Below are 144179 nucleotides of genomic sequence, written 5' to 3'. Positions count from 1 at the left end.
AGGAAATACTCAAACTCCCTGAGGGTAAACATGGCCATGTATTTGTGTCCAGTGCTTCCAGGAGTCCCTGTATTGCATAAGAGGCACATAATTTTTCTATCATCATCCCTGTGTACATCCAGCAACTCTGAGCGGGCATCCACAATGACTAAGCACATTTAGCCCATGAAAGAACCTGCACAGGGCTTACCCAGCATGTGGGGGAGCTGCTGGTGGTAATTTTTGCCATTGTTGGCACACTGGACACTTCTCCACCAATATGTCTATGTCTGCTTCCGGACATAACTTCTCACAAACATTTTTGAAACTGCTGGATGACCCTGGTGGAGTTCACCCAGGTTCTGGCGTCAACTTTTGCTTGGGACAATTGTTCCTGCTCCCCATAATAATATGCCATCCTTTACTGTGATCTGGTTTCTCTGGGTCCAAAAAGCTTTCAGCTCACTTATGGGAGTCCTTTGGTTTCCCGCATCACCACCAGCTCTAATAGATTTTGTTTTGCTTGCATTAGATCTTTCTGTGTCCAGAGTCTCATGTTGCCAGTGGTGTTTGGAAGGAAGACCAGAAAATTTAAAACCATTAACAGACTGTTCCAGTAGTGGTACCACCGGCGGTCTGTCTGCAGGAGGCAAATTAATGCATCAGCATTTGCTACTTGGCCTCCCAGATGGTGTTCCAACTTATATTTATACCCACTTAGTATGTGAACCCATTGCTGAATTTGGCCTGAAGCTAGAAGGGGGTCTGCCTTATCCTCTTTAAATAGATCTAACAGTCTAGGGGATTATGGTTTGATATTATTACAAATATACGTCCGTAAACATGTTGGTGGAACTTCCTGAATCTAAATATGACCCCACCAAATCTCCCTTCTCTATCTGGGCATATTTATACTTTGCATTAGCCAAAGGTCTGAAAACATATACTATTGGATGTTGCTTTCCATTGATCTAATAAGCTAATACCATCCCAGTGTCATATGGAGAGGATTGCATGTAAATGTCAGATCTTTCTTGGGATCATAGTGTGCCAACACCTTAGAGGATGAGAGTTGTTTCTTCACTCCTTGAAACTTACCATTTCCAAGACAGAACTTTTTTAATGAGTTGATGCAAAGATGCCAGGATTGCAGCATATGTCAGGGAATTCTCATTTAACTACAATTGCAAGAAAGCATGGCTCATGTCCAGCTTCATCAAGGGCAGTATCCCTGTCTCCTTCTCCCCCCACCCCCCCACCCTAGTCACTTTGCATTAAATCTTCTATGTTAGGGATTGGGTATTTATCCACCTGTGAAAAGTGGTTTACCATTTGTTTAAACTCCCTACAAAGGTGAAATAACCCATCAGGCATCGATATGACCTTTCCATTCTGCAAACTGGACTGGTTGGATGATTCAGAGATAGTGAGAATGCCGATGCTGCAGTCGGAGATAAGAGTGGAGCTGGAAGAACACACCAGGCCAGGCAGCATCAGAAGAGTAGGAAAGCTGACGTTTTGGGTCAGGACCCTTCTTCAGAAATGATTCCTTTGCTTTCCAGCATTTTGATTTCTGTCCATACTTTTGCCCATAAGGCAAATGTCTCGGAGTGGGTTTTGCAGAATCGTGGAATTGCTTCCTAGTCAACATGCAAGGTAACCTTGACTCCTTTGATAATCCCTGGATCTTCCTGAAAATCCTCTGGGTATTTAGTTAGAACTTCATTCAGCCAGCCATTTTTGAAAGTGTTGAGCCAATCTAGATGAATCTCTTAACCAATTTCACCCCATCAAGCTTGGGCCCAAGACTTTTAGTACAAGATTTGACTTAGATTCTAGATTTTATTGTCACGTGTACTCAAGCTGCGGAGGTGCCAGTGTTGGACTGGGTAGACAAGATCAGAGATCACATAACACCAGGTTATAGTCCAACAGGTTTATTTGAAAACACAAGTTTTCAGAGACTTGCTCCTTCTTCAGGTGTTAGTGGAGAGGTGGAATCAGACACAGAATTTATAAGTAAAAGATCAAAAGGTTGCACCTCTGATGAGGATATACTAAACCATCCTAAGATGTTATTAAACTTTTAATCAATTGGAAGGTTTTAATTGATTCATATGTATACATAAATCCCCAAATTTCTTTCAAGTCACTGTCCTGAGAGAACTAAAGGTTTTATCACTGTAAAGAAGAGGTGACATTTTAGGTCAAACAATGCATGTTAAGTGTGAGGACTTGTTTAGAATCTGTTTGTGTGTGGTTTGGAGTCAGTTTGGTTTTATTTCTAGGGCAGGAATTTATAAAGTGCCGCATTGGCTGACTGTGCATTTTGAACAAAATAGAATGCATCTGCAAATATAAATTCATCCCATGGATTTACGCGCGTGCGTGCGTGTGTGTGTGTGCATGTGCACGTACATATGCATGTGTGTGTGAGTGCATGAAGTATATTGTGTGGTGGGGTCACCTGTAGTGCGACATGTACACAAAATCCCAGTTCAGGCCATCCCCATGGGTACCAAACTTGGCTATCAGTCTCTGCTCAGCAACTCTGCATTGTTGTGTATCCCAAAGCCTGACTTGGAGGATGTTTACCTGAAGATCCGAGGCCAAATGACCTTGACCACTGAAGTGCTCCCCCACAAAATCACTGTTTGGTGATTGTTGCACTGTATCCATGAATTCGTTGTCTTAGCATTTGCTTGTTTTCACCAATATACCGTGCCTACAGTGTATGGGATAGACAATGTTGGCAGAGTCACATGAGTGTCTGCCAAGCACGTGTGGATGGTGTCCCCACGTGTCATGGTAGTGCCCATGTCGGAAATCTGACATGTCTTGCAGAGGTTATCATGACAGGGTTTTGCATAGTGTTGTGGTGGATGTTGTCCAGAGGCTGGTTAGTTTGCTGCAAACAATGTTTATTTAAGGTTTAGCGGTTGTTTGAAGCAGAAAAGTGGAGGCGCGGGGAAGATATTGGTGAGGTGCTCATCATCATCAATAATGTGTTGATCGCTGCAAAGAATGTGGCATAGTTTCTCCGCTCCCGGGAAGCACTGAATGATGCAGTGTATCCATCGCATGTATCCCGTGTCTGTATTCTGAGCAGGTCATTATGGATTTTCATGGTGGCGTGTTGGAACTGGTAATTGATGTGTTGAGCATCATGTCCTGAGCACCGTTTCCTGTTCCAGTGATGGCGTCCTTCAACACTTTCAGGCGTCCGTCATGTTCCTGCTCATCCGAACAGATACTTTTTATGCAGTGTTTATCAATAGGGCATGGCTGTTTTAATATGTTTCAGGTAGAAACTAGAGAAATGCAGCATCATGAGGTTATCTGTAGGCTTGCGATAGAATTAGGTATTGAGGTGTCTGTTCTTGATGGAGGTGTGTGTGTCCAAGCATCAGACTGATTCTAAAGAGTGGTTGATGGTGGGATGAAACTTGTTGATATGCTTATATGGTTGTGTCAGTGGTTCCTTGCCATGAGTCCAAAAGAAGAAAATGCCATCCATCTATCTAGTGTATAGCAATGGTGAGAGGTTCTGTGCAGCAAAGAAGTCTTTTTTGAACCTGTGCATAAAAATGTTGGCATACTGGGGAGCAAATTTGGTCCCCATGGCTGTTCTGTTTGTCTGAATGAAGAACTGGTTATTGAAGGTGAAGACGTAATGTTAGAGGATGAAGTGGATAAGTTGTCAGATGGCATCTGGAAATTGGCAGTTGATGGTATTGAGTACTGTGGCTGTGTGGTGATGCTCTTGTCATGGGGGATGCTGGTGTAGAGTGCAGAAATGCCCATTGTGATGAGGAATGTTCTTGGCTCAACTGGCCCATGAGTGCTGTGTTTTTGTAAGAAATCTATGGTCATGACAGAAGCTGGGGGTTCCTTGAATAATGAGTTTCAAGATGCCCTCGACATAGCCAGTGTGGTTCTCATACAGGGTCCCATCACCTCTTACGATGGGATGTCCAGCTATGTTGGCTTTGTGTATCTTTGGAAGGCAAGTCCCCTACTTGGGAAGTACGCGGAATGAAAGTGCGTAGAGTACTCTGAAGGACTGGATCAAATGCCTTCACCAGTCTGCTCAGTTGCCAGGTGTATTCTTTGGTCGGATCGATAGGTAGTTGCCTGTAGTGTTCCTGATTGTTCAGTTGTCTGTAGACTTGCTTGCAGTAGTCCGTTCTATTCTGTATGATGATGGCTCCTCCTCTATCTGCTGGTTGCGATTGCCAAAGCGTCCACATCCTTCTTGTAGTGCACTGTCCAGAACTATATGCAATATTCCAAGTGGGCTTAACTAAAGTTATATAAAGCTGCAGCATAACTTTGCTAACCTTATACTCAATGTCTCTTCCAATGAAGGCAAACATGCTATAAACTTTTTTTAACTACCTTATCTACCTACACTGTCACCTTCAGTGATCTGTGGATCTGCATACCCTCATCCCTCTGCATATCAATACACCGAAGGGTTCTGCTTTTCACTGTATAATTTCCACCTGTAATTGACCTTCCAAAATGCACCGCCTCACATTTGTCAGGATTAAACTCCATCTAGCATTTTTCTGCCCATGCCTCCAACTGATCTATTTTCTGCTGTATCCTTTGGCAGTCCTCCTCACTATCCTCAACTACACCTATCTTTGTATTGTCTGCAAACTTATTAATTAGACCAGCTTTGTTTTCCTCCAGATCATTTATGGAATCCACAAACTGCAAAGGTTCTAGTACCGATCCCTGTGGAACACTACTAGTCGTAACTCTGTATTCCAAAAGGCATCCTTCTACCGCTACCCTCTGTCCCCTATGACTAAGCCAGTTTGTGTCTGTCTTGGCAACTCACCCCGATACCACATGACTTCACCTTTTGTACCAGTCTGTCATGAGGGACTTTATCAAAGGCTTTACTGAAGTCCATGAAGATAATATCAACTGATTTTTTTTCCTTCGTTGATCATCTTTGTCATCTTCTCAATAAACCTGATCAAGTTTGTGAGGCACAACCTCCCCCACACAAAGCCATGCTGTCTCTTGCTAATAAGTCAGTTTGCTTCTAAATGTATACTGATTTTGTGCTTGAGAATCTTTTGCAATAATTTGCCTACCACTGACATGAGACTCTCATGTCTGCAACTTCCAAGATTATCCCTACTCCCCTCCTTAAACAATGGGACAACATTGGTTATTCTGCAGACATTTGGGACCTCACCTGTGGCCAAAGAGGATACAAAGATGTCTGTCAATGCTCCAGCAATTTGTTCCCTTGCTTCCCTCAATATTCTGGGACAGATCCCATCAGGACTCGGGGACTTATCTACCTTACTAGTTTTTAAGATGCGCAACACCTCTTCCTTTTTAGTAGCAACCTCGTTTAGAAACTCAGCATTCCCTTCCATGAGAACATCCTCCACCGATTCCTCCTCTTTGGTGCATACCAGCACAAAGTATTTCTTTAGGACTTCACCTATCTTGTATGACTTCCCACATAGATTTCCTACTTTGAGTGGGCCACCCCCTTTCCCTGAAAACCCTTTCCTTGGCTACCCTCTTGCTTTTTACACATGTGTAAAAAGCCTTAGGATTCTCCTTAATCCTATTTGCTAACGACCTTTCACCACCCATTATAGCCCTTCTAATTCTTTGTTTGTGACTGTTTATACACATATAAATGCATAATGTTGCTACACATGGCGCTATCATAGGTACCAAGGTACCGAGGTGTGAAAAAAGAACTTAGGTACAAAGTAGTAAGAGAACCGAGTTGAAAAGTTAAACATTTCATGGAATAGTTGAAAAAGAAAAAATAGGTAATAGTTTACTTTAAAGCCTTTCATAGTTTAAACCAGGAAAGTAAAGTTCAGTAGTCTTTGAGTCCCCTGCTTATCTTGCTCTCCGGGGAGACCTCAGTTGTCTGTTCTCAGTGGTAACTGAAGCAACTCATCTCGTGAGAGACCAAAACTGAAGTTGTTCCCTTAATCTCTAAAGGTTCCCTGGTATAGGTTCTCAGTCTAGTCATTGTCCTATGCAAACTTAAAAGTTGGAGTCAAGAGTGAATTTTGTTAAAGACTGGGTCTACAATCACTGAAAAAGCCGCGTCGGTATCAACCTCCATTAGAACTGGGTGACCATTTAACCAAACATTTACTCTGCGTGGTTCTGATTTGGATGTTGCCAAGCAATGTAACTGTTCCAACCAAAATGTAAGTGGACTTTCCGGGGCACACACTGTCCTGGATTCCAGCCTATGAGTTCTGTTACTGCATTTAGATCTAGTGGGACTCTTTCGGTGTCTCGAGTCAGCATACCACCAGCAAGTATAACGGCTTGCTGGCTTAGACCCCGAAGAAAATTTTAACTGTTTGGGTGAGGCTTGGCTTTCTTTTGGGGTTTTGCTGTGGGCCGATCTAAAGTCCATCTGTTCACATATCCTGAGTGAGGCTATGCAATTGCCTTTACTCAAGTGGTGTTCCCCAAGCCCAGTCGGACTGACAAGGGTGTCCTCTACCATCGGAATATCCTGCAACTCATATACTCCACTTATCACATTTTGCAATGATAAAGTTAATTGTAACGCTTGTTTGAAGTCTCATGCATCTTCAGCTTTTGTACGATTACGTCATTATTCCCACTACTAAATGGTCTGTCAGCAGCCCATTACAGGTTAAACCAAAGTCACGTGCCTCTACCAGTTGTCCTAACCTTAAAAAAAAATCCCAGTATGGATTCCCCTCGTTCTCGAGTTGCTGGTGAAACCAATAGTGACTCAGAATTAAAGGAGGCTTGGAGTCATAATATTCCTTAACTGAATCTGTCAGCTCTTAAAAGGTTATAATATCTGGTGCCTCAGGGAAAGTTAGGCTTCTCATAACCAAAAAAGCTGTGCCCACAAGTTGTCAGAAGAATTACTCATTGCTTTTAATCTGCCCTAATGTCATATGCCAGATAAAAGTAACACATTATTTCTACATCGTGGCCCCAGTCTTTGATGACAGGATTGAACAAGTCAAGTTTCCCAAATGAAGGCTTGATGCCAGAAATGTTTATCCCAACTCAAAGCGAATTTCTTCAGTGAATGTGAATTTCTTCAGCAGCATGCTTTTCTCTCATTGCCACTGAAATAACTTCATAGAGGCAGCTATCCAGTCACCTAGTCACCCTTCGTTTTCACATGGAGGGTCCGTGATACTGATCCAGCTTCCTAAGAGCCAGCTGTCAGTGAACAGAATGGGTGTCAGCGAGTGCTCTCTAGTGTAAACATATTAATAGCTCTAATCAAGAAATTTATATTCTCTGAGGTCCGTCTAGCTGATTTTATTACGATCACTACACATCCTTCCATGACATCCCATTCCCATCCTCCAATCTAAACTATCATGCCATGTCTTCTCCCACATTACCCCCGACTTTTCCCCAGTGTTACTGGCCACTTACATGCATGTTGTCCCCTTTTGCTCAATGCTGTCCATGTCTGCTGCTGGGTACCCTTCTCACCAGTCTCTCCAGCCAGGGTTATTTTGTTGCAGAGTTCCACTTATTTTTGGCATTTTTGTCTTCTCCACAAATCTCACTTTATCCAACTGTCAGGAAGAGAGATAGATTTAGTGGTTCACTTGGTTATATCTTGGGAAAAGACACTGATGACCCTCCTGCCAGGGAGAAAGAAAGAGTTGGTATCTGACCTGACTGTATCCTTGAAAAAGATGCTCGCACTTTGCCTGAGTGCATCCCAAACAATTAAAGAGACTTGGCTCCTCATTTAATCATATCCCAGGAAGCTTACATTCAATGATTTTTCCTAACAGTTGGCTAAAGTTTCTCAAAACAATGTCATTATAAACCGTTATGCGTCTCCTGTTATGAAAGGAATTAATTGCTATTGGTAACCTCAAAAAAATGGATGTTTAATTACTGGTGCGAGCACGATCGGCCAAAAGATCTCTTTCCACATTGTAAAAACTCTACAGCTCAATCCCAGTTGAAGGTCTGTCAGTAAATGTGCCTTATGGGGACCACATTCTGTTCACTTATTAGTAATTGAATTATATATTTTTTTAAATGTAGTTATTAAGTATTTTCCTGGAACAGCATTTCTTTTCAAATCCTTAAACTAACTTTCTGAGCAGCCTGGATGTGGAAAATCTCTAAATTTTATGGAGTGGGTGTACTGCTTAGCACTGTGGGTAGTCTTAATGAGGTGAGGAGGGAGTGGCTCTTTCCCCTTATCTCCTGATGCACACAGGGCACCCTATAGTTCCCATGAGGACGCATCAATTTGTTCCCACCTTCTAACGAGCCAGATTTTTAAAAATGAAATACTTTTCCTACCACTCACCTGCCCAGGCCAATCATAGTATTATGTGGATAGTGGAACTTCAGCTCATTTGATCTGTTAATGAACTGAATGGCTCAATAATTATGCTTTAATAAATGACAGCATGGCTGCTGATTTTGGCATTTGCCTCAGGATTGCATGGGAAAACACTGGGTTCATGGGCAGCAGTTGTTTTATGTGTTCCTTGCTGCCAAAAACATGCCCAGTTATGGGGTGCTTAAAGTTCAAAGCTGTGTTATTATTATACATTGAATTAATGTGAATATATGATTGATATGGAATCCTCCAACTAACTTTGCATTTACATTATGTAAGTTTGCTTCTCAAAAGGACACCTAACTGTTGCAATGCCAGTATGTACTGTCCTTTCACTGTTTTAGTGTAGGATGATTTACTGATAATTTGTAACATATAGCCGTGAGATTGGTTTTCTAAATCAAAGATCTTCCCCATCCACAAATAAGGTGCCTCAACCCTTCTCAAGAATTAAATTATCCTGTGGTAAGTCACTTACTTTCTGCATCATAAACTATATTGTGCACCAGGAGTCAGCATTGAATCATTGTTCTTTCTAAAGTACATAAAATGTGCACTTATGAGGTGTCAGTGTCAAAATTTGCTTATGGAATATTGTGTTCAGTTCTGGTCGCCTCATTATAGGAAGTATGTGGAAGATTTAGAGACGGTGAAGAGGAGATTTACCAGGATACTGAGATAACAAGGTGGAGAGCTGGATGAACACAGCAAGCCAAGCAGCATCAGAGGAGCAGGAATGCTGACATTTTGGGCCTATACCCTTCTTTAGAAATGGGGGAGGGGTTACTGCCTGGACTGGAGGCAGGTCTTATGAGGAAAGGTTGAGGGAGCTAGGGATTTTTTCATTGGCACAAAGAAGGATGAGAGGTGACTTTGATAGAGGTGTACAAGATGATGACAGGCATAGATAGAGGGGATAGCCAGAGACTTTATCCCAGGGTGGAATGACTATTACAAAGGGGCACAATTTTAAGGTGATTGGAGGAAGGTAGAGGGGAGATGTCAGAAGTAGGTTCTTTGCACAGAGAGTGGTGGGTGTGTGGAACATGCTACCGGCAGTGGTAGTGGAGTCAGATACTTTAGAGACATTTAAACGACTCTTGGATAGGCAGCTGGATGATAGTATAATGTAAGGTATGCAGAGTAGTTTGATCTTAGTAGGATAACAGGTCAACACAACATTGAGAGCCTAAGGGCCTGTACTGTTCTGTGCTCTATGATATAGGATGACCAGAAGGCTGCTTCTGTTTTGTAGGGCAGAGTACTAAGCCCCTTACTTTGTAACTTGGTAGCAAGGCCTCTGCCTTGCACTACATTTTTAAATATTTGCACCTTATTTTTGCATGTGTTTTTACCTTTTTGTGTTTGGACTGAGCCTCTGAGTGAGCTGTGCCTTTTTGAGTAGGCTAGGCTTCTGTGGGTAGAGCAGTCCTCTGTAGTGGACAGGTCCTCCATGGGTGGGCCTTATCCTTTAGTGTAGGCCTGGCCTCTGGGAGCCTGCTGTGTTTCTGCAAGCAGACTCGAGGATGGACTGAGTATCTGTATGCTTGCTGTGAGGTGTGTGCTTGCTGCCTTTTGGCATGGACTTGGCCCTTTATGTTTGAATTGTTTCATTTGTACTGTGTTTTGTGTGTCCCTGGGTCCAGCAGGCCTTAGGGCCGAAAGGTGAGTAGGTTGTTCCAAAAGCCAGATGGTGCATAGGTCATCCCGAAAGTTGTTGCCCTGAGAGTCAGAAGATGGGTTGGTCACCCTGAGAGCTGGAAGGTTCGTAGGTCACCCTGAAAACTGTCGTCCTGAGAAGGCGTAGGGATGGGATGTCCTAGTGGTGGCCAGAAGGCAAGTGGGAGCGGGGTAGGTGCTAGAAGGTGTGTGGGGATGGGCTGAGAACAAGATGGGGCATGGTGATGAGGTGGTCGGAAGGCAAATAAGGGCAGGCCGATTACTGGTTTGCCAAGTGTGTCAGTGTTGCATGTATTGTTTGTTTGTATGGATTTATCCCGTATATACTTTTGACTAAAGTTTTCTCTTATGGCAAGTTAAGGTGGGATTGGGGTTCATTTCACTGTCCCCAATTTCCCTGTAAATTGTTGTTTGCTTTGTTGACTGTTACCTTCATTTGTTTTGCATTTTTGTATAGTTTATTAAAAACAGTGTAACCAGGAGATTCAGAATCTCCTCAGTTCAGGGACTGACTCCAAGCTGGCTGGCCACAGCCAGTGTACTGTGTACAAGTAAATAAAGGGTGACTTGGTGACGGGATACTGGCCTTTGTGCAATTATTTCAGTATAAAAAACAGCACGTGCCTGAAGAGCATTAGCTTGCAACAGTCATCTTGGAGTTGGGGTAAAGATTTCTGGTATCATGTGTTTATTTGGGAAGCTTGCCTTGTTTGATCCTGCTATCGAAGACTGGGCCTGCATGTTGAAAGAATGCATTTTTTTTTTCCGGGCAAATGATATTAGGACAGATGAAAAACAAAGAGTAATCCATCTGACTGCTTGCAGAGCCATAGCCTTTTTGGTTATAAGGGGCTTAGCTTTGTTAAAAACACACAACACTAAAATCTTCCAATAGTTGATGGAGTTGGTTAAGGAATATTATGATCCCACACCTCCCCTAATTCTGGGATGCTTTCGGTTTTATTCCACTATTAGAGAATTGGGGGAGTCCGTATCGGGATTTTTGACGAGGTTGAGACGCTGGCGGAGGCATGTGATTTTGGATTAAACCTGAATGAGATATTAGGACACTATTTGGTATGTGGGATAAATGACATAACCGTGCAGAAATGTCTACTAGCTGAAGCCCAACTGAACTTCAAGCAGGTACTACACCTGGCTCTGTCATTAGAAAATGTGGCAAATGGAGCATTGGAGCTGTAGGACATCACAGTGGAAGTGGACATCCTCACCTGTCCAACCGAGCTTGGGGAACACCACTTGAGCATAGGCAATTCCAAAGCCCCACACAGGGCATATCCTAAGCAGAGAGAACCGAGGCCAGCCCACAGCTGAACTGCACAATATATCTGAGCCTAAGCCAATTAGCTAAAAGGTTCTTCAGAAGCTGCTGGTATGTGGACTCGAGTTAGCACAAGAGTCCTATAAGATCTGACTTGGGAAGGAAAACTGGTAGGCCGTCACCCAGGAGAGTGCACACTCTGCGAAGTCTTCTTACATGTTGGTTGGAACAATTAAATTGCTTAGCAACATCCAAATCGTGACCAATTAAAATTAATGTTTGGTTAAATGGTCACCCAGTTCCAATGGAAGTCAATACCAACACAGCTGTGTCTATGGTTGCAGAATCTGTCTTTAACAAGATGTGCTCAGGATGCCAACCCTTAGGTTTGTGCCGGACCTCAGCCAGACTGAGAACATACACTAGGGAATTGTTACAGATCAAGAGCATGACTTTGGTTCTGGTCTGCTGTGAGAAGCAGTTGGCGCAGTTACCACCGAACGTCGTAAAAGGATCAGGCTCAGGCCCAGGCCGACTGGGGTGAATTGGCTGAGAAAGATTCACCTGGATTTGCTCAACATTTTTCAATTAGAAAATGGCTGCCTGAGTGAAATCCTGGTGAAATACACAGGAGTTTTTCAAGAAAGGCTTGAGACTATCAAAGAGGCTACAACCACTTTACATGTTAACCAGCAAGCAATTCTGATATTTTGCAAGATCTTCCCAGTGTCATTTGCCTTGTGGGCCAAAGTGGAGATGGAAATCAAGAAGCTGGACAGTGAAGGAATCATCACGCCAATGCAGTTTGCAGAATGGGTAGCACCCTTCATACAGATTGTGAAGCCTGACGGTTCACTTAGCCTTTGTGGGGATTTTAAGCAAACGGTAAACTGCTTCTCTCAGCTGGAAAAATACCTAATCCCTTGCATTGTGGATTTGTACGCAAAGCTGGTGGGTGGAGGGGTCAGTCCCTTACGAAGATGGACATGAGCCATGTCTACCTCCAGTTATGACTGGATGAGGACTCCCAGCTGCACACTGTGGTTAGAACTGCAGCCTCACAGCACCAGGGACCCAGGTTCGATTCCACCCTCAGGTAACTATCTGTGTGGAGTTTGCCCATTCTCCCCGTGTCTGTGTGGGTTTCCTCCGGGTGCTCCAGTTTCCTCCCACAAACCAAAGATGTGCAGGCTAGGTAGATTGGCCATGCTAAATTGCCTGTAGTGTTCAGGGAGTGTATTTTAGGTGGGTTTATGGGGAGACGGGTCTGGGTGGGATGCTGCGAGGGTCAGTGTGGACTTGTTGGGCCAAAAGGCATGTTTCCACACTGTAGGGCTTTTATGAAGTGTTTATATGCAAGACTGCCATTTGAGGTATCATCAGCCTGTGCCCTTTCCCAGCACACCATGGTGAACATTTTACAAGGGCTACTCTCGGGTGCCATTTATCTGGATGATGTATTAATAATAGGGAAGACAAATAAAGACCACTGGAGAACTTGGACATAGTGTTTGCAAGTTTCTTCCAGGCAGGCGTTTACCTTAGAAGGTAAAAACATGAGCTGCAGGCACCCCAAGTGATGTGCTTCAGTTGCAGAGTTGATAAAACCAGGTTACATCCCTTGGAAGAGAAAGTGAGGGTGAACAAAGGAACCCTGGCTCCAATGTCTGTACTGGAGCTTAGGTCTTTCCTTGGGTTAGTGAATTATTTCAGAAAATTCATATATAAGCTTGGCACCCTTACACCTGCTGTTGAAAAAGGGTCACGTAGCCATGAGTGAGAAGTGAAAAAGCAACTTTTGCCATCTAAGTTATTGGCCCATTACGATCTGAAGCGAGAGATAGTGCTGATAGGTGATGCCTTCCCGTTTGATATTGGGGTAGTTTTGGTTCATCAGTCACCCAACAAAGAGGAATACCTGATAGGATATGCTTCATGGACTTTGGCTGATACCAAACACAAATATGCCCATGTAGAGAAGGAAGGTTTGGCAGTCATCTTTGGTGTTAGGAAATTCCACCAAAACTTTTACGGATGTGGATTTGGTGAAGTAGCTGCTAGGGCTACTGAACAAGGTAAGGCAGTGCCACCTATAGGTTCTAGTAGAATTCAGTGTTGGGCCTTCATTCCCAATGCAAACAAATAAAAGTTAGAACACCAATGTTAATGCTAATCTGCTAATGCAGATGCCTTGAGCTGCCTCTCATTGGCGGATAATCCACCAGTGATGCCTCCCCTGGGAGAGTCAGTTTTTGTTCTAAACTTCATGGGTACCCTTCATAGAACATAGAACATTACAGTAAATACAGGCCCTTCGGCCCTTGATGTTGTGCCGACCTGTCATACCGATCTCAAGCCCATCTAACCCACACTATTCCATGTACGTCCATATGCTTATCCAATGACGACTTAAATGTACCTAAAGTTGGCGAATCTACTACCATTGCAGGCAAAGCGTTCCATTCCCTTACTACTCTCTGAGTAAAGAAACCACCACTGACATCTGTCCTATATCTTTCACCCCTCAATTTAAAGCTATGCCACCTCATGCTCGCCGTCACCATCCGAGGAAAAAGGCTGCCCCTATCCACCCTATCTAACCCTCTGATTATTTTATAAGTTTCAATTAAGTCACCTCTCAACCTTCTTCTCTGTAATGTAAACAGCCTCAAGTCCCTCAGCCTTTCCTCGTAAGACCTTCCCTCCATACCAGGCAACATCCTAGTAAATCTCCTCTGCACCCTTTCCAAAGCTTCCACATCCTTCTTATAATGTGCTGACCAGAACTGTACGCAATACTCCAAGTGCGGCCACACCAGAGTTTTGTACAGCTGCAGCATAACCTCATAGTTCCGGAACTCAGTCTCTCTATTAATAAAAGCTAAAACACTGTATGCCTTCTTACCAGCCCTGTCAACCTGGGTGGCAACTTTCAAGGATCTGTGTACATTGACACTGAGATCTCTCTGCTCATCTACACTATCAAGAATCTTACCATTAGCCCAGTACTTTGCCTTCCAGTTACTCCTACCAAAGTGCATCACCTCACACTTGTCTGCATTAAACTCCATTTGCGACCTCTCAGCCCAGGTCTGCAGCTTATCTATGTCTCTCTGCAACGTACAGCATCCTTCATCACTATCCACAACTCCACTGACCTTAGTGTCGTCTGCAAAATTACTAACCCATCCTTCTATGCCCTCATCCAGGTCATTTATAAAAATGACAAACAGCAGTGGACCCAACACCGACCCTTGCGGTACACCACTAGTAACTGGTCTCCAGGATGAACATTTCCCATCAACTACCACCCTCTGTCTTCTTTCAGCAAGCCAATTTCCGATCCAAACTGCTATATCTCCCACAATCGCATTCCTCTGCATTTTGTACAATAGCCTATTGTGGGGAACCTTCTCGAACGCCTTGCTGAAATCCATATACACCACATCAACCAGTTTACTCTCATCTACCTGTTTGGTCACCTTCTCAAAGAACTCAATAAGGTTTGTGAGGCACGACCTTCCCTTCGCAAAACCGTGCTGACTATCCCTAATCAATTTATTGTTTTCTAGATGATTATAAATCCTATCCCTTATAACCTTTTCCAACACTTTACCAACAACTGAGGTAAGGCTCACTGGTCTATAATTACCAGGGTGGTCTCTACTCCCCTTCTTGAACAGGGGAACCACATTTGCTATCCTCCAGTCATCTGGTACTCTTCCTGTAGACAATGATGAGTTAAAGATCAATGCCAAAGGCTCGGCAATCTCCTCCCTGGCTTCCCAGAGGATCCTAGGATAAATCCCATCAGGCCCGGGGGACTTATCTATCTTCACCCTCTGTAGGATTTCTAATACCTCTTCCTTGTGAACCTCAATCCCACGTAGACTGGTAGCCTGTATCTCAGTATTCTCCTCAACAACATTGTCATTTTCTAGAGTGAATACTGTTGAAAAATATTCATTTAGTGATCATCACTTCTAATTATCGCTGACAATACCTGACTATGGACACAAGAAAATGCTGTTGTAGCAAAAGTAAAGTAGCTGGTGGTAATGGGGGAAACAGAAGGACCTTCGCGACGGGACTGAAGCCTTTCTGGACCCGACAAGACCAGATCACTGTAGAGGATGGCATATTACTGTGGAGAGCCAAGGGTCGTTGTCCAGATACTGGCTGAATTCCACCAGGGTCATCCAGGGGTTTCCAAAATGAAGATGCTAGCAAGAAGCTATGTCTGGTGGCCAAAGTTGGACGTCGACATAGCTGCATTGTGGGGCAGTGCCCAGAGTGTCAATAAGGACAAAAATTGCCACCGCCAGTGCCTCCACATTCATGGAAATGGCTAGGTAAACCCTGGACATGGTTGAATGTTGACTCTGCTGGTTCTTTTCATTGGAATCAATGTTCGTGTCATTGTGGATGCCCATTCAAAGTGGTTGGAGGTGCATAAAGGTCGTTCATCAATCTCAGGGATGACAGTTGAGAAGCAGCAAACATTATGGCCTACCAGACGTATTGGTAATGGACAATGGGAGGTCATTTACCAGCAGAAAATTTGAAAATTTCTAAAAGTCAAATGGGGTTCTGCCCACAGGGACAAGTCTATACCATTTATCATCCAATGGTCTAGCAGAAAGAGCAGTCCAAATGTTGATGGCACGCTTAAAGCAACAGCCTACAGCGTCACTTGATATCAAACTGTCCCAATTCCTGTTTGATTATAGAACCATGTGGAATGCAACAAAGGGATAGCTCCAGCAGAGTTGCTGATGGAGAGAAGACTCCACACCAGATTAAATCTGATACTTCCAGATCTGGGAGCGGGCAAAATGGAAAGAGGAATGCCAATGCCAGCCACATGCCTCCTGTAAGTAAGAGAGACAATTTATTTCAGAGGATAAAATTTGGTAGGAATGGCCCTGTATGGGTATAAGGTGAGGTTGGTGTGAGGTCATGTCCCGTGACTTACAAAGTTTACATAGGTGATCCAGTCCTGAAAAACCCAGTGGATCACCTGAAAACTGTCACCCCGCACAAAGGACAGGAACAAAACATACCTGGCCCCTCAGAATAACCAGAAGGCCTGTTAGAAACTAGAGGTTCTACCCTACACTGTCTGTGTCGAGGAAACCTCGGAGTTTGAGATACATAGAGCTTTGATACCATTACCACCGGAAGAAGTGGAAGAAAGTCTCCCAAGGCACCCCAGACACAAAAGATGGGCTTTGGTTCAGTATGTGCTGTCAGATTCAGAGTCTGAAGCAGAGAAGCTGGACCTGGGGTGAAAATGTCAGGAAAAGCTACAAGAGAAATCCAGGCCCATATTCCCAGACTTAGCGGGTGAGAGATGTGGTGATTGGAGCCAGGTGGATTTTGTTGACTACAAGATCCTTGATTGGTGGTGTTAATCTGGACCAATCAGGAAAGCCCTGGCTGACGAATGTAACCAGGAGATTCAGAATCTCCTTACTCTGGGTGGGTTGGCCACAGCTAGTGTACTATACACATGTAAGTAAAAGGTGACATGCTGTTGGGATACCTGCCTCTGTGGATTTGTTTCAGATTTTTCTATTTTTGTGAAAGCATTTTAAAATTATCTGGGTCAGTCTTTTTGGAACTGTGATTTTAAATCAATGTGTGCACCTGGAGTTTTAATGAAAGTTTATTTTGCTGTTGGGTTTCTGACCAGGGAAAGAAAATGTTAAGCATTAGCTTACCAGAAGCTAAGATAAGCAAGTTTTATTAGTTCAAAACCTTTCGCATATTCCGAAGTACATCTGACTATGATCAGAAGCAAGTATATAGTCTCCTAGAAACAAAGATTGTTCAAAGCAGTTGAGGAAATAAACTTACTTCAGTCAAAATTTGGGGTTTGTATAACATTCTGACTGGAAGTATTTGGTGAGAATTCTGTAGATTATTGAAAGATTAAGGAAGTCAGTTGGGTGAGTGCTGAAGAGAATGGGTCTTACAGCTCATGGGACTAGAATTGAGAATATTTAAATCAAACTTGCTGATTTGATAGGGAAGGAAATTCTGGATTTTGATTAACTCTAAATTGATAATATTGGGGACTAGATGAGATTTTGTTTTCTTCCTTGTTTTGAAATGTTTCAATTGAGTTATATTCTCGATAGCTTTGTTTATTTTTGTTTTATTTCTTTTTGTAATGTGTGGCTGTTATGTTATTTAAACTAAATCTGCAGCCTAGTATGCTTGTGCTTAAGTGAAAGATTGCCACACTAATAAAAGAAAAAAAAATCTTTGATGCCATATTTCATTCTGGCATCAGGTCAATCCAATAGTGATATCATAACAAGTGAGAGTTCTTGTTGGGACCTGAGTTCATTGAATTTAAGAGTGTCTCTTTAAAAGAACTGAGTAAGTAGAGGTGCAGGGCATAAAGTGCCTGTGGGTGAAGTTTATTGTATGAATGTTTAAAATGCTTTTGAATGTTTCTAAGAGCTGTGTGTGAATAGAAGATATAACAGTGGATTATTTGAAAACTTTGAAGGCCAGCAGAGCATTAGCATTTAACCATCATGAAGATACCTTTATAAAGAGCATCAGAAAACTGAAGGTTCTGAATATTTTGTCTCAAAAGGAGAAGTAATTCATTATACTTCAAATCAAAGAGAAAAACCAATGAAGATATCGAGAGACAATGAGGCAAGCCAGTCACTGCTGTCTGATGCTATTTATCTTCCAGAGGGGTCCAGAAGAAGAAAATATCAATTAGATGTGTACATTGGGTAGGATTAAATAGTGTTGTGTAAATGGATAAATTATCGTTGGAGCAAATACCTATGGAAAGAATCAATTTTATTTTGGGAAATGACCTGGCTGGTTCAAAAATCATTTGCCTCATTGAGGTGGGTGGAATAACTAGCAGAGGTAAAACAAACTGAGATGTTACAGGAGGAATATCTTAGATTGTTCCTAACTCTGTTTTGTCTAGATCTCATGTTTATAGATTAGAACAGGATAAAGAGAAGTCTATGAAACAGGAAGATGACGTATAAGTATAAAAGATAGAAGCAGGTGTAGGCCGTTCAACTTCTCAAGCCTACTCCACCATTCAATACGATGGTTGATTATCAAGCTCAATACCCTAATCCTTCCCTCCTCCCACATCCCTTAATCCCTTTAGCCACAGAGCTATATCTATTTTATTTTTGAAAACACAACATTTTGGCCTCAACCAATTTCTGTGCCAATGGATTCCACAGTCCCACCACTCCCTGGATGTAGAAATTTAACCTCATCTAATGCTAAAAGGTTTACTCCTTATTCTAATACTATGAACTCTGGTTCTGGACTTCCTCACAATTGGGAATAGTCTTCCTACATTTAACTTGTAAAGTCCTGTTCGAATTTGATAGATTTTTCACGAGATTTCCCCTCTCATTCTTCTAAACTTCACTGAGTACAAACCTAACTGGCTCAAATCTCTCCTCATACGTCAGTCCTGTCATCCCAGGATTCAATTTAGCAAATCTTAACAATTCAGTTGTTGGATACAATGTTCAACAGTTTACATGAAAATGATGAAGGTAAGGAGAATGAGCTGACACGTCAGCTCAACTTTATTCGTAGAAACACAACGTAGAAATTCTTAATTCTAAGAGTTGTACCAAGCAGATAATTTAGAAATTGAATCAGATCCAATGGTTAAGTGATATTACTGAAAAGATACTGGACCATAGAGCAGCCCTCTCATTAGACCGATGATCCGTGCTGGCTTAAGCGGATGGTCATCACACCTAAGATGATTGGAAGAAGTTGAGAAGGAGAATCCTTCATTGTAACCTCAACAGGTACAGGGAATGAACCTGTGCTGTTGGCATCATTCTGCATTGCAAAAAAATGCATCCAGCTACTGGATTAACCAACCCTCAATGACGTACTAATGAGGAATGGAGACTACCTAAAATGTTAAGCAATTAGTTTAAAGGAGGGTAGGATGAGCAGGTTTCTTTTTAAAATGTTAGTTCAAAAGCTGTTAAGTAGTTCAAAGGAAACTTGACTGGGGTCAGAAGCAAATATAATTTCTCCAAAGAAGATGTTCACAGCAAAAAAGGAAATAAGTTATCTCAATGAAACTTCCAGACCAAGATTATTTCATTAGAACTCCACAGCTTAGTAAAAGACTGGAAGCTTAAACTCAGTTGGTGAGTGATACGGGGAGACACTTCAAAGCTTATGGGCCTGGAATTGAGAAGAAGCTGTTATTATGTCAAGCCGAGATAACATGGGGTAGAGCTGGATGAGCACAGCAGGCCAAGCAGCATCAGAGGAACAGGAAAGCTGTCGTTTCGTGCCTAGACCCTTCCTACAAGTTTGTTAGGGAAAGAGTTTCTCTCAATTTTGGTTAACTGCAAAGTGATGGCATTGGAGAGTAAATGAAACTGTTTTCCCAAGTGTTTTGAAATATTTGTAATTGTTATATTTAGAAAGTTTGTTTTTTTTTATTTCCTTTGTGTAAATTTCATTCTGGGATCTGACTTGTCCATCAACTGGGGCTATGACACCAGTGAATGCAATGCCGAAAGTAGGGCATAAATTCTAGAAAATGGGTTTCAGCTCAGCAGATTCTCATCAATAATTTAAAATCTTGGCACTTTAATGGGTTATTAAATATTGAAGTTGTCAAATTCTGGCCAAAACACACAGGTATTATCCTAATTTTTAAAAAGAAATAAAAATGCAAAATGTAATTATTCTTATTATTGTGTTTTAGATATGATATGCCTTGAACAAAACAATATTCATTTGAATGCCCTGCAAAAGCAGAAAAATGAGCTAAAAGAAGAAATTCATCAACTCCAGAGCAACCTTCAAGGTTATCGACCTATTGGCTAATATTATCTGTTTACAGTTGTTAATCATCTATGATTGGTGAATTATAATTTCTAATTAATGTATTATATGCTCAGACATTACCTGGCTGCAGCATTATAGATGTAAATTTTCCATAGTACTCACAGTAAATGGGTCTGAAGGGATCTAAAATGTTTAATGCTGCTGAGTGCCATAAGCACCATTCTCTCTCTAATTATATCATATGGACACATGGCAGAACAGCAGCTCATACTTTCTGTAACCATGCCTAATATATCAATGTGACCCACATTTGGTGATGCGGCGTTCTGTCAAATGACTGTGACAGGCTACACAGGGACCCACTCATCAAGATCAATACTGGCTTTGTCCAGAAGGGTTTCAAGGACACTACGTGCTAACCACTTTTTGATGGGCTTCTGGTCAAAGGTGTTTTCTTTCACAAACTTCTCCACAAAAGACAGGTGCTGTGGAAAGGTCCAACTACTTGGAGTGGTCCGTGATAACGAGGCCAGGCCTGTCCTTCACAACACCGGGGACTGATAGTGTCATTACTTACTGAGGTTCTAAGTTGGTGGTAAGAAGGGCTCTCGCTGTGAGACCCTTTTATGCTGCCCTGTTAAGTGACTGCAGAGGGGACGAGACTATCATACACCTCCTTCTGGGATGTGTCTATGCAAAGAAAATTTGGAGACAAATGGAGTGGTTTTTGTCAAGGTTTGTCCAAAGCAGCTCCATGACACCGGACTGTGTGCTGTATGGTCTGTTGCCTGGGATGCACACCAAGGCAAAGATCAAGTCATCTGGAGGACCATCAACTCCGTGAAAGATGTTCTTTGGCCTCCTTGATACTTGCTAACCTTCCGGTTTAAAAAGTTGACCCTGACTGAGTGTTGCAGACTGGCACATTCCGAAGTCTAGGGCTACATGCTGAGGGACATACTAAAGCTTGGTGCATCTGCCAACGTGTAGTGGGGAAAGACCACTGTATAAGATCCTCCTGCCAAAGCATAACAGGGGGCCATCCAGTAATCAGTGCATTTTCATGGTGCTGTGAAGGAGTGACATATTGAGACAGGAAAAGAAACAATCTATAAAAGGGAGTGTTGAGATGGAGATGTATGGCAGGGGAGCTAGTGAGTGGGGAGGAATTGCTGGAAAAAAGAATGTAAGCAGTGGATTATACCTGGACTGAAGTGGTTTGGCTGAGTTTAATGTTTTCATGAGGAGTGGGAAGAAATTAGACAGAATGTCTGGAAGGGAGTTTGGGACTTACAATTGTAACTGTTGGAAGTAAGAATTGAGGTTACAAAATAGAGCCGTGTAAAGTTTGAAAGGTAAAAATAGTTGTTACTGGTTGAGCTAGTAATTGAAACAAAAGAATTAATTGTGACAGTGAAGTATTGGACTGAAAGAATCTTGGAAAGGGAAGGAAAAGAAAAGAAAAAAACATTAGTTAAGGCTGTAAAGTGCTGAGTGGATTCTTTAAAAAATGCTATCAAGACCTTGTTGATTGAGTCTGTATGACTGCAAAAACGACAGGTCATTTAAGAAATAAGTGCGGCCGGGGAGCGCGTAAGAAGAATCAAATATGAGAACATTTTGTGTTTGTGTGAGATAGTTAGGAGTATATTTGTAAAAGATCCAATAGCACTATTCCATAAAAGGGCTATGGAGTTATTCCTGACATTCTGGCTAACATTTATAAGTTTGGTCAACATACAAAATGTGGTCATTAACTGATCACTATCACGTTTCTGTTTGCAGGCGACTCCTTCGCACAAATTGGCTACTTCATTCCCTAAGTAACAGTAGTGACTGCCCTTTCAAAAAAGTGTACTTTATTGGCAATAAAGCTTTAAAATATCATAGTGTTGAAAAGCACTATATTAAATAGATTCTTTATTTCAATTTTTGTGATTAAAAATATGGCCATAATAAGAGAGAAGACCAATGAATTTCATGTAGTGATATGTAACATACTATACATTTGAGTCAGGATAATGCATGACTTAGATGGAAACTTAAAGTGGTGATATTCCCTCCTTTCTTGCGCTCCTGCTGTTATGAAGGGAAGTGGCATTTCTAAGAAGCTTTTTGATTTTCTGCATTACATCTTGTAAGTTGAGCTGTGTGACATCAAGGTGACACCAAAAGATTGTGAATTGGTGAGGATAATGGGTGGTTTATGCATCAGCCTTTTCCTAATGCAATATTGCAAGAGATGTGCAGAGAGATCTGGCAGCCTGTCATTCTCTATTAACATCCAGGGGATTTGTCATTGACTAGAAGCTACACTGGACTAATCAAATAAATATGAAGTAGGTCAGTGGTGTGGACCCCTCCAACTAGTGATTCACCTCCTGACTCCTCAAAGCCTGTTCACCGTCTATAAGACAAAAGTGAGGAGTGTGATGGAATATTTCTCACTTGCTGGATGAGTGCAGCTCCAACAACACTTAGGAAGCTGGGCACCATCCAAGACAAAGCAACCTGCATGACTTGCACCACATTCACAAACATCCACTCTCTCCACCACTAATGCTGAGTAGTGGCAGTGTGTGACATCTACAAAATGCACTGCAGACATTTATCAAGGCTTGTTGGAGTGCACCTTTCAAACCAATTACCACTATTATCTAGGAAGAAGGGCAGATACATGGGAATGCCACCACTATCCAGATTTGGAAATGTACTGCCGTTCCTTCTGTGTTGTTCGGTCAAAAGCCCTGGAACTATTTCCCAACAGTGTTGTGCGGATACCTATACCAAATGAACTTCAGTGGTTCATAAAGACAGCTTACCTCTAACTTCTCAAGGGCAGTAAGTGCTGAACCAACGACATCTACGTACCATGAAAGAATAACAAAAAGCAGTGACATTACTCTATTGTAGCAAAGTGTTTGTTCAGCGATTTGTGGCAGATTAAGGTGATAATGTGGTAGGTAATTAAGCAATAGCAGATGTGACTGAGATATCATTGAGCTATTTATAAATCAGTCACCACAAATTTGCACTTAATAACATACCCCTATCTCTTATAATTAAGGATTATGCTGTAAAAGTCAGGAAAAGTTCACATTTAACCTCAGCTAGAGTGATTGTGAATTAAAAATCAATAGAACTGTGGATGCTGTAAATTAGGAACAAAAACAAAGTTGCTGGAAAAGCCCAGGAGGTCTGGCAGCATCTGTGAAGGAAAAAACGGAGTTAACATTTCGGGTCTGGTGACCCTTCCTCAGAACTGTTCTGAGGAAGGGTGACTGGACCCAAAATGTTAGCTGTGTGATTGTAATTTAGTTGGTTTAGTTTGTAAATGAAACGGACAAAAATTAAAGCTGAGGTCATTTTCAAATGAGGGAGTATTGAGTTATTGTACATGTATTATTTCTGACTGGTAGATTTCTATGTTATCTGCGAAGCTAGAATTACCATCATTGTTTTTCAGGTATTGAAGATGAGCTGACTGCAGTTATTTTTAACACAAAGGCTTTGGAAGAAGAAAAAGTAAAGATTTATCAAAAACCACAAACAGATCCTGAGTTTTTACGGTAAGCAAATTTGGGTTTAATTACATTTTGTTTCTAGTCCCTTTCCTGCCTAAGGCTTTAAAAAGATAATTTAGACATTTTCTCACCCTTACATAAAGTTCCTTTTTCTTCCAACAAATAAAAAGTTTTTTCAAACATATTAATAAATTATCATTCTGACTTCTGAAAGGAATAATTATTAGAGAATAGCTATACATGTTAGTATATTTAGTTTTCTTTCAGAAAATAGTGGTAGGCCTTCTTGACTGTGCAGTCACTGAAAGTGACAAAATCACTACTGTCAGAAGTTCATTGAAACATTTGGAATTCACAAAATTGAAAAAGATTAGGCCTTCTGCAATGAGTGACTCACCTGATTCCCTCAAACCTTTCCAGCAGCAACAAGCCACAGGAGTGTGATGAAATGCTCTGCACTTGCCTGGATTTGCAATAATATTCAAGAAAAAACAGCCTGCTTGATCTGCACTCTGACCAATCTCTCACACATTCCTTCCTTTCATCACTGGTACACTGCGTCTACAGTGTATACCAGCTTCAAGACGGATAACCGATTTGAGAAGACTTCTTTGATAGTACTTTTTAAACTGAATGAGAAGACCAAGTGAAGTGGATGCATGAAGCTTAAGCAGAAGTAGCTGGAAAAGCTCAGGAGGCCTGGCAGCATCTGTGAAGAGAAATCACAGTTAACATTTTGGGTCTGGTCACCCTTTTTCAGAACTGATAGTAACTAGGAAAATGTTGGTTTATATGCAGAAGGTAGGGTGGATGGAGGGGGTATGGAGTAAGCGATAGGTAGGGATAGACCTGAAAGAGAGAAGAATAGTTGGACAGATAAAGGAGTGGATAATGATCTGGCTAGGAGAGTGAATAGCTATTACTAGAGACCGCATCTGCAGTTCTCTTTGTTTTTACATGAGGCTAAAGTTTGTTTTCTGAGACTGAGTGTAGGCAGGCATAAAAGTGGGTGAGATACTTGCTTTGTGTGGAATGGGTTGTCCTACCTGGTCACATTCTTTTCAGATTCATATATTTTCATGCATGGGGTAAATCACCAAATATTGTTGTTTTGTGGGTAAGAGGTTGTGAAGATCTCCAACTCCATCATCCAAGTGCAATATTTTAAAAAAACACCCAAAGAGAACTTCACTTTTGGGAACATAGGAGGATCACTTAAGTATACTTATCCCTGCCACCCACTCCTAGAGAAGTGGAGGCTGAGGGGTGACCATATCGAGGTTTATAAAATCATGAGTGGTATAGGTGGGGTGATTAACCATGATCTTTTTCTTCGGGTGGGGAATTCAGCACTAGATACCCCCTGGTCTGAGGAGGGATCATCGAACCCAGAACGTTAACTCTGATTTTTCGTCACAGATGCTGCCAGACCTGCTGAGCTGTTCCAGCAACTTCTGTTTTTGTTCCAGAGCTAGAGGGTGTAAGTTTAAGGTGAGAGGGGAAATATTTAAAGATCTGAGGGATAACATTTTCATGCAGAGGGTGGTATGTATATCAGTGAGCTACAGGGAAAGTCATGGGGGTGGCTACAATAAAATATTTATAAGGCACCTGGATGGATACATGAATAGGAAAAGCTTAGAAATCTATGAGCTAAATGTTGACAGATGCAACTAGGTGACATTGGGATGCCTTGTTGCCACAGATGAGTTGAACTAAAGGGTCTGTTTCTGTGCGTATGACTCTATGACTTCATGTCTTAAGCTCATTAAAAGCCAGCCCCTCACCTTAGCATTGCCTCCTATTGAGGTTTCCTTGTAGGATAGTCATGAGAGAAGGGATGTACTGTTTCTGAGGGTTGGCAACGCACGGCCATTCTGAATGACCAATGTAACCTCGAGCAAGATAGATGGAGAAATGGTCACTGCTTGGTGGAATGTCAAGAGACACTGGATTTAGAACCACTAAAAGAGATATGATCTACTTCAACTGGCAGTGTATGTGCTACTATCTACTCAGTATGTCATGCTCATAATATAAAGGGAGCTACAAAACACACACACCACCCAGTCTACTGACTTGAGAACCTACACGTTCAATAGCTTTTTGCCACAGGTTTACTCAGGCCAAGAGTACATCAGTGAAGCTTTACTAGTTCCCATTAACTTGAGCTATTTGATGACATTGAACCACCTCATAGTCAGATCCCTTTAACTCCTAAATATCCCCATAACCCATTATGCTTACAAGTAACACAGAGATAGTCACAGATTTAAGAATTCACACCTTTACCTGTAGTAAACAATGAAGCCAAAGTGTCCATGTGTCTCTGCTAATGTCTCTTGATGCTTCTCTTCTTCTGCAGCAGAAGGACATGTATTATTAGCATGAGAATGCACAGATTGGGGATGTGCCTGACATAAGGCTGCTGACCAAACTCCCCCGCCCCCAACCCCACTTTGAGGAACAGGCTATTGAGCTGGCAGATACAGACAGGAGGTGCACCTGCATCAACAGGATAATGGATATCTATATCCATTCACTAAAGAAATCTCTAAGGAACTCCTCCCAATTGTACACGAAACAGTTACACCTCGACAAAACCTTGAGTGTGGGTGACAACTTATAACACAAGCATATCTTGCAATTTTCTTTGCTGCCTCTGGATTCCACTCCCATGTCAATAAAAATAACTTGAAGAGATCCATCCACAGCCCATCTCTAACAACCCCTCACAGCGTATCTCTGAGATTGAGCTGTTGGGGCTTTTAGTTGCAATAGTACAAAGGCCTCTTCCTCATAATTCAGCAGTGTAGGCACATTCACTTTGCTATGTAACATATCTAGTGTTGTGCTTATTCTGGTGCACACAGCACTGACATGGATTCGCAGCTAGAGAAGGAAGAAATGGCTAAGATCTCTGGCACCCAGATATGTTGGACTGTCAGCACCTGCTGATCTCCATGCAGATAATGAGCCTCTGAATTCAGAAATTAGTGAGCTATCATAGATACTGAATCAAATAGTAGAACAATGAGCAGAAGTGTGAGAGATCATACTCAGAATCCACAATGTGCACGAGAATCTGCCCGGGTGCAGTCTGTTGTGCTTCTAACATGCAAGCTCTTGGCTGCTGCCATGGAGAGGCAGCCATTGCAGAAAAGTCAATATCTGCTGGATAAGCATGGGAACCTTAACTCACATTGCTCAAGTCAGAGATGTTTTGCACCATTGACTTGGTGACAGGAGATCATGGGTAAATGACTTCTCTCTTGACTCTCCATCCGCTCAAGTGACAAGAGAGCTGCCATTGTGCACTGACAGGAAAGGAAACAATTTATGGACACCAGGATTTATGTTCAACTTCTTCCATCTCCCCTCTACAAGGTCCCAAAGACTTCTGTTAAGTCAGATCAAGGAGTTTGCACCAGTATAGGAGCCTCCTAGCAGTGAGGAGTCTTCTGGACTCAGGTCTTACAGAGAGCAGTCATCAAAGTCATCTGAGGCAAAGTGGCAAAACAGTCATCAGGAATCCTCAAGCTTAGCTGTGGCTGCAGAAGTGGCATCAAGATACAATGGTAGGAAAACATGCTCGCATTGACTGTTGTCCTCCAGAAGGAACGTAACCTGTGGAATGCGAGGCATTAAGCTACGTGGTTAGGTTTCAGCTGTCAATTAACATAATTCAGCCTATCTCGTGCAGAGTAGATGGATGCCCCTAGCAAATGAAAGTTTGAGCTGTGCAAGTGGGGTTCCTAAGTAACCCTGTGGAATACCACACTGATGCTCTGGCTAGGAAACTGAACAAATTCAATTATAGTCCATGGCAATCAGAGTATCTTGTTGGTAAACACTTAAAAAAAAAATTCCTTTGGCCCAGGATTATCTCTCCACATTTAGCTAACATTTCTGAGTATCCACAGATGTTCATGCAATATAATTCAGTCTCAAATCCAGCCATTATCAGCTTTTTATGGGCCTTTTCTCTTTGTCTCACCACTGCCCTGATTTCTTCAGATATCTCATCATAACATTCTAACCCTATCATTTGAGATGGATTGTGTAGAACACAGCAAACAATGACTATTCTTAAAACCTGGCCAGGCAAGCACTGGAGTCCTGCTTCTGAACAACCCAGGCAACGGAAGCACAATTGTCTGCTCATTGAAGGCCCTATTGGATGTACGTGCTGCTTTGTAGCCAAGTTCAGCATCAGTTATTAGCACAGGGGTTATTACTGTGCCTTCTGGGGCTTTCTCTATTCACCCATGAGCCGGGCCTGGAGATTATTGGTAGGTATTCTTTTGTAGAATGTGGGAGTTGTTCAGAATTTATGTGCTGTGACAGCTCCCGAGATAGCAGCCACAACCCTGCACGAATTTTTGACTGTGGTTGCAAACAAGCGGGACATTGAAGAAGTGAAATTCCTTTCTATGCACACTTTCAGTGTCACATGCTCACAGTTGGAAAGCCCAGTGTTGGCTGAAAGCCCGTCAGCTGTGGGTATCTTGAATTCCTGGGTTCATGATGATCTGAAAAAAAATACTATTGCCTTCCTGTAAAGTATGTTGGTGAACTTCAGAATGCACTTGTGGGCCACCGAGTGGGAAATATCACCCGTGTAAAGCTTAAGATTAAAGGACGTTGGAGCTGTAGAATTTCCATGCAGCTGCCATCTTCAGCACCACAGACTCAGTGCATCCTCCCAAGCCACGTGGCTGCATATCTGCCTGCAGTAAGTGGCAGATGTAGGTGATAGTTTCTTGAGTCATGAAAAATGTCTTCAGCATTGCCTTTCATTCTTCTGCAAGTAGCTGGAACTCCTTCTCTACACCTTTCTCTGTAGACTAATCAACAGAGCAGAAGAGAATGGCAGCACTCTTCATGAACTGTGTGCTTATCCACAGCTGCAGCCTCCTCAACCTCTTGTCTCTGATTCTGTTGTCGTTGTCCTCTCCTCCTTTTACTCAGTCTTAGCAGAGCTAAGATAGCAGCTTATTAAGTAAATCAAATTTGTATGATCTGTGAAGAAATCTCAGGATTGAGATGTATGTTTTACATTTTGAGATATTGATTTGGCAATATAACTGTTGGACCTTTATCATGTCGCTCATGTGTTGTGTGAAAGCATGCCGTAAAGCATCTCTACTCTGTGAGGTGATGATGACCCATAATCAAAGCTCCCCTTCCTGATGTTGCCATGTGCAAGGTATTTGTGTCCGCTTTTGTTTTCCGTACAGAAGGCAATTACCTTGATGTGACTCTTGGTTGCCCTTTATCGTTAATCTATGTGATGGAGCCCCCCCAAGTTTGGAATGCACAGTCTGCATAATGGTTTTATGCTCATGTCCTTAATATACATATACATGGCCTGTGAATTTTCCTGTGGTTGAATTTACAAAAACAGCCCTTTCACCATAGCATTGTGGGTGATTATTAGATGTCCTCCTTGTTAGACGTTAATGGATAACAGGACATGTTTAGGAGAAGAAGTTGTATGAATCTTTTGTTTTAGTCACCTTTACTCTGCAGCAAATGAATTCTTTCAGTGCAAAACCCTTAACTGAGTCCTTATGCAGTAGAATTTTTCAGGTTCTGTTTCAGTACTGTCTGTTAGGTGTGCTTGTATTTGTACATTGATGTGCATTGAATAGATTTCAGGTCCATCCTGTTTGAACATAGAACATAGAAAAGTACAGCACCGTACAGGCCCTTCGGTCCACAATGTTGTGCTGTGGAATAATCCTAATCCAAAAATAAAATAACCTAACCTACATTCCCCTCAATTCACCGCTGTCCATGTGCCTGTCCAGCAGTCGCTTAAATATCACTAATGACTCTGCTTCCACGACTACCACTGGCAAAGTATTCCATACGCTCACAACTCTCTGGATGAAGAACCTCCCTCTGACGTCTCCTCTATACCTTCCTCCTAACACCTTAAAACTATGACCCCTCGTGGCAGTCAATCCTGCCCTGGGGAAAAGTCTCTGGCTATCGACTCGATCCATGCCTCTCATTACCTTGTACACCTCGATCAGGTCACCTGTCTTCCTCCTTCTCTCCGGAGAGAAAAGTCCGAGCTCAGTCAACCTCTCCTCGTAAGACAAGCCCTCCACTCCAGGCAGCATCCTGGTAAACCTCCTTTGCACCCTCTCCAAAGCCTCCACATCTTTCCTATAGTAGGGTGACCAGAACTGGACACAGTATTCCAAGTGTGGTCTCACCAGGGTTTTGTAGAACTGCAGCATAACCTCGTGGCTCTTAAACTCAATCCCCCGTTAATGAAAGCCTAAACACCATATGCTTTCTTAACAACCTTATCCACCTGGGTGGCAACTTTGAGGGAGCTATGCACTTAAACGCCGAGATCCGGCTGTTCCTCCACACTGCTGAGAATCCTGCCTTTAATCCTATATTCAGCATTTACGTTCGACCTTCCAAAATGCATCACTTTGAATTATCCAGGTTGAACTCCATCTGCCATTTCTCAGCCCAGCTCTGCATTCTGTCAATGTCTCGCTGAAGCCTGCAATAGCCCTCGATACTATCAATGGCACCTCCAACCTTTGTGTCATCAGCAAACATACTAACCCACCCCTCAACCTCCTCATCCAACACATTTATAAAAACTACAAAGAGCAGAGGCCCAAGAACAGAGCCCTGCAGGACAACCTCAGCACTGACCTTCAGGCAGAATACTTAGCATCCACAACCACTCTCTGCCTCCTGTCAGCCAACCAATTCTGAATCCAGACAGCCAAACCACCCTGTTTCCCATACCTCCTGACTTTATGAATGAGCCTGCTGTGGGGAACCTTATCAAATGCCTTGCTGAAGACCACGTACACCACATCCACTGCTCGACCCTCGTCAACCTGTCTCGTGACTTCCTCAAAGAACTCAATAAGATTTGTGAGGCATGACCTGCCCCTCACAAAGCCATGCTGACTCCCTTTAATCATGCTGTGCTTTTCCAAATAGTCATAAATCCGATCCCTCAGAATTCTTTCCAAAACCTTGCTGACCACAGACGTAAGACTGACTGGTCTGTAATTTCCAGGGATTTCCCTATTCCCTTTCTTGAAAAGAGGAGCAACATTTGCCTCCCTCCAATCTTACGGTACGACTGCCGTGGAGAGTGAGGAAGCAAAGACCTTCTCCAGCGGCTTAGCAACCTCCTTTCTCGCTTCCCGGAGCAACCTAGGATAAATCTGGTCTGGCCCTGGGGACTTATCAATCTTAGTGTTTGCCAAAATTTCCACCACATCAACGTCCTCAATCTTGATCTGTTCAAGCCTGTTTTCCTGCTCCTCAAAGTTCTCATTCACAATAAGGTCCCTTTCCTTAGTGAAAACCGAAGCAAAAAACTCATTTAGGGCTTCCCCTATCTGCTCACACTCCACGCACAAGTTCCCTACACTATCCCTGATCAGCCCTACCTTCTCCCTGATCATTCTCTTATTCCTCATCCAAGAGTAAAATGCCTTCGGGTTCTCCCTAATCCTTCCTGCCAAGCCTTTTTCGTGCCACCTCATGCCCTCCTCAGTCCACTTTTGAGCTCCTTGCGAGCAAGCCTGTAATCCTCTAAAGCTGTGCTAGACCCTTGCTTCCTCCACCTTAAGTGAGCTGCCTTTTTCTTTTTGACAAGAAGCACCTCTGTACCCGTCATCCAAGGCTCCTTAATCTTACCCCTTCTTACCTGTCTCAGAGGAACAAATTTATACATCACTCACAACAGCTGCTCCTTAAACAGCCTCTACATATCTGCCGTGTGCTTTCTTAATCTGTACAGCCCAACTCCTGTCTGATAGCGTCATAATTTACTTCACCCCAGTTAAATATCTTCCTCTGGTAACTGCTCCTTTCCCTTTCCATGGCTATGGTAAATGTGAGGCTGTTGTGGTCACTATCACCAAAATGTTCTCCCACCACGAGATCTGACACCTGTCCTGGCTCATTGCCAAGCACCAAATCCAAAATGGCCTCCCCCCTCGTCGGCCTGTCCACATACTGAGTAAGGAAACTCTCCTGAACAGACCTAACAAAAACTGCTCCATCCAAACCATCTGCACTAAGGAAGTTCCAATCTATATTGGGAAAGTTGAAGTCACTCATAACAACACCCCTGCTACGTTTGCACTTTTCAACAATCTTCCAGCCAATGAGTTCTTCGATCTCCCTACTGCTATTTGGGGGTCTGTAGAAAACCTCCAGTGAGGTGACTGCTCCCTTGCTGTTCCTAACTTCCACCCATACTAACTCAGTCGACAAACCTTCCTCAGCAACCTTAGCCCATACCACCTCAGTAGACGAGTCCTCATCAAAGGTTCTTTCAGCCACCTTTATACTGTCCTTGACCAACAAAGCCACACCTCCCCCTCTTTTACCACCTTCCCTGACCTTAATGAAAGATCTAAACCCTGGAACCTGCAACATCCATTCCAGACCATGCTCTATCCGTGTCTCCGAAATGGCCACAACATCGAAGTTTTAGGTACCTATCCAAGCTGCAAGCTCACCTACCTTATTCCGGATACTCCTGGCGTTAAAGTAGACACACTTCAATCCAGCTTGCTGTCTGCCAGCACACTCCTGTGACAGTGAGGTCCTGACGATGCCCTCCCTACGCTCATCCTCCTGTGTACTAGGACTACACCTCAGTTTCCCATCCCCCTTCTGAGCTAGTTTAAATCCACCCGAATAGCACTAGCAAATTTCCCACTCAGAATACTCATGCCACTCTGGTTCAAGTGGAGACGGTCCTATTTGTAGAGGTCCCACCTTCCCCAGAATGAGCCCCAATTGTCCATGTACCTGAAGCCCCCCCTCCTGCACCATCCCTGCAGCCACGTGTTCAGCTGAAATCTCTCCCTGTTCTTTGCCTCGCTATCACGTGGCACGGGTAACAAACCTACAATAAACACTCTGTTTGTTCTCTCAACTTCCATCCTAGCTCCCTGAAGTCCTGCCTGACATCCCTAACCCTCTTTCTACTTATGTCATTGGTGCCTGTGTGGACCACGACTCGGGGCTGGTCACCCCCTCCCTTCATCACCCCAAAGACACGATCCAAGACATCACGGACCCTGGCACCTGGGAGGCATCACACCAATCGTGAGTCTCTTTCATTTCTGGCAAACCTTCTTTCAGTCCCTCTAACTATTGAGTCCCCAATGACTATCACTCTTTTCCTATCCCCCTTTCCCTTCTGTGCAAGAGGGACAGACTCTGTGCCAGAGACCTCCACCCTCCTGCATGCCCCTGGTAAATCATCCCCCCCCAACAGTATCCAAAATGGTGTACTTGTTTTTCAGGGGAACGACCACAGGGGATCCCTGCACTGATTGCTTTTTTCCCCCTTCTAACAGTTACCCAGCTTTCTTCACACTTAGGAGTAACTACTTCCCTGTGACTCTTGTCTATCACTGACTCTGCCTCCCGAATGATCCGAAGTACATCCAGCTCCCGCTCCAGTTCCCTCACGCGGTCTTGGAGGAGCAAGAGTTGGGTGCACTTCCTGCAGACGTATTTGGATGGGACACTAAGCGTCCCTCACCTCATATGTCATGCAGGAGGAACATTCCTCTACCTGCACTGCCATCCCTGCTAATCCCCTAAACAGAAAGTGAAAAAAAAGAGAAGCTTACCTTGATTTGTCCCTGGTGTATAAGGTTAGAGGAGGTGGATGGGTGGGAAGCCCTATAAGGGTAGGGTCTCAGGTTTACACAACAATCGCTTATATAGCTGAGGGATGAAAAGAAAAGTCACTCCCTTCCCAGAAACCTCTGCTCCGAGGTGCTGCTGATCGAGGTAAGCTTTTTAAAGATTCAAAATCAGTGACTCACTGGCTTCACGACAGGCTCCTGGTCCAAGCTCCCACTCGCGCCGCTGCTGCAACCATTGCACATTCTCTGAAAGGCCTTACTTTGAAAACCAGTTTAGAGAAAGATGATACAATGAACTTTTCCTTCAAATCATTCACCCTTTACCTTACGTTTCCTGTCTAAAATACACTTTTCCTCTCGTAGCTGTAGATGGCCTATTCCCTTCATTTGGTATCCCAAACATCTTTCTTCAGTTTCCCCTGTGATTATCAGCCCGTTTACCAAATGAAACAATAATTCAAACTTTATTGCATCTATCAACCAAACGTTAGACCCGTCAAGTAAGCATAAACCTATGACCCAACTTAGCTGTTATCTGATTAATGGTGAAATCTGGTCAGAACTTCAACCAACAGTGATCTGTCACTGGAGATTACCAGGGTTCGGTCCTGTTGCATTGTTGTCTTTGAAAGTTTGCTGTTGAGTTGTTCTGGTGTTTGATTCTTGTACAGATTTTTGCTCTTCTGTGGTGCTGTATTGATTTTTATTACTACAATTTTTTTACAGTTCATACAAATTATTGCAAGTCTGCAGTTGGCTTTCTAATCAAAAGTAATTACTTTGTTTCTTCGTACATTTGTCCTTCACTTTTTGTTCGAAGACACCGCATTCCTATCGATAACAACTTAATTTTTTCTACAGGGCAATTAGTTGTCCTTGTAACATCTAGTTTATCGTGCAGGTACCAAAGTAGTTTTGTCTATGTAGCTCCCACTCCCAGACATGGCTAATTTCTTTCAATTCCTGTATAAATTTGGCCCTGTCCTTTAATAGTTTATTCCAGACAAAGTTATTGCTATGTGTAATTGTCTATCTTTGTTGATTCATTCAGTCCATGAGCAATTATTAAAGTTCTGAAGCCTATAATATCACAAATTGCATTGTTCTTTTTTCCTCTCCAATAGACCTAATTACCCTATTGGGTTTCCCACCCTAATGTGCAAATCTTTAGAATCCTTGTCCCCAGTGAACTAGTTCCACCTCCACCTGTACTATAAGTATAATGTAAGACTCTCTTATACAATGCTACCCCCTTTTGTGGATAATATGAAGCTGGGAGAAGGTATCTGTATTCATGCAGAACTAACTTTGCCTGTTATCTTCTATGCTGTTATTTGCCATGTGATGCTCCAAGGGGTGGTGCGGAATTGTTGGGCTGAAGGGCCTGTTTCCACACTGTAGGGAATCTAAACTAGCCACAGCAGATATGGTTATTGCTATTGCTGTAATGCAACAAAAGCACAGAGAAATGGAATAGGAATAGATACGCTGGCAAATGTTGGTGCAGCAGTTAACTCCAGCAGAACCCGAACAACCCCCACATGACGAGGTTGCTGCTGAAGGGATGAGTTCGAGGCATAGGAGTGTCAAAGCCTTTTATTCTCAATGTCAGTTCCTCCAGATGAGAAGGGTACAGAGTCACAGGCTGACAATGTCCCAAAACACTGCTACTGAACTGTACTAGGAGCTGGATTCAAACTGAGGAAGTGGGTGGCCTTCCTATCCTGTTGGCCATCAAGGTAACAGCTGTATTGAACGTGTTCGCAACTGGCTAATTGCAGGAAGCCATTGGGGTCAGTTTGGGAATTCTCAATTGTCCAGTCACAAATTTATTAACATTGTGACCAGTGCCATTTTTGCCAGATCCCACTACTTCACCTCATTTTCCTGTGACAAGGTCAGTTTTACAACTGGGCAAAAGGATTCTGCAATAGAACTAGCTTCTCCCAGGAGCAAGGTGCAATCAGTGCTGGTTTTATTCATCTAAAGTCCCCAAAATCTGCATTGGAGGAGATGATTGAGGAGGATAATTTTGAAACTGGAAATCAATCAGACATTCGTACTTTTCATAGCAAACTTAAAAGATTCATTGCAAGCATTTTGCATTGGTTGACATCTTGCAAAATTCTTTAGCTACTGGAACAGAACTGGCAGATTGGAGTGGCAAATGTAACCAACCTTTTTTAAACAAAAGAGGAGAAAGGGACGGAACAAGGAAATACAGATCAGTTTATCATCAGATATAAGAAAATGCCAGAGTCTCTTACAAGGTATGTGAAATGGGACACTTAGAAATTATCAGTGGAATTGGACAAACTCGATGTAAATTTACAAAAAGGAAGTCATATTTGACAAATCTACTGCAGTTTTTGATATAACTAGCAAAATAGATAATGAAGAACTAGTGAACATGGTGCATTTGGATTTCTTGTAAGTTTTTGATCAAGTCCTATATGAAAGGTTAGTGTGCAAAATCAAAGCACATGGACCTGGGGCTGATATATGAGCATGTATTGAGAATTGATTTGTAGGCAGGAAGTAGACTAGAGATAAATGAGTAGTCTTCCAGGTGGTAATCGGAGACAAATGCACTACCAAGTGATCAGTGTTTGTGCCCCAGCTATTCACAATATATTTTAATAATTTAGATGAGGGAACCAAATGTAATATTTTCAAGTTTTCCGACAACACAAAGGTAGGTGGGCTTGTGAATGGTGAGGAGGAAATGAAGATACTTCATGGTGACTTTAACAAGTTGAGTGAGTGAACATAAACATGGTAGATGCAGTATAGTATAGATAAGTGTGTTGTTTTTTCTATCAAGGATAACAATCAGAATGTTACTTAAATAAATAATAGGTTGGTGGATAAATTGGTAATTAATGATTTACAGGCTGGCTTAGGTGTCTTTGTATATCAGTCACTAAATGCAAGTGTACATGTATAGCAGATAATTAGGAAGGCAAATGGCATCTTGACCTTTATTGCAAGGAGTAGAGATGCCCTACTGCAGCCTTGATGTGTACACATTTGACACATATGATCTCCTCTGACCTCCTTATAGTCTTGACCTCTTTACCTCAGAAAAGGTTGCAACACAACTCAATAGGAGGCATAAGAATATGCCATTTGGCTCTTCAAGCCTGGACCACCATTCAATATTATCATGGCTGATCTTCCAACTTGGTACCATGTCCATCTTTTTCCCATATTCTTCTATCCATTTAGCCCTAAGAACTATACCTAATACCTTGAAAAAGTGTTCAATGTTTTTGCCTCAGTTGCTTTTTGTAGCAGAGAATTGCAAAGGCTCACCACTCTGGGTGAAGACATTTCTCTTTATTTCAGCCCGATATCCTTAGACTTACCCCATATCCTTAGACTGTGTCCCTTGGTTTTGAAGTCCCTGGTCATTGGAAGCATCCTTACTCCAGACCCACGGCAGTGTGATGGACTCTTAACTGCTCACTGGGCAAATGCGGATGAGAAATAAATGCTGGCCTAGCTGGCAATGCTGTCACCCCATGAATGAATTTTAAAAATCCTGTCTAGTCTCTTTAGAATTTTAAAAGTTTCTCTGAGATTCTCCCTTATTCTTCTTAACTCCAATGATTTTAGACCTCATTGATCCAGCATCTCTCTTCCTGTCAGTCCAAGAATCAGTTTGATGGATTTTCCTTGCGTTCCCTCCACTGCCAGAACAGCCTTCCTCAGACAAAAAGACCAAAACCAAGGCCTTGTAGCATCACAGTAAAATACTTGCTGTTGTACTTTAATCCTCTCACTATCAAGGCCAAAATACCATATGCTGTCTTTAATGCTCGCTGCACCTGCATGTTTACTTTCGGCAACTGTGTACAAGGACATCAGATCTTGTTGCAGCTCCCCCTTTCACAAACTATTGCCATTCAGGTGATAATCTGCCTTCAATTTTCTGTTACCAAAATGAATAACCTCACATTTATCCACATTATATTTAATTTACCGCACATTTGCCCATTCACTGAACTTGCACAAATCAGATTGAAACATATCTGCAATTTTTTCATAGCTCACCTTCCCATCCAGCTTTGTGTCATCTGCAAACTGGAGATATTACATATAATTGCTTCATCTAAATCATTCATAAGCAGCAGTGGTCTAAACACTGATTCCAGCAATAGCTCACTTGCCACTGCCAACAACTTGGAAATAGACCTGTTTAATCCTACTAGTTGTTTCTGGTCTTCCAAACAATTCTCTGTGCATGTCAGCACATGACCTTAATCCTGTCCATGCTAAACTCTTCTGTGTGACTTTATCAAAAGTTTCCTGGAAGTACAAATACAAGGATCACTTCCACTGCTCCCCTTATCAACTGTACTGGTTACCTCGTTGAAAAATACCAGTAATTTGTCAAGCATGATTTCCCTTTTGTAAATCCATACTGACTTTGTTTGAGGATGTCTCTATTTTCCCATGCTCTGCTATTAAATATTTTATGATGGACTCTGGCATTTCCTCTACTACTAATGTTAGGATAACCAGGCTGAAAGTCTCTGCTTTCACCTGCCTCCATTTTGTTTTAAACAGTGGAATTATATTAGCATTCCTCAAGTCAATAGGAATTGCTCCAGAGTCGATGGAGTCTTGAAAGATGACCATCAATGCATCCACTATTTCAAGGCCCTTTCCTTTAGTACTCTGGGATGTAGGTTATCAGGCCTGGGGATCTGTCAGCATTTTATTCCAACAATTTCCCTACTCATGCTTTGTTTTTAGTTCCATAAGACCATAGACCATAAGACTTAGGAGTGGAAGTAAGGCCATTCGGCCCATCAAGTCCACTCCACCATTTAAATCATGGCTGATGGGCATTTCAACACCACTACCCTGCACTCTCCCCGTAGCCCTTGATCCCTTTTGAGATCAACAATTTGTTGATCTCTGCCTTGAAGGCATCCAACGTCCCGGCCTCCACTGCACTCCACGGCAATGAATTCCACAAGCCCACCACTTTCTGGCTGAAGAAATGTCTTCTCGTTTCAGTTTTAAATTTACCCCCTCTAATTTTACCGCTGTGCCCACGGGTCCTAGTCTCCCTGCCTAACGGAAGCAACTTCCTAGCGTCCACCCCTTCTAAACCATACATTATCTTGTAAGTTTCTATTCAATCTCCCCTCAACCTTGTAAACTCTGATGAGTACAATCCCAGGATCCTTAGCCGTTCATCATACGCTAAACCTACCATTCCAGGGATCATCTGTGTGAATCTCCCTTGGACACCCTCCAGGGCTAGTATGTCCTTCCTGAGGTGTGGGGCCCAGAATTGGACACAGTATTCTAAATGGGGCCTAACTAGAGCCTTATAAAGCCTCAGAAACACAGTGCTGCTTTTATATTCCAACCCTCTTGAGACAAACGACAACATTACATTCGCTTTCTTAATTACGGACTCTACCTGCAAGTTAACCTTTAGAGAATCCTGGACCAACACTCCCAGATCCCTTTGCACTTCTGATTTTACGAATTTTCTCACCGTTTAGAAAATAGTCCATGCCTGTATTCTTTTTTCCAAAGTGCAAAACCTCACATTTACTCACATTGAATTTCATCAGCCATTTCCTGGATCACTCTCCTAAACTGTCTAAATCTTTCTGCAGCTTCTCCACCTCCTCAGTACTACCAGCCTGACCACCTATCTTCGTAGCATTGGCAAACTTTGCCAGAATGCCCCCAGTCCCTTCATCCAGATCATTAATATATAAGGTGAACAGCTGTGGCCCCAACACTGAACCCTGCAGGACACCACTCATCACCGGTTGCCATTCCGAGAAAGAGCCTTTTATCCCAACTCTCTGCCTTCTGTCAGACAGCCAATCCTCAATCCAAGCCAGAAGCTCACCTCGAACACCATGGGCCCTCACCTTACTCAGCTGCCTCCCATGAGGCACTGTATCAAAGGCCTTTTGGAAGTCTAGATAGATAACACCTACTGGGTTTCCCTGGTCTAACATACTTGTTACCTCTTCAAAGAATTCTAACAGGTTTGTCGGGCACGACCTCCCCTTACTAAAACCATGCTGACTTGTTTTAATCTGACCCTGCACTTCCAGGAATTTAGAAATCTCATCCTTGACAATGGATTCTAGAATTTTACCAACTACCGAGGTTAGGCTATTCGGCCTATAATTTTCCATCTTTTGCCTTGATCCTTTCTTAAACAAGGGAGTTACAACAGCATTTTTCCAATCATCTGGGACTTTCCTTGACTCCAGTGACTTTTGAAAGATCACGACCAAAGCCTCCGCTATTTCCTCAGCCACGTCCCTCAGAACTCTCACTAGACCCTCTGTTCCCCAACATTTTCACGATGTTATTTATGTCCTCCTTAGTGGAGATAGAACCAAAGTTTTTTTTAAATTGGTCTGCCATCTCTTTGTTTCCCAACTTGCCTTGTTTCTGGCTGTTGTGCAACCTACTTTTACCTTCACTAAACTATTTTTTTCTCTTCACCTATCAACGGAAGCTTTTACATTAAGTTTATATGTTTCCCACAAGTTTACTCTCTCATTCTATTTTCCCCCCTCTAAATCAATCCCTATGTTCCTTCATTGCTGAATTCTAAACTGCTTCCAGTTTAATTAAATACACGCTAAACAATCACTTTAAATCTGTCAAGTATGAAAATTACATATCAGCCTGGATATGTTTAATGAGCTTGCTTAGTAGAGATAATTAAATGATACCCAGAATATCCGTCCAAGGTGGTTAGCCTTCCTGTTGTAAGTGTATAATTTGTGTTACATGACCTAGATTGTTCAATTGTTGATAAAGTTATTTGATAACTTAAACTGAAAATAACATCTGATGTTACTGCTTTGAATACTGGACAGATCTTGTAGCAACAAAATAATTATCAGTCGAATTTCCTATTATCCTAAAACAGCTATTGAGCTTCTACCCAGCTTACAAATTTAGGATGACACCCTTGAACGTATGGAAAGTTGAAACTCGATGAAGATAATTTGAGATGACCCTGAGATATCCAGATATCTACTCAGATGCTATACATAGAACTTTGATTGTAGAGAATTTAATTATGAATATGCCTGTTCTTAATCTCTGATATTGACATTAGTTTGTAATTGACTATATCATTTAGAAAACTCTAAAATTGAATTCAAAGCGTAAGAACATGCCTTATTTTCTGAAACATTTTTCCTCTAGGTTAAAGAGAGAATTGGAATTATATAAGGAGGATGATTTGGAAAGTGTTTGTGAGGCCCTTCGAACAGAGATACAGTATTTGCAAATGGTAACCAATGCTTGTTTCATTCTTAAAGTAATTGATTCTAGTTTATATTTAACTGAAACTTACATGCAAATTATTGTTCTTTTTTTGTTTTACAAACTTATGGAGTTCTTTGAGTTGTAATATTTCTAATAAATGTAAAAACAGTGTGATGTAATTTCTTGTAGCTGATCATGGAGTCTGGGAAGTGGTATTGATGGTTCACTGTTAAATGGAATAGTTCAGGCTGGGCACCTGTTTAAGATTATTGTTTTAGTACTGCTTTTGAAAAGTAGCTTAAAAGAGTCACCATTGGGTAACATAGTCGTTGGTCATTGAGGGAAGTTCTTTCATCTGAAATCTTGAACATCCTTTGTTCCTGTTCTTGGAATGTAGTTAGAAAAACAAGTGGGTAATCACTTATTTGTTAACTGATACATTTATAGCAAGAGGTAAAACATTCCACATGCAATAGTTATGCATTCATTCACTTAATTCACAAATTCACTTGGTCTGTCTCGGACATCTCCCTCCCCTTTCTTGACTTCTCCACCCCCATTTCTGGAGACAATTTAAGGTCCAATGTTTACTATAAACTCCTATAACTATCTTGACTACAGTTCTTCCCACCTGTATCCTGCAAAAACTCATTGTATTTTTCCAATTCTTCCTTCTCCGTCGCATCTGGTCTGATGAGGAGACATTCCAGTCCCAAACATCCCAGGTGTCCTCCTATTTCAAAAAACATTCTTTCACCGCCCCCCCCAAGTCATCCAGACAGCCTTACATCTCCTCCATTCCCCTCTCCTGAGCTCTAAACTGCTCCAGAAATAAAGATAGGGTCCCTTTTGTCCTCACTTTCCACCTCACCAGGCTCCTCATCCAACGTATCATCCTCTTCTGCCAACTTCCCTTAGACCCAGCACTCAGAACATTTCCACTCCCCACCCCTTCTGTCTTTCACGAGGACCCTTCACTCCTTAATTCGCACTACACTCCCCACCAACTACGCCAACCCTCCAGTACCTTCTCCTTTAACTGTAAAACTTGCAACACCTGCCCTCACACTATCTCCCTCATCTCAATCCAGGACCAAAACAGTCCTTCCAGTTGAGACAGAGTTTCACCTGTATCTTCTCCAACCTAGTCTAATGTATCTGGTGTTTCTAATGTGATTTTCTCTACATTGGTGAGACCAAATGGTGACCATTTCACCAAGCGTGTTTGCCTGGCCTGAAACGGCCAACCTAACCTCCCAGTCACTTCTAATTTCAACTTCCCCTCCTCCCCCCACTCCTCCTGCAACATGTCCATCCTTGGTCTCCTGCGGTGTTGCAGTGAATCAGATTGCAAACTTTAGGAACAACATATTATCTTCCACCTAGGCACCCTTCAGCTCTGAGGACTTAACATTGAGTTCTGTAATTGCAAATAATGTTCCCATCCATGCCCAGCTCCCTTTCCAGCTCTGCCTCCTGCCTTCTCTTCCACCTACCACCACCTCCCTTCCATTCCAGCTACCAACTGGATTCATCCCTCCCATTGACCAACTAGGTCGTACATACTACTAGTGTCCACCTATCACCACCATTTCTCTACCCTCCCCCCACCCCTGTCTTTATTTGCAGCTCCCCCTAACCCCACATCCAGTCCTGACGAAGAGTAATACCTGAAATGTTGACTTCTCCTACAGATGCTGTATGTCTACCTTGAATTCCAGCATCTGGATATTTTTTCTCTCTAAACTTTTATATCACTAACCTTACACAGCTCACTGATGGTGTAAGAGGAGCAGAAGCTTTTGTTACCATCATAAGTCCACAAAATACAGGTTGATGCACAGTGTAAAACAAAATTGATGTAGGAGTGAACTAGTGTCAACGTATAACTACAATCCACACTGAAAGACATATCCCAACAAGTGGCATTCCTTGGTACAACCTACAAAAGGCCATTTCACAGCATATAACAGATCGTAATTTCAGTGCAGTGACACAGTCACGGTGTAATACCAGTATGCAAGTTTAGCTTGGATTCCTGAAATCTTCTACCTGGTAGGTACCGCTGATCCAGCAGTGTAAGGACTATCAGTATTCACAGAACTCAGCATCATGAGCATTCATGACAATCAAATCAAGCAAATAGTAGTCAGAATGAAAAAGATCCTTTCTTTTCAAGGACAATGAAAAATGAAGTAGATATGAGACCAGTGAGCAAGTCGAGAGTTACCACGATAGAGGGTGTGAGCCATAAATCCAGTCACACATAGCTGGATACGAGCAAAAATTTCTAAGCAGTGCATCAGTCCTGATTGCAAGAAATTAGTACTGATGAAGAAACGAGAACTAGCTTAAACCAGTGAATGTTCAACCAATGTAGAGAGCCTGGAGGAGAACACTGATGACAATCATTGTGTGATGATGCTGACCAACAGCAACCAGCAGCATGACAGCCAAATTTGTCAACCAGGAGCAACTGAGCATAACACACAGCTGTCCAGATGTTTATACAATCACCAGATCAGGACGAATTGCGAAACATAAAATCAGAGTTTGAATTATTAATCTTGTTAATTCTATTTTTCCAATTCTCTACAATGGTTGAATTGACAAGTGGAAATGCTCTTTCAAGAAAGTAGGATGTTGTATTATGACTCACAGAAGATATGCAATACACCTTTAAGACACATGCTTATGATGCCACCACTATATCAAAGCACTAATGGTATCAGGTTCTCAGTTCTACCCTAATTGCAGAATGATACACTGGATGAACTGTGCTACAGAACAGCTTGATCCCAGACAATCAAATATCCTTGATTGTACATAACTAAATACCAGGAGCTGTACAAAAATGTACTGAATCCTTCAGGATGGGTCACTGGACCCGAAACGTTAGCTCTGATTTTTCTTAACAGACCCTGCTGAGCTTTTCCAATGACTTCTGTTTTGTTCCTGGTTTACAGTATCCGCAGTTCTTTAGTTTTTATTTCATAATTATGCTGGCTCCAGCAAGTAAATAGCACAGCATGATAGTGGCAGATCATCTATACTTACGACATCATTGGAGGTAGAACACTACAGTTAGCTGACTGAGAGGCCTTGCAGACAAAGACGTCTAACTTCCCATGGGCATCATGCATGAAGAGATGAGAAATTTCCTGTGAAGTAGCAGCTAAGAGAACAGGAACTACAGCCACTGATAGCTGGACAGCAGCAACACATGGTGGAATCTTAAAGGGGTCGAGCAACATGAGCTATGGGAAGACGTGACAAGAATTCCACATTGATGGCACAATGCATGTCATTAATGGCATCCTATCTTACCAAACTTATCTAATAAACTAAATATTAGGAAAAGTCAATATGAAAACCAGACTAGGTATCTAGTGGATTCAGCTCACTGCTGATTCTGCCCCATCTTCATGTTGCCTGTGACCAAATTTGCATCTCAGCGAATGATTCATGGGCACCAGCCACACCTATCTCTCATCCATACACATTAGCATCTGGCAACTGCCAAACCCTTACAACTGTGGTGGCAGCTCTGTAATATGTTTATAGGTTGCACATGAAGCACAGACTTGTTTGCAGTGTTCACCAGCAACTAGCATTTCAAGGATACTGCACATGCATGGACAAGCACCCTATTCACTTAGCACTCACATAGTTAGTGCCTACCTGCATGCTAACAGCATTGAATCCTAGCATTGCCTTGACATGCTATGCCTGTTAGTCATAGATAAAGGCTTTCACCACTGTTATTTTGAGGTTTTCTTTTCTGCTACTTATCATAGTATGGATCTATCAGGTTGTTGTGGGACAGCTCGTTAAGCAGCACAACCGAAGGATCAATCTAAGTCCGAGAGCATGTGTTGTCTGCCTGCGCAGCAAACACGCTCCATGACCATAAGGAAACTGATAGTTAGTCCTCATTCCAGGCAAAGGAGAGAAGGCTCTGTTAGTCAGTTGCAGGCACAGTCGAAGCACTACATCAGGTCTGTCGCCAGCTTTGGGCACTCATAGTTGGGGTGCTATATGTCTAAATCCAAGGAGTGGTCAGTCCTTGAGGACCAGCGCCGGCAGACAGACTATCCGTGTACTGTCAGTTACAGAGCTGCAAAAACAGCAGTCAGGGATTTGGTGAGTCATGTATAGGGGCTGCTCATTGAAGACTATTATAAATCTGGGGTAAATAGAGTCCTTGGTACCCATCTATTCATCACGTTTCATGATTCAGTGGGAGACTCATAGGGGCAGCTGCATTTGTACTGCAAGAAGAGGTAGAAGAGTCAAGGTTAAATTGAGAAGGCAGAAGTGTTTGTTAAGGTTGGAGGGGACAAGGACAGTGATAGGGAGCGGGTGAAACATAAGCTGAATGGGAGGTTATGTGGAACAGCATTGAAAAGCATGGTAGGCAGTGGAGGAGTCCAGAATGGTAGGATGAACATTATCAAGTTGTAATACTAGGGGTGCAAGGAAAACAGTTGTAGGTGAAGAGGAATTTGTTGGGTCACAACATGGTAGGAGTGTATGTAGGGGTCTGATGAAGGGTCTAGGCCCGAAATGTCAGCTTTTATGCTCCTAAGATGCTGCTTGGCCTGCTGTGTTCATCCAGCTCCACACTTTGTTATCGCAGAGTGGTTTGGGTTCAGTTGCATTTAAATTAGAATGTCAAAGGTAAGGGAGAAGGTAGGATTGCAGGTCTATGATGGGATTGATCATTAACAGAAATAAAAGGAAGCGACAGAATGTGTGAATGTCATATCGCATCAAGGAAATAAAAGCATAAGGCAATTATTAATAGAACAGACTTAAAGGCTTTATATCTTAATGCATGAAACATGAATTAGAACAAAAGAAAAGAATATTATTTACATGGAGTGAAACTACAGAGAGCTGCAATACAAAGGGACTTGGGGGTATTTGTGCACGCAACACAGAAAGCTGGCATGAAGGTGCAGCAAGCAGTTAGGAAGGCCAGTGAAATCTTGGTCCTTATTTCAAGGGGGTTTGAACTATATTGAAGGCAATTGCACAAGATCCCTGTGAAACCACATCTGGACTACTACAGATAATAGGAACTGTAGATGCTGGAGAATCCGAGATAACAAAGTGTAGAGCTGGATGACCACAGCAGGCCAAGCAACATCTTAGAAGCAGAAAAACTGATGTTTCGGGCCTAGACCCTTCACCAGAAATGGGGGAAGGTGAGAGCGTTCTGAAATAAATAGGGATAGAGGGGAAGGTGGATTGAAGATGTATAGAGAACAAGATAGGTGGAGAGGAGACAGACAAATGGTGGGTATGGAGTCAGTAGAGGTGAGTGTAGTTGGGGAGGTAGGGAGGGGAAGGGTCAGTCCAGGGAGGACAGACAGGTCAAGGGGTTGGGATGAGGTTAGTAGGAAGGAAACGGGTGTGTGGCTTGAGATGGGTGGAGGGGATAGGTGAGAGGAAGAACAGGTTAGGGAGGCGGGTGCAAGCTGGGCTGGTTTTGGGATGCAGTAGCGGGAGGAGCGATTTTGAAGCTAGTGAAGTCCACATTGGTACCATTGGGCTGCAGGGTTCCCAAGCGGAATATGAGTTGCTGTTCCTGCAACCTTCGGTTGGCATCGTGGCACTGCAAGAGGCCCAGGATGGATATGTCATCTCAGGAATGTGAGGGGAAGTTGAAATGGTTCACGACTGGGAAGTGCAGTTGTTTATTGCAAACCAAGCATAGGTGTTCTGCAAAGCGGTTTCGCTTGGGTTCCCCGATGTAGAGGACACCACAATGTGTACAGCGGATGCTGCAGGTGAACATCTTGATGTGGAAAGTCTTTCTGGGGCCTGGGATGGGGTGAGGGAGGAGGTATGGGGGCAGGTGTAGCATTTTCTGCAGTTGGAGGGAAGTTTGGAGCGGACAAGGGAGTCGCAAAGAGAGTGGCCCCTCCAGAAAGCAGATAGGGGTGGGCAGGGAAAAATGTCTTTGGTAGGGTCAGATTGCTGATGGCGTAAGTGTCGGAGGATGATGCGTTGTTTCCGGAGGTTGGTGGGTTGGTGGGGTGGTACGTGAGTACGAGGGGGATTCTCTTCCGGTGGTTATTGTGGGGACGGGGTGTGAGGGATGAGTTGCGGGAAATGCGGGAGACACAATCGAGGGTGTTCTCGACCACTGTTGGGGGGGATGTTGCAGTCCTTGAAAAATGAGGACATCTGTGATGTGGACTACTTCATCTTGGGAGCAGATGCAGCGGAGGTGAAGGAATTGGGAATAGGGGATGGCATTTTTGCAGGAAGGTGGGTGGGAGGAGGTGTATTTAGGTAGCTGTGGGAGTCGGTGGGCTTGAAATGGACATCAGTTTCTAGGTGCTTGCCTGAGATGGAGACAGAGAAGTCCACGAAAGTGAGGGAGGTGTTAGAGATAGTCCACGTGAACTTGAGGCTCGGGTGGAAGGTGTTGGTGAAGTGGATGAAATGTTCGAGCTCCTCTGGGGAGCAAGAGGCGGCGCCGATACAGTCATCAATGTAATGGAGGAAGAGTTGGGGTTTAGGGCCAGTGTAGGTACGGAAGAGGGATTGTTCCATGTAACCTACAAAGAGGCAGGCATAGCTTGGGCCCATGCAGGTACCCATGGCCACCCCCTTTGTCTGTAGGAAGTGGGAGGAATCAAAAGAGAAGTTGTTTAGGGTGAGGATGAGCTCAGCTAGGTGGACGAGTGTGTCAGTGGAGGGGGACTGGTTGGGCCTGCGGGACAGGAAGAAGCGGAGGGCCTTTAGGCCATCTGCATGAGGAATGCAGGTGTATAGGGACTGGACATCCGTAGTAAAAATGAGGTGTTGGGAACCAGGGAATTGGAAGTTCTACAGGAGGTGGAGGGTGTTGGTGGGTCACGAATGGACCTGTCCATCCTCCTCCGACTGACCTATCACCTCCCTACCTCTCCACCAACACTCACCGCTACAGTTCCATCCCCGACTCTTTAACTTGTCTGTCTCTTCTCCACCTATCTTCTCTTCTATCCATCTTCGATCCACCCTCCCCTCTCTCCCTATTTATTTCAGAATTCTCTCCGCCTCCCCCATTTCTGATGAAGGGTCTAGGCCCGAAACATCAGCTTTTCTGCTTAGTTCATCCAGCCCTACACTTCGTTATCTCTGGAGTACCGCGAACAGTTTTGGTCTCCCTATTTAAGAAACTATATTATTTCATTGGAGGCAGCTCAGAGAATGTTCATTTGATGAGCGCCGGCACAGAGGGATTGCCTTATGAGGAAAGTTTAAACAGATTGGAACTCCACTCATTGGAATGTAGCAGAATGAGAGTTATTTACACTGAAACATGTGGTTCTTAAGGGGCTTGCCAGGGTAAAAGCTGAGAGGTTGTTTCCACTCACTGGAGGATTAACAACCAGAAGGCATAGTCTCAGAATTAAGAAGCTCCAATTTAAGACTGAGATGAAGAATTTCTTTTCTCAGAGCGTTGAGTCTTTGAAACTGCTTGGCACAGTGAGCTGTGGGTCAGAGTTCTTGTGTATATTTAAAGATGACATAGCTAGATTTTTGATCGTAGGAGAATCAAGGGTTCTGGGGAAAGGGCAAGAAAGTGGACATGTGTATTGTTGGGTCAGACATAATCCAAATGAATGGCAGTACAGATGTGAGGAGCCAAGTGACCGACTCCTGCTCTATTTGTTATGATCTTACAGTCAACCAAATTTGCATTCTCCGAACTATCACTTTTCATTTTCTAGATGTAAGTGCCACAAGAAGATGGCTGGAACAATGCCCAGGGTGGGTGGACTAAGTGATTGGTGGATATTCATGGGACCCACGATTGCTAGACACTATAACATTGTAGCAACAAACACATGAAGCAGCCATTGCAAAGTGCAGGAACATTTAATCTGCAACAATTTCATCGGGCTGGGACATTTTATGTACCCAATCACAGCAACCACTAGAAAGCTGTTTATCCACTATGGGTTTCAAAATATTTTGGCTTACTTTTATGGTTATATTCTCTTAAAACTTTACACAGCTAAACTTTGCTGAATAACATGATATTCAAAAACTAAGCATTGACAATAACATGTTCATAGACTTTGAGTCACATTCTGCTGATTATTAGTTTATTACCCAACATGTATTTTACATAAGATAAACTAGTTTTTGTTTTAATTGCCCACCTTATGTTTTCTGTTATGACTCCCAGGTCAAACTATCATTTAATAATATATTGGGTAGTAATGGAGCACTCGGTCATTGGCATGTGTTTCACTTATGAGAATGGTCAATAGTGCCAAATCCAAGAGAATATCAAATCTGAGGCCTTCAAAATTTTAACAATTTCATTTTGTCTTTACAGAAACTATCACATTGCAGTCATCCTCCGAATAGCAACTCAACTTTCTGAGTGGTGTGCCCCTGACTTGCCTGATGAGCTAGATCACATTGGAAAAAGAAGGCAGCCATAAGCTGAAACAGGGAAAAAAAAAGTAAGATAAAAATGAAATTGTACAAAAAACTGAATTTCCTGTGTGATATTATTTATCCATTCAAATTGTAATTCCTGGTTTGAAATTAAGCAAAATAAATACTTTCTTATTTGATATCCAAAGTGTGTGCAGTGCCGCTAATGAGAAATATACACACAGACTGAATATGACCATTAAGCTCACTTAACTTCCTTCCTTCTTGCTGATTAATAAAGAAGCACTGTCATGAGAAATTAAGTATTCTAGAATGCAGTTCAGTAAATGTTCTCAACTGGAAAATTATAGCAACGCTGATGATAGATAGAAGCCAAAATTTGACTCCATCTGTAAATCAATTCATGCAGCTATTGCAAGATCTTGGTTGTGTATAGAATTAAGTTGGTCTATAAGGCTAATTTAACCTTATTTTGCCTCATGAAGATGCATAGGCCATTCTTTGCTTCAAGTACCCCCACTGTTCGGTGATTGTCAACAATACCACCACAAATTCATGCTTGCAGTATTGTGGACAATTTGCTTGTGCGCCTGATGGGTGGTTTGACTTCATCATCATATCTCTGGTAATGTCATTCTCACCACCTTAAGAAGAAGCCAGTACTGAGATATGTAAACACAGCCTGGGCCTCATATGGTTCGCATATGCTGGAGACAAACTTAAGCACTTTTTATGAGCAGTGTAAATGGAAACATAAAATTATAAAAATGTCGATGGATTAGGCAAATGGGCAAACCTCTAGCACGTAGATTTCAATGCAGACAAGTGTAAGATCATCTACTTGGACTTACAAAAGATTGCACAGAGAACTTTTTAAATGTCAAAGTGCTGGAAACATTGGCAATCTGAAGAAACTTTAACTGAAATGTCATGGATAAGTTTAAAATAATCAACAAGTTTATGGATTGGTAACTTGTATACTTCGAAGACCAAGCGATAAGGTAGTTAAAAATACACTACAGCCATTCAAACCCATAGTTATACCACACTTGAAGAAATGTGTTCAGCTCCACACATAAAAACTTTGGAGGATGTATTGGTCTGGTGGGAGTGCAAGAATGAAGTTACAGTGGCAGGTTATACAAACTACATTTGCATTTTGTCAATTTTAGAAAATTGAGGGATGATTTTATCAAAGATTTCAAAATATTTAAGGGACGGATACACCAGGTAAAGTGAAACTATTTTGGATGACCAGGGAATAAAGAACTAGGGGAAATAGCATAAAAACATTAAAGTCAGGCCTTTCAGGAGAGAAGTTGGAAAATACATCCACATGCAAAAGATGGTAGGCGTTTGGAATTTATATCTTCAAATATCACTTAATACAAGCCCAGTTGTTTGTTTAAGATTTAAGATTAAAAGATTTGTATTAACCAAAGGTACTAAGAGATACAGTGTGAAGTTCAGTATGTGAAGTCAGATCACAATCAACTGGAGGGGCTGCTCCTATGCAAAGATGATTTGTTAATGCACATGATGTACATACTGCATGCAAAACATCACTGTCAAAATTAGGATAATAAAATGTGAGGCTGGATGAACACAGCAGGCCAAGCAGCATCTCAGGAGCACAAAAGCTGACGTTTCGGGCCTGGACCCTTCATTGTGCTCCTGAGATGCTGCTTGGCCTGCTTGTGTTCATCCAGCTACACATTTTATTATCTTGGAATTCTCCAGCATCTGCAGTTCCCATTATCTCTGTCAAAATTATCACTGTTACACTGCAGAATATGAACAGAGATCAAGCTGGTCATCCTACTGTAAAAGTATGAAATAGTATGAAAGCACATCCTATGAAAAAGGAAGACAAAGATGTAACTGAAAAAGATAAGCATTGACTACTTCATAGAATTAATGGGCAAAAGTTTCTGTGTGTGTGCCATCAGCCTTTGCACTGTCAGGGAGGAGAGATCACATCCAGAGTGAGACAGCCTAAATGAGAATATAGTTTGGGGACCTTGGATGCAGCATAGGAATTTGGTGCAGAAGGGAAAAGGTGTCTTTTGCTTGCCTATTTGACTCCTTGTTTGTAAGATCATTTTAACAGGATAAATTGAAGCCCAGAATTCAGGGCGCGGCACAGAGCAAACAGTGACATTGCAGAAAAGTTGTAAGTTCATTGGTTGGTAATAGTTGCTAATTTGACTTTTTTTTTAATTCATTTGTGGGATGTTGGGGTCACTAGCTGATCAGCATTTATCACCCATCTGTAGTTGCTCTTGAGAAGGTGGTGGTGAGCTGCATTCTTGAACCATTGCAGTCCAGTTGCAGTAGGTTGACCCACAATGCCCTTTGAGAGGAAATTCAAGGATTTTGACTCAGCAACAATGAAGTCAGGATTCTAATTGCTTTCGAGACTATGCTTTTTTTTGTTTATTATTACATATAGGAGCATGTGAAAGCAATAGGGGAATAATTATGCTGACTTTAATCTTTATGTTGATTGGATTAATCAAATTAGAAAGGGAATATGCAAAAAAAAATTACATTAAGAATAATTTCTTAGAGCAATATGTCATGGAGCCAACCAGGCATTAGGCTATCTTGGATCTGGTGATAGGTAATGAGGCAGATTTAATCAATGATCTTGGAGTAAAAGATCCCCTTGGATACAATAGCCATAACATGATAGAATTTAATATTCAGTTCAAGAGTGAGAAACTCAGATCAGAAGCACCTTTGTTTAACTTGAATAAAGGGAATTAGAATGAAATGAGAATAGAATTAGCTAAAATAAACTGGGAAAATAGATGAGTAGCAATGACTGGAAGCAAGCGGTAGCAGACATTTTAAGAAGGCCATTCATGGTTCTCAGAAGAGATTCTAGTGAGGGATAATCCAACCATGGCTAACCAAGGAGGAGAAGAAGAGTATTAAGAAGAATGAGAAAAGTATTTAAAGAGGCAAAAGCCCGTGATAGGCCTGAAGACTGGGATATATTTAGAATCCAACATTATATTTTCTGCCCGGTGGAAGAGAGTATAACCAGGGTGGGAAGGGTCCTTGATGTTGGTTGCTTTTGCAAGACAGTGAGAAGTGTGGTTGGAGTCAGTGGATGGAAGGCTAGCTTGCATGATAGACTAGGCTGTGTTCATGACTCTCTGTAGTTTCTTGAGGTCATGGGAAGACCAGTTGTCAAACTACATTGTGATGCATCCAGATAGAATGCTTTCCATGGTGCATCTACAAAAATTGATGAGTCCTTGTGGACATGCTGAATTTCCTTAGCCTTCTGAGGAAGTAGAACTAGTGTTGTGCTTTCTTGACCATAGTGTCGACAAGGCTAGACCAGGACAGGTTGTTGGTGATCATCAGTCTCAGGAACGTGACATTTTCGACCATTTCCAGCTCAGCACCATTGATGCAGACAGGGGTATGCTGTCTACTCCGCTTTCTGAAGTCAATGACCAGCTCCTTCGTTTTGCTGATATTGATGGAGAGATTGTTGCTTTTACATCTTGCCACTAAGCATTCAATCACTTTACTGTATTCTATCTCATCATTGTTTGAGATCCGTCGTGCAATGGTGGTGTTGTCAGCAAATTTATGAAGGAGTTGTGGTGGAATTTGACCACGCAGTCATGAGTAAATAAGGAGCACTGGGCTAAGTACACAGGCTTTTGTGACTTTGGCATTGAGGATTATTGTGGAGGAGATATTGTTGTCAATTCTTGTTGTAGTCATGGGTTAGGAAGTTAAGGATCCAGTTACGAGATGGGGATCTCAGAGCTTAGAGTCTGTTTATTTGGAATTATGGTGTTGAAAACAGAACTGAAGTCAATAGGTAGGAGCCTGATACCGCTATCCTTGTTACTCAGATGTTCCAGAGATGAGTAAAGGGCCAGAGGGATGGCACATTGCAAGGAATCAAGGCAATTTGTTTGATTTATTGTTGTCACATGTACATAAGTACAGTGAAAGGCAAGAAACGCAGCCTCCATTGCAGTAAACTCTCCACTCCAGTGCACTTTCCGTTACATAAGGGTTAATCCTCAGGTTTGATGATAATGGTGAAGTATGAGATATGGTGGGCTGTGGAGCTGTGGATGGTGCAGGAGTACAATTCTGCTGCTGTTGGTAGCACACAGCACGTCATGGATGCCCATTACAGCTGAGGACACGTAGGCAACAGGTTAGTGGTTGTGACCATCACCATGGCTTCCGCAGAGGGAGCATGGAAGAGCAAGGTGAGTATTGTCAGTGGGTATTGTGGGGTTGAGGGGTAAGAAGGATGAAGTTCAAAGGCAAAGTGCAATCTGGTGGGTCTCCACATTGGGACAATGGGTTGAAATAGGATTTTGTGGTAGTGCAAAGTAATAGGGGACATGGAGTCTTTGGGAGGGGTACCCAGTGACTAGTCGGGGCCTTGAGCTGAAGGTATCCCCTTCAAGCTGCATTCCCTGCCATCATTTTCCTTTTTCCAATGCAAGTGCTACATTTGCTACCCGAAACGTCAGCTTTCCTGCTCCTCTGATGCTGCTTGTCCTGCTGTGTCCATCCAGCTCTACACTTTGTTATCTCGGATTCTCCAGCATCTGCAGTTCCCATTATCTCTGATCACAGACGCAAAAGGTGCTGGCTTTCCGGCAGATAGCCTCTAGGTGGCATGTTTTTTATGGGAATGGTTATAGTAAGAAAGAGCAAGAATCAAGCATGTGGGAGGCCATAGAAGTGGGGTGTTTAGTTAATGGTCTGAATTTTGTAAAACATGACACAAAAACTCATTAGGCCTCGTGGTGAAAGGCCATCCAGTAAACTTGGAACAAATTTAACTTAGCCAAAAAAATGTAAGGTTAGCCCTCTGTATTTGAATGCACGTAGCATGCAAAGACGAATTGAGAGTACAAATTGAAATAGATAAGTATGATGTGGTAGTCTCTACAGAGACATGATAGCAGGGTAATACTGATTGGTTCCTGAAAATTGCATGGTACAAGGCATTCAGGAAGACTAGGAAGCGAGGAAAAGATGGAGAAGTGGCTTTTCTGTGGCCATGATTATGGTATTGTACAAAAGAAAAGGATGATCTTCAGAAAACCCAAATGTAGAATCATTTTGGATGGAGATGAATTATGATAAACTCATCACTTACGTAAGTGGTGAACATGCCCCCAAGCAGTAACCACATGGCAATATAAAACATAAAGTGACAAACAGTGGAAGCTTCTTAGAAAGGCGCAACAATAATCATAGGAGATTTTAATCTACGTATAAACTGGAAAAGACAGATTGGCAAAGGTAGCCTCAATGAAGAGTTCACAGTATATTTTCTGGATAATTTCGCAGAACAGATTAAATGTCCTGGAGCTGATCAGAGAGCAGACCTTATACAAGGCTTTTGTGCAACAAAATAGGATTAATTAATGATCTCATAGTGAAGATGGCCCTATGTAATAGCATAACATTCATGTTTTTACTATCAGTTTGAGCAAGAGAGCAGTGTGTCCAAGACAATCTTTTAAGATATAAATAAGGCCAATTATGAGGGCATGGAAGCAGAGCTGGATAAAGCAAATTTACAAGTTAGATTGAAGGATATGTCAATAGACAGAGACAGTGGCAGAGTCAGAACACACAGAATAGATATATTCAAACATGCAAGAAATTTTCCAAGGGATGGACTCATTATCTGTGGCGAATTGTAAAGACAATATCAGACTTAAAGAAACAGCATAAATGTAATTGTGCAAAGGCATGTAGCAGGTCAGAAGACTGGACATTTTTTTAAAATCAAAGAATGACAGAAAATAGTTGGGCGGAAAAAATTAGAGTATGAGAGAAATCTGGGCAAAAATATAAAAAACAGATAACGAAAATTTCTGTAAATATTTTAAGAGATTGTAGCAGCCTACAACTGCTCAAGTGAAATAAAAGTCATTAAGAAGGGAGGCCAGAAATATAGGTACAGCAACTGAATAAACAGGACATCAAACTGGCAAAAAAGCAAAGTATGCTGGGAATGCCAGAGCCAAGACTGACACGAGACAATTCTGTCTAGGGACAATTCCTCGCAAGATCCAAGTCCAGATAATTGAAACTAGAGGTAACAAGGTGTAGAGCTGGATGGACACAGCAGGCCAAGCAGCATCAGAGGAGCAGGAAAGCTGACGTTTCGGGCCTAGACCTTTCTTCAGAAGAAGGGTCTCTGAAGAAGGGCCTAGGCCTGAAATGTCAGCCTTCCTGCTTCTCTGATGTTGCTTGGCCTGCTGTGTTCACCCAGCTTTATACCTTGTTATCTCAGATTCTCCAGCACCTGTAGTTCCTACTATCTCTCAGGCACCAGAGAGGAAGTGTGAAAGAGAAATTCAGCTCTCCTGACAAACAAATAACACTAGGTGCATGGAGCAGACATGCCTCAGTAAGACAAAAGACCAGGTGTATATTCTGGGATGAAACCAGACTTCTAGGCCCAAGAGCAGAACACATCAAAGGGGTCACTCTTAATCCAACCATCAAGAGCCATTAGCAGTATTTCAAGATGACAAAGCCAATTAACTTGAAATATCTCATTGTTCAAGTCCTTGGAAAGTTCCAGAAAGTAGCCAGGACAGTATAAGACAGTATAGCTTGGCAGGACTCTGGGAACTCCATTCTCCAGCCTACCTAGAAGTATGAGATAACAAGGTGTAGAGCTGGATGAACACAGCAGGCCAAGCAGCATCGGAGGAGCAGGATGTTGGGATACAGCAGTGACCAGTGCAGCTTGCCCTCCAACCAGAACCTATGAAGAGAGAAATAGACTGAACAATTCAACAGACCAGTAAAAGTTATAAGTATCTGGGAAGAATTTTAAGTTTCTAAATAATTGGATTGTTAGAAATAGAATTGTTAAAAGTGCAAAGCTTAATTCTTAACCTTTGTTGTTTCAAATAAAATTGTGACCTGGTTCACTGACTGAAGACTCGTGCTGAGTAGTCCTTTCCTGATACATGCTAAGGTACCTGGGTAAATTAGTATTGTGTACACTGGTTGAGGAGTCTGTGGGGTTTTAGAGACACATTGTTATAGGCAACAAAGTGTTAGCAGGGTGAGCTTTTATCCAATAAAAGCAAATCACAGACAATTGATAACAGAAAATAAGAAATGACAGATGATTTGATCAGGTAGCTTTGCATCAATGTTCACTGTAGTGGATATAAGGAACTTTCCAGAAGCAACAGGAACCCAGGAAGAGAAAGAAAATGTTGCAGGAGATTCAAGGACATAATTGATTTGGCTAGAGCTATGGAACAAACTGAGGAGCAAAAATTATATCACTTATGTCTATAGATCATCAGCTAGTGAGAGCAATGTAGAGGAACAAATATGCAAGCAAGTTACAGGAAGGTGCAAGCTAATAGGATAATTATATTAGGGGATTTCAATTATCCAAATATAAACTGTTAGGGTTAAAGGTAGACAGGGGAAAGCATTCTTAGATTGTGTTCAGGATGATTTTCCACAGCAGTATTTGTCCATTCCCGCAAGAGAGGAGACACTGCTAGACCAGGTTCCCAGGAACAAGATAGATCAATTGTAAGTGGGAGAACAATTAAGAGCGATGATAATGGGAACTGCAGATGCTGGAGAATCCAAGATAACAAAGTGTGAAGCTGGATGAACACAGCAGGCCAAGCAGCATCTCAGGAGCACAAAAGCTGACGTTTCGGGCCTGGACCCTTCATCAGACAATTAAGAGCAGTGACTTTTTTATCATAAAAGTTTAGAATGATGGTAGAAAGGATCACATACAATGTAGATTTCTTTGAAGAGATAACAGAGAAGAGTTGTAAGGTAATGCTGTTCATGTGATTTACACGGACTTTCAAAATGGATTTCCTATAATGCCACGTACCAGATTTGTGAGAAAACTTATAGTTCATGGAATAAGGGGGACAGCAGCAATGTGATACAAAATTGGCTGAGTGATTGGAAAGAGAAGGTTTATTGTTAATGCATATTTTTCTGGGAGGATTGGAGTTCCCAGAAATCAGTAATGAAACCTTTCCTTTTCCTGATTCATATTAATTATCTTGATCTTGGAGTGGAAAAATAATTTAAATGTTTGTGGATGGCACAAAACTTAGAAATATTGCAAACTATGAGGTGGACAGCATAGAACTCTATTGGATATGATTAATAATAACATCTCAGCCTCTCTCATTCGAGGTATGTTGGTGCACTCACCTTATCTACATAAATCTGACATATTACAAGTAATTACCATGCTACTTCCTTCTTTGCATTGTCAGCTTCTTCTGCATGTAGCACATGGCTGAACATGGGGCAGAGGTGCCATGTGGCACTCTGTTACTCAAGGAAGGAAGGGAAAGCCACCTACCTTCACTGAAAGACTTTTATAAATAATTTCGGAAGACTGAAGTTACACAGTGCATAGTGCAGGGAAGAAGGTTCTCAAATTCAGTGATGCCAACTTGGATGGACTAGTCACAAAGGTGGATTCACGCAATGGGTTATGTTTCCACTGGATAGAGGAGGTGAGAGAGGTGTGAAGGACCAGACACCATCCAGAAAATTCTTCTGAATTGGTCAGCTGAATTCCCAGAGTCTTGCCATATGGACATGCTAACAGTGCTAAGGGAAAGGTTACTGACTTCACAGGGATGGCCAAGGCAAGTGAATGCATTTCCACATCACATCTAACACCGTCCACAAAATTAACCAGCTAGGTGAATTGACCATGCCAAATTGCCCATAGTGTTCAGTGATGTATAGATTAGGTGGATTATGGGGCGATGGGTCTGGGTGGGATGCTCCAAAGGTTGGTGTGGACTTGTGGGCCTGTTTCCATATGGTAGGGATTCTATGATTGCCCCCCACAATTTTATAAATCCCTATAAGATCACCCCCTCAGCTTTCAATTCTCCAAGGAAAATAACCCAAGCCTATTCAGCCTCTCCATCATAGTTCAAACCCTCCAACTCTAGCAATCCTTGTAAATCTTTTCTGAACCCTTTCAAGTTTCACAACATCTTTCCTACAGCAGGGAGACCAGAATTGCATGGAGTATTTCCAATAGAGGCCTAACCAATGTTGTGTACAGCCTGTACTCAATCCTTTACTTTTATCAACAGTTTGCATTGAGGACTCAGAGCTAACATTCAGATCCATCAGTTCTCCAATACACACCTCATACTTGATGAACTTAAAATTTCACAATGTTTAGGTGATACGTAACCTGTCTCTTAATTCAATTAAACCATGCATTGAAGTCTTGCTCTTGCAGTGTCAAATGTGACTAAAATGCTATGAGGTTAGTGATGACATAATGTGAGAAAGGAGTTGTGCTTGTGCCATCTTGTGGGTGATAAATAATACCTTAAACACAGGCACTAATTAAACCTTGAAAGTGCTGCTTCACAGTTCAGTATGTCATGTGGGTTGTTCATTTAATCATTGAATGTTGGACTAACAAAACTACTTCTGAGAAATATTCAAATTAGTGCCATTCAATAGCCACCAAGTTTAGTATTTAAAACAGGCACACAATTATTTATTATTTATCCATGTATGCTGTCACAATGTATTTTGTTTTATCCTAATAGATTCATGAAGTTTTTACCATCTGTGTGCATAGTTCTGACTGAATCTATTGTTACAGGAACCAGAACTCATTTGTAAATGACTGACAAATGTTTCAGTAACAGCCCAGCTACATACAGGTTCTAAGATCTGCCTTTAACATGAGGCAACTGCCAACACATGATCTGTACAAACAGACATAATTAATGTGTGTAATAGTTTATTTGAAATCCATAATACATCTCCACCTAATAACCAGCCAGAGACTAGTCTGGATCTCCCTTACGGTGGGAATGCAGGTTGCAGATCAATGGGAAAAAAACTGGCAGAACGCTGGCTTCAGTACCATGGTGACAGTGCCATGTGTTGCTCTCTGTCATGGCTTTCTGAATTTTCATGTTAATACAAACTCACAATGCTGTTGATCAGTGGGAAGCCATATCCATGGTCCAGTAGAAAAACAGTGGTTTAATTTCACTTTCATGATGCTGTAATGCTGCTGGCTGTCCCTCCGCATAGCATTAGGACAGGGGGATAAGCAAGGGAAAACAAGGCTCCTGAACAAGCTCCCTAAACATAGCTGGCAACTGCTGCAACAGGAGGTGTGTGTGTGTGTGTGTGTGTGTGTGTAGGCACTGTGGGGAAGCACACACTTGGAAATTTGGATCTTTGCACTTTATCGTGCTGAAATAAAATTTGCCCTGAAGTTGTGCTTATTTTTTAATTTAGTATTGTGCATGAAATGAGGCACTTATTTGATGCTTCCTTCTTCAAGTGAGTTAAGAGTTTTGACACAGTCATGTAGGCAAAGAGAATCATTTGGTGGTTTGGTGCTGAAACAAAGAAAGGTCCCTTCACTTGAAATTAGAGAATCTTTGGTGGGCATGGAAATGATCTGCACTTTGATTCCCCTTGCTGTGAAGACTGTCTGAATCTCTTTTACTCCATCCTGTAATACTGTTGCTCCTTTTCCATTATAATGACATTTAAGCCCATGCCTACATACCAGCTACTGAGAAGTCCTCACGGTCGGGATTGTGCGAGGAGATAATAAAAGCCTCTGGGTGGTTGCACAAGCAGAAAGGAGCAAGTCTTGATTTGTATATAGGCAAAAATAGCTCACAGCTCTAATTATACCTACAAAACTCTTTGGATTCATTTGTATTCAAATCTCCTCACTTCTGCCTGTCTCAGTTACCTTTGTGAATATAAAGAATTGAAGGAAAGCTGCAGTGCCTCCATCGTTGTATATCTAAATTAGGCCACTAATGTAAGTAATCACGACTTTTTGCACAAAGAACAGTTGCTGTGCTGTAACCTATGCGGAAATTCCCCTTAATGTTTTGACAGCTGACATCTGATTGTTGTAATACCTCAACTGCAACTGAAATGCTGCAAAAGTGCAGCACTGTAAGGTTGTTGAGTTACGCAAGTTTTTATATATAAAACAATTATTTTTATGGCTATTATGAATTAGTTTACTGCTAATTATAGCCAATATAACTTTCACAATAATGGAGCCTAAGAGGTTATTAATGATGGAAATTGACAATTCATTGTGAAGTTTGTTTACAGATATTTTCATTTCAATTGGTGTTTATTCAGATTTGAAAATCTGTTTTTTTTTTGCTTTATACATACCAATAAAAAATACAACAGTAAGTCACAAAGTTAACAAAAATCAAATTTTATTCCTTAGTAATGAATTATCCCAAGAATGACTCCTTCTAGTTGACCTTTTTAAAATGTGAAATATCTGCATAAACCACTATATAAAGCACATGATAATAAAGTGTGGAGCTGGATGAACACAGCAGGCCAAGCAGCATCTCAGGAGCACAAAAGCTGACGTTTCAGGCCTAGACCCTTCATCAGCCCGAAACGTCAGCTTTTGTGCTCCTGAGATGCTGCTTGGCCTGCTGTGCTCATCCAGCTTCACACTTTATTATCTTGGATTCTCCAGCATCTGCAGTTCTCATTATCTCTGATACAATATATAGCACAAGTACTGATATATTTTTGTTAGAAATATATAAATAGAACTTTTTGAAAACTTATATTTATGGAGTGCTTGAATTCATATTTACATTCTATTTTTTTCTGGTATTAATATAGACTCCACTTAAGTGTATAATAAAATGCAGGACTACTTCCAGTTTTTACAAATTATGAGTTATGGCGCGAATTCCTATTGCAAATAATTGATTCCACATTGACATAATCATTTTTCTTCATTCTTCCCTTTAGAGATGACACATTTTTAGGTGGCCTGGGAGGAGGACCTTTAATTGTCTGTTTCGGTACAGCGTAGTCATCAACAGAAGGATTGTACGGATATTCATAACCTAAGCAGTCATTCAGTCTGCCTTGCACTTTCCATGCTTCATTTAATTCTTTTGCTTCATCATAAAGTAAAGAATCATCATTTACTTCATATACATGCTCATTCTTGTTGCGATTTGTATTCTGATTAAATGCATTTGTGCATTCTGGTCTACTGGTTCCACTATATACAGTGTCATAAACAGATTCCGGATGCTTAGTCATTACAATAGAAGGAATACTCTTTTTGATGGACTTGTGTTCATTGTTAAATGAATGTATTTTGCTGGGAAATCTAAAACATGGTTCATTGATTTTGTGTGATGAGGTATCCTCTCTGTAATATGTAAAGCTACTTTGCTGTCTTCGTATTTGTCTTGATATGGATTTAGTACTGTTTGGTGCTTCCAGAGGGAGTGTTACGTGAACACCTCCTGGATTTGTTTCTGAATATAATGTAGTCTGATTCTCGACTGTGTCTGCTGATAATTTAGAATTTACTTTACCGAATAGAGGTGATGATGGGAAACTGCACTGAAACTTGACTGGTGATTTACTGAGCAAACTACGAGTCTGATTATCTGGGGACGTTTCATAACACAAGTGATACATGCCTTCAGAAACGTCTGATATCATAGAGGATTCATTTTTAGATAATTCAGATTTATGTTCAGTGGCATGCTCCTTGTGAGACCATGTGCTAGCTGAAAATGGTTTGGAAGTAGCAGTCTCCACAGAGAATAAATTGTAGCTTTCCAAAGGATCTGAATTGCAACGCTCCTCTTCATTGTTGTCCCTTTGCATTTTTACAGCAGCATTTACAGACATGAAAATCTGTTTCCCTTGCGTCGTTTCAAATTCAAACTTGCCTGGACCAGATTTACACCTTCTTCCAGATTCAATTGAAAACATTCTCTGAAAAATGGTAAATATTATTGAACATGAAATTATTGTATAAACATACAGAATTAATTCTACAGTACATTTTTGCCAGTTAGGCCATATTAAATACTCTAGCCTTAATTCACTGATCTCCAGTCCCTGCCAGTAAAGCTCTCAATGAGCCAATTGTGGGATTACACCTTGTATCTTGCCTCCAATATCAACAAAATACACTGTTCAATTTTTACAGATTCTCTGGCTCAGATATTCTGTCTCACAGGGACACGGGGTGCATCCTCAGTGTGAGAATGATGAGTACCACATCTACACAAACGTGGAGTCTTGATATTGGAAGTAATGCTGCAACAAAGCCTGTGAGCAATGAGTAGTGAAAATTCTGGCTGCGACTTGGAATTATTAGAACCCTCATTTAAATGACCCAGGGATCTCGTCTGGGGACACAGGAATTGTGAGGGTTCACAGAATACAGAACCAGGGATTGTGGATATGACAATTGGGAAGCCAAGGAGTGCGTGAAATGGGGCTCAAAATAGGAGTAGGATTCAGAGGGTGGTATGATTGGGACAGGGAGTAGCTGTTATTGATTTCTTTAATGTGTGGTAGTTCAGTATCTTCCTTATCTTCTTAGTTAGGTCTAATAGGAAAACTTTTAGACACCCCCAATACCACATCCCCTTCGCAAGGCACCTTGCCATGCAAATAGATGCAACAAGTGCCCATTTATTTCCTTTCTCCTTACAGCTCCACCTATGCCTTCGAGGTAAAGCTATGCTCCTTTCAGTTTGTTCTACTGTAATCAATGTGGTGCTCCTGTATCTTTGAAAGACCAAACACGTGTTGGGTGATTGCTTTGTGGAGCACAGCCATTCAGTCCAAAAGCACAGCTTCAAGCTTTTGGTCCCCTGTCATTTTAATTTTCAGTGTTGCTGTCATGCCAACATCTCTGTCCTTGGCCTGCTTCACGGTTCTAGTCAAGCACAGTATAAGCTTGAAAAGCGGTATGTTATCTTTCAGTTAGGTAATTTACAGCCTTCTGAATTCAACATTGAGTTCAGCAATTAAAATCCATTACCTCTGTATCCTATTTTATTTGATTTTCTTCCCAATTTTTTCTCTCTCTTTTGCCTTCATACTGTAGCACACCTTTCTAGGCACATCTTTGTTACTTTTGTTGCCCCCTCACCATTCACTTTGGCCCTGGAAGGCTAATTTATCTGTTACTCAATCTTTATCTTGCATCCATCAACAGACCTTCCTTTGTCCTTGTCTCATCCAGTCTTTGCATGAAACCTTTGCTTAATACAGCTCTAATTTTCCTCAGTTTAGGTCATAGTTCACAACTTGCAGGACTTAACTTTTTTTTTCCATTTTTAAGTTGTGTTTTATTTTTCCAAGTGAGATTCATGGCATAATGTTGGATGTGGCTAGAGAAGGCTAGGACTCGTGGAGCATAGGAAAACCTCCATGCACAATCAACCATGTAAGTTTCATTGTGCTGTAACACGATGGTCTTCCATTAAGACCAATGTTCATTTTCAACTTGCACCAGCTTTTATCCCTCTTACAAAACTTACTCGCTTTCTTCTCCAGGCACTAGCAGCAAACCTACTACCCTACCTTCACCTACAAGCAAGAAGCTATTCTACCCAGAGATGTCCCAGCATCTTGCACCAGCTCAAAGACTTTTACCTCAGTGGGTTCTTCATCTAGATTAGATTTGGGAACACAATCTGGTGAGTGCATTACTGGCAGGTCTCTGCAAATGGCTGATAAATAAAATATCTCAGCTCTCTGGCACTCATGAGGGCTGGCAGAGTCCAGGTACCTGCCCTACCCAAGGCAGAAGATGATTCCGTGGTCTCCTCTGTTAATGACACAGTCAAAATGTACTGACAGGCACATGAACCCCAGATAGGTTTGTCAGATGTAGTCGTAAATTGGCTTGAAGAATAGAGGTGTCTGTAAATGTTATCACTGGCACGCATATGTCTGGCTGTCTCTATAAAAAAGTTGGTGACTGTCATAGAAAGCAGAAACAAAAACACAAATTGCTGGAAAAACTCAGCACGTCTGGCAGCATGTGTGGAGAGAAAGCAAAGTTAACATCTCACATCCATGACTTTTCTTCATAACTGATTGTAGCTAGGAAAAGGTTGGTATATATGGTGAAGATGGGCTGGGGCGAGGGGGGAGGAGTAAATGACAAATAGAGATGGAGCCCAGAGAGAGAGAGAGAGAGAAACAGTTAGGCAGACAAAGGAATGCATAAAGGTCAGCCTGGGAGAATGAATAGAGGCTAATGTGGACCATTAGTGCTGGACGATGGGTTGTTTGTGGTATCAGCCCATGTGATGACAAGGCCTGGTGTAGGGAATTGGAGTAAGGACATGAGAAGGTACTCAATCCCTAAAATTGTTGAACTCAATATTGTGTCCAGAAGGCTCAGGGTTCCCAAGCAGAAAATGAAGTGCTGTTCTTCCAGCTTGCAATGTTGGCTAAGAAAGGTGGTGTGTTAAACTCAGCAGTCACATGACACCATGTTATAGTCCACCAGATTTATTTGCAATTACAAGCTTTCAGAATACTGCTCCTTCATTGTGACTTCACCTGACAAAGAAGCAGCGCTCTGAAAGCTTGTAATTTCAAATAAACATGTTGGACTATAACCTGGTGTTGTGTGACTTCTGACTTTACACAACCTAGTCCAACACCAGCACCTCCACATCATGAGTTGAAGTGGCAGGCAGCTGGAACCTGAGGGTCATTTTACAGACAGAATGTAGGTATTGTGTACAGCAGTCACCCAGACTGCATTTCATCTCCCCAGTGTAGAGGAGACCACATTGTGAACAATGAAGTACTGATAAATCACTGCTTCACCTGGAAAGAATTTCTGGGACCTAGGATAGTGAGAAGGTAAACTAGCAGATATTACATCTTCTGTGATTGTAATGGAAGGTGCTGTGAGGATGTGAGGTGATGTTGGGAATGAAGGAAGAGTGTACCACAGTGTCCCAAAGAGAGAATTACCCGTGGAATGCTGACAAGAGAGGGGAAGGGAAGATGTGTCTCGTGATGGCATCCCGTTGTAGGTGATGCAAATGGTGTCTTAAAATTCTTTGGATGTGGAAGCCAATGGGGTGGTAAGTGAAGACCAGAGGGATCCTATCATTGTTCCGTGAGGAAACAGAAGGGGCAGAAGTGCTAGAGATGGACCTATCACAATTAAGGGCCCTGTCGACCAGAGTAACGGGGAATCCTTGATAAGGAAGAAGGTGGACATTTCTGAGGCCTCCCCACAGAAGGTGGCATCATCAGAACAATGAGACAGAGATGGAGAAACTGGGAGAATGGGATTAAATCCTTACAGGAAGCAGCGGCATGAGGATGTATCATCCATGTAACTGTGGCATTCACCTTGTTTTTGTGTATATTGGTGGCCAGTCATTTGCTTACTGAAGTCTAACCAACAGAAAGTTGCATGATTAAAGGATTAGCTTTAAACCCAGCTCATTCATCCTGCAAATGGGTTTCAATTAGATTCTCCCTGGCTTCTTATACTCAGTGATGCATCACTCTATCATGTTGTCTTGGATGTCCCTCCCAGGAAATATCCTGATTCTTAAATTCATCTTCACTCTCAGAGATTGCTGTCAGTTGCCATTCCATCTGCTTGCAGTAAGTTCCCCCTTTGTCAGCTCCGGTTGTGAAGGACACAGCATGCCACAGTAATGTGGCATCCTTGTATGGACAGATCATTTTAGAAGGAAACAGGAACCTGTGAGTTTTTTTTTGTACAGTATGTATGCACCATGGTATGCACACCTCCAAAGCCTGGCATCACTGGTTAAATATAATTTGAAGATTGATGTAGTAGAAGACTTTCTTGCTGCAGAGTTCAGCAAATTGGTGGCGCTAAGGTGCTGTCAAATCAATGTGGATACATTCCAGCATGCCCACTACAGGGGTAAGCCTAGTGCTTCAGCTGCTTGACTCATGACATCATAGGGGAAAGATATAAACTAATATAATCTGGAGAAAATGGTATCAATGATAACTTAGATGCACTTGTGGGTTGAGAACTGTGAGATAACACAAGGATCCCACGTTGCTCTTTGGAATGAGCTGCTGGCTTAAAAATTCAACACACCAGTAACTTTGACAGTACCTGTCCTTCTCAGCACAAATCATGTCTCAGTGAGGGCCCAACACATCCCTAATATGTGTCAGCAATGGGTTTCTGAGAACTGTCGAAAATGACAATACATGCTGTTAAGAGTTGCATTATTGTCCTCTGCCTCCTTTAAAAATCTTTACAGGACTTTGCTCAATTCAGACTGCCATGGAATCTTTGACAGGTGGTTATTGTCATGCTTCAATAAGGAACAATGAGGTATAGAACCTAATCCAAATGTATGATGGACAACCAATGTGTTCAGGCTACATTGGGGGAATTTCAGCAGTTAGCTTCCATGATAATTATGGCTCTCAAAAATGGCATCCTTGAACATCACAGACTATGTCTTTGAACACTTATAGTTCAGTGTGCAAATGTGGCAGCTTTGAAGCCTTGTCTTCCACAGTTAGCTATAAAATGCATTTCAGAAATGTCAAGGACAGATGACACTTTTAAGTTAGCATCTGATTATATTTGCTTACCTGATATGACAAGGAGACAATCAGTACAGGCAGTCTAATTGTCATACCTATTTCAATGCTATAATTTAGAATGTTGATCCTTGGAGAATGACAAACCTTCAGAGATGTCCAATTTCATGCCAGTGGAGTAGCATTACTAAATTAGTGGATACATAATTAAGACAATTTCCCCTGGCAAGGCCTCAAATTTAAACAATTTTACTTTGCTAGTGAGTTTTGAGAAGATTTGTAGCTCAGGTTGAGTTTCTGGGTGTGAGTTTGCTTGCTGGGCTAGAAGGTTAGTTTTCAGTCACCATTCTAGGTAACATCAGTGGCCTCCGATGAAGCGCTGGTGTTATGTCCCGCTTTCTTTTTATCTGTTTAGGTTTCCTTGGGTTGGTGATGACATCAGTGCTTCATCGGAGACTCACTGATGATGTTACCTAAAATGGTGACTGAAAACTAACCTTCCAGCTCAGCGAGCAAACTCACATCCAGGAATTTTACTTTGCCTTTGACTTTCCTTTGCTTCCTTAACTCCACTAAGGACTTATTCCCTTTCATTTCCAAACATGGCTATGTCACTGAAGCATATTTAGTGTGTGTGAATTGCATAAATTACATGTTTTAGATAGCAACATGTCCATCCCATTGACTTTTTACTGCTGTGAACTGTGACAGTATACCTGCCCGTCTTTACCTCTCCACTAAAAGCAAAGCAAGCCATAGAGACTAATAGCTTCCAAGTAAGCACAAAGACAATGAATGTTAGGAAATGAAGCCAGGAGCCATATGATGTATCCTGTGTGGATGTCTGAGATGAGTGGGTATCCCTGTTTGCAAAGCAGCCTAGCAGAACCATGTATATCATGGCTGACCCTGAGCTCCAAGGCGAAGTCCTGAATAGTTGACATGATGTGTGGCTTGGTCTGAGAGCAAAGCTGAGGTATATTTTGCTAATGCAAACTTGGTGCACCAAAGGTTTCCAAAGGATGGTGTCCATGGAGTATACAAGATTGCCATGAAGACAGAATTTGTTGAAGGTCTGGAGAAGCAAGCAGTAAACTACTGCTTTCAGGTAACTGGTCTGACTTCGTATTAGCAATTTGCACCATCTAGTTCCTTAGGGAAGGACAGGCGAATTGGAAACTGCACAGATGAGACTGATAATGGGATGCAGTTGCATGGAAATTAAGCTGTTGCCACTCATCATTGAGATTCTGATCTCACTGTTTAAACCTTTTTCCCCAATTTTTCCAGATTTCTTGCTACTCCCATGAACTTGAGCATAGGAAATTGTACCCAGAAACAATTTCTCTCCACACAGATGTAGCTTCTTGAGATTTCCTGCATTTCTGTTTTATTTCAGGTGACCCTTATGTCATGTTTGTCAAGAGTGTCCTGGCACTGGTTGCCACTGGACAAACCAATCTTGGAAAAAAATTCAGACAGATGTTGGGTCTTTCGCATGTAAGTACTGAACTTATTACCTCCTTCAAGCACGAGTAAAGAATGCATATTTTTACTTTTATCTAATATATCAGCTAACAGTCCTTTGGATGGAATGTGTGCTTGCTTCCTCTGATCATTTTGGCACTCCTCAGACAAATGCCTTCACTACGCCACCTCTTTGGAATGATCTAGAACAAATTTTTCTGCCTATTTTAATCAAGCAAGTGCATTGAATTTGGGAAAAACATGACCAGAATCCTTATACCCATGACCTTTCACCTTGTATGAAATGGTAGGATATCTACACAATTTATTATGATAACCTTGAAGCCTAAACTGGAGTGGCATAGTATTCAACGAATGCTGTTGAACAATGACAAATGAGTGAGTTGCTACATTCATTTGAAAAAAGTTCCACATAAAGTACCATGACAAACATACTCATAATCTTCTATATAAATATTAAGTTAAATGAAGGGCACCTTGTCACCACCAAATCTTCTTAGAAACATATAAGGCCATTCATATACTACTTGCTCCGGGATAATACTTTTCAGAATCAACGCATCTTTGCCAGTCTTCAAAAGATACATTCCACTAAGTTCACATCTCTCTGAAGCATCTGTCCTTCGTATCGAAACATTATACTCCTTTGCTGTAAAAAAGACAGCAAAATCACAAGTGAAAAAATGTAACATTAGCCCCTGTCAGAACATAATAATGCTAATTACCTTCTTCATCCCTGCTCCTCTTTGGTCCTGCAGAAACAGAGTAGCAGGCTAAAGATGGAAAGGAGACCCAACATCAGAGAAGGGGTTTGTATTCCCTAGCAGCTACATAAGCAATGGACACTGGAAAGCATAAATTCTTACTACTTGCAATTGAAATTAATTTCTTCCTGCATCTCTCCCTATGACACACGTGCTTAATTTTTTTTTAATAGCAACAGTAAAAACCCAAGGTACAAAAAGTTGCATTATTTACAGGGTAGTAAGATAGTTTATTATTTGCTACTTAAGTGTAATTACACATATATAAATATATATGTTTGGGTATATTTTGTAAACTATCACGATAGTTTCAACTTCCTATTGGCAGCAATAATTCACTTATATTTTTGCAATCTTCTTGTTTCTCTTGTCTTTCTGTTTCATGTAACAATTGAAGCATAGTGTGATTTGTTTATAATGCTCATTTAAATCAATTTACTTCCGGTTCTTGACACTACCCCAAAATTCTTTACCACATCGAATGATGTATGTGAAGCAAAACTCTGCAGGTTGGATTTCCAGAATGCACATAAAATGCCTGGGTCATCTAGCTTGTGAATTGTACTCCTGATTATTGAGAAGATAACGCTGGTTTCTCTGTTTACTCTAAATTTCTTGTTTGTTGAGACTTGCCTCATTCATGTGAGACAATTGTTGCAAGCAACTCCTTTGGGGTTAAAAATATTATTTTACATTAGAAAGAAATATAGGTGTCCATTGTTTGTATACCACAAATATATGCAAGAAAGAGGTTGTCACAAAAAATAGTTCAAAACACAGAGTCATCTTAGTACCAGTGTAGACCAGCTGAAAATTCAAGTACTGAGCAGGTCTGACAGCATCTGTGAAACAAAGATCAGAGTTAGTGTTTCAGGTCCAGTGACCCTTCCTCAGACTAAAACGTTAACTCTGATTCTTTCTTCACAAGTGCTGCCAGAGCTACTGAGCATTTCCAACAACTTCTGTTTTTGTTCCTGATTTACAGCTACTGTATGTCCTTTCAAATGTCCAGTATAGAGCCAGATGAATAAGGTCCTGATGTCCTTGTGATAGACATTAGCTCTAGGGCCATCATCTATATAATACTTCACTTCTGATGTCTTGTTGTATCTGTGCTCCCCATGTCCTCATTCGTACCAAGTCCTAGTCATCTGTTTTTGCAGCGCTCACTAGCCCTTACTGGCTCCTGTTCAAATAACGACTTGATTCTAAAGTTCTTTTCCTGGTCTTCAAAATTCTTCACAGCTCCACTCTTCCCTCCCCTTGTAATCTCCTTCAGTCTACATTCTACATAGACATCTGCACTCCTTCAATTCTGTTCTCTTGAGCATTGCATAGTTTAAACTTTCCCTATTATTCATATCCAAGCCTAAAGCTGTCAAGCATCGATGCTGTGGAATTCCCTTCCTATTTCCATCTGCGTTTCCAGCTCTCTCCCTCTTATAAGACATCCTTAAAACATATCTCTATGACCTAATTGTCAGTCCTAATTTCGATGCCTAAATCTCCACAGTAAATTCCTCCCCCACCTTTCAAATGTTGGAAGTACATTGAAGGCAGATGTTGTTAGGATGATTAATTCCACTTAGGTCCATTCACGAGTTACCTGAATTGGGACCTTTTCTGCTGTCTTACTACCTTAACATTCAACAGAGCTTTTTGTTTATTCTTATCCTGTAAATAGCATAGGTATAGCACATAGTACAGGTTGTATTAGTCTTCTCGTCGTTGCCAGAATTAGCAGGATAATGCATCAGTACAATACAATGTCTTTATTCCCAACAACAGAAGATTCTTGCCTCATGTAAAGTGGTTCCAGCTTGCACAATGACTCAAGCCTCACAGTGAGGTTAGATTGCCTATGATCTAGAAATGATACTGGTTTGTAGAAATCAGGTCATGGTACATAAAAACAAAACAATTGGATTTATATAGTAATACCTCCTTCAGCTCAGTGCTGTGGGACCTTCAGTGATCAGAGTAGAGAAAGTGTAAGAGAAACAATTGGAACTGATAGGGAGCAAGCAGTGCCAGATATTTAATGAGGTAATTTATGACTGTCAACAAAAATACATCCCTGTAAAAAGGAAAGATTTTAAGAAAGGTATTAATCAACCATGGCTAAACAAGGAAGTTAGGGGAGTAATGCTGAAAAAGGATATAGCAGGCAAATTCAGTGATAGCCCTGAAGATCTGTGCATGAACAGTTTTGTTCCCCTTATTTAAGATTATGTATTATTCCATTGATGGCAGTTCAGAAAGATTAACAAGGATGATCCCCAGTAAGGAAGAGTTGTCTTTTGAGCAAAGTTTAAACAGGTTGGGACTCTGTACATTGGAATTTAGAAGAATAAGAGGTGAGCTCATTGAAACATATAAGATTCGTAACAAGTGTGACAGGATAAATGCTGTTAAGAAGTCTCCCCTCATGGAATGTGTAGAACCAGACAGCAGAATCTCCAAATGAAGGGACTCCAACTCAAGGTTGACATGAGAAGGAATTTCTTCTCTCAGTGGGTTGAGTTTTGGAACTCCTTGCCGCAGACATCTGTAGGAACAGAGTCCTTGTGTATATTTAAACCTGAGATAGATGGATTCTTGATCAGTTGGGAAATTAAGGATTATGGGGAAAGGGCAGGAAAGTGGATTTGAAGGACATCAGATCAGTCTTGATCCAGTGGAATGGTGGAGCAGACTCGAGGGGCCGAGTCTACTCCTGTTTCTATATCTAACGATTTTATGGTTGCACTGAGATTCTAAGTTGAAATTCTACTATATTTCTAATTCATTGCTAGTCTTGTGGAGGTGGTATAACATTTGGCCAAACTTTATAAATAGCTTGCAACTGATGATTCTGTATTAACACTTAAAATAAAAATTATATTCAGAGACTGCTCTGTATGTTTTATTTTCCACAAAAAGTACAAATTCTGAGGACAAGTACAAAGTACTTGTTCTGTCCACTCTACGCTCTTATGGTTAGGTAGTTACACTGGCGTAATGAATATTTAGATTCTTAGAAAAATTCAGTCAGTAAAAGCTGTGACTCATCAAACAGGCTATTAAATTATTAGTTCATTTGATTATGATTGATGCCATGTGCTGTCAGGCACATGTATATTTGAGAATAAAAAAATCTATAACGAGCTGGGAAAGTATAATTCCTTACATATCTTAGAAGGCATGTGATACCAATACAACTAAGCAAACCAGAATATCAGCATGTCCAAATTAATGATGGAAAAAAGTGACCTCACAACCTTCCACTCTGGTTTTAATTTAAAGATGATTCAAGCACATAGTTTGTGCAATCATTAACCTTTACACTAACATTTACCACGATTTTGTTCTATTTTAAAGCAGCATTTATTATTATACACAAGTGCATTTTCTTTCATTACCTCTTCCTTCCTCCTGCTTTCAACATTATTTTCCATTGAGGTCAAGGCAGCAGCAACAGACAAGACGTCACTGAACAACAATTTTGTATTTGTAACCTATCCCAAAAAGCCAAAAGTTATCTTAAATTAGCTATTTTTAATCTATTGTTGAATGTTTTCTATATATTTATAAGTTCTACGTATAGAAAGTAGAACAACTACATCTATTTACATCAATCTAAAAAAAAGACTAAATTAATTTGTCTTTATTAAAGGTATGAAGATGTCTCGTTTGAGTTTAAGCCCAAATGCATAGATTCACTGCACTAAATTGCTTGAAAAATCAGCAACTAAAAACTACTCTCTATTTAGTGGTTGATTTTTGCCACAAAATGCACCATAGCTTTGTTTACATTCCAAGAGAACACATCACACAGTATACTCGGGGATTGATGTTTAAAAAATAATTTTCTCTAGTAAAGTAACATTTATTCTAGGAACTTTTTCCGTAGTTTGACATTTTCTGAACTTTGCTAGAATTTTTTGTCACATTCACTTGTGGGACATGGACATTACTGGCTAAGCCAGCAATTATCGGCTGCACCTAGTTGCCCTTGAGAAGGCAGTGATGAGCTGCCTTGTTGAACCGCTACAATCCATGTTCTGTAGATAAACCCACAATGTAATTCAGGATAGAACTCCAGGATTTTGACTCGACAACACTAAAGGAAAAGTGATATATTTCCAAGTCAGGACGGTGAATGGGTTGGAGAGGAATTTGTAGTGGTGGCGTTCCCATGTAATTGCTGCCCTTATCCATATAAATAGTAAAGGCCATAAGTTTGGAAAGTGCCCTCTAAGGAGTCTTGGTGAATTTTTGCAGCGCATCTTGTAGATGGCACACAATGCCACAGAGCATTGGTGGCGGAGGGACTGGATGTAGTACCAATCAAGCAAGCTGCTTTGTCCTAGACAGTGTTGAGCTTCCTGAGTGTTGTTATAGCTGCATTTGTCCAGGCAAGTGGGGAGTATTCCATCACACCCCTGAGTTGTGTGTTGCAGATAATGGACAGGCATTTGGGAGTTACTTACTGTTATTCATAGACTCGGATCTGCTCTTTTAGCCACAATTTTTACGTGACTTGTTCAGTATCTAGTAAATGGTAAACCCCAAGATATTGCCGGTGAGGAATTCAGTGATGGTAACACCACTGAATGCCAAGAAGCAATAGTTAGATTGCCTCTTGTGCAGATGGTCATTGTCTACCGTTAGTGTGGTGTAAATGTTACTTGTCACTTTTCATTCCAATCCTAGATATTGTCCTGTTCTTGTTACATTTGAACATGGACAGCTTCATTTCCACTTAAATTTGGCTTAAATCAAACTTGGGTAGGATTCCTTGCACATTATCTATCTGATTCTGAGCAGCAGAGTGGCAGAAAATTAGGCAACATGATGGACTTCATATTTCCCCACCTTCATATCTGCTGACAATGCAAGAACTGCACCTTCTCTGTCCATCCATGTAAATACTAGCAAGGAACAACAGACTGGGTTCACAGTCAATTTTCCTCCATTCTGCTACTGGAACGTTTGCAATGCAACCTCTATCCCAGAAAAACAGTTCAAGCTTTCTTTCCCATGTTTTCTTGAGCAGTGATATTGCTCATATTACGCAAAATCTCAAAACATCACCAGATTTTCCTTTTCTTGTGTTCAATGATATTCAATGTTTACTGTGTAAAATATATGTTTACCATTAAAATGCACAAGTCAAGAGACTGACCAAAAAAAAACAAAATAAAAGGACAGAAAGCTGGAACAGGACTGTATACTTATAGAAAAGTCAGAAAAACCAAGCAAAGTACAATTTAAAAGTGGCAAATGGAAAATACTTCAAAGTTGATTTGTAGTTGGGACTCTGGCAAAAGTTTTAATGATTAAAAAAACTTACAATATAGTGAAGTTAGTAAAACAATATTCAACAGAAGTAGTGAACAAATTCACCTATTATTATTTTAAATAGACAATACAGCAGTGTATTCAACACAAAGACTTTATTTAAGTGAAGATGTCTACTGACAGTGTCTGTGCCTCATGGTACAGACCACATGACTACAGCAAGCTAGAAAGGACGTTCACCATGACATTTCACTAACTTTACAGAAAGAACCCTCTCTGCCATCCTCCAGTGAATCATTTTACACAGCAACGCAAGCATTTCTGGTGCATTAAGACATAATAGCTGGAATCTAATGTCCTCTCATGCAGTAAGGCTTATACTGGGAGGGGAAGGTATTTAATCAGGAAGGAGGGTGTTTGTTGAGGACCCAATTGAGTGGCGAGTCAATTATCCAAGGCAAGGTAAGAATGCTCCTGGGCAGCTTTCCAGCCCCACTACTAACTTAGACTCTTTAGTTCACACATCATATCCATCTGAGGGTGTCATTCCACAGACATGTATTCACCAAGCAATGTGTGGATAACTTGCTATTTGAAAAACGTACAAACAAATAACATCATGTTTATATACAGACTTCCATAGTGGTGATCTATCATATTGAGGCTTCCACTGCCTAACTAAGGGACCTTGTAATGGCAAACAGCAAGGCTATTGATCAGCATGCCCTTCCCACTACTAACTAACCTCCTCCTTACACCATGATATCCCACTTTACAACACCTCTCCTGCTGCTCAGCCATCCTGGGTGGAGGTGTATTTCCAGCGACCATCTCCACCTCCTGAACGACACTGCTGAGCATTGCACAGCATCTAGATTCTGGCTGGCAGGCTCTCAGGCATTGAGGGTGATTTCTAACCCAACTACCCTTGATGTCAGGGAAGATCTGCCACTGATCAGATAAGACTCACTTCACTCAATGGGCCTTCCCAAAGGTAAGTGGCGTGAGGCTCTCATGCACTGCCTATTTAGCAAATGAGACCTCTGTTGCCTGCATTTGCCTACTACCCAATGACTGGAGGTAAATTCAAGACTAAAAATTAGTTAAAGAAAAATTCTTAAATAAGAAGGATGTGGGTCAGGAAACAAGCCTTTTACGTTCCTTTAAATTGATTCTCAAATGGTTTTATTTAGACAGTCTGGGTCCATTACAATAGCTTTTTATTGTATACGGTATAGCTATGTTAATGTACAGCTATCTTAGATGCAGCTTGTTTAAGTTACTGAAGGGCTGTACAGTCTTTCAAAACACAAACAGTGGTTTCAGCACAATAAATACATCAAGTATTTTTGATATAAAACATGGCATTACGATTTTATTGATATAGAGTTTCTTTCATTTATTTAGGGAATGTGGACTTCATTGTTTGGACCATCCCAAATAAGTTATGAAGATCCTGAAATAACTCCACATGGGCTGGTATCCCTTCATCAAGTCACCCTTTATTTACACATGAACAGTCCTTGACATATAGTACTGCCTCATTTGGAGTCAGGTACCAGAGTGTCACTATCTTTGACACTCACCCTTTTTATATGTCAATCAGGGCTCCCAATCAGGGAACTCATATTTTATGATTTCCAACTGGCTGACCTCATTACAATCACAACAAATCCTCAAGGCACCAATTCCCCATGATCTGCGTGCAATTCTGGTCTCCCTACTATAGGAAGAATGTTGTGAAACTTGAAAGGTTCAGAAAAGATTTACAAAGATATTGCCAGAGTTGGCAGGTTTGGGCTATAGGAAGAGGCTGAATAGACTGGGGCTATTTTCCCTGGAGGATCGGAGGCTCGGGGTGGAGGTGACCTTATAGAGGCCTTTTTAAATCATGAGGGGCATGGATAGAATAAATAGATGAGATCTTTTCCCTGGGGTGGGGAGTCCAAAACTGGACATAGCTTCAAGGTGAGAAGGGAAAGATTTAAAGGGGACCTAAAGGGCAACTTTTCACACAGAGGATGGTGTGTATGGAATGAACTTCGAGAAACATGGTGGAGGTTGGTACTATTACAACAATTAAGAGACATCTGGTTGGGTATGTGAATAGGAAGGGCTTAGAGGGAATGGGCTAAATGGTGGCAAATAGTACTAGATTTATTTAGGATATCTGCTTGGCATGAATGAGTTGGACCAAAGGGTTTGTTTCTGTGCTGTGCATCTCTATGACTCTATCGCTCTATGACCCTCTTTTTAATATGGCAATGGCAAAATGAGGCTCAAATAGTCTATCCATGCATATAAACTTGATTCTATCTTTAAAATTCTGCCATTCCGATGGAGGCTTCATTATTCAGTATTCTATACTACCCACTGTAATTATATATCCAAGTACGTTTTTTAATAAAATGATAATCATTTGGTCTATTTACACTTAAAGATGCGAGAGTCATTTTTGATGTACAAAATTCTTTCAAAGGCTTATCCCCAGTTAAAAATCTCATTTCTTTGTATCTTCACGTATGATTCTTCTACATTTGAAACCTTGAGAACAAAATAATAGAAAGGCTTTGCAATCATCAGCTGTTGTACTGAATAAGTTGGACATTTAAAATTGTCACTGTTTTTTTCAGAGCCATAGAAGTACCTTCGCTACTTCTGGGTCGGCGTCGCTAGGTTCCTGGTCCACCTTTGGCCTTTCCTTGATTGGAAGATATGTTTCAAGCCAAAACGGTTGCTTTTCAATCTACAAATCTATCTTCTCAAAACTCGTTAATCTATCCTATGTCAAGCAGTAAAAGTTGGAGTTTCCTGGTCAACCAGAGCCATGTGGTACCCACACTGCAGCCTCCTCAATTAAAAGACTTCATGCACAAATTCTGGTTATGAGTTGTACCCTTATTACTGTCCATCATATTGTATGATCTAGCTGCTCAATTTGCTGCCACGAGCCTCTTTCCTAGTAGGGATTTACAGAGCCTGTTTGGTGAAGCATGGTAGAGGAAAACTACCTTCTCCATCCCACCAGCGAGAGCATCCCCACCTTCTCTCCAATACCTCATACTCTCTATATAGTACTGGTGTGTTGACTTCTCACCAGTGTTCATGCTGTAACTCTCATTGTTTCCTGCAGCACCTTCCCCAATTGCTCTTCCTCACACAATCCTCAACATTACTAACCTGCACAAGCTCTGCAATGCCTACTCACTCAGTTAGAACATCTCCACACTTGCACCAACAGTAATAGATGTATCACCCACATTTATTTCCGACAATACCTGTCTCTCTCTTATTCCATGAGGAAAACAGCTCACAACAGAAGTTGAAAGACTCAGGATGGATGGGATGTTCCCTGGCATTCAGCTCCTCATACTTTTGAGGAGAGCTTCTTGATTGAGGTCAGCCCAAGCAGATGCTGGACCGATATTGGAGTTTGCCCTTTACTTACTGTGCCAAGACCTACTGAGGGAAGGCCTTGTTTTGATGAAAACAGCAACTATGACAACCTCCTGGCTTTGTGTCCATACCAATTGTCACAACAAGACAGCAGTAATATGAGCCTGGTGTTTTTGTCTGAGGGAACAGAGCTCAAAAGGGCAAGGCAAAGGTAATCCAAAGCAGAAATGCTCTGAATATCCATGTAGGCTCATAATGAGTGAGGGATATGACAATGAATGAAGATGTCAAAGAAGCGCCCTCACCTAATACATAAGCTGGAAACATTTCCCAGAGTGTACAGTGTCATTGCTAGTTGCTGGTGCAGATTAAAGTGCACCACTGTAGTCTAGAAGTGATGTGTAAGTGGATCAAAGATATACCATGAGGATTCTCAGAGGCTGCCACACATTAAATGTCACTGTCTGTGGATGTGAGGTTTGTGTAGCTGGTGCCCATGGAGGCCATGTCCTTAGATCTTAGTGACCAGTTTCCAACATGGAAGTCATTTGAAGCAAACAGCGAGCTGAATTGATCAAGTGCTCACTTTGATTTCTTCATCAGGTTTCCCTGATGTCTAGCTTAATTGGCAAGGTTGGTAAAGTGGGACTGTGATTATTTTTGAGGTGAATTATCAATATGATTAACAAGCAGTAATGACTGTCAATTGGTATTTGCCTCACAAAAATTTCACCATGCTACTTGTGAGAAGCATAAAAGAGAGAGCACGATGATACTGAAGTCGAGATGGGGCTCACTACAGTTGTTGCCCAGTTTTATCAAACATCATGCTATAACCCACATTGTGCACAGCCTTACAAACCCTTACCTATTGTTTATTACATAATAGAAGCAATATGCAAATATATTATTATGGTAAACACTCCTAAAGAAACAATGAAAAAGACCCAGATAATAGACCTTTCTGCTTTGAGATCCAAGGCTATTTTCCTGTTAAGTAAGTGGGGATATTTTGCAGTTCCTCAGTATAAACCCTTTCAGACTCTTACACACTCAGACACAGGAGGTCCTTGTTATTCATAGGAGATAAGTTTCTGAAAAATCCAACAAATACCAAAAAAAAGGATTTTTTCCCATATGAATTAATGAATGAATTTCAGCAACATCCAAGGTAATGGGATAAGAACAAACAGTTCAATAAATACCTAAAATTGTTCCCTTAAAGAATAGTGACATAGATACTCAACACCAAATTATGTACCACTCCCTGGACAACAGTTCTTGTCATGAGCAAGCATCAGCTTCATTCTGAAGGACTATCATACATGTATGTACACACACACGTGCACTCGCACACGTATGCACATTTAGATTGTCCATATTATATCCTCTATAGTGTTTTCTTTATTGTTTGGACAGAATTCTGGAATGGTACCTAACTTACTTGTGGTCCTGAAATCTCCCAGATATGTTCTGGATTTATGAATGCCTAGATATTTCTTAAAAAAAACCTAGATAAGTTTGTTGATTCAAGAATATTTGATATTCAGGAGACCCCTATATCTGAAATATAGTGACCCTTATAGGATGATGACATTGAAAAAATTTGGTATCATGCCGACTTTTAAAACAATCATTGTCTGATTGGTAAGCTGACAATGGCTGCCTTACCATTGCCAGTTGGGTTCAACATTAGCACTCATCAAAGATATAATTATTGTTTCATACCTTCCGGAATCATGAATATTAAGTGAAAGCCAAGGTGAACAGAACACAATTAAAACTTTCCTTGTTAGGCTCACAACATATTTTGCAGGCATAGCTAGCCTACCTTGAAAAACTTTGGAAAAGTAGTATCAGTGAGCTCTTCATCTGGCATGCTGTGACAAAATCAATTTGACATGTGGGTGTTAGCTTGTGGATTTCTGATTAATGTTGCAGTTCAAATCATTGTTGAATTAATTAGGAACACTTAGATTGATCATTACATACCAAATATTAAAGAAAATCTACTGCCAATAAGTGAACTTTCACTCCTGCTTGTTGGCTAGCCATTTCTTTGTTTCTGGTGTACAACTGAGTGATGTCAAGCAAATGAAGCCCATGAGCTATAATTGTTTTGAATATCATGATACTCAGATCAGGAGGGTGCTATTGAGTGAGGAGAATGTTGGCATTGCCCTATACACTCAAATGCCACCCCTTGTTAAAATCAGGTTTATAATTTTACAGATGCTTTCAAAAGAAATAGATTATTTTGGTCATATGTTACAAATTATTGATAACATTAGCTCAAATTATTGGGCTGAATTTCCAGCCACTGCGTGTCATCATCATTGGCAAAAAAGGTCGTAAAATCACATGACATCAGATGTAAATGGATTCCCAAAGTTAACAGCACAAAGCCCCACTGTCCAACCAAGTGTTAAACAACAAGACAAGATTCTTACCAGTGAGTTTTGAGAGGTCTGTTTGCATGCATCAGCATATATTAACATCTCATTATCAATTAATCAGATCCCATTAATCTGCAGTTTCACATTCTCCTAACCACCTGACAGAAATTTGACAGCAACAGTTCCCAAAATGAGAGTCAGACTGGGTACCTGGTAAAAACCGAAAGAACTGCAGATGCTGTCAATCAGGAACAAAAGCAAAGTTGCTGGAAAAGCTCGCATCTGAAGGAAAAAACAGAGTTAATGTTTTGGGTCCAGTGACCCTTCCTCAGAACTGAGTTTACCGGACCTGAAATGTTAAATGTTATTTCCTTCACAGATGCTGCCAGACCTGCTGAACTTTTCCAGCAACTTTGATTTTGTTTGGGTACCTGGTAACTCCAGCTCACCACTTGTTCCCCCAGCCCTCCTTCTTGGCATCAGTCATCAACATCTCAGGGCATGCTCCATGGGCACCAACCACACATCCACCCACTCTCAATTACTCAGTACCCCCAGGTCCCCGTCATAAAACTGGGTTCCGATTTCCAACTGTCCAACATTCCTGGAGCAATTGACAGGAACAGTAAAGGGCCGTTCAGTGCTGCCATGCTTGCTTTGGTGCACAATTGGGTTTGAAAGATGGCTTGGTGCCATTTGTGGTGAAAGACAGAATATGACAAATGGGACATCATAAAGGCACAGGGCACATGTATTGAAGGTTTAGGAAGACACTGCAAGAAAACTCACTTGGGCTCAAGGAGAGAAAACATCCATGAAACTCAGCAACATTATCACAGACAATTTCTGGTCAAATTCAGCCCTTCGTATTAAAATGTGTGGTATAATCAAACATTCATGAAATGGGATCTTGGGAATACATTCACATAAAATATTTCAGACAATATTTTAAATCTCACAGGTGCAGATGATTCAGTTTGGTGGGTAAAAGTTTATTCAGTAAGCTGCAAATGTCCATTGTTGTATCAAATTGATAAAATCAATTCAAATCATTTTAATTAACATTTTTACTGTTTCTATATTTCAATTTTTTAGAAGTCAGTTTATTATCATTTTATTGATCTGTGTCTCAGGATCCTAAATATCAATGTTTTAAATTTGAGTTCAGTGTTAAGGGATCATGGTCAGGATACCAGTGATTTAGAATTTGACTACCTTTGCCTCATTTGCTCTTTCTTTGCTTTTCTTTAAAAGTTCAAAGATTTGATGTTATCAACTGCTTGAAAAGTTTTCAACTTGTGATGCTCCCACATCGGACAATGTCAAGACATGGTGCTACACGTTGGGTGTTAGGGAAGAGTAGCACTCCTGCGGTCAGGATTCTGATTCAAGATGGCACTAAGGATAAGTAACATGTTTAGCTTCATTTTCAGCTGCAGTTACTATGACTGTTGATCAGACACTTAATGATTTAAAGAGGCACTTTGTTTACGATTTTAGAATTCTATTTTTAATAAAGTGTCATTCATGCCACCCCATGTGCCCTCAGAACCATTTCTTTTTATTCCTCTCCCATTATGTATACTGTCAAATGCTCTTCCTGGCTGGCAGCATTAACAACTATGCTTTAAATATGGTGCCAGCTGCATGAATCCCAGAAAACCATGACAACAAGTATTTCTGTTACTTGTGAGACTACAATAGCATGAAGGTGACACTGTGGGGATGTGGTGCATACATTATTCTCATTTGTATGGGGCAGCAGTGAATTGCATCGAGAATTCTCACTAGAGTCACAGAGAGGAAATTCCTGTTAAACCCCTGAAAGTTTGGTAAAATTCAGCCTAAAACTGTTAAAGGAAACTTTCATCTATGTCTTGACCATAATTATGAGTAAGACCCAAAACATGATATTGGCTGAAATATGAATACTAGGGGGAAGGGAGTGGAAATTTGCAAATGGTAGAATGCAATTACCACTTTAAATGACCTACTGGACCCACTGAATATTTTTGAGAGGAACAGATCAATTGCTGGTATGGATCTTTGCTTCTGAACTGAACCTGCTTCTAATCTTTGACTTTTCTTTATCAGCATCATAAAAGTTTGACCTAGTAACTACTGCAGCAAGCAAATCATCCAATGACTTGTCTAGTCATTTAACTTTAAGTCAAATGATTTCTTAGAAATGTTGTGTTGGCCTAATGCTAAAATAAAAAGTTGCTGACCCTTTCAAAAATGCCACCTTCACAGAACTAAATACCAAAAGATATTTATCATTACTTTAGAACCCAATTTCCCAAATAATAATATTATAAACCATCACAAGTATAATAAAAGATAACACAGTGTGGAGCTGGAGGAGCACAGTAGGCCAGGCAACATCAGAGGAGCAGTTAAGTCAACGTTTTGGGTTGGGACCCTTCAGAAGAAGGCCCTGACTCAAAACATCAACTTTCCTGCTCTTCTGATGCTGCTTGGCCTGCTGTGTTCCTCCAGCTCCACACTGTGTTATTTCTTACTCCATCATCTGTAGTTCTTACCACCACAAGTGTAATAGTTCTGAGTGCATTTAGGTATTTGCTTTTCATATTGATGGGGTTAAAATAATTGTGTGGAAGGAGGCAATTAAGTGAACTGTTGAATAAATTATGTTAGATACAAGCAATGCTTCAAATGTTTTGGGGAAATGCTTCCATGGTCTTATTTTCAGTTTTAATACCTATCTCATTAAATCCAAATGCTTGTAGGGTGAACATTTTTGCATGATACTTTGATAAAATGATATTTTTTAAAACTTCCATCTCTTTATTTCCTGGATGTTAGATTGGTATCTCATCTTGCTATAAGTAACCCTAAAAACTGTATGGCTGAATTGGTGTGAACAAGTCTGGATTATTCCTGGGTTGAAGACCAAAGGCCTTAGAAATGGAGGTTCACCAGTATGCTACACAAGATGAGGAACTTCAGTTTTGAAAAGAGGTCAGAAAATTTAACACTATTTTCCTTGGAACAAAGAAGGTTAGAAGGCGACTTAGTGATGAGGTTTCCAGATGAGGAGGTTCTGATAGGGGAGACAAAGAAAAACTATTCTCTCTAGAAAGGGATCAATCACCAACTGGCATAGATTTGAAACCACTGTAAAAAGATCTAAGTGAGTTAAAGAAAAATGTTTTTACTTTGAGTTGTCAAATTGACAACACTCTAGCTGAAAATATTGTGGAGGCTAATCCCATAGATTATTTTAAGCAGGGATCGTATGAGGTAGATAATGATAAAAAAAACTTACAGGGTTACAGATTTTTTAAAAAGCTGAAATTAAGCACAGCCTTTCTTTCAAAATGTACCGGCATAATAGGCTGAATGATCTATCCTGTATAAATTTCTCAGTCATAATGTAACAATTTTACACTCCTGTCGCAAGCTATCAAGAACAGAATTCTGCCTGAATATTTGATGATTTTTTGACATAAACAAAAGATTAAAAATTTGATAATATTCTATTTCATATTGTATTCAGAGAAAACCATCATCACTAAATATTGTCAAGATTATTTCTCATTTTCTTCAATAAGAAATTTCATGTGTTCCTAATTTTTCACTTAAATGAAGTGACAGTTCTCTTTTCGTCTGGAAATTGTTCATGGAATGGACATCAAACTATGGACATGGTTAGAAATTGCCTAAATGCCAAGGGATAAAGAGCAGATTTAATGAACCAGTATGTTATTTCTGTTTAAGCTATATCTTTCATTTTTCCCTTTAGTCTTAAATTATTCAAAATGGTGCTGAATTGTGGTGACAAATGAAAGCTTTTCATTGTATTTTATTGTATTCTTACTGTAAAATACATGTGACAATGAAACCATTCATTCATTTAATTGATAGGATATGACCAGTGATGCCCTGCAAGGCCCTATGTTTGGGTCTCAATGATCTACTATGATGGGATGAAATACTGCACATTCAAATGCGCCAATAAGTCAGAGGCATTGTAAATAGTGTACTTAGAAGTACAAAATTACAAAGATATATTGATAAAGTGAATGTACAAAACATGCAAGCATGAGGTCACCCATCTCAGATCTAAAAAGGCTAAATGTTGAAAAGTTATAAGCACAAGAGGAGCAAAGGGAAGGTTTAGATATGTAGTTAATTAAAATGTACAGCAAATAAACAAAAGATCTGATGGAATGTTTGCCTAAATGATATAGATGTGGCTTGAAACAAAATAGAAATTGCTGGAAAAACTCAGCAGGTCTAGTAGCAACTGTGGAGAGGAATCAGAGTTAACGTTGTGGATTTAGCGACCCTTCTTTAGAACTGATGGTAACTAAGAAAAGTTTTTTTAATGCAGAAGACAGTTTGGGGAGAGGGGTTAAGGAGTGAACAATAGGTGAAAATAGAGCCTAAACAGAGAGAAAAACAGATGAACGGACAAAGGAGTGGATAACGGTTAGCCTAGGAGAATGAATAGCTGCTAATATAGACTTTTAGTGGCTAACAATGGGTTGTGTATAATAGTAGACCATGTGGTAACAAGGCCTGGTGTGTGGGGTTTTGGAAAAGGTGCCTCAAATCCTAAAATTATTAAACTTGATATTGAATCCAGATAGCTATAGAATTTCCAAGTGGAAAATTAGTTTCCATCCTTCCAGCTAATGCTGAGCTTCACTGAAGCACTACAGCAAGCTTAAGACTGAGCTGTTGGCCAGAGAGAACATGATGGTGTGTTGAAGTAGCAGGCAATGTGGCAGGCAGAATGTTGCCTGGCACTTCAAAACACCACGTAGACTCGGTGATAGCTCACTGCCCTATCTCATGGTTCACTTAGCAGGATTTTCCCACGGCTCTCAGAGTCAAAGTACAACGAGACCTTGATCAGATGAATCAATGGGCTGAGGAGTGGCAGATGGAGTTTAACTTAGATAAATGTGAGGTGCTGCGTTTTGGAAAGACAAATTAGGGCAGGACTTATACACTTAATGGTAATATCCTGGGGGGTGTTGATGAACAAAGAGACCTTGGAGTATAGGTTCATAGTTCTGTGAAAGTGCGGTCATATGTAGATAAGACAGTGAAGAAGGTGTTTGGTATGCTTGCCTGTATTGGTCAATGCATTGATTAGAGGAGTTGGGGTTCATATTGCGGCTGTATAGGACATTGGTTAAGGCACTTGTGGAATACTGTGTTCAGTTCTGGTCTGCCTGCTATAGGGAGAATGTTGTGAAATTTGAAAAAGTCCAGAAGAGATTTACAAGGATGTTGCCAGTGCTGGAGGTTTTGAGCTACAGGGAAAGGCTGAATAAACTGCGATTATTTTCCCTGGAGCATCGGAGGCTGAGAGGTGACCTCAAAGAGGTTTATAAAATCATGGGAGGCATGGTTAGGGTAAATGGATAAGCTCTTTACTCTGGGACAGTGAAGTCTAAAACTAGAGGGCATAGCTTAAGGTAGAGGGAAATTTTAAAAGGGAGCTAAGGGGCACATTTTTCACGCAGAGGGTGATGCGCATATGGAATGACCTGCCAGAGAAAGTGTTGGGCGCTGGTGCAATTACAACATTTAAGAGGCATTTGAATGCATATATGAATAGGAAGGGATGAGAAAGATATGGACCAAATGCTGGCAAATGGGACTAGATTTATTTCAGATATCTGGTCAGCACAGATGAGTTAGACCAAAGGGTCTGTTTCCGTGCTATACATCTCCATGATTATTACTCTAATTAAATGATTGATATATGAAAATTCAGAAGTGATAACGTTTCAAAGACATCTTTTAACTTTGGAGCTTTGAAATCCTCGAAGGTGTCCCTAACTCAAGTTTCTCATGAGTTCCCTGGTCACGTACTGCAAAAAGTAGCTGCAGTGTTTGAGGTACTTATTAAATAGAGGAAGAAAGGATTTCAGTACCCAACTGATATCAGTATTATTCAGAGGCTGAGCTCATTTGTTACCAGATATCCAGGCTGACTGGAATGGTATCTGATTCTGACACTCCACAATCAGAGGTGGAATCCAACACTGAACCAGTGGTTTCTCTATGCAGATGTTGTTAACATCTGTCTGAAATGATGCCTAAGACCTAATGGCTAAAGGGAAGAGGTGAAGGATATCCAGGTCAGAAATTCTTTATCAGAAAATCATGAGACTGTTTCTTGATATAGGATACTTTCAGTTTTCAGATCCATTTAATTTCAAAAGGAACATTTGGCTCTGTTCAGATCTTTCCGTCCAAACAGAACCAAATGGATCTACAGGGAAAAATCCTTTCCAAAGACACAAACTCAGCATGTGTAAGTGTCAGTTTGCATTTGAATAAAAAGATTTTTTTTAGGTCTTTTCGTGTTTGGATGAATGGATAAATAGCACCTAACCTGCAATAAGAATTAATAAAAATCAAAAGAACTGCAGATGCTGTAAATAAGAAACAAAAACAAAAATTGCTGGAAAAGCTCAGCAAGTCTGGCAGCATCTGAGGAGAGAAATCAGAGTTAATATTTCAGGTTGAGTGACTCCCAGCTCTGAGGAAGGATCACTTCACCTGAAACATTAACTCTGAATTCTCTCCACAGATGCTGCTGAGCTTTTCCAGTAATTTCTGTTTTTATCTCTACATTAAGAGTTAATTGGGCTTGAATTGATTGCATGAATATATAAATAAGTAGCTAGTAATTAGTGGGATGTAAGTTTCATGGAGTGTGACCAACAGAAATAGAGCTCCACATAAAAATGTGGACTTGAAATCTGTTCAAATATAGTTATCATATGAAGTATAATATTGGTAGCAGAAAATCGTTGAGTCAAAATATAGTTTTGGGGTACAATTACCCATGTCTGTCTTCTGAGCTGTCTAGCATAAGAATGAAGTTACAACATGGACCTGGGTTACTTCTTTACCAGAAAGGAAGTGAGCTATAGTCGAAACACTTTCATTATTGTTCAGAAGCAGAGCAAGAAGCAAACTTTTTCAGAATTGGGGTCTGATGATTTGAAAGTTTGGAGTGATTGTTAACTTCCATGAATGAAATTTATCAAAAAGGTGATCTACTGACTACTGTGTCGTCGTCAGATTTTAACAAATTTAGAAAGATTGAAGACAGTACTATGAAACATTTTATCTCTCACTGAGATAATGTGCTAGAAATAAAGCCCTGCTATTCCTGAGTCATCATAAAAGTTAAAGATTTTGAAAAGTATGTGGAATTCCCAAATTTATCTGTCTTTTAGACCCAGGTTAACAGAAAGTATGGACTAGGTTACCATACTTAACAAAGATGACAATATTTTACAAGTAATTAAACGTTAGTAAACAATTGTGAATTGTTGGTATATAACTCCACACATACACATGTACGCACACACTCGCGCTATTAGTAGGAGAGGGAGGTCAAGTAGTAACAGTCCACAAAGAGATAGAAGGCAAGATAAGGGACCTTATTTAACAAAGGATAAGAAACATAGTTTAAACCAAGAATGCCACCAGGATCAAAGGCCCATGTAATTAGGAAGTATTCATGGCGATGAACAAACAAGAGGTTTCAAGAAACATTGGGGAAATTAAAATTTAAGCGTCGATATACCCACTGCAGGAAAACAATTTTGACCTTTCTTCAGCTTTGGTAGCAATAAATTTTTGACATGTTTGAATTGATGTTAAAACTGCATTTCTTCATCCTCCAAAAGAGGCCCTAAGTGCAGGGGGACACTTGCAAGTTGTGTCGCCGAAGTGTGTAGAGCCCAAGTGGTGCCTTGGAGTTTGGTACTTCTCAGTAACTTTTGACTTGTTAAAATTGGATTATCTTCAGTTAAAAACAGACCTTACCATGTTTTGCTATCATCATAAAATGTGGTTTTCAGGTGTATTTATAAGATGTGTAGAGTGGGAGCAATGAATTTTTAAACATTGTCATAAATGGCCTTAAAGCAGAATTCAGAATGGGAAAATAAAACAAAGAACTGCAGTACTTCCCAGAAGGGTTCCTGAACTTGAAACGCTACCTCTGCTCTCTCTTCACAGATGTTGCCAAACCTTTTGAGTTTCTCCACCAATTTCTGGTTTTAATTCAAAATGGAAAGTGTAGCTTTTAAGTACATTGGATTGGAAATCAGGCAGACTGGATCAAATATTACTTTGCACCAGCAATCTTTTTTGGAAAATGTTTGCCCCATTTGCTATTTGTTAAATTAAGGCCTCACACCTAAATGCAGTCGTTTCCAAAACTGAAATGAAGATATTGTGAAGTCTCATTGCATAGTTGAAGTCAGAGGCCAGTTTTTGAAGTATGAGAGTTGAGTAAAACTATGGAAAAATCCAAAGGTGGAAGAAATTACTCAATCAAAACATCAACAAAATTAAAAATGGAAAACTGTGTTTTGAAATTTTTGTCATTGGGAGGTACCAAGAACACAAAACTTCTGATTTTTATTCATATTTCTTATGCAGATCTCTGTGATGGATTCTCAGATGTAGGAGGGTCTACAACTTTTCTTCTGGGAAAGAGAAATAAATGTTGCCTTTTAGCTTGAAGAGTAGTTAAAAAAGACATTAACAATACCCTTGGTGAGGCAATTTTTAGCAAAACTATTGGAAGAAATTCTAAAAATGAATGCAACAACAATAAGTCACATGAAATGTGTAAATGAAAAGAGACTGAAGATCGATAGAGCAGTTTAACACAGATGGTGGAGAATGGCAAGGCCTCCAAACTGTAATTGTTGGATAGCTACTGTTAGCAATTTGATTGTTTTACAATGAAAACGGCAAGTTCTAGGAAACTGCTGGACATATTGGCACAAGGATGGTTGGAATTTTAAAGTAAAAATTTAAGAAGTAGGAATATAATTTGTTTGTCATTTTGTATTTTTTTTATTGTTATAGTTTGATTTATATAAAAAGAAAAAGGAGAATCTGTTATCATTTAACATGGTCTAAAGGTGTGCCTGAGACTGACTGGAGTAAGGGAACAAATTATTAAATATATTAGTATATCAAATATATTATTTAGAGTTAGTTGCTTTTGAATTAGTTGCATACCTCTGGGGAGCTTGTTATCAGTGGTGTGTGAGTTTTATGGAATGTGAATAACTGAAATATCTGAAACGTGTGAAGCTGAGTTCTGTTCAATAAATAAGAGTTATCTTTTGTAGTATAAGAGACATGTGCATGCATCTCATTTACAGACTACTCTAGTCCCCACTCACTGAAGCTGAACACATAATGGAAATTCTGTTGCCAAAACCTCTATGTACCATCTACTGAGAGTCACAGCAAGAACAATGTTTTATGTAGACAAAAGTAATTTGTGTGTCCAATGCACTTTTTTTTTCAAAAAGAGGTCACAGAGACAATCAATCTGTCCATAGCAGTACCCTGACAATTAAAATTTGCTTGTCTGGTCTAAAAATTGAGATTGGCAGGTAACTGTTCTCATTGCACCTCCATGCCAATGACGGTCTAATCAATCAGCACCCTCTTCTCATGCTGTATAAAATGGTATCCCTTTATTCATCTCTGTTTCTTGCAAGTCTAAAAGTTTCAAATCCTTCTTTCCTTTCAGCAATGTTTAAGTTCTGTACTATCAAACAATTATTCATATTCCTTATCACAATGTAGACAGTGTTATGAACCAGACCAAACCCCCCCAAAATATATTAACATTTTCTTACTTTGAAGGTGTGTAAGGTGTTGTGTTTAGGATGTATTTCAACTGGTCAAACTACCAGGCTTGAAACAAAATACACTTTACTCAGATACTGTAATTAAAATACAGACAAAATAAAAATAAAAGAATTGGCTTAACTGTAGCTCTATCAAACCCTTAACAAAATTATATTAACTACTACCACTTAACTGCACCAATACAATATCATCTGTAAACACACTCTTGGCAAAGCAAATTCAGTAAAATAGATTGTCTCACATGCAATTCTAGCAGCAAGAAGAGAACCCCAGCTTTTAGCTGTAACATAGACAGGCAAAATGACTTCCACATCCAGCTTCAAGACCCAAGCAGCAACTGCTACTGGGAAGTAAAACTAAAAGTCCTGGTTCTGTAGGAGCTTGACCCCACCCATTCGTGCTGCTTCTTTTGTTCAGGCTTTAGAAAAATAACAAGGCCTCACAAACTGTTTACTTTATTGACCTCAATACACATGTACGTCTCAACCTTCCTTCATTAAAAATGTGCCAAAATACACATCTTAAAGTCATAGTGTCTTCAAAACAGATTTTGAATTTGTTTTACCAAAAGAAAAACTTGACCATATCATTAGACTGTGGAACATTACTGTCCAACTATTAAATATATTTACCAAAGATTTCCCTCTCTATTATGCAAATTGAGTGTTGACCCATTTAAATAAATCTGGGAATCTACAGCATCAGTTAAGTATCCTCATTTTTGATCCATTCAGTAATATTTTATTCGGACCAATTATTATTACACAATTGTACTATTTAGCCTGCAAACAACTTAATCTGTGCAAGTTTCAAATGAAGTTCTATTTAACATTCAACAACATAATGATTGAATTTAACATTATGTACGACAGCATTATTTGTAAACAAAACCAATTATTCATGTACCGAAGCTATATCGTACACCTTTTCCTGTTTTGTTTGGAATTGGAATGAATTTACTAACCTACACCTAAGCCATAAGCCACAAATTTAGAATGTAAGGTTCCACAAAATGTATGTATGTATCAGTGAACAAATTTCTAGGTCATTATACCCATTTTAAAGATCGTCTTTGTAGAAGAAAGCATACACTTCTTTATCCCAACTTCATAGGGATAACAATGAGAAAATATTTACTTTGTAATCAGGCAATTACCGTTGACCAAAAGGGTACTGATATTTCTTCCTTCACTTCCTCCATGCTGTTAGTTGGTTGTTTATCAGTCATATCATCCTGTTCTAAAAGAGTAAAGTCCTTGTTGTTCTGTGTTGATGTCTGAGAGGCTTTTATCTCCACCAAGCATTACAGGTTGACTCTTAAGAGAGTCTGGTTGTGATATCACAGCATAACATTACAGATAAATCTATTGTAGTGACTGTAACAAGGTTATCCAAGTGGACCTCATAGAATATGAGTTCCCCTGATTGGGGCTGTTAATCTGGTCCCATCAGGGAGCTCTGACAGACAAATAAGAACACAAATGTCAGACACCCTGTTCACTCTGAGAGCTGGCTCTGAGGAAGCTGGGTCTGTGTCAAGGACACTCCACATCTAAATAAAGGGTGACTTGGTGATGAGATACCAGACTCTGTGGAGTTATTTTATCCATTTTAGCCAATCCTTTTTCTTCCAGGTTAATGCTAACAAAACTAGGATTAATCTTAAACCACTGCTTTTGCTGTACAAAGCAATGAGTAATACTCTGGCTATATACAAGCCTAAGAATGTATCAACTGTTAACATAGTTAGGTTCTTTTCTTGGCCTTAATTTGTCACTCTGAGAGATGATTAAATTTGATTTTCTCTACTCTCTTTCCCTGAACAAATTATGAATGAATTTATCGTGTTATAACTTAACTGATCAATACTCAGTGTTTGATAATGTGAGATTAAGTGACAGCTTGGAAGACAAGAAGAGCTATTTGTTTCGATTGGAAAATGCAAGTCTGGCTAGATTTTCATTACACCAAAATGATATCCAAACTTGTGAACCATAATGAAATGTATTTATAATTATGAAAAGAAGAAACTCATGCTTTACCTCCTTCGTGTGAACAATAAAGTTCATTTTCTTTCATTCTCATTGCCACCGTATCAGAATCCTCTCCTGGATGCTGAATGAAAGCAAATTTCACAAATGGATAGTATAAGATTAGCCATTATATTTAGAAGGAAATAATTTTCATGTTTATTTATATCAAGTGCAGCAAAATAGAAAATTGTATTTCATGTTATCCACTTACAAACCCTTTGATTTTCATCTTTTGAATTGAGACATTTGGACAGAAGATATTTCTGCCTCATTCAGATAAATCTGTAACTATATAACGTTTTTTAAATTCTTATCTTTGTAATTCTTTAGGTTAGTAAAACTCTATATAAATGGGTACAAACAGAATGTACTGCTTCTACAATGTCTCACTCAGTCACTATTGAACTGAGTAATGACAGCTTTGTATTGATCACCAGGACTGGTTTTGTATTTATATGGTCCTATTGCAGAGCAATGGTTTTACAAAGAACTTTTGGGAGATTTCAGGCATTTATCTCATTATTTCCCATTCATATTCTTTTCTGTTTAAATGAACAGACAGAAAGATATTGACCTCGATCTGTGGGAATTGATCTCTCTCAGAAGCTTAACCCTCGTGTCTTTCATAGAAAGGGCAAGTAAAATGAAATTAAAAATAATAAGTAAAATGATAAAAAAATCGTGCAACAATTAGGTATAAACTGAATCTTGTACTGGAGATCCCAATCAGATGGTATTTTACTGTTTTATTTCTTCAAATACGGGAAATATTTGTAACTGTGTATTAGTGATCTTACTCATGCAGAGGGAGAAACCAGTAAAAAAAGTAATACTTCGAAATGGATGCACTGGTTGTACAGGAGCACTGTTTTGAGATATACAAAACAAGTCAGACCAGTATGTACCATTTGGACGTTTTTCTGCTTTTGTCTTCTGGTTACAGCAGGGGTTTCTGTTCTTTACTCCTTTCAATATCATAATGATCTGTCACTCTCCATTTTTTTAAAAAAATCATTCATGGGATGTGGACATGACTGACCATCCCTAGAAAACTGAATAATATCATGAGCCCTTTCAAATGGAAACTCTCCACATTGAATTCCATGACAGGAAACATAGAAGCTTTATAGTGAAAAAGGAGGTTATCCATTCTATTGTGTCCATAAAAGCTGAAAATGTTATCAACTTTGCCACATTCAAACTCTTCATCCACAACCCTGTAGATTGTGGCATTTCAAGTATACTTAACAAAAATGTTTTAAAAGTATAATGAGGACTTTACCTCTATCACATTTCTAGCCACTAAGTTCCCGATCCTCAACACCATCTGTGTCAAAAAGAAAATTCCACCTTCTCTCTGGTTCTTTAGCTTCAATGTAAACTCCCTGGTAATTGACCTTACTGCAAACAGAAACAATTCTTTCTTACACATGCAACCATCTAGGCTCCTTAAAATTTGATGCTTCCTTCATAAAGGCTTCTAAGCTTCTAAACTCCAAAGATCAAAACCCTAGCTATTCCAACTACATTGCTCATTGCTAAAATTCTCCACTCCTAGCAGCATTCTTGTAATTCTCCTCAGTAGACCGCCTGGTTGATCACAACATTTTTTTATTATCTGCACAGGAAATGGCCTAGAGCTAGCTTCAGACATGCACCAAAGACACCTCTGGGACAGAGACTGAGTTTGATCTGGTATGTAGAGTTCTCAGCACCAATGAACTTGTGTGCGCTTCTTTGTGCTTGATTTTTGCCTGGAAACTGGGAGTTGCACAATCAGAGATGCAGGCCTATAGCTTGCAAAAAGAAGTTTCACAATGGACTGGCACTAGTCATAGAATCCCTACAGTGTAGAAGCAGACTATTTGGCCCATCAAGTCCACATTGCCCCTCCAAAGGGCAGCTCAACCAACCCCCTATTCCTGAATTTCCATGGCTAATCTGCCTAGCCTACACTCTATGGGCAATATAGGTAATTAGCATGGTCAATCCATTTAATCTGCACATCTTTGCAATGTGGAAGGAAACCAGAACACCACGAGGAAGCCTATGCAGACACGGGGAGAATGTGCAAACTCCACACAGACAACAACCCAAGGGTGGAACAGAACCCAGGTCCCTGGTGCTGTGAGGCAGCAGTGCTAATGAGATAAATTTAGTAAAGTCACTATATCTTGCTGCATGCTTCTTATGGAAAAGATGTAACAAATAAATGCCCTTGGTACAGTTCAGAGCAAAGTGTGAATGATAGTCAAAATAAATTGATGGCAGCTTCAGCTCACTTTTAATCTAATCCATTCAGTGGGCAGCTGAGCATTAAAATGACCCTGTGACTTACCCATTTATTGCAAAAGAATTAAAAGCTCCAATTTGGGCTTTCAGAAGCCTTCTTTAGAAATCCAGGTTGGTGCCTGATGCCCCTGATGTGTCCCAATTGCAGTTTTAACTCTGACCAAGGAAGTGACTGCAGTTTCCTCCCCAGGTGACTATCACAGAAAAAGAATATTAGAAAGGAACAAGAAGAGGCCATTTAAGGAAGCTTCCGTACTTTTCTTGTGAGTCCCGAATAGTCTTGCACAAGGAATCTTTAAGTTTCCCTGAAAAACAGCAGGAGGCACTAGATACTGTGAAAGTTGTGGAGCCTAACAACATTGCAACAATAGTATTGAATCAGGTGAAAGTGAGACCTGGGTGAAAATTGATAAATTTTTCCAATTCTGGTCAAGAGATGGCAACAACCAATGATGTCACAGATGTATCAGACAAAGAGTTTTGACTGGGGCCCAAGTAGGACTAGAACAAGGAATATTCCATGTACCCCACAAGAAGACAGGAATAACTGGGTCCCATGCGGGTACCCGTAGTCACCTCTTTGACCTGAAGAAAGTGAGAGGAGTTCAAGGAGAAGTTGCTTAAAAGTGAAGCCAGGCAGAGGAGGGTGGAGGTGGATAGGGACAGTTCAGGCCTTCTTTCCAGGAAGAAGCAGAGAGCCCTGAGACCATCCTGATGGGAGATGGACATGTAAAGGGATTGAATGTCCATAGTAAAGAAGAGGTGGCTGGCACATGCAAATTGGACATTTTAACATGAAGTGTCAAAAGAATCACAGATCTAAGTGGGGAGGGACTAGATAAGTGGAGAAGAAAATCAAACTGAGGTAGGTAGGAATAGGTTCTCTGAGGTAACAATGGGCAGAATTAATGGGTCTGCTCAGGCAATCCTATTTGTCGATTTTTGGGGAGAAGGTAGAAGCAGGCTGTGCAGGGTTGGGGAACTATGAATTTAGAGGCTATCAGGGGAGATGTCCAGATGGGATAAAGTTGGTGACACTTGTGGACACAATGGCCTGATGTTTGATCGTGGCGTTATGGCCTAAGGGCAGATAGGATGTTAAAGAGCTAGTGCTCAGATTCCAGAATGTAATGGTTAGTATGCCAGACAACAAAAGCACCACCCTTGTCAAAGGCATGATGAAAAAGTCAGGGTTGGATCTGAAAGCACTGTCAGTTCAGAGGGAGATAGGTTTAAATGAGTGAGGTAGGCAAAGAAATCAAAGTGACCAATGTCACATCAATAGTTCTCAATGGACAGGTCAAGTGCAGCTAAAAGGCCAGAGGGAGAGGTCAGTTGAAGTAATAATTGAAGTTTGAATTGCAGACGATTTGGAATCTTTGGGGTGTACAGATGTATCTTTTGTTGGTAACAAGAGTTGACTGGTTTATAAATTAATATGACCAGCTATCAATGGCAGAGACCTTTTATGTCACCAATAAATATGTGATTGATTCTCAGGTAATTGCACCGCTCTGAACTGGAACAAGTTATATATAGAGAGAGAGTTTAGTTCTTCCTCAGCTCAGTAGTAGTATCTTTGTTCTCTGCAATCAAAATTCACTGTAATCCTGAAGAAAACCAACTTTATCTTTCTTGCAACTGTTACTGAAAATTGTGATTTTAAACTGATAAACCAGCGACTTTTCAAAAGTAATTGTCCTCCTTATGATCTTTACCAACCAGTGGAAACATTGAGAGAAAGCTGACTGAAACAGCATGCTATCCAGCAGAAGTCATAAGGATCACCTCAACAACCAAATCTGGAAACAAAGACTACAGAAATTTCTTTCCAGTTTTTGCCCTCTGTTTTATTTTACTATTTTACTATGTCTATTTGTGCTATGCATAAAGAAAGTTTATCAGGGGATTGGAGGTTTGATTACGAGTGTAATATGCTAATGGTTTATATCCATTTATCTGCAGCTAGAATCCAATTATTTGTAATAAATAGTGATTCTGTTTCACCATGGAAACTTGGTCCATGCTATATGTCAACCTGGGTTTGAGGTCAGGTGAATACGGGAACTTGCATGCATTTTAAAATATTTAACTTCTGTGATGACTCCAGAAAGAATATGGCTTAATTTCCAGTGCACTACCCAGTGAGACATAACAATATCCTTTTTTCCTAAAAACAGCGACACAGTCATCAGTTTCTTTAGAGATGGGATATATCCAATTCCTGTGGCAGTCCCATGATGATTATACATCTGGTTTATTACATTTTAGAAATTTCTTCACTCAGACAGAGGTGATCCAGTGGAATTCTCTGCCACAGGAAGCAATTGAGGCCAAAACATTAAATGTTTTGATGGAGGAGTTTGAATACAGTTCATGAGGGTGTTGATTCACTAAGTAAGCTGGATGGCTGATTTGCAATGCAAAGTGATGCCAACAGTGTGGATTCAATTCTTGTACCACCAGAGGTTTATCATGAAGGTCCCACCTTCTCAACCTCACCCATCACCTGAGGTGTGAAGGCTCACATGTTAACCATCACCAGTCATTTTTCTCTCTCTCTGATGAGACAGCAGTCTTCTGAAACTTTGGCAACTTTACCATTAACTTTTAGATATAGTTCTTATGGTTGAGGAGATCAAAGGGTATGGGAAGAAAGCAGGAACAGGAGATTAAGGTGGATGATCAGCCATGATCATATGAAATGGCTCTAGCCGGCTCTAAGGGCTGAATGGCCTGCTCCTGTTCCTACTTTGTATGTTTCTATATTTTAGTCTTATTTATGAATGGTCTGAACACTGGACTTCAAAATTGTACCCTAAATCCAAATGTCACAGAAACACAATGAGCCTTCCATGAAGTGTGGTTATGCTTCAGAATGGGATCATATTATGGAACTCCCTCTACTTTGTACTAAAGTAGAACATAGAACAGTACAGCACAGGCCCTTCAGTCCAAGATGTTGTGCCGACCATTGATCCTCATGTATGCACCTTCAAATTTCTGTGACCACATGCATGTCCATCAGTCTCTTAAATGTCCCCAATGACCTTGCTTCCACAACTGCTGCTGGCAACGCATTCCATGCTCTCACAACTCTCCGTGACATCCCCTCTATACTTTCCTCCAACCAGCTTAAAACTATGACCCCTCATGTTAGCCATTTCTGCCCTGGGAAATAGTCTCTGGCTATCAAACCTATCTATGCCTCTCATTATCTTGTATACCTCAATTAGGTCCCCTCTCCTCCTCCTTTTCTCCAATGAAAAAAGTCTGAGCTCAGTCAACCTCTCTTCATAAGATAAGCCCTCCAGTCCAGGCAGCATCCTGGTAAACCTCCTCTGAACCCTCTCCAAAGCATCCACATCTTTCCTATAATAGGGCGACCAGAATTGGACGCAGTATTCCAAGTGCGGTCTAACCAAAGTTTTATCGAGCTGCAACAAGATCTCACGACTCTTAAACTCAATCCCCCTGCTAATGAAAGCCAAAACACCATATGCTTTCTTAACAACCCTGTCCACTTGGGTGGCAATTTTAAGGGATCTATGTATCTGCACACCAAGATCCCTCTGTTCCTCCACACTGCCAAGAATCCTATCCTTAATCCTGTACTCAGCTTTCAAATTCGACCTTCCAAAATGCATCACCTAGCATTTATCCGGTTGAACTCCATCTGCCACCTCTCAGCCCATCTCTGCATCCTGTCAATGTCCCACTGCAGCCTACAACAGCCCTCTATACTGTCAACGACACCTCCGACCTTTGTGTCATCTGCAAACTTGCTGACCCATCCTTCAATCCCCTCATCCAAGTCATTAATAAAAATTACAAACAGTAGAGGCCAGCCAATTCTGTATCCAGACAGCTAAGTTCCCCTGTATCCCATGCCTCCTGACCTTCTGAATGAGCCTACCATGAGTGATGAGGGTATTTAATTATCTGAGGTGTACAAACATAATTGATAATTTTAGTATTTCTTACCTCTAATGTTGGCCATCTTTCTACTGTGATGTCATGCCATGCAACTTTAGTAAGGTTCGTATTCAACTTCACTCACCTGAAAAGCAGTTTCTGTGAGTTTCTGAATCCATTCTTTGCAGTCCGTCTTTTCAGTTAAAAACGTGTACAGTTTCGTCGTTGTTTCCACTGAAAAGGCGCTTGAATCCTTTGACGAGTTTTCAGGAACAACCTCAGATATTCTGATGCAGTCGCTCATGCGAATGACTTTTCTGTCTATTCTTTTTGTGATCTGCTTCTCGGATAAACTGGAGCCCTCTTTGAACTCAAAGTACTCGAGGCGAGCGACAGACTGGTTGCTCTGGGAGTAGAGCATAAGCCAGACCTTCTTCCATTTCTGAGGAGAATGAAAGAAAGACCCGCATCAGAATTACTGGGAAGGTAGTGTTAGGTGTACCAACAGGTGTAACACCATTCATTTGAGAATGTTAAAACAGTACACCGCGTCCTGTGCTTTTAGCCAGTCACAAAAACCAGAAATTAGTGCGTGTCCTTGTGAAATGATATCTGGTGAATGCTCGAATGGTCACAAGTACTGCACACAGATGTACTGTCCTATGCTGGCTACACGTCTCATCCCAAACCACATTGACAAAACTCTGCGCCCAAAACGAAATGGTGAACATCATCTGCCTTCCCATTATTTTCTAAAGACAAACCCCTTCCATTTTTTTGACAATCACTGTCTACAGCTCAAAGTTACAAACGACACAAATAGATTTACTTCTGAGCATGAGTTCTGAGAATGGGTCACTCGACCCGAAAAGTTAACCCTGATTTCTCTCCACAGATACTGCCAGACTTGTTGAGATTTTCCAGCATTTTCTGTTCTGTTTCTGATTTACAGCATTCACAGTTCTTTCGGTTTTTATTTAGCAAATAAATTTACAGCTGTTCAAAGCACGGCGCTGATTTTACAAAAGTGTTGTTAAAAAAATCCGTGTGTACGTTGTTAGCAGTAAACACATGAATCAAAATGAAATAACACCACAAATGCCTTTAAAACCAAACATGCATTCCTCGTAGTGTCCGTCCTGTTAGGAAATTGTATACAATGAACGAGTCATTAAATATAATCCCCGACATGTGAGCTTGGTTTAAAAGTACATGATCAAAGTCTCATTTGTCTACATCCTAGAGGGGAAGAAAAATGCTGGATATTATTCTCACGTATGGAAACAAATTACGATACCTTCCTGAATCTGTGCTGCTGCATACAAAGCAGACCTTCTTTCACGGTGTCTTCCATATCTGTATATTTGTTCCACAGACCCTTTGAGGCTAGTGTTCAGTTCTGCTGTGGCGGATATGCTTCGCTTCCGCTTCGAGTTTCCGTTAGTTTCCAAATGCAAAACAGTGGCGTGTACACCGTGGGTATTGTGAGGGGTACAAAGTGATGATCATTATTTACGTAGCCTTCACATTGACACCAAAACCATTGTTTATTCTCAAAGCAGCTTGTTGACGTTAAACTGAGCACCAGCTACCTAAACAAAATTCAGCTTCCAAACAGCATGATCAGTCTTTTGAAAGTGCAGAGTTTTTAGGTGGCCACTGCTCGCACTGACCTTTGTCAAGGTGATATCTTGTGCTTTCTGCATATTGCATTGACAACTATTGCTTCCCTTCCTTCGCCTTCAAAGAAGCTGCTACACAACTGAAGACTGCAGAAACTAAAGGGAGGCTCTGAAACATGCCAAGACAGTCTCTCTAGCTGTTATGATCAGAAAAGATAACGTGTATACTGACAACACTCAGCTCTCCCTCACTGATGAAGGGTCGAGGCGTGAAACGTCAGCTTTTGTGCTCCTGAGATGCTGCTTGGCCTGATGTGTTCATCCAGCTTCACACTTTGTCAGCTCTGCCTCATCACAGGCTCCCCAACTCTGATTTGTCACAGTGCTTGTCTGACATCCAATATTAGATGAACAGAAAATTTCCTCCAACTAGATATCAGGAAAGTTGGAGCCATTGCCTTTGGCATGTATGGTAAATTCTTTCCTGAGCATAGTTCCCATCCTTGGTAACTGTTATCAACTGAGTGAGACCACTACCAAACTTTGTGTGTGATTGGCCCCAGTTTGAGTTTTCAAGTGCATACTGCTCCATCACTGAGTGACCTGCTTCCATTTCTGTAACATTTCTTGACATTGATCTTTTCTCAGCTCTCTGTGACTGAAATTTCATCCATGCTTTTGTTATCTTGAGTGTTGATTATTCCAGTGGAACAGTGGCTGGCCTTCTACATTGCACCTTAAATAAACCTGGCTCATACTGATGTAGGTAGATTGTCACTCTCATGGAATACATTAAAACTGCTGCCTGCATCCTAACTTACCCTAATAACATTTGAACATGCTCACTGACCTTCACTCGATCACCATCTAACAAATGAATGTTTTCAAATCCATCCATGGGATCTATCTTTCCTCAGTTTTTGGTTCCCTCCAAACCCACAAGCAATCAAGATATTTGCATGTCTCCAATTTGGTCTCCTTTGCGTTCTTGATTTTAATTCTTCCACACCTGACAGACTTGGTTTTTGCTGCTTTAGCTCTAAGATCCCAGTACTTTCCCTAAAATTTCTCAGTGACTCCACTTCTCTCACTTCTCTTTTAGGATGGTCCTAAAGCCTTTTCTTTCCCTTGGTGAAATTTTAAATCACCTTTCCTGATTCCCCCATGATAATGTCGTGATGATAGAGCAGAACCCCCAAAATACTACGGACAGTGTAAACACTTAACTCCATTAAAAAAAAGAAATCTGTTTCAGTCAAAAAGTTGATGGAGATGTAAATTCTGTTGATGTCTGAAGTTGTGTGAGAGATCTATGGAATGTCACACCTGTAGAGTGTCAGCAGAAACTTCCAACATGGCTGAGAAATGCAAAAGGAGGACATAATGAGGGAGCTCACTATCTCCCTGTCTATAGAATACCACCTCTTGCAGAATGTTAGTGTTGTGGGCTTCCAGGAATATACAAAAAAAGGGATTAAAAACTACGGCAACACTAGAATGTGTTTTAGTCATCTTAGTTGACTTGTGTACTGTAAAATTCAGAGTTGCTATTAAAAGTCCCTGCAACACAGGTAATGAAAAGAAAGAAAAACGTGCTCATTGTAAGTGCTGAAAGGTGATGAGCTGGCAAGTAAATCAAAAGAAAACAGGATTACAGAAGGATCCTTGCTCTGAGTGCTCAAAGCCAATTAGCCAACAGCCACTACTGAAAGAAATTGAATAAAGCAATTCTAATTAATCTGCAAAGTCAAGAATGTCAAAATCACAATGTCAATGCTACCAGCCATTATGTCGGAGGGAAGGTTATTGATGAGGCACCTGAAGATGATTGAGCCCAGGACACAACCCTGAGGAATTCCTGCAGAGATGTCCTGGGACTGAGCTGACTGACCACCAATAACATGTTGTCAAGTATGGCTCTAATCATAGAGTGTTCTCCCTCTGATTCCTTTAAACACTAATTTGCTAGTGCATCTTGATACTACATTTAGTCAAATGTGACTTTGCTGTCAAGGGTAGTCATTCTCAGTTTACCTGTGGAACTCAGCTTTTTGGTCCTTGTTTAAACAAAGGCTATGATGCGGTCAGGAGCTGATTGGCCCTGGTGGAACCCAATGTGAACAACTGCAGCTTGGAAGATGTCAATGCTACCAGCCATTATGTCGATGTTCAGGCTGGGATACACTAAGAACTATTCACCCAGGGTGAACTGTGGATGCTGTAAATCAGGAACATGAACAAAGTTGCTGGAAAAGCTGAGCAGGTCTGGCAGCACAAAACAGAGTTAACGTTTCAGGTCCGGTGACCCTTTCTCAGAACTGATGGTGGCTGGGAAAATGTCAGTTTATATGCACTTTATAGGGAGGGGGGCAGGGTAGGGAGTAAACAATAGGATGGAGCCCAAAGAGAGAAATAGACAGTTGGACAGACAAAGGAGTTGCTAACGATCAGGCTTAGGACCTAAACTCCCCCATGTCCCAGCCTCCCACCCCATACAACCAGGCCTTGTTACCACATAGCCTGCCATTACACATCCCCTATTGGTAGTCACTAACAGTCCCCATTAAAAAGTATTCACCCTGGGTGAATAGTTCCTAGTGTATCCCAGCCTGAACATTAGCAACTCATTTGTCCAACTGTCTTTCTCTTTCTTTGGGCTCTATCCTGTCGTTTACTCCCTACCCCACCCACCTCCCTGTTTTCTGCATATAAACTGACGTTTTCCCAACCGAGCATCAGTTCTGAGGAAGGGTCACTGGACCAGAAACATTAACTCTGTTTTCTCCTCCACAGATGCTGCCAGACCTGCTGAGCTTTTCCAGCAACTTTGTTTTTCTGGCAGCTTGATAGCACTGTTGGTGACATATTCCATCACATTACTGATAATTGGGAGTAGACTGATGAGGGTGGTAATTAGCTGGGTTGGATTTGTCCTGCTTTTTATGGACAGGGCATACCTATACAATATTTCACATTGTCGGGTAGATGCCAGTGTTGTAACTGTACTGGAACCACTCAGCTAACGGTGCAACATGTTCTGGAACACATTATTTCACTACTACTGCTGGAATGTTGCCAAGGTGCATAGGCTTTGCAGTATCCAATGCCTTTAGCTATTTCTTGATATCACAGGGAATGAATCTAATTGGCTGAAGACTGGCATATATAATCTTGGAGACCTCTACAGAAGGCCAAGAAGGAACGTCTACTTGGCACATTTCATTGAAGATGGTTGCAAATGCTTTAGACTTAACTTATACACTAATGGGCTTCCCCATCATTGGAGATGAGAGATTTATGGAGCCTCCTTGCCTAATGAATTGCTTATTTATCCACCACCATTCAAGTATGGCTGTTACAGGACTGCCGAGCTTTGATCTGATCTGTTGGCTGTTAAATTGTTTGGCTCTGTTTATCACTTGAAGCACACAGTGTTGGCATACAAGTAGTTCTCTTTTGCTGACACCGAATTTTTAGATTTGAATGGTGCTGCTCCTGGCATTCCCCTGCTGGAAACGAGGTTTGATGATATTGGAAGAGTGGGCGATATGTCAGGCCGTGAGGTTGCAGATTGAGTTTGAGTATAATTCTGTTTCTGCTGATGGCTACAGTGCCTCATGTATGTCTAGTGTTGGGTTGTTTGATCTGTTCTTAGTGTATCCCATTTAGTATGGTGATAGTGCTACACAACACAATATAAAGTATTCTCAAATTGAAAATAGGACATATGTCTCCAAAAGACTGTGCAGTGGTCACTCTTATCAATACTGTAATGAGCAGATGACAGATTACTGAGGATGAGATCAAATATGTTTCTCCCTCGTATTCGTTCCTCCCCAACTGTTGTAGACACAGTTTAACAGCTATATCCTTTATGACTTTACCAACTCGGTCAGTGGTGGTACTGCGGACTCACTCTTGGTGTTGGATGTTGAAGCCCTCAACCCCAAGTACATTCTGTGCCCTTGCTATCCACAGTGCTTCCTCTCAGTGGCATTAAATATGGAGGAGGACTGATTCATCAGCCAAAAGGAGGAGGGGATGGCTTCTACATGTGGTAATCGGAGGTAGATTTCCTTTGTCAGGTCGAACTTGATGTCATGAGACTTTATAAGCCTGGATTCAATGATGTGTGATTTATATATCACAAAATCATTTATTGCAAGTTCAGGGTTTTGGATTCTGGGTTTGTAAGAGGGCTTTTTTTCTGTGTGTCTGTAGATACTAATTAGCTTAAAAGTGTTTCTATAGTCGTGGTGATTTTTTAAAAGCCATGTTTGAGGCATGGCTTTAGAAGTGACAGATTTTTGTCTTCAAACTTCAGTTTAGAAGGTCCAAAGAGGTATTTTTAAGCTTAAAAGAAACACACACAGCTAAGAGTCATTTTTTTTTTAATGTTACTTTGAATTTGAGCAATCCTATGAAGTCCTTGGATAAAGATGGCAATATAAACGAGTACTTCTTCGAAGGAAAAGATAGTGTGAAACTAGATTTAGTGCTAGTCCCAGACCAGAAGCATTGGAATGATAGCCTAAAGCATAAGACCAAAAGACATAGGAGCAGAAATTAGGCCACTCAGCTCATTGAGTCTGCTCTGCCATTCAATCATGATTGATAAGTTTCTCAACTCCATTCTCCTGCTTCCTCCCCGTAACTCTTGATCCCCTTGAGAATCGAGAACCTATCTATCTCTGACTTAAATACAGTCAATAACCTGGCCTCCATAGCCTTCTGTGGCAGCCTCTGCTCTCTGGCTGAAGAAAGTTCCCCTTATCTCTGTTCTAAAACATCTTCCTTTTACTCCAAGGGTGTGCCCTCTACTACCAATGGAAACACCTTCTCAACATCCACTCTGTCCAGGCCATTCAGTATTTTGTAAATTTCAATTAGATCCACCCTCATCCTTCTAAACTCCATTAAGTGTAGACTCAGAGTCCTCAAACGCTCCTCATATGTTAAGTTTCTCATTCCTGGCACCATTCTCATGAACCTCCTCTGAACCCGCTCCAGGGCCAGTACATCTTTCCTGAAATATGGGGCCCAAAACTGCACACAATACTCCAAATGTGGCCTGACCAGAGCCTATAGAGCCTCAGAAGTATATCCCTGCTTTTATATTCAAGTCCTCTCAAGATAAATGCTAAAGTTGCATTTGCCTTCCTAACTACTGACTCAACCAGCAAGTCTACCTTGAGAGAATCTGGACTAAACATTCAAGTCTCTTTGCACTTCAGTCTTCTGAATTTCCTCTCCACTTGGAAAATAGTCCATGCTTGTATTCTTATCAAAGTGCATGACCTCACACTTCCCCACGTTGTGTTCCATCTGCCACTTCTTTGCCTACTCTTCTAACCTGCCCAAATCCTTCTGTAGCCTTCCCGCAAATTCAATACTACCTGTCCCTCTGCCTATCTCTATATCATCTGCAAACTTAGCCAGAATGCCTTCAGTTCCTTCATCTAGATCATTCATGAATGAAGTGAAAAGTTGTGGTCCCAACACACCCTTGTGGAACACCACTAGTCACTGGTTACCATCCTGAGGAGGACCCTTTTAACCACACTCTCTGCTTTCTGCCAGACAGCCAATCTTTTATCCATGGTAGCACCTTGCCTCTAACACCATGGATCCTTATCTTACTCAGCAGCCTCCGGTGCAGCACCTTGTATAAGGCCTTCTTGAAGTCCAGGTAAGTAACATCCATTGGTTATCCTTGGTTTAACCTGCTCGTTACTTCCTCAAAGAATTCAAACTGATTTGTCGGGCATGATCTCCCATTGATGAAGACATCCTGACTTTGCCTTATTTTACCATGCACTTCCAAGTATTCAGAAATCTCAGCTTTCATAATGGACTCTAAAATCTTACCCACGACCGAAGTTAGGTCAATTGGCCTGTAATTTTCACTCTTTTGCCTTACTCCCTTTTTAAACAGGCATGTAATGTTAAAGATTTTCCAACCCTCTGGGACCCTCCCTGACTCTAGCGATTCCTGGAAGATCACCACTAACATCTCCAATATCTTTTCAGCTATCTCCTTTAGAACTCTGGGGTGTAGTCCATTTGATCTAGGTGATTTATCCACCTTTAGGCCATTCAGTTTTTCTAGCACCTTCTCCTTAGCGATGGCCACCATACTCAGCTCTGCCCCCTTACTGTCTCAAATTCTTGGGATATTATTCATGACTTCTTCTGCGAAGACTGAAGCAAAGCAATTGTTCACTTCCTCAGCTACTTCCTTGTTCCCCACTATTATCTCCCCAGTGTCATTTTCAAGCTGTCCAATGTTTATGCTTACCTCTCTTTTTCCTTTTATATAGCTAAAGAAACTCTTCCAGCCCTAGTAATACAGTATACAGTATATTACTAGCTAGCTTAGCCTCATATTTAATCTTCTCCCTCCCTATTTCTTCTTTAGTTGCCCTCTGTTGGTCTTTGTAAACTTCCCAATCTTCTGGCTTCCCACTGCTCTTCACCACATTATATGCTTTCTCTTTTGCTTTTATGCTATCCCTGACTTCCCTGGTTAGCCATGGGTGCCTCATCATCCCTGTACCATGCTTCTTTTTCTTAGGGAGGAATTTTTGCTGTGCCTGTTGAATTATTCCTAGAAACTTCCACCATTGCTGTTCCACTGTCTTTCCTGCTAGATCTTCTCCCAGTCAAGTCTGGCCATCTCCTCCTTCATGCCTCTGTAGTTGCTATTATATAGGGTAAGCACAGTGGCTCAGTGGTTAGCACTGCTGCCTCACAGTGACAGGGACTCAGGTTTGATTTCCACCCTTGGGCAACTGTCTGTGTGGAGTTTGCACATTCTCCCTGTGTTTGCGTGGGTTTCCTCCAGGTGCTCCAGTTTCCTCCCACAGTCCAAAGATGTGTAGGCAAGGTGGATTGACCATGCTAAATTTTCCATAGCATTTGGGGATGTGTAGATGAGGTGGGTTTGGGGAAGGATGATCTGAGGGTTGGTGTGGACGTGTTGGGCCAAAGGGCCTGTTTCCACACTGTATGGGATCAGCTGTAATTACCATTACCTCTGATTCTATCTTCTCCCTCTCAAATTGCCGAGTAAATTTGATCATATTATGATCACTGCCTCCTAAGGGTTCCTTCACCTTAAGGTCCCTTAGTAAGTCTGCCTCATTGCACAGCACTAATTCCAGTATTGCCTGTTGCCTAGTTGGCTCCACAACAAACTGCTCCAAAAAGCCATCTCATTGACATTCCACATTTCCTTTTTTTGAAATCCCCTACTAACCAGATTTTCTCTGCCCAACTGCATGTTGAAATCCCTCATGAACACCGTAACTTTGCCTTTCTTACTTACTTTTTCAATCTCCTGGTGTATGTTGCACCCCAGCTCCTGACTACCATTTGGAGGCCTGTACATAATTCCAGCCAAGGTTTTTTTTTTACCTCTGTTGTTCCTCAACTCTACCACACAGATTCTGCACTATCTGACCCTACTTTGTTTCTTACTATTGGTTTAATTTCATTTCTTACTGATAAGGCTACCACATGCCCTCTGCCCACCTGCCTATCTTTTCAATAGGATGTATATCCTTGGATATTCAGCTCCCAATCCTGATTCCCTTGCAGCCATGTCTCCGTGATGCCCACCACGTCATATCTGCCATTTACTGGCAAACAATTTAAGCAATTGAAGCAATTACATAAAGCTGACTACATTTAAGCTCAGAAAGCAATGTATGGAGCTGGATGAACACAGCAGGCCAAGCAGCATTGATGCTGCTTAGCCTGCTGTGTTCATCCAGCTCCACACCTTGTTATCTTGGATTCTCCAGCATCTGCAACTTCTATTATCTCTTATACATTTATGCTCAGATGTGTAATAGCTCCAGGAAGAACCTATTTGCAGCTCTCATCCTTAAGCTGAAGTCTAACCTAAATTTAAAGTGCAGTGAAGACCAGAATCACATGCTGAGGGATGTACAGATGTTTGGGGCATCTGCCAAGGAAGCACAATGGGGAAAGGTCTTTTATCAATAGTACACTAAAATCAGCAGAACTCCACAGGCTGTATGCCTAATGAGCAATGTACTTTGTGAATTTCAAATTTAGTTAGGTTATATGTTTATAGCTTGAATAACTTTGAATCTGAGCTGAAGGCATTGCATCACAACAGGTACGGTTCAAGTTACACCACCACTCTGCTCCAGGAGCTGGTCATACCCCTTAAATGAGATCAATCAAATTTATGATAAGCAACAGCCCTACGTAACTGCAATTCAGGTATGGAGACTGAAGGGGTAGCTTTCGAGAAACCCTGGCCCTTGCAATTACCCAACAATCCATTCAGGCTGTGTGAATGACGGTGAGGACTGTTGGGATGATAAGAAAACTAACCCTGGGATCATAGTATACAAGAGGAATGGGAGACAGTATAATTAGGGGAAATAGGTGCCACTCCTTGCAGCCATGAGTGTTAGACTGAAGGCTGTGTTATCTGTAGGGTTCCAGGCTTAAAGACATCTCCTCAGAGTTAGAAAGGAACTCGAAGTGAAAGGACACGGAATTCAGTTATCACGACATTGTTGTTGCCAACAACATTGATAGGTCAAGAAATAAGGTTCTGCTGAAAGGATTCGTCCAGTTAGGAGCTAAATTATGAAGCAGAACCTGCACAATAATAAGCCTAGTAATACTACCTAAGCCATGGACAAGCTGGAAGAGAGTAAATAAAGCCAATATTGGTGTGGGAGGAATAATTTCCAGTTCTTGAGGTACTGGCATCAGCAGTGGGGTAGAAGGAAGTTGTACTGGTAGAACAGGCTTCATTCAAATTGAGCTAGAATTAGTAGGGGAGGTTCTGACAAGCTGGCCAGGGTGGTAGGCGTGGCAAGAACATTGGCTTACAAAGCCAAAGGATGTGACAATATTGCACGGTAGCTATTTGGTTAATGAAATAGGAGGGACAAAGCAAATAAGTATGATCTTACAGCCATTACAGAGAAATGTTCACAAGAAGATCAAAGCTGGTAAGTGAATTTTCAGGGAAATGTCTTTGTAATGAACTTTCTGAAAAGGAAAGGAAGATTTATTGGTTGGTTTTGTTAGTACAAATGGAATAAGTACGATAGCAAGAAATGCTTTTGGATAGGAACACATAGAAGGCAAATGTTCGGAGGTAAGAATAACAAGGGAAGAAGACACTGATGGGACTTGCCTATAGAACCCCAATAGCAGCCAAAGTGTAAGAGAGAGAATAAATGAGAAGATAATGAGTGCATGTAATAAAAGCAGCTCATTAAGTATTGGTGACTTTAATCTTCATATAGCTTGAGAAAAATCAAATATTAGAGGCAACTGCAAGGAAAAAAATGACAGAGCATAGTCAGAATCATTTTCTAGAACAATATGTTGTGGATCCAACTAGGGATTAGGCTATTTTAGATCCAGCTATGTATAATGAGACAGATCTTAGAGTAAAAAGCCCACAAGAAAACAATAACTGTACATGGTAGAATTCAGCATTCAGTTTGAGAGTGAGAAGCTTGAGTTGAAATGAATTATATTAAACATAAATAGGAAGAGTAACGGTAGCATTGGTTGGAGTAGACTGGGAAAGGAGTTTAGCAGAAAAGCTGGTTGAACAATTATTGATGTTTAAAAAAATAGTTCACTTCTCATAGCAAAGATATATGCCAATAAGAAAAGGATTTCAGAAGGAGATAACACAGCATGGTTAACCAAGGAAATTAAGGACAGTATAAACTTGAAAGAAAAAAATGTACAAAGTGACAAAGACAAGCAGTAAATGTGAGGATTGGGAATGTTTGGAAAAAAACAAAAATGACTAAAATAAGAGTGAGAAGATGGACTGAGAATATACTAGCAAATAAAATGAAAGCAAAATAATGTAGATGCTGGAAATCTGAAACAAACTGAATTCTGGAAATACTGAACTGACCTGGCAGCATCTATGCTGAGAGAAACTGAGTTAATGTTTTGACTCTTCTTTAGAAATATAAATATACTATAAGAGCTTTTTAAATATTTAAATAAAGAGAGAGGCCAAAATGAACATTGGGCCAAGAATGAGGTTAGGAAAGTAATAACGGTGAACCAGGAAATGGCGGAAGAATTGAATAAATCCTTTACAACAGGCTTCAGGTAGAGGCCACTAACAACATTCCAAAAAATACTAGATTAAAAAGTGGGGAGCAAAATAATACGTTGACTATTACTAGAGAAAAAGCACTAAGAAAATAAATGGGTCTAAAAGACAAAGAGTCCACTGCACCTGACAGGTTGCATTTTAGGATTTTAAAGGCAATAGCTACAGAGATAGTGACTGCACTGATGGAAATCTTCCCAAGAATCCTTAGATTCAGGAGTATTAACAGAGAATTGCAAAACTGCAAATGTAGCACTCTTGTTCAGAAAAGAAGGGAGACAGGAAGTAGGTACCCATTGACCAGTTAGCTTAACATCTGTCAATGTGATAAGGTTAAATGTAATGGTTGAGCATTTAGAAATTTTGTAACATAATAAAACAAAGTCAACATAGCTGTGGAATAGGGAATGAGGAGGAAATAATGAATGGCAAATTCATGAGAATTATTTGAAGTGGAGGGTGACAAGAAAGATAGATGAAGGGCAGCCAATAGATCTAATATTTAGAATTCCAAAACTTGTTCAAAAAGGTACCATGCATAAAGCTACTTAATAAGTTAATAGCCATGTTGTAGGGTATGTAGAGAGGATTAGCTAACTACTTGGGATAGGGACAGAGTTGGGAATGGTGAGGGGGGGGGTTGCATTTTTAGAATGCCAAGCTATAACTGGTGGGGAACCACAGGGACCAGTTCTGGATCCTCAATTTTTTGATTAAATAATCAATATACATTCAATGACTTAGATGAAGGAAATGAATTTGTCATCACCAAGTTTGTGGACACCACAAAAAAGAGTGGGAAGGCTATGGTGAAGATGACTCAAGGAGACGACAGAGGGATATGGATAGGTTCAGTGAATTGGCACAAACTTGGTTGATGACTTATATTATGTGGGAAAATATGGAGTTTTGCACCTTGGCAAGAATAGAGGAGCTGAATATTATTTATTTGGAAAAAACCTGCAGAAAGTTACAGTACTTAAGATTTAGTGGCCCTTGTGCATAAATCACCAAAAGCTAGCAGCCAAGTCGAGTATTAAAAATGGAAGGCAAATGATGACCCTTATTTCAAAAGAAATGTTGCACAAAAATACAGAGATCTTGCTAAAGGAATGGCAAGGCATTACTCAGATCACACCGAGAAAATTATGAACAGGTTTGGTCCCCTTAACTGAGGATAGATATACCGGCATCAGAGGCAGGCCAGAAAAGGTGCATTCGGTTGATTCCAGTTATGGAGGGATTTTGTTATGATGAGAGGTTGGGTAGATTGAGGCCGCGCTCATTGGAGTTTAGGAGAATGAGAGGTGATCTTATTGAAACATATAAGAATTTTAAGGGCCTTGGCAGGGTAGATGCTAAGAGTTTGTTTCCCCTTGTGGGAGAGTCTCAACCCCAGAGGGCATAATTTCAGAATAAAGGGTTGCACATATAAAACAGAAATGGCAATGAGTTTCTTCTGTCTGAGGGTTGTGAATCTGAGGAATTATTTACCATAGAGTGCTGTCAAGGCTGGGTCGTTAAGTGTATTAAAGGCTGAGATAGACAAATTTTAATTAGTGAGGGAATCCAGGATTATGGGGGAAAGACAGAAAAATCGATGTGAGGATTATCAGATCAACCATTGAATAACAGAGCAGACTTGGTGGGCTGAATGCTGAACATCTGCTGAACATATGGTGCAAAGTACTTTTACAAATTTTATGAATGAAGTATATTTCTATGAGAGAAAAGAAGGAGAACTCATTCTCTGGAAGATTCGTTTTTGAATCATACTGATCCTGATTGTATCAATGCCCAACTTTAGTGAAGTGAAACCACCATTACTGTAACGTAAATTCATTGGTGCAAAATAAAGTTATTCATTAAAAAAAATTACCTGAAATATTCTTGCAGGTTAAATATTTTAATTGTTCTAGTTTAACAAATTTTATCATGTTTTTAAAAATCATTGTTTAAGAGCAACATGAGAAATTTTATTAGCATTGCCAATGGAATGTTCCATACAACTATCGAAAGAAAACAAATGATGCAGCCCTGCACTTAAACTTGATCTCAAAACAAATATTTGGCAGCTCCTCTACCTAAACAATAAATTGGAATAATCATAAAAGCAATAAGTTTGGAAGGACCCTGGCGTTCTGATAACAATAAAGATACAGCTTGACATTTTGTGTTGATATTCCTTAACAATAAATGAACTTGTAGTTCAACCATTGTATATCTTTTAACTTTTTATACTCAGCAGAATGACTATTACTATTGAGCCATGGATTCCATCCTTTTTCTTGTCAATAATTTAGTCAAAATATAGTATTCTCGGGATGGATACATAATATGGTAAGTCCTCACTTAAAAGTGAAATTATGTCCCTTAAATCATGAAACTTCAACTTTAAGCGAATCATGGTTTCATATATGCACCAAGGTTAAAGAAACTTCATTATCTGAAGGATACATTAAAACATTATACTCTGTAACCTAAAGTATTTTACATTCCTAATGAAATAACTGTTAAAATCAAATACTTATATTTTATATTTTCAAATGCAACTTCTTAAATGCAGTACACATACTTCCTTATAAAGTAAGTTTAAGCAGCACAACTTTCAGTTTGAGTGATTTTATCAGAATAAGATATTTAACATTATAAATTAATCTGACAAGAATCAATCTCCTTCTCCAGGAAATAGATTTCCAATGTTTTGATATGGGAAACAAGAGTTAGACTTGGGGTTGGTAGCTGTGAAACAAAATGTCGTCTCCCCCACCTGATTCTAATACCCCAGCTTCCCTGTGACCCTGTGGGTATCCAGCTTCATCTGATCAATGCACACTGTAGCTAGCAGCTGGGCAATGATTGGAGTCCGCTTTTTGAAGACATTTTTTCTGTCTCTCCCCAAGTTCATAGAGGCCCCTATTGCTCCACAGATCAGATCAGAATGTGTATGAATCACTACCTCAGTCACAGTTACCTCTGGCATTGAGATGTATAAAATTTAAGAATCTATCCATGGCCCATTGACATTTTATGGCATTGCCATCACTGAATACCCCACCATCAATATCTTAGGGTTACCATTAACCAGTAACCAAACTGGGCTAGCCATGTAAATATAGTGGCTACAACTACAGGTTAGGGGCTGTGAAACTTTCAGCAAGTAACTCATCTCCTGGCTCCTCCAAAGCCTGTCCACCATCTACAAAGCACAAATCAGGAGTCTCATGGAGTATTCACCAATTGCCTGGATAGATGCAGCTCTATCAACACTCAAGAAGCTTGACATAATCCAAGACAAGGCATCCCATTTGGTTGGCATCACATTCACTCTGTCTGCGACTAACAATCAGTAGCAACAGTGTGTATCATCCACAAGATGTGTGCAGAAGTTCACCAAGCTCTTTAGGCAGCACTTAGTTAATCCACGACCACTACCATCTAGAGGACAAGGGCAGCAGATACATGGAAATACCACCACCTGGAAGTTCCCCTTCAAGCTGCAAGAAGAGTCATCCAGACTCGAAGTGTCAGCTTTCTCTCTCTCTCCATGGATTCTGTCTGACTAGCTGTGATCTCCAGCATTTTTTGTTTTCACTACAGATTCCAGCATCTGCAGTAATTTGCTCCCATCAGTAGACACATGCCCATACAGTGAAGGCAAAACATACTTGAGAGTTCAGTGTTCCTACCAACCCTTAGGTATGAACCTGTTGCGTGCATTCCAACTCCAAGAACTCCTGGCCATTTCATACAAGCTGAATGCCACTAATACCTGTGATTCAGTAATAATGTTGTTAACCTGGAAAAATGGAGGCTAGTTCCCACTTTGACTTGATTTGTAGAACATTGCCTAGGGATAAAGATGGGGAGCTTTAGAATATTCAAGGTTTCATTTGCAGTTATACAGAGACTCACACAAAGAGATGATTGATAGTAGCAAACATATATTTACAAATGTGTTAGCTATGGAGGAGAGTACTTTCAATCATTTTGCTTGAACGGAAAACAGAGTTAGTGGTATTATCACAATTCTGGTCTCCCTGCTATAAGAAAGATGTTATGAAACTTAAGGGTTCAGAAAAGATTGACAAGGATTTTGCAGGATTGGAGGGTTTGAGCGAGAGGGAGAGGGTATATAATCTGGGGCTATTTTCCCTGGAACATTGGAGGCTGAGAGGTGATCTTGTAGAAGCTTATAAAATTATAAGGGGCATAGATGGGGTGAATAGCCAATGTCTATTCCCCAGGGTAGGAGAGTCCAAAACTAGAGGGCATAGGTTTAAGGTGAGAGAGAAAAAGAATTAAAGGGACTGAAGGGCCAACTTTTTCATGCAGTGGATGGTGCATGCATTTGTGAGCTGCCGTAAGAAGCCTGGAGGCTGGTACAATTACAACATTTAAAAGGCATCTGGATGCATATATGAATAGGAAGAGTTTAGAAGGATATGGGCCAAATGCTGGCAAATGAGATTAGATTAATTTAGGATATCTGGTCAGGACAGATGAGTTGAACTGGAGGTCTGTTTCCATGCTGTACAGCTCTATGAGTCTATGACTCTATCACGCAACGTCAGATACAAAGAAAAGCTTAATGTTATACCAATCCACATTCCTGTTTGATTTTCAGATTTCTATTTGGTTACCTAATTGCAAATTTGGAACTTTTTTTTTCCATATCATCTTGCTTCTTTTTGGATCTCAGTTAAGTCGGAACATCCTCCACGCATGCTACCTTTGAAATCGACTGTCCTATCTCCTTTTTGCCCTTCAAACAGTCTCTTTAAACTTGTGTACATTGTTTTATCAGTGTACCAACTTATCTTTATGTCAATTCCTTACATTTTCTTCCAGAATTATGCGTATTACAACTATGCATTATTTATCTTAGTTTAATCATAAGTTTTACAAACAGTTATATAAATCAGAAGGCAAAATTACAAAATATAAGAAAATAATGAAATGGAATATTTTCTAAATCAAAGATTACTTTGATTTTCCTCGTCTCTGATATTATGTTGATTCATCCTTTAGTTTTGTTAGATATGGGATCTCATCTATATCCCCCATATTAATCCCCATTTCAAATAAGTACCACAATTGATGACCGTCTTTATATTTCCCACCTTCCCAATAGAAACACATCTGTAATGATATATCTTTGCATTAAATGATATACAGCAAAAGCAGGTATATAAATTAGATTGCAGATCAGACATAAACTCCTTGAAAGGCGGAACAGGCTTGCAGAAAAAATCCTGGTCTATAGACCTCTGTTCCTCTCCCTTCGGAATAGTCCAATCCTCTGACTCCAGTCTCTTGTGTATTTGTCCCTCATTTCACCCATCATCAAACCCAAACACAAACACTGGTGGCAGAATCTATTTCATCAACCAATTGTTTGGCCACCCCTTTTAATCTGTCTCTTCCTGACTCAATGCCATTTTCCTCACATCTTACTTTAGCCATGTTAGATTAACATAAGTTGTTTTATTGGCACAGTTAGAAAATGAGATTTCAACACTAGATGGAAACCATGCAGAAAATGTTAATACTGCTGAGGACTGGACGAGGTAACAAAATAATGAACTATTGAAAGGTATTTTTCTGAAATGAAAATAGCTATCACTAAATGAAACATTTCACTCTTAGATTTTACTGTATTTGTAGTGAGATAAATGTAAATTAGAGTTAAAGCAATATCTATAAATTTAAAATGCCCTTTAATGTTGCATCTGTTTAAGTCACCTTATTACTTCACTGATAAGGAATATGAACAGAACAACAAATGTTAATATCAAAATACCTGTTTCCAATCATCTTGTAAAATAATGGAAGATTGTACTCATAAAACTGCTTGGTATTGTTTGAAGTTGCTCCAAGAACTAATTTGTCATCTGCCTACTTCGCACGCACAAAAATAGCATGAATGTTGCAAAGTAAACATGAACAGGTCTTGTGTGTATATATATTCCTTTGTGTGTGCCCATCACATGAGCAATTATTAATCACTCTCACGCCAGGACAATTGCTGAAGTAAGTCAGAATTCCTGCGTATGATTCCCAAAAGCATTATTTTTAATCAAAATAAAATGTTAATGTTTTCTTGTAAATTTCATCTTAGATGCTGTGGATTATAATTGCAGCAGTTACTTTGGGCAATGCAGTGGAAGGTAAGAACAGAACAATACAGAACAATATCAGGTTGTTGTCAACTGTGTGCAGCAAGAAAACTAACACTTTATTTGCAGGTTTGCAACTCAGAAAATGCTGCAATTCTGATTTTTTTTGCTCTTCCCTCTGTTTCTCTTCCCAACTATATGTGCCGCACATCAATTTCATATTTGTTTTTCACTTGTATTTGATAGTTTTGACAAACGTTGGATGTATTGAGCCAGTAGATGGAGAGGTTTGATCAGCTGTTAAGCTGGTATGGAAGTTGGGCTTATCATTTCAGAAAATCTCTCTTCAGCAGGACTCCCCGACCCATTGCTGCCTCTGAATAATCTTGGTGGAGATGGGCTCTAAATGGCACTGGTTATCCACTCAGCAGCTTCACAAATAAGTGTTTTCTAAGCAAATTGGTCACACTGCCAGTATTATGTGGTTAGTAGGTCCTCATTGAGAAAAAAGCCCTTGGCACTGCAGGTGGTGAAAGTCCCAGCTGAGGCCATAGGTCTTAACCTGCCAAAAGATGGTGTGGCAGCTGTTGTCACAGTTTCTTTTTTCAAGCATATGCAAGATTTTGAGCCCCCCTCATGTGTGACAGCATCCGTGTCTCCCACTGGCGCAGCTGACCCAGGGAATTCACATTGACCTGTCTGCCCGATCCACGCAGTCCCCTCCTGAATTAGACAAGCCTCCGGGGATGACAGATAGGCAAACCTTATAAATGATTGGGGTTAAGACTCAAAAAGCAGGGCCCTGGATGCATTCTCTCTGCCCTGTGGAGCAGCATGTGGCTAAGGAGAAAGCAGCTGTTGGTGTCAGTGTTGCTTCTCCTCTTGGAGAGGAGATAAAACTGCCCCTGTGCTGTGCTCAGCAGGCAACAAGGAAGTGTCGATCAAGGTGACAAGGCCCAAGAAGTAACTTCAGAAAGTCCAGAATTCACATTTGAAGAGTGAAATCAGCTTTTCGGTACAAATGCTATGAGCACCAGACTTAGCTGTAAGGGAACCATTCTGTTTAAAGGATTTTTCCTAAATCAATGGCTCCCCAATGTATTCTTGCCTTATTGACTAAGGCAAGTTTCACACAATTCAAGATTCTCTGTTCTACAGCTGTGAAAGCCGGAATAGAGGTTAAAGATTTAATGAATTGATTGCTTAAATATTTCAGTGCCCGATTTGACAACTTGTCTCCAAACGAAAGAAACCTTTAAGTGGGAAGGATGAAGTCAGGTTTCCAGCTTCCTGAAAATTTTCAGACAGCCCCAAGCCACAGTTCAATTCACTCCCATTTAACTATTAAAGTTCAGTCCAATGTTGCAAGATTCAATGTCAAGCAGTTTTTAATTTCTGCATCATCTCACATATGGGAGCTAGTTCTTATAATTAGCTGAGGAGCTGCAGAACAGGAGGAGGCATTGATGCTAATGAATTGTGATTAGTAGTCACCATTAATCAATGCCTTGAGGTGGAATTTAGCATTGTACTTCTTCCAGCACAATATCATTGTTTGCAGAGTTGCATACTTTTTATTCACTAATTATCAGCATTCATTGCTCATCCCTAATTGCCTGGGAAAAAGTAGTGGTGACCTGCCTTCTTGAACTGCTGCAGTCCTTGGGACATAGCTACACATACAATGCTGTTCAAAGAATCATGGGATCTGTACAGTGTGAAAGCAGGCCAATTGGCCCATTGAGTTCACACCGACCCTCTGAAGAGCATCCCACCCAGACTGATGCCCTACTTTACCCCTGTAGCCTAAATGCTCATGACAAACCAACCTAGCTAGCCTGGACACTAAGGACAATTTATCATGGCCAATCCACCTAACCTGCACATCTTTGGACGGTGGGAGGAAACTAGAGCACCTAGAGAAAACCCTCGCAGACACAGGGAGAATGTACAAACTCCAGATATACAGTTGCCCGAGAGTCGAATCAAGCCAAGGTCCCTAGTGCTGTGAGACAGCAGTGGTAACTATTGAGCCACCGTGACATCCATGGCTAGAAAGAGAGTTCAAGGATTTTGACACAATATCAGTGAAGGAACGGCACTACAGATCCAAGTCAAGATGGTGTGACGCTAGGAAAGGAACCCGCAAGAGAGGTGCTCCCACATATCTGCTTGCCCATGTTTCTAGGAGTCTTGGTGATTTGCTATGATGCTACATACAGATGGTATACACAACTGTCATGTGCATTAGTGCTAAAGGGGGTGAATATTGAGAGTGGTGGACAGGCTACTTTATCCTGATTGGTGTCAAGCTTCTAGAGTGTTGTTGGAGCTACATTCATTTAGGCAAGTGGGGAGTATTTGATCACAATCCTGAGTTGTATTTTGTAGATGGTGGACAGGCTTTAGTGTGACAGGAAGGAAGATAGCTGCCTCAGAATTCCTAATCACTTTGCTTAAGCCACAACATTTACAGGACTGGTGGAGTGTTCAGCAATGGCTTTGCATCTGAATGTCAAGGGAAATGGTTAGATTCTCTCCTTTTGAGATGGCCACTGCTTGGCACTTGTGTGTGCAATGTTACTTGCCACATATCGGATATTGTCCAATTCATGCTGCATTTGAAAATGGACTGCTTCAGCATCTGAGGCAAGGCAATGTGCTGAACATTGTGCAATAATCAGTAAACACCCATGATTCTGACCTAATGATGGAGGGAAGGCCATTGATGAAGCAATTGAAACACCTGAGGATGATCGGGCATAGGATACTACCCTGACATAATAATTACCACAGTTATCTGCTCCTACTGCCTATTGGGAGTTTAACTGAAAGGCCCAGTGGACAACTGTCAATTCATAACATTTCTTTCTCGGCATCTCCTTGACCAAGGCTTTCAATGCAGAATCAGTAAATCTTGGAGCATATTCTTTACCAGATTGTGCTATCATTCATTGTTCTTCTTGCTCATACTGTCTTCTGCTGCCAATTCCAGCATTTCTCCCATCTTCCCCTATCATTGCTATCGCCTCTGCCGAAGTAACAGATACTCATTATTCAACTGATGTATCAGACTGTCTGAAGTGGAACTTGAAACCATAGCATTCAAAGAGGCAAGAATTCTTCCTCTCAGCCAAGGTTGACACAAAAAGGAAGCAGATAGTTGTAGTGCTTTCATCAAAGCAACATTTCTATCTTACAATTTTATTTGTATTTACAATTTCCAAAGTTGGCAGGTTCCTTTTTCTATTCAATTGCACTTTCTACTCATTAATGTCATGTTTAGTATAAGCCATGCAAGTGAAAAGATAAACTATATCCATTAATAAACCCTGATTTGGGAAAATTGCTTTGAAACTTATTTCTGTTCACAGCTGCTGAAATCTGCTATAATAGACTCGGATGCTTCACAGATGATGTTCCATGGGGTGGAACAGAGCAAAGACCAATTAAGAAGCTACCATGGTCCCCAGAGGATATTAATACACGGTTTTTGCTCTGGACAAGAAAAAATATGGCAACGTTTCAGGTAGTTGGAATTTACGTTTTTTAATGGCTTGGAATCCAAATGTCGTATCATCAAAGTTGGTGGATGGCACATTTTAAGTGCCATAAAAAGGCTATGAGTCTCTTGTCAACGGGCTGGATTTTCCAGGAAATCTGATGGCTTCATTGATATGAGAGCCTGGTAGATTCTAGAAATAATGCTTTTAGGTGTATGTCCTAGATCTGGTATGACTACTCAAAGAGCTTCAGTGATTGAAGATCTGTCTATCCTGCAGTGCCCCAGATTCCTCCCCCAAGCAGGTTTCTAATTTCCTTGCTCCAAGGCTCTGGTATTCCCCTAACCATGAACCCATGAGCCATTCTCAGTCCCTCAACTTCAACCTCCTTCTGCCCACCCACCTCATCTGTCTTAAAAACCTCCTTCTGCAACCTCCCACAAGCATCAAGCCAGTCAAATTTTCTACCCTCCCCTTATCTGCAGCCGTCATCAATTGACTCCATGCCTGATGGAAAGTCAAGCCTGTCAATCAGGCTCACCTTTGCATGGGAAAGTATTTGGCCATGTCATAGACATTCTGCAAATTTAACACTGCATATTGTGTGGGAAGTTTCAAATCACCATGTACTCCCAACATTCTGAATTACCTTACGCTGACCTGCTCTCTGAGGGTCAGGTAAACCAAACTTCAGCTTGATCAATGGGAGAAGGGGAAAGAATCAAGCAACGTAGCTACTGTGGGAAACTCTTCAATCAAATGACCTGAAAAATGATTGATTGAAAATTGTTGGTTGATTGGCAAGTTTGTGACTGGAATAAGACAGAGATATAAAAAGAACTAGAGTGAAAATAGTTGGGCTGAGTCGAAAAATTGTTTGAAAGAGTATATAAAAAATAGAAAAAGGAGAACAAAATAAGTTATAAAAACATTCAATGTCAAAACAGAAGTAAAATACTTGGTTGGAACTGACAGTTATGTAGGGAGATAGTCATTTAAACCTGTCAGGGAGCATGTCCACCACCTTTCTAATGAATACTTTGCATGCCCACTCCCAACTCAGTCCCAATAAGGGAGTGAGTAAGTTGCCTAGGGGTTAAATCAGTTTGTGGCCAATCATTGTCCACTTAAGGCCCTCTGTCTGCCTCCACTCCTGAGTAAGGGGGAAAAGTCATATTTTTTACCCAAGTTATTACAAACAAAACAGAAGGGAGGGAGGGAATTATTTGAGGGCACCCCTTCTAAGAAGATACCCACCCCATGCCTTTGTGCTTTTTCATCTAGGCTCTAAATCTAGTCTCCCAGGTGTGGCTCAGCTTTTAATGCCCCTAAAACTCAGAACCAGACAATCTAGCTGTCAGCTCTCAAGGATAGGATTTGATTCCTTTTGAAGGGCCCAAGTCCAACCCTTGGCCTGTTAAGTACACCCACAGTATGTTATGGCTGCAACACAGTCATTTTTAAAACTGATCAACTTTTCTTCCAAGGGGCAAGCAGTATGCTCCTCAGTAAAGTCCACCCCACCAAGAATGTCCAATTGAAAAGAAAATAAAATCATCCCACAATCAGGCCAGAAGCAACAAAATGTACAGTGATAGAATAGGCTTAATTTGGACCAGAACAGTGAGTCAGAGCTATTCCTATATCAGCTAAGAATGGACAAATGATACAGTACTTGGGAGCTGACCAAGAACTGAGGAGAATTGTTTTGAATAAAAAGGCACACCCGATAAATAACTGGAGTAAGGAAAGGAAGTGAATACCAAAGAAGGATAATCAGCCTGAAAAAGGAAAAGTCATAAATAGGTTAGACTTATGAACAAAAATAACAGAAGGTAATGAAGTAAAGAGACAGAAATATATTGCGAGAAGTTTCCTCTGTGTACCTCACATGACAGAAAGTCGTTAATCTGCGTGTACACTGATCTCCACGCCCACCCACAACTAAAACAGACATTGAGAAAGTCACGGATGAGAGAAACTGAGTGAGCTCAAAACCAAAAATAAAAGCAGCTCAATTGGAAACCCCATGAGGCGTCATGAAGGGCAGAAAATGTTAATGCATTTAAAGATGATGAGAAAGGGAAGAAAACAAACAGATGCATCAATGCTGAGAAAAAAAACAAGAAACCAGGACATTAAAGGAAAAGCAAAACATCATAGGATTAAAATCGAAAGATTGAAAATTGTAATGTAAATAATAGGAGTTGGCAGGCTTACAGTGATATTGTTGAGAAGACAAACAATTAGACTCTATTGAATCACACTGTACCGTTACTTGTTAGAACATGGCAGTGAAGAGAATGGTGGGGCCCCATGAGACTTTGCACAGCGTGGTTTGGATTGAATATAATCAAAGTACTTCGGTTGCCTCTTTTTTAATCCTCCTGAATGTTTTCTAGTCAGCGTTACTGTTTGACCAACTGATTCTGAGAGAAAGGAGTAAAACTGAAAAGAAAAAGAAACGGAAACATACTTGTAAACAGAAATCTTGAAAGCTTTGTCTAAGAAATCATGGATATGATTTGACACCTTTATGAACTCCATTCTTATCGTGTTGGACACTGTTAGATTTCATAGAAGATGTGAATCTTGAATAAACAGTACAAGCTGTTGTTAATGTCTTAGAGTGCTCTTTAGTTTGATTTAATTTTCAAATGATTTAATGTCTTTAGGTGCTTGAGGGTTGTTTAGATCATTTGGCTGGGCAGTAGATTTGCAATGCAGAGTAACTCCAACAGCATGGGTACACGCTGGCTGAGATAACAACAAAAACTCTCCATCTCAACTTTTCCCCTTACCTGAGGTATGGTATCCTCAGGTTAAACCATCATCAGTTGACCTGCTCTAATGAGAGACTTATGGCAATGTTACTTTTACCCCATGGCTAAAATCCAGACATTCAGCCTTAAGGAATCAAAACGTCAGATGATTGAAATGAATGTAGAAAAACATCAAAGAACGATTTTTTTAAACAAAAGATCTTTGCCCTGACCTATACTTTTAACAGTATTTATACAGTTTTGCTGTGATGATTTATTCTAAATCATTTTTCTTGCTCTACAACCTTATATCACCATTACATTGTGGACTGGGGTGGACAAGGTCAGAAGTCACATGACACCAGGTAATAGTCCAACAGGTTTATTTGAAATCATAAGTTTCATCTGATGAAGCAGCAGTGATCCAAAATCTTGTGATTTCAAATAAACCTGTTGGACTATAACCTAGCGTTGTGTGACTTCTGACCTTGTTCAGCTTTATATTTACTATTTAAATCCTATAGTGAGACTGAAATGCTCAAACATCTGAATCAGAAGCAAGAGTGATACTACATTGCTGAGTCTAATATCTGGATGCACATTGTACAGGCAGAAAAATTTGTGAGCTAGCGATAATCCAAAATTTAAATTGTCACTCAGAAATCAATCATGTTATGTGATAGCTTTAATCAGTAATTAAAATGACAGTGATGTTTTACAAGGAAGCCCTTGTTTGAGCTAGCCCTCCATTGTATATTTATTACACTAAAATTTTTATTGCAACTTATGAATTTCACATGGAACAGTCTATCTGCTGCAGTGAAAATTACTCTACTTATGTGCTACGTAAGTACTTAATAACAAAAGAATGTGAGCAAGAGTATGGTAATACTATCATGCGTCAAGAAAGCATAAACATTAAGAATATGAGAACTGTACTGTTAGATTTTCTACTAAGATAGTGTAGCTGCTTTAATAATTTTATTTGTGACTGCAATTACAGTGTTATTTACAGAGATACTTTCTGTACAGGAAATTACTGGAATAAATCCTTCAACAATCGCAAATTCTAATTTTGACCGGACGAAAAAAACTCGTTTCGTAATTCATGGGTATATAGACAAAGGAGAAGAATCTTGGCTCTCTGACATGTGCAAGGTATTGGCTGCAACAAATATGAAAACAAATTGTACTCATGTTAATATCAACTTAAAATTTTAACAGAAATGAAGATAAATCCACTTCTCAGTTAATTAAATATGTAAGTTTGACCCTTACTCTTCAAAGCTTTCTTCTCCTTTGACAATCTCCCCTTCGTCAAGCTTCAAACTCCTTGTCTATCCTTTAAAATCATTGTCATTAATCAAAGCTTTAAGCACCACCCTTGTTTCTCACTGAGATATCCTCAGTCCTTTCCTCCATCAGCCTTTGAATTGAGCAACTTCTCATTTTCAATAACTTCAATTTCTGCCTCAGCTCCCCTTTGGCTTCACACCTTTTAATGTACTGCTTTGCTATTCTTCCTAAGTTTCTTCTATCATGTAAATATCCATCCCTACGGTCACGACAGGCCTCTCATCCATGGCATTTCCTTTGGCCTGTTTGTTCCCGTGATCTTGATCACTGATGACCCACAACTCCCAACCCTTTTCCAATCCATATTCCTCTCTAAATCCCATATAGCTGCACTATTAAGTTGACAACAGCCTCGTCAATGGCTCCAGTTTTTCTCAACATGTTTATAGCTGTCAAACTACTCAAACATCTTTCAAGTCCCACCCCTAATGCCTATGTTACTAACAAAATCCTGTTTTCTTTAGTACAAAATGACTTAAGTTCGGGACTCCTGAAAGTTTCTGGCATAAAAGCAGTTGAACCGTTCACCAGATGAGGCTGGACTATATTAAACATTATCACGGTTCTCTATCCTCTGTCAAAACCATGCACTCTCAAAAGATAATGAAAGAAAAGCAAAGATAAAATGGATTCTGCTCACTTCTGCCACCTTTCTGTATTAACATGCCTCTACAGCTCATCCCTCCCCAGTCTCCAAACAAGTTTTAGGAAATCATGAAATTTTCTGTTTTGAAGCAGCTGCTCCTCCCTTTCTCTTGACCATTAAACAAAATTCCCTTATTTCTCATGGGCTCTGCCTTCCACAGCCTTGAACCCATTTTTGTTTCTCATTTGAGATAATGGGAACTGCAGATGCTGGAGATTCCAAGATAATAAAATGTGAGGCTGGATGAACACAGCAGGCCAAGCAGCATCTCAGGAGCACAAAAGCTGACGTTTCGGGCCTAGACCCTTCATCAGAGAGGGGGATGGGGGGAGGGAACTGGAATAAATAGGGAGAGAGGGGGAGGCGGACCGAAGATGGAGAGTAAAGAAGATAGGTGGAGAGGGTGTAGGTGGGGAGGTAGGGAGGGGATAGGTCAGTCCAGGGAAGACAGACAGGTCAAGGAGGTGGGATGAGGTTAGTAGGTAGCTGGGGGTGCGGCTTGGGGTGGGAGGAAGGGATGGGTGAGAGGAAGAACCGGTTAGGGAGGCAGAGACAGGTTGGACTGGTTTTGGGATGCAGTGGGTGGGGGGGAAGAGCTGGGCTGGTTGTGTGGTGCAGTGGGGGGAGGGGATGCACTGGGCTGGTTTAGGGATGCAGTAGGGGAAGGGGAGATTTTGAAACTGGTGAAGTCCACATTGATACCATATGGCTGCAGGGTTCCCAGGCGGAATATGAGTTGCTGTTCCTGCAACCTTCGGGTGGCATCATTGTGGCAGTGCAGGAGGCCCATGATGGACATGTCATCAAGAGAATGGGAGGGGGAGTGGAAATGGTTTGCGACTGGGAGGTGCAGTTGTTTGTTGCGAACTGAGCGGAGGTGTTCTGCAAAGCGGTCCCCAAGCCTCCGCTTGGTTTCCCCAATGTAGAGGAAGCCGCACCGGGTACAGTGGATGCAGTATACCACATTGGCAGATGTGCAGGTGAACCTCTGCTTAATGTGGAATGTCATCTGGGGCCTGGGATGGGGGTGAGGGAGGAGGTGTGGGGACAAGTGTAGCATTTCCTGCGGTTGCAGGGGAAGGTGTCGGGTGTGGTGGGGTTGGAGGGCAGTGTGGAGCGAACAAGGGAGTCACGGAGAGAGTGGTCTCTCCGGAAAGCAGACAGGGGAGGGGATGGAAAAATGTCTTGGGTGGTGGGGTCGGATTGTAAATGGCGGAAGTGTCGGAGGATGATGCGTTGTATCCGGAGGTTGGTAGGGTGGTGTGTGAGAACGAGGGGGATCCTCTTGGGGCGGTTGTGGCGGGGGCGGGGTGTGAGGGATGTGTCGCGGGAAATGCGGGAGACGCGGTCAAGGGCGTTCTCAATCACCGTGGGGGGAAAGTTGCGGTCCTTAAAGAACTTGGACATCTGGGATGTGCGGGAGTGGAATGTCTTATCGTGGGAGCAGATGCGGCGGAGGCGGAGGAATTGGGAATAGGGGATGGAATTTTTGCAGGAGGGTGGGTGGGAGGAGGTGTATTCTAGGTAGCTGTGGGAGTCGGTGGGCTTGAAATGGACATCAGTTACAAGCTGGTTGCCTGAGATGGAGACTGAGAGGTCCAGGAAGGTGAGGGATGTGCTGGAGATGGCCCAGGTGAACTGAAGGTTGGGGTGGAAGGTGTTGGTGAAGTGGATGAACTGTTCGAGCTCCTCTGGGGAGCAAGAGGCAGCGCCGATACAGTCATCAATGTACCGGAGGAAGAGGTGGGGTTTGGGGCCTGTGTAGGTGCGGAAGAGGGACTGTTCCACGTAACCTACAAAGAGGCAGGCATAGCTGGGGCCCATGCGGGTGCCCATGGCCACCCCCTTAGTCTGTAGGAAGTGGGAGGAGTCAAAAGAGAAGTTGTTGAGTGTGAGGACGAGTTCAGCTAGGCGGATGAGAGTGTCGGTGGAGGGGGCCTGGTCGGGCCTGCGGGACAGGAAGAAGCGGAGGGCCTTGAGGCCATCTCCATGCGGAATGCAGGTGTACAGGGACTGGACGTCCATGGTGAATATGAGGTGTTGGGGACCAGGGAATTGGAAGTCCTGGAGGAGGTGGAGGGCGTGGGTGGTGTCACGGACATAGGTGGGGAGTTCCTGGACCAAAGGGGAGAAAATGGAGTCCAGATAGGTGGAGATGAGTTCGGTGGGGCAGGAGCAGGCTGAGACGATGGGTCGACCAGGGCAGGCAGGTTTGTGGATTTTGGGAAGGAGATAGAAACGGGCCGTGCGGGGTTGGGGAACAATGAGGTTGGAGGCTGTGGGTGGGAGGTCCCCTGAGGTGATGAGGTCATGAATGGTGTTGGAGACGATGGTTTGGTGCTCGGGTGTTTCTCATTTCTCTCTTTTCAAACCTTCCCAGATTTTATCCTGCCCATGAGATCTGCCTTATGCATGATCCCATTCTTACTTAGCTGCCTACCTTCCCATTTTGTTTTCTGACCCCTATACCAGTGGACACTATATAAAACCCACTGCTCTTTAAAACTGCACCACCACCATTAAATCCGTTGGCCTTACAAACTAGAACCAGGATATTTGGATTCACTATCTATGGGTTTGAAGGCTGGTCTGGATTGCAGGAAGGCTATGTTAGATGCCACGGATAGTCTTCTACTTGCCCACCATTGACCCATCTGAAGTAGTAATGTAGCATTCGACGTACATGTGAATTAGAAGCAGGAATAGATCATTATGTCCCTGAAGCCTGCTCTGCCACTTCATAAAATCACAGTTAATCTGATTCTGCCTCAATTCTACATTCCTGACAACCCCTACTTTTTTAAATGAAGTGAGGGTGAACTGTTGGGAGGCCCGCCCACCCTTCTGCTGATTGACCCATTTTCATTTGTGCTGGTATTTTACCTTGGGCAAGGGGACACTTGCCATAAATGAAGCTGAGCAGTTTTTAGATTTATGGATTGGTACCGGGCCTGGTGGGGGCTGCCTGCTTTATAGGATCCACCCACAAAAATAGACAATGCCCCACCCCCTTAAGCACTTCCTACTGGTCTCTAGAATTGTCACACTGACCCCCACCACCCCTCCCCCGACACCCCAACCCCTCACCAAACTCTTCTTAGATTGACCAGGATTCCTCAGTACAGCTGTATTCCAATGGCACTACTGACTGGCATAAACAGAGATGCTGACTAACTGAATTCACTGACAGCTGTCTAAGGTGAGCCTTTGTCCTGAGAAAGGGAGACAATTCTTGCCTTAAAGCAACGAATGCTGCCCTCAGCAGACCTCTGACGGGACAGTGAGTGGACTTCTCCCAAACTTTTCACTGTTGCACCTCACAAATCCAACTCCTTATTTCCAATCATCCTGTACTCTTCAAGATCTTTGTAACTGCGTTCTTCTCCAAGATCCATGCTTATCTTTCACATGACTTCACCTTTGAATTATTACAATAAGAGTTCCACTCCTTCCTACTTCCGTAACTGATTGTGGTCAGACAACTGCAGCAATGGCTTCTGATCCATCCTCAACATTGTGACCCGCAGATTCTTCCAAAGTTCAGTTCATGGCTCCATCCTTTTTGTCATGCTTCCACTTGATGGTTTTCATCAATGGACATAATGACCCTCAGGTCTATTTCCCTCAGCCACTCCACTGCTGCTGTTTTGTCAAGGACCTTTTCCAATATTATCTCTTGCATTGACCAGAAGTTATTCCAGTTAAGTACTGAGCAGACTAAAGTTATTATCTCCAGCTCTGCTGCAAACTCTATACCTGACATTTGAATCCATTCCACCATAACCTTTGATTCAAGCTGAAACAGTCCCTCACAGCCTTAGTGTCTTAGTTGATTTGAAATTTCAACACTGGATGGTCTTCCACAATTTTTTAAACTAACATCTCTTTTCCTCTCACATCCACTTCTAGTTAGTTCACTGCTGTTGTACCCTTGCTAAATATTTCCCTTTGTAGAAACATCCCTGATCACATTTATGGGCAGTCCTTGTTTTTCCCATTGCCCATGCCTCCTATGGTTTGATTACTATTCATCGACATTGCTCTTACCTCATCTAAATTCATTTGCTGCGACATGAGGCACTGAGCAGATATATCCATCATAGTGGATTACTATAATCTCTGGAACACCACATTCCCACCTGTGGCTAAAATCTTTACCTGTGCCTTTGTTTTTATTTGCAGCAATTGTAATCCTACCCTGTCCAGTCTAGCACCGCCTCTAAAGCTCAATTCATCTTTAGCCGCTCATGATCATTTTGAAGTATTCTGTTATGCCCTGCATTCCCTGGATGCTTCTTAAACATGCATATTTTTTCCCAAGCTTTGGTCAACTCTCTTCATAGTTTCGAATGCCGTTTTTTTTTAAACTTCTGACTATCTCACCTGTAGACATTTTACTACATTGAAGACATTATACTACATTGAAGACATTATACTAAAGCAAGGGATATTTATTCTTCAAAATTTATTTTTAAGGCAATGTTTGAAGTGGAAGATGTGAATTGCATTTGTGTTGATTGGGTACGAGGTTCAAGAACATTATACGACCAAGCTGCCAACAACATTCGTGTGGTTGGAGCAGAGATGGCATATCTTATTGATGTGTTAGAGGTACAACCATTCTTACCAAAGAGTTATAGTGCGTTACAATTCAGGAAGAACCATACAATCACATTGACATCTATTCTTTTAAATATCAATAGAAAACATTTAACTACTCACGTTCCGAGACCCATATTATTGGACATAGCCTGGGCAGTCATGCTGCTGGAGAAACAGGAAGACGCATTCCAGGAATTAGAAGAATCACAGGTAAGCATTTCAATTGTCAGGGACTACTTACTGATGAGAAAGGAAAAATTGAATATTTTATACAAATTTGACGTTCCTGTTGCCTTCACTGAAGCAAAAATATTTCCTCCAAGGGGTTCCACTGACAATGAAAAAAGAAAATAGTGTAGGTATGTCAAGAGCTAGTGTTCTGTTGTTCATGCACAATAGGTGAAGACTGTCACACTCACTTGATTTGTTGAAGTATGTCTAGGAGCCGACAGGTAATTTTCTAAGGCTGCATATGTGAAGGACTGAGAAAATGTTAAACAGCATTTTGAAAAGCATAGAAACCTCAATGGTGCATTAGATTATAATTTGTCGTTCCACATCTGAAAGTTGAATTTGGATTCAGTCTAGACCGTGTGATGAAATCTCCTGTATCTGCCAATTATCAGGAATCTGAGTGAGGTAAATTTGGAAAGTATCAGTCAAGGTTTCTGTGATGTGCAGTACACAGCACAAAATTACCCAAAATGTTACACTAATTGACAGTCTGACTCAGAGATGAAAGCTGTAAAGACTACTGCAATAGGGAATAGATAAAGCACATGGCTGATGTATTACATATGCTGGAATACCAGATGCTAACACCAGGAGCAAAAATATCCAAACATTGCATATTCCGAAGCACTGACAGCGACAACTGGACAGTTTGGATCTGTGATATATACTCACTTGGGACTAAACCAAATCTACTATTGGAGAAGGCAAAGTTCATCATAAATGTGCGACGATTAGAGGGGACCGATATGTAAAAACAAATGTACTGTGCATGCAATACATTACCAAATAGAAATAATAATAACATATAATGAATGTTATCTGAAAAGTTGTATTCACTGCAGTTCACTAACTTTATTGTCTACTGTAGGTCTAGATCCAGCCAAGCCTTTTTTTAAGAACACGCCCATTGAAGTTCGACTGGATATTTCGGATGCAATATTTGTTGACATTATCCACACTAATGGGGCACCATTGGTTCCTTACCTTGGTAAGATTTTCTACAAAAAATCATTGAGCAACAGTCAGCTAAAATTGATTTTTATCACTTTCTATTTGCAATTGAATTAACAGGTTTTGGATTGATTGAACCCATTGGACACCTTGATTTCTATCCAAATGGTGGAGAATTAATGCCTGGATGTGATAAAAATATTGTTTCAACCATAATTGACATTAATGGCATTTGGGAAGGTACAAAATTTCTTATTCAGCACATGCTTTAGAATTCCAATATTATTTTTCCATTGTACTAACTTCAGCATTTCGAATTACCTGTCAATTAATAACTGAGAGCCTCTGTTTTATTGAAATATGGCTTTGCATTCACAACAATAAACTGTACAAATATTTACTGCTTCTTTTACAGGTACACGTAATTTTGCAGCTTGCAGCCACTTACGATCATATAAATATTACACAGAGAGCATCAGAACCAAAAATGGATTCATTGGGATTCCATGTAACAGCTATGATGACTTTACAGCAGTGAGTTGCCTTTTACAATTTCTCCAGTATTTGAAACAACTCAGTAACTAAGAGTTTCTGATTTTGTGGTGCATCTAGTTTTTCAAACTTTCTTTCTGGCTCAGTTAATGTTCTTTGTTTCCAGAGAGCACCACGGACTTGCGTAAAGAGCATCTTTGCAGTTATTGCTATCTAAAACATTTGATTAATTTACTGATTCAAATCGTTCAAAAATTTGAAGTAACTGATGTAAGCGATACTGCAAGATTAAGTGTTTGATTTCAAACAATAAAATTATCAGATCATTTTAAATTAAGCAACTTTAGCCATGAGAAATGTTATTGTAATAGACTAGCACATTTAGCATATTCTACATTTTGTGGTTCCCTCTTTAGTGTGGAACTGTGTAAGTTTTACAAGGGTGATTAATTGTTCCAGGAATTAGCATCTGCATATTTGCAGATGCACTTCAAAAGAAGCATATTAGATTGTATTACATGTGGCAAGCAGCAATTTTTTCTCTTGTGTCTAAACCATTTTCCTTGCCCCTTGAATCACATGTTTCTTATTAGTTTTTATCAGAAACTAAGAAGTAAATAGGGCCAGTGCCTTTAGGTTGGAAATTCTGTCCAAATCTGTAACATATTTATTGGTTTGGTATAGATGGGGGTGTTAGAGAAGGGGAAGGGAAACAAGGAGGGGGCATTTTGGAATCCAGTTGCACCAGAACATTTCTCTCTGGAGAGGTGGTAAGAGAACTGTAACACAGATCAAAGCAAAATGTATCAACCCCCTACATCAAGGTGAAATTGCTGAGGATGTTTCCAGGCCTCCCTAAAAGGTTCTGCTCACTACATCAACTAAAATAGTCGATTGGAACGCATGCCTCCTGAGAATAGTCTTCCTAAGGCCCTAAAATGCTTCCTGAAAGTTATAAACATTCAACAATCATCTGTAGATTTCCACAATGTGACATCCAAACCACAATTTGGTGAGCATTACCGCTGTGCTTTCAGAGACAATCATAAACTGCCTGCCCCTGGTTAGGCCTTCCTCTTGAATTTGGAGCAGGATACTGAGTTATACAGGAGTATGTGCTCCCTACCTTCATCTAAAAAGTCAAGGTGGACCCTGCCCAGATGCCCAATGGAAGCCCTGCAGTCATTTGGAGGCAGGATATCCACTACCCCAGCGATAAGCCAGGGGACCTCTAGAGAGATGCCAGCCTGAGGCCTCAAGGTTTTATTGTATTGCGGAACTGGTGGAACTTGCGACTTGAGGAACTGAGCTGTGATCTCTGAAATCTCTTGTAATCCCATAATCCTTGAAGATACTTGTGCTTCTCCAATTCTGGCCACTTGAACTACCTGATTTTAAATTGCTCTGCAATTGGTTGCCTTGCTTTCAGTTGCCTAGACTGTAAACTCTGGAATACAGTCCCTAAACGTCTCTGACTTTCCACCTATCTAGGACAGATAACTAGTTGGGAATATAACTTGAGGAAGATGCAAGGAAGCATCAAGTGATCTAGAACAGTAAAAGGAATGAGCAAGAATATGGCAGATGGAATATAACGTGAATAATCATGAAGTTATCCATTTTGATAGAAAAAAAACAGAAAGATAGAATATTTCTTGAATGGTGAGAGGTTTGGAATCTTTGATGGATAACGTGGGTGTCCTTGCTCATGAGTCACTGAAAGCAAGCATATGTGTGCTATAATCAGACAGTATTTTGGCCTACATTAAAAAATGATTTGACCACAGAACTAAAGACATCTTGCTGCCATTATATAGAGCTGTGATGAGAGCACACCTGGTGAATCAGTACAGCTTTGGCCTCCTTTTCAAGGGAAAGATATACTTGCCATAGAGAGTGCAACAGAGGTTCAGCAGATTAATGAGAGGCGACCTCATAGAACCTTGCAGAACTCTGAAAGGGGTAAATGGAATAAATGCAGTAAGGACAATTTCCCTGGCTGTGGTATTAAGAAACAGGGGACACAGCCTCACAATAAAAGGCAAGCCATTTAGGGCTGCGAGGAGGAGGAACTCAGAAAATGGTGAATCATTGGAATTCTTTGGCCCATAAGGCTGTGTAAGTTCAGCCATTATGTAAATTCAATGTTGAAATTGGGAGATATCAATTGCCGATGACATCAACGGATATAGGGATTGCGTGGGAATATGAAACTTAGGTCAGCAACGACTAAGAATGGTAGACCAGACCCAAGGGCTGAATGGCCTATTCCTGTCCTTTTGTATTCAATCTCTGAGATGGCAGGATTGTTTAAGTACAGGTTGAGGAAACTGGGTCAATATTCTCTTTTTGATTCATTTGTAATATGTGGACATCGTTTAAAAAGCCAGCATTTATTGTCAATCCCTAATTGCCCTGGGGACAGTAGTGGTGAATAACCTTTTTGAACCACTATGGACTTTGAGGTATAGTGACACTAGCAGTGCTGCTGGTCAGGGGCTCTAGTATAGTGAAAAAGCAAGAGTGAAGAAATGCCAATGAAGTTGCAAATCCGAATAGTGAATGGCTTCAAGGGCACTTGGTAGATGGTGGCATTCCTGTGCTTCTGCTGCCCTCGTACTTCTAAATGGCAGGTTTGAAAGGTGCTGTGAGAGGAACTTGGTAAGTTGCTATAGTGCATCTTGCAGATGGTATGCACTGGTGCCACTGTACATCAATGGTGAAAGGAGTGAATCTGGCACAAATCAAGTGGGCTGCTTTGGTGTGTGTGGTTCAAGTCTTAACTGCTGTTTGGACATGCTGAATTGGCTTTGGGGGACAGCAAATGTAAGTTATCCTGCAAAATCCTGATATGCTCTTGCAACCACTAGAATTTTAAAAAAATATGAAATAATCTTATTGAATTTTACAAAAGGCCTTGACAGAATGGATATAGACAGGATGGTCCCCCTGGCTGGTGACACAAGATTCAGAAGATATACAATCAAAATCAGGGGTAGACCATTTAAGACTGAGGATGATGAATTCTTTCTGACAGAGGGTTTTAGAAACTCAATCAAATATCAAACAGAAACTTGTAGATTTCTAAAAATTAATGGCATCATGGGATATGAATGTAACATTAGAAAGTGGCATTGAGGTAGATGTTCAACCATGATCTTGAATGTTGGAATGGGCTTTATGGGCTGAATGGACAACTCCATCTCCTGTGTTCCTGTCTCCTTCTCGAAGATTAACATCTTAAACCCATCTCTTTATTTAAGCTAATAAAATGTAAGGCTGGATGAACACAGCAGGCCCAGCAGCATCTCAGGAGCACAAAAGCTGACGTTTCGGGCCTAGACCCTTCATCAGAGAGGGGGATGGGGTGAGGGTTCTGGAATAAATAGGGAGAGAGGGGGAGGCGGACCGAAGATGGAGAGAAAAGAAGATAGGTGGAGAGGAGAGTATATGTGGGGAGGTATGGAGGGGATAGGTCAGTCCAGGGAAGACAGACAGGTCAAGGAGGTGGGATGAGGTTGGTAGGTAGGAGATGGAGGAGAGAGATTCCCTGAAGTTGGTCCGGAGGGAGGAGGGTAACTTCTTCAGTGAGGTTAAAATTGTATCAGTGATAATGGGAACTGCAGATGCTGGAGAATCCAAGATAATAAAATGTGAGGCTGGATGAACACAGCAGGCCCAGCAGCATCTCAGGAGCACAAAAGCTGACGTTTCGGGCCTGGACCCTTCATCAGAGAGGGGGATGGGGTGAGGGTTCTGGAATAAATAGGGAGAGAGGGGGAGGCGGACCGAAGATGGAGAGAAAAGAAGATAGGTGGAGAGGAGAGTATAGGTGGGGAGGTAGGGAGGGAATAGGTCAGTCCAGTTTGGCCATCTACTCTAATATGGCCTTTTGTGTCTCTGTGTCTAATTTTGCTTCATATCACTCTTGTGAAATGCCTCAAGTGTTTTACTACATTAATGCTGATGTACAAACATGTCCTTCTGATTCTTTTAAATGTCCAATGTTAATTTCCCAGTACAATGCTTCCACATTATAAGGCATTTGCGCTGAAAAGCGGCATACAAATGAGCAGGACCCTCAAATTACAGTGAATCCAGCACTGAACAGATCAGTTCAAGGGCATAAAGCAATGGAAGTGGGCCTATAAAGTTTCAGGCAGCATCTCAATGTTTATGTTAAGCTATTAACTTAATTTTTTTTAAAAATCAGATGCAAGAAGGATCTATGCCCGAAGAGTCAGCCTTCCTGCTCCTCTGATGCTGCTTGGCCTGCTGTGTTCATCCAGCTCTACACCTTGTTATCTCAGATTCTCCAGCATCTGCAGTTCCTACTATCTCTAAGTTGAGGTGGAACTGATGCAGTGTTTTAGCATTTAGATAAAATGTACCAGGGTATATTTTCTTCTATGTTTTGACAAACCTTTTCAAAGACTGATAATTTGCACTGAATATGTAAACAGATGACTGGGTGCCTAAAACTGGTACTTATTTATGAGCTACTTGTACATTCTCATGTCTTCCTTTGTTTAATAAGTTGCCATTTTGACACAATTTGCCATTTCTTTGTTATCACTTTAGTGGAACATAAGGCAAATAGGGACAATACAGCCTCACATTTATTATTAGATTTGGACAACTTATCATTGGGGCTTTCTTACTGACCTGCTTCTTCGGGCACATTGAAGGCATTGTCTTAGTCCTTGAGTATCTGGAGGTAACGTGGAAACCCTTGGCATTTACTAGCCCCATATTTATTATAGAGGCTAAGATATCAGCTGTTGAGTTGGTTCATTGTCCAAGGTTAGATGGAATGTGGCTTTAGAATGTTTTGCTAATTCTAAACCAAACTTGCTTGTGGTCATATGGGTTGTTTAGAAATATTTAATTAAGGAAAACAGTTAATGGTGAAAAGACCTACACACTTTGTTTGCTTTCCTAAGGGGAATTGTTTCAGTTGTCCATCAAAAGGCTGCCCCCTAATGGGTCACTATGCTGATACCTACCCTCTTGGAAAAGATACTACTGAACCGAGTTTTTTTCTGAACACGGGTGCTGCTCCAACCTTTGCACGTACGTTATACACATTACAAACTATAATGTCATTCAAATTGTGTTAAAGTACATTTAATAACTAGATTGTAATGTAACTTATGAACCATTTACAACAGGTTGGAGATACCAGGTTACTGTCAAAATTACTTGTACGCAGAGTATCAGAGGGTTCTTCAGTATTGCCTTGTATGGTTCCAATGTCAATACCCAACAGTATCAAATTGCAAAGTAAGTTTATGGATGCTGATCAGGAGGTAACTGCTCTGTGTTTGAACATCCTTTGCATTTTTTCATCATACTAGTTTAATAAAACTGAGATCCCCATTTTATCTTTTATTTAGTGAGGATTTAAAATTTGATACAGCGATGCACACTGTGTTGATAAGGTTACATTTACTGCCCATCACTAAATGGTACTGGGAGGATAGCAGACCATGCAGAATGATGGTTTCAAAATCACACAGTAACAGAAGGGTTATGGTACTGAAGGTGGCCAATCTGCCCATCTTGCCTTTGCTGGCTGAGTATTTTACCTTGGAGCCTGTCTCCTCCTTTATTCTAATAACTCTGCATGATGTTTCTATTTAAATAATCATTAAATACCCTCCTGAATTCCTCAATTGAATCTGCCTCCATCACAGCTTTAGGTAGTGCAATCCAGACCCCGACTATTCTGTTTGTCCCCTACCATTTGCATCTTTTGCAGGAAATTTTAAAGCTGGGCCCTTTTGTTTCTTGATCCATTCACAACTGATATAGTTATTCTGTCCAGACACCTCACGATTCTGAAAACTTCTGTTAAATCTTGTCTGACTTCTCTTTTCCCAAGAAAACAGTTGCAATTTCTTCAATCTTTCCTCAAAAGTGAATTGACTTATCACTGGCACAGTTCTCATGAACCTCTGCAGCACTGTCTCCAGTGCATTTACATCCTTCCTACAGTATGGCCACCAGAACTGTATACAATACCCAGTTGGTGTTTAGCCAGTCTCTTCCATAAGGTTATGGTAACCTCCCTGCTGTTGTACTCTTATGGTCCTAACTATGAAGCCTGGAATACTGTAATCTTAGTAATAGCTGTCTCTACCTATCCTGCCATCTTTAATGACTTATGTACAAGTACCGAAGTAACCTAACTCTTACACATCCTGAAGAATAGCATCCTTTGTTTCATGATAATAAAATGTGAGGCTGGATGAACACAGCAGGCCAAGCAGCATCTCAGGAGCTCCTGAGATGCTGCTTGGCCTGCTGTGTTCATCCAGCCTCACATTTTATTATCTTGGAATCTCCAGCATCTGCAGTTCCCATTATCTCCTTTGTTTCATATTGTCTTTCTATGTTGCGTGCACCAAAGTGCGTTATCTTACGCTTACAGAGTCACAGAGCTCTACAGTTTGGAAATCGTCCCTTCAGTCCAACTAGTCCATGCTGACCAGATATCCTAAATTAATGTATCCCCATTTGCCAGCATTTAGCCCATTTCCCTCTAAACCCTTCCTATTCATGTACCTATCCAGATGCCTTTTAAATATTGTAATTGTACCAGCCTCCACCACTTCCTCTGGCAGGTCATTCCATACATGCACCACCCTCTGCGTGAAAACATTGCCCCATGGGCCCGTTTTAAATTTTGCTGTTCACTCATTAAACCTATGCCGTCTAGTTTTGGACTCCCCTACCTGAGGGACAAAATATTGGCTATTCATTCCATCTATGCCTCTAATATGATTTTACAAACCGCTGTAAGGTCACTCCTCAGCCTCTGACGCTCCAGGGAGAATAGATTAGATTAGATTAGATTCCCTACAGTGTGGAAACAGGCCCTTCGGCCCAACAAGTCCACACCGTCCCTTGAAACGTCCCACCCAGACCCATCCCCCTATAACCGACACACCCCTGAACACTATGGGTAATTTAGCATGGCCAATCCACCTAGCCTGCACATCTTTGGATTGTGGGAGGAAACCGGAGCACCCGGAGGAAACCCACGCAGACGCTGGGAGAATGTGCAAACTCCGCACAGACAGACAGTCGCCCGAGGCTGGAATCAAACCCGGGTCCCTGGCGCTGTGAGGCTGCAGTGCTAACCACTGAGCCACCGTGCCACCCCTATAGCCCTAACCTATTCATTCTCTCCCGACAGTTCAAACCCTCCTTCCCCGGCAACATCCTCGTAAGTCCTTTCTGAACCCTTCCAAGTTTCACAACATCCTTCCTATAACAGGGAGACCAGAATTGAATGCAATATTCCAAAAGTGACCTAACCAATGTCCTGTAAATCCGCAACATGACCTCCAAGCTCATATACTCAATGCATTGACCAATAAAGGCAAGCATTCTATATGCCGAATTCCTATCCTGATTACCTGCAACTCTACTTTCAAGGAACTACGAACCTACACTCCAAGGTCTCTTTGGTCAGCAACATGCCCCAGGGCCTTACAATCAAGTGTATAAGTCCTGCCCTGATTTGCCTTCCCAAAATGCAGGAGCTCACATTTATCTAAATTATACTCCATCAACCACTCCTCAGCCCATTGGTCATTCTGAGCAAGGTCTCGTTATACTCTGCGGTAACGTTCTTGGCTGTCCACTACATCATGCATTTTGGTGTCATCTGCAAACTTACTAACCATGCATCCTACGTTCATCAGCCACCTATCCACCCACTCCAGCAATTTTAGAAATGTGTAACTTGTTAGGCCACTTATGATGCATTTAAGTGTCAGTTACAAGGTTGGGATACAGAAGCAAGGTCAGTTAGGATGCCACGTTCCCATTCCAGAAGGGCATTTTTAAACTAGTTGGGTTTTACCACAATCTATCAGTTTTCAAGGTCACCCTATTTTCTGTTGCCGGCTCATAAATGACCAGAATTATTTGCCTGAACTTTCTGCAGCAGTTCTTCTAATGGCCTGTTGTAACTTTAAAAGCAGATCACAGAAACACTGCAGAAAAAATCTAAACAACTGATAGATTGAGCAATCCTCAGAAATTTACCTACCTAATTTAGTGAATCTCAAATAAATATTTACTAGATCTGTTGTTAAAAACCATTAAGATTGAAATTATCATTATTTATTCCACTGTTTAACTTGAGGCTGCCCTGCATTGTGTTTTGGAGAACATTGGAATGCACAATTGATTAGGTGCTAACCTTTGTGTTTAACTTCACAGAGCACTTTTGGAGTCTGGAAAAACTTTCGCAGCTGGCATCGATGTGGAGGATGACATAGGGGAGATTAAGAAAGTCAAATTCATCTGGAATAATAAATTACCAAATCTTTTTGGGCCAAAAATCGGCGCAGAAATGATAACTTTATTAAGAGTGTATGACCAACAAACGTAAGTGCACACATTAAATGATGGACTAAATGCTGATTCATATATTAGCTGTAATATTTCATACTATTTGTATATCTAGTGTAGATCCTGGTTATGCAGGTATTTCTTTGGACGGATTCCCAGATGAGCACTGCAAATAGATGATCATTTTTTCAGAAGATTCCAATCCCATTATGCCCTGCTAACATTAAAAATCCAATGCATTGCTTATTGTCTTTGACAGGAAACTCAAACTTTCAATTATAATTTTCCTGAAAATAAGCTAATAATGTTTTAGTATACTAAAAAGATCCTGAATTTTTGAGCTATCCCAAAAGATCTTTAAAAATTGCACTGCTAAAATCAACAATCCAAATGGAGAAATGCTCAAAATTCACCAGTACTATGAGAGTCCTCACAATGAAAATAGAGATTGACCAGAGAGAAGAGATTCATAAACGGTTTGCAGATAAAGACCAATTCAACTCATCCCTGCTCTGTACCTTTCCATTAGAGTTGTTGTGGATAATTCCAGACCATTTGACTCAATACCTTACCCCAAGCTTATTCTAGACTTTTTTTTTAGATTAGATTAGATTCCCTACAGTGTGGAAACAGGCCCTTTGGCCCAACAAGTCCACACCGCCCCTTGAAGCATCCCACCCAGACCCATCCCCCTATAACCCACACACCCCTGAACACTACGGGCAATTTAGCATGGCCAATCAACCTAGCCTGCACATCTTTGGACTGTGGGAGGAAACTGGAGCACCCGGAAACTTTGAGGTCAACAATCTTCACGAAGTTTTACGAATCATGGACTTGAATATCATTAAGGCTAACGTGCACTTTCTCATCAAAACTGCCAGAAAACCAAGTTTGTCTCTGGGCTCCACATTGAACACCTGCCCTGACACTCCATCCCTTACTGAATGAAGACATTCCAACAATCATAACTTACAAATTATTTGACTTTTTCTCTGGTACCAGCTCACAAATCAGCACAGTTTTGCCTGAAATTTCTGTTCTAATCATTTGCTGTAACTTCAACAGCAGATCAACAAAAACACTGGAGAATCAAGCTAAACAGTTCATAGATTGGGGAATTTTCAGGAATGTACCATTCCTATTTAATTAATCCCAGAGTAAATATTTACTGGATTTGTTGTCAAAACCTTAAGTGAACCTTTAACCAGTCATTTTTTATTCCATGGTTTAATTTGATGCTGACTTGTACATTCAGCGCCAGTGGATGACATTTTTACTCTCACCCCGACATTCCAGTCAATTGCTGAAAACTTGCCGTTTTCAACTGGTATAAGGCCGTTAAAACTACCTGGGTGTCAAACCGACCAGAGGCCAGTGGAAATTTGGTGCTTATCTTAGACTTACCATCTCAGGTACACCCACCTGATTCCCTGTCCTGATTGAACTCAATAAGATTGAACTTAGTAAGAAATTCAGCAAAAACGTGTCCGATATATAACTTGTAAACACAAAGCTTTGATAAAAAGGGTTTTAGAAAATGTGCTTTAAGCAGTTCATCTACAAGATCGTCCAAGTAGTGAAAAGAAGTAAGGTTCCACATTCTTCTATGTTAGCAGTTCATTTATTTCTATAGTTGTTGAATTGGACTTCCAATTCTGCCAAGTAACATGTTCAACTCCTATTTCAATTATTCAATTGTTGTTTCCTCATTGCAAAATTGAACATATTTAATTATTGTTTGGAAGGGATTTAAATTGCTTTTATGAATATATCATCCCAAAAAAGTAAGCCGATTTACTCTATTTTATGATACATATATTGTCAAATTGATGAAATGTGGGAAAGTAATGTTTCATGACTGTGGAAACCATTTGTTTACTTAAAAATAACATTTTGTTTTGCAGCTTTAGATTTTGTGGAACAGGGGCTGCTGGTGAAGATGTTCTGCAAACTATTTTGCCTTGCTCATTTCCTTAAAGATTATTTCACGATTTTGTAGTTTGGACATATGAAAGTAAATAAAACTGTTGCAACACATTAAATAATTTGTTTTATATTTCTATAGATCTATAATACCATGGAATAATTGCCACACATTAGGCAAGCAATCAACTAGTTAAAACAGCAAGTCATTGAACTTGATTTAAGGAGAAAAGAACAAAGAGCATAGAACATAGAACAGTGCAGCACAGTACAGGCCCTTCGGCCCGTGATGTTGTGCCGACCTATTATCCTAATATGATCAATCTATCCTGTATACTGTACATTTTACTATCCTCCATGTGCCTATCCATGCGTCATTTAAAAGTCTCTAAAGTATCTGACTCCACTATCACTGCTACAGTGCATTGCACACACCCACCAAAAGGTACTGTCATTGTACAAATGTTTCCAGATGATGCCATCATATAAGGAAGACTCAGATATAATTGTAATCAGCCATAAGATTAAAACACTAATAAGTGCAGTGTATTGCACTAAGCATATTATCCTTAGCAGCAGGCAACCAACATGGTGCTCAAGTAAGGTCTTTTCAGTTTTTGAGAATAACAAGCAGATCACACAGATCACTAACACTTCACTTAAACGGTGAAGAGCTCTCCTATAATCTTCAAGATAAAGTGGGCTGCCCTCTATGGAGCACTCTGGAGTGAGCAAGATTGCAGACAGGCATGGAGAATTGCAAGGAAGGCCATATGTCAGATGTCTGGCTGTGGGGAGTCTTGATGTATAATGCGGCAGATCTGATTAGAGGGCTTAAGAGAAGGAGCCCTTGGGGGACAGTGACAATATATGGTAGAATTCACCCTGCCTTTCAAGAGGGAGGAGCTGGAATCTGATCTAATGGTATTACAATTGACTAAAAGTGACTACAAAGGCATGAGTAAAGTATAAATATCTTTCCAACAGAGAGGGCAATACAGCAATATACTTTTATTATTCAATATGGAACTTGGGTGTCACTGGCATTTATTACTGAAAGGAACTAATTCAACAAGATCAGTTTTTATTATATGAATCAGACTTCCTCTTATCTTCAATTTATCATTGTGGAAGTACCACAAACTGACAAGAAACAATAAAATACTTGAGTATATTAATTGATTATCTTGCTTGATCAGTGCTTTTAAATTGATCCATACATCCCAAATGAACACTCTGGATATATTAAAAGAAATTATAAATTAAGTAAAGGGAGGTGAGAATGGAATTATGCCATTCAACCCCTCTAGCCATACAATGAGTTCATGCCTGCTGTGTGACCCCCTCCCTCCATATACCCACTTTGCCACCACCCCATAATAGCCCATGAATCTTTTCACTTGTTCATGTTGTTCTCCAAAACTTGCTTTGATTTTTGTCAAAGTGAAATATTTCTACCAAAAGATACATATCCAACGTGCTACATTTGATTGCCATGGAAAGTAACTAAAATATCGTAATAAAAACTTAATAGTCACTTATGCATGAGCCTCAGTTACCTGGGAGGTGGTCAAGTAAGGTCTTGTCGGTTCTTGAGAACACCAAACAGATCACATAGATTGTATACATTGTACTTAAACAGTGAGGAGTTGTCTTGCAATCTTCAAGATAAAGTGTGCTGGCTTCTATGGAGTGCTCTGGAGTGAGCAAGATTGCAGACAAGCATGGAGAATTGCAAGGGAGGCCATATGTCAGATGTCTGGCAGTGGGGAAATTGCTCATGATTAGTCAGTGGGAGGAAACTGGAGACGCACCCATCAGAGGTGGGAGATCTATTGATATGTTTCATTTTCTACTTAAAGATGTGTCGCTAAACACGATTTCTTTCCTGCCTCCTCAATTTATGAAATGTCCATGTGTGTCTTGTGGCTCCAGTCACCCCCCCAGTGAAAGATGATGGCTTATATGTGGCTTCCTTGATGTATAATGAGGCAGACGTGAGTAGGCAGCTTAAGGTGAAGGAGTCCCTAGAGGCTAATGATCATTTTGTGATTGAATTCGCCCTGCCGTTTGAGCAGGGGTAGGTGGAATCTAATGTAACGGCATTATAATTGAGTAAATGTGACTACAATGATACAAGAGAGGAGCTGGCCAAAGTTATTTGGAAGGGATGCATAGCAGGGAAGATGATGGAGTAGCAATGGTAATGGTTTCTGGGGGTAAATCGGGACATCCAGCAGAAATTCATCACAAGGAAATAGAAGCATACTAAGTGGAGGACTGGGCAACCATGGCTGACTAGATAACCAGGAAAAGCATAAGCGCAAAAGAAAATGTGTTTAGCCTGGTGAAGATTAGTGGGCAGCCAAAGGATTAGGAAGCCTTTAAAAATCAGCAAAGGATAACCAAAAAAGCAATGAAGAGGGAGAAGATAAAATATGAGGTTATGCTCACCAGTAATATAAAAGAAGATTGTAAGAGGTATTTTCTTAGATACCTAGAAGGTAAGAAAGAAGCAAAAATGAACACTAGACATTTGGAAAATGAGGCTGCCGAAGTAGTAATGGAGAGCAAAGAAATGGCAGAGGAACTGAATAGGTTCCATCCGTCAGTTTTCACAATGGAAGGCACTAACAACATACCAGAACCTCAAGAGAGTTGGGGGCAGAGGTGAGTTTCAGGCTATTACTAAGGAGAAGGTTTTGGGGAAGCTGACTACAGGTGACTAAATCACGTGGATCAGATGGACTACATCCCAGAGTCCTGAAGGAGATAACTGAGGAGGTTGTAGAGGCATTAGCGGTGATCTTTCAGGAATCATCGGAGTCCGGGAGGGTGCCAGAGGACTGGAAAATGGCAAATCTAACATCTGTATTTAAGAAGGAAGTGAAGCAGAAAACGGAAAACTATAGGCCAGTTAACCTGAGCTTTGCCATTGTTAAGATTTTAGAGTTCATTATTGAGGATGAGATTGTGGTTTACTTGGAAGTACAAGGTAAAATAAGGCTGAGTCAGAATGACTTCATTGAGGGGAAGTTATACCTGACAAATCTGTTCGAATTGGGCAAGTTAGATAATGGAAAGCCAGTGACATAGTCTATTTGGATTGCAGAAGATCTTTGACAAGGTGGCACACAGGATGCTACTAAATAAGATCAAAGCCATAAGCTACTGTGGATAACGGATTGGCTGACTGGTAGAAGACAGAGAGTGGGGATAAAGGGGTCTATTTCAGAATAGCAGTGTGACTATTAGAGTTCCACAAGGAGTCAGTTGTGGGACCATAGCTTTTTATGTTAAATATTCATGAAGGAACTGGAGGCATTGTTGTTACGTTTGCAAATGGCACGAAGATAGATGGAGATACATTGAGGAAGTGCGGAGGCTGCAGAAGAAGTTGGACGGGCTACGAGAGTGGGCAAGGAATTGGCAGATGGAATACAATGTGAGAAGGTGTGAGGTTATGCACTTTGGTAAGAAAAAAAGAGGTGTAGACTATTTTTCTAAACAGTGATAGGCCTTTAAAATCTGAAGTATAAAGGAATTAGATGTTGTAGTTCAGGATATTCCTTAGATTAACATGCAGGTTCAGTTGGCAGTTAGAAAGGCAAATGCAATGTTAGCATTCATTTCAAGAGGGTTAAGATACAAGAGCAGAGATGCCCTGCTGAGACTATGTAAGGCTCTGGTCATGCTCCATTTAGAATATTTTGAGCAGTTTTGAGCCCTGCTGGTGTTGGAGACGGGCAGAAGAGGTTTACGCCAATGATCC

General features: G+C 40.9%; 2 protein-coding genes and 1 non-coding gene across 4 annotated transcripts; 2 read left to right on the top strand and 1 right to left on the bottom strand.

The window, feature by feature from the left end:
* The first annotated feature begins 23616 nt into the window (after positions 1-23616).
* On the top strand, positions 23617-49059 carry LOC125462036 (uncharacterized). Its single transcript, XR_009446952.1, has 3 exons — positions 23617-23713; positions 40546-40633; positions 48956-49059. It is a non-coding gene; the product is annotated as an uncharacterized LOC125462036 (transcript).
* Positions 49060-60538: 11479 nt separating this feature from the next.
* LOC125461918 (docking protein 1-like) lies at positions 60539-99103 on the bottom strand. Its single transcript, XM_048551289.2, has 5 exons — positions 98987-99103; positions 97835-98131; positions 91492-91564; positions 68403-68575; positions 60539-61842 (listed from the first exon to the last, which is right to left on the bottom strand). Exons 1-5 carry the CDS (start codon positions 99041-99043, stop codon positions 60772-60774), a joined length of 1671 nt encoding a protein of 556 aa, XP_048407246.1. The 5' UTR covers positions 99044-99103; the 3' UTR covers positions 60539-60771.
* On the top strand, positions 82283-140513 carry LOC125461862 (pancreatic lipase-related protein 2-like). Of its 2 annotated transcripts, none has more exons than XM_059652910.1 (13): positions 82283-82747; positions 115571-115619; positions 118943-119097; positions 122866-122991; positions 128312-128446; positions 128539-128647; positions 129540-129659; positions 129743-129862; positions 130038-130156; positions 135058-135187; positions 135286-135397; positions 138350-138517; positions 140389-140513. In XM_059652910.1, exons 2-13 carry the CDS (start codon positions 115571-115573, stop codon positions 140459-140461), a joined length of 1416 nt encoding a protein of 471 aa, XP_059508893.1. In that variant the 5' UTR covers positions 82283-82747; the 3' UTR covers positions 140462-140513. The 2 variants fall into 2 exon arrangements, with proteins under 2 accessions (XP_059508893.1, XP_048407112.1); XM_048551155.2 differs by lacking the exon at positions 82283-82747 and adding an exon at positions 115434-115482.
* Positions 140514-144179: the final 3666 nt, after the last annotated feature.

Source organism: Stegostoma tigrinum, chromosome 20, assembly GCF_030684315.1.
Source record: "Stegostoma tigrinum isolate sSteTig4 chromosome 20, sSteTig4.hap1, whole genome shotgun sequence".
Classification (NCBI taxonomy): Eukaryota; Metazoa; Chordata; class Chondrichthyes; order Orectolobiformes; family Stegostomatidae; genus Stegostoma; species Stegostoma tigrinum.
The sequence above is the reverse complement of the archived record's forward strand: the minus strand, read 5'-3'. Positions and strand labels throughout refer to the sequence as shown.

Coding starts and splice junctions, on each gene's coding strand:
- LOC125461918 (XM_048551289.2), bottom strand. CDS start 99,043: ATGGAAGACACCGTGAAAGAAGGTCTGCTTTGTATGCAGCAGCACAGA. Junction 98,132..98,986: donor AGCAGCACAGATTCAGGAAG/GTATCGTAATTT, acceptor CATTCTCCTCAG/AAATGGAAGAAGGTCTGGCT. Junction 61,843..68,402: donor GAAGATTTGGTGGTGACAAG/GTGCCCTTCATT, acceptor ACCATTTTTCAG/AGAATGTTTTCAATTGAATC.
- LOC125461862 (XM_059652910.1), top strand. CDS start 115,571: ATGCTGTGGATTATAATTGCAGCAGTTACTTTGGGCAATGCAGTGGAA. Junction 135,398..138,349: donor CAACAGTATCAAATTGCAAA/GTAAGTTTATGG, acceptor TTAACTTCACAG/AGCACTTTTGGAGTCTGGAA. Junction 138,518..140,388: donor AGAGTGTATGACCAACAAAC/GTAAGTGCACAC, acceptor TTTGTTTTGCAG/CTTTAGATTTTGTGGAACAG.